Source organism: Schistocerca gregaria, chromosome 2 (genome assembly GCF_023897955.1).
Source record: "Schistocerca gregaria isolate iqSchGreg1 chromosome 2, iqSchGreg1.2, whole genome shotgun sequence".
Taxonomy (NCBI): Eukaryota; Metazoa; Arthropoda; class Insecta; order Orthoptera; family Acrididae; genus Schistocerca; species Schistocerca gregaria.
In genome coordinates, this window is record NC_064921.1 from 556,642,900 (window position 1) to 556,787,078 (window position 144,179).

The following is a 144,179-nucleotide window of genomic DNA, read 5'->3' on the forward strand; positions in this document are numbered from 1 at the left end:
CGAACAGTCGTCACATCTAACAATTCATATGTTCTGATGTATAGCTTCCAAACATTATAACCAAAAAGAATCTCCACTGTGCTTTCTCTAACATAGTGGAATGAGGGGCACTGGCGCCTTCCAGTCACCTTGGAATCACCGATTATTTACGTCTGAAATTCGCACATGATTTTGTAAATCCTGATGTTGTCTGGCTTTTTGGTTTTTGTTGGCGAACTTCTAATTTAGCTGCCATAGTTACCAGAAGGGGGAAGGCATTACCTGATTTTTTTTTTTTTTTAGTTTAGGTAGATTGCATTTCACCGGCTAAAATTGTACCTTCCGAATGCTTGAGAGTATTAAATGTGGACTGAAGTGAGAAGGGTGAGGATTTCTCTGTATATAGAGTGACTCTTCGGGGTGACATCGTTGCGTCATGTCAGCAGCTTATCATGTTTTACAGAGATTTCTAGAAACTTGCTCCTTCCACAGATGGAAGGGTCGACTTACACCAAGAAAATCTCCTTGGTTCTGATACACAGCCACTACTACTGTATTGAATACAACTTCATTATTTGCATACAGTGATTTATCTTGATGGGTAGTCAAACACAGGCAGTGATGTAGTGCCATGTGTTACTGAAGCTGATTACCATGTACAAATATCTGACAGGGGCTTCCGAAAGGTAAAGCCGGCACTGGCAGGTACCTGTCAAAATAAATGCTTTAAAAAGGAATCAATAAGCTAGTGTTATTCGTATGGATAGAACGTCATAGAGCTAATCTCATTGTAAATAAACTCGAAAATTTTTCTACAAGATATTTCGTATCAACCAGAGGTGTTTAAAGAAAGGTGTGTAGTCCATAACTGGGCAGCTTGAATGGTATCTTTGAACCCATTACAGACTAGAACCTCATGAGAGGTAACAGGGTAGCGTGATATGCTAAAGTGTAATGAAGCATCAGAATTAGCATGTACTGGAAGATGGATGCCCAATGTGCTAAGAAAGACTGAACAGAAAACTGTAATGAACGTTTTTAAGTCAGAAATATGCCCCATTTTCACCTTAAAGAGCCATATATGGAGTATCTCTTTTAGGAATGCACTCGTTAATGGTATGGTGAGAACTCAATAAATATTACAGTAAGAAAGAAAAATTTACCCCGATTATGGCAGTAATTGCTGAGATCAAGCTCTGATGCGTGTCTTTATCGCCACGCTTAATTCACTTATATCAAAATAACAGCCATCGTTATAAGCAGTTTTATTTCAGTTCAGCTACAGAACTTGCTAAAGTTCAGGTACATTTGATTATAGACAGAGCGGCCACGAGAATCGTTGTAGTGAGTCTTCAGTATGAGAACAGTATCTACTTAGCAAGTGACGACTATCTTCTCCGAAACCGTTCTCCAGCTGTAAAAGGAAGCTGTGTATTAAGCATTACTTTATGTATAATATTCAGTAAATAACTTCACGGATGTACCTTTCCCGGGTTTCCCGTGATTGCCAAATAGGACATAACAACTAGATAACTCCCTCTTACGTTGGCCATGTTGAATACTGAAACGTTTGCATCCTATTATGTCGAAGCACTTACCATTAACATGTACCTACTGGCAATCCGTTATGTGCGCATTACCTGTTTGGAATTCCTGTGTTCATTCCGCGAAACGTTACAGCGAGCGATGGAGCTAAGCGGCCGCCTCCCACGCGACGTTTACCTGCTCACTGCAATCGCGTGGACCACCATTGGAGGCCGGGGCTGCAACCTACCTCGTGCTACGCAACCGGAGGCATAGGTTTATAAAGGACACCTGTGACCTCGATGGCTCGGAACCGCACGAAACTACGCTTAGACTAACACTCGATCTTAAAAACAATAGTGATCTATGTCATTTGCATGCAAAACTCCACACTTGTTTGCTAGCTCTCTCAGATAGTGGCATGTTGTAGCTGGACCAACAAGTGCTCCAGTCGCGACAGTGATATAGCTACAGTACTAATGTGACTCCTCGAAGATTCTCATGTGCTCACTGTGTATATTATGTATAGTGATATGGTGAAGAGAATTAATCCTACGAATGTCGTCCAAATGACAGGGACAAAGTTACGCCGTGCTGAATATGGAATTGAAATAAGGGTTGAGGATAGAGAGTTCGCACATATATTATGTTCAAAATGGTTCAAATGGCTCTGAGCACTATGGGACTCAACTGCTGTGGTCATTAGTCCCCTAGAACTTAGAACTACTTAAACCTAACTAACCTAGGGACATCACACACATCCATGCCCGAGGCAGGATTCGAACCTGCGACCGTAGCAGTCGCACGGTTCCGGACTGCGCGCCTAGAACCGCGAGACCACCGCGGCCGGCATATATTATGTAACACAATAATTCAGAAATATGATGGGGATGACACAAAAAATATGACGTCACGCTGAATTGGTATACTGATTCTGAAGGACAAGAAAACTGACCTAGAAGGTGGCTGCTAAAGTAATGTATGACTGCCATCTACAGAGCAACAGGAACAGCCCAGTCAAAGTAAATACGAAATATCTCCACTCAAACAGTGAAGGTCTAGTGTAGCGTACTAAAGAACATTGAGGAAGGCTGTTACAATCGTGGCTTCAGTTCCTATAGCAAACGAATTAAAAGTAAATAAAATTGCAGATTAATTTTAAATTGTGTGCCTAGCAAAAGGCGAACAGGGACTCGTTTCAAAGAAAACAAACTGTCGTAACTGAAAACTATAAAAGAGCATGTAATATTTCAGTTTCATAAAGCATGGCCGTATGGACTTACAGGCACTAGAAGCGTCTAAAACGGTTGACTTGAACAATTTCAAAATTTCGATTTCTCTTATCAACAGTCTTAAGGCTGAACATGGCATTTCATGCCGTTGTGTTACTACAGTTGTCACACGTAATGACACAGAAGACGGATAACATTATACGATAGTTTGTGAAGGAAGTCAACATGTTTATCACAGAACTGGATGCAGAGAAAGGAAATGCTTGAAACAGTGACCATAGTCAACTCCAATAAGAAATGTGTTCGTCATTAACACTGTCTCACAGAGAAGAGGAAATTACATCTACCGTGATGTAGTCTGTTCATGGCTCTACCCACACCTATACAATTCTGGTGACTTTATCAATGGCAGATGGATCAGCAAACACGTCGTACATCCGTTTTCAAGACGCATAAGGCGCTTTCAGCCCAAATACGTCAAAGAAACGTGAAACAGCCTGCCCGCTCGACATTCATATGGAGACAAATAAGCCGACTGCTGTGACTGAGCGGTTCTACGCGCTTCAGTCCGGAACCGCACTTTTGCTACGGTCGCAGGTTCGAATCCTGCCTCGGGCATGGATGTGTGTTATGTCCTTAGGTTAGTTAGGTTTAAGTAATACTAAGTGTATGGGCTGATGACCTCAGATGTTAAATCTCATAGCGCTCAGGGCCGTTTGAATCATTTTTGAGACAAATAAAAGTGGAAAAATGACTAAAGAACACATGGAACACTCATTCGCTTCAGTCCTCTGAACATGGAACAAGCGAAAACAGCCTTTTGGTGCGTGTTTTCTGGTCAGGTCATACAGATCGTACGCTGCCAGATGCAAGTTTTGACGACCAGAGTGACCGAGCATTTCTATTCGCTACAGTCTGGAACCGTGCGACCGCTACGGTCTCAGGTTCGATCGTGCCTCGGGCATGGATGTGTGTGATGTCCTTAGGTTAGTTAGGTTTAAGTAGTTCTAAGTTCTAAGGGACTGATGACCACAGCAGTTAAGTCCCATAGTGCTCAGAGCCATTTGAACCTTTTTTTTTTTTTTTTTTTTTTTTTTTTGCAAAAGAAGATCTTATGCTCAAGATATTGCTACCGAAAACAATAAAATATTGCAAACCCATTAATGTTTACTCCTTCCGGAAATAGAAGCTCTGTATCAGCGAGATTGCTTATTCTTTTAACACTACAATGTTCCGGAACACAGGAGGCGATACATGATCGATATTCCGTCATCAAACTTCACCGTTATTTACGATCAATGTTCTGCACGAAAGAATACACCTATGTTGCATTACGCTTGGCGAAAGACAGGTTATGACACTGACATACCCATATCGTCATTTGAAAATGTAGTTAGAGTGGCTTTTGATTTTGGACTGCTTGAATGTTCTTTCTTTGTTTTAACCACGTCATCGAAATTCCACATACGCACTATGAGGACTAAATAAAGCCCATCAGGTGTGTAGCATATTTGCGTTTTGCGCTATTATAAATACCTTAAATAGAAAATTTTTGATACTGTTGATTGAAAATGTAATAATGAACTAACGTCACAGAATTACATATAGTTTACCTCCTACAGTGTAGACATCTTGTTACTTTGTTTCTCTCTTTTAAAATGTCACTTGCGGTAAATACAAAGTTTTGAATGAAAATGACATAGACCACAATTTTATTTTGTAAGATCGAGTGCTATTTCAACACGTTTTCGTGCGGTTCCGAGCGTTTGAGGTCAAAGGTGTCCCTTATGAGTGGTCGTCCTCGTGGTTGAATGGGGCTGTGTGGTGGTATCTCCACGAGGCAGCTCTGGTGATGGCCGAGGAAGGACTTCCATCCCCATCTTGTACGGATGATGTGACATCTTCCTCATTTTTCACAGAATCTGAATACCTGTAAGAATGTCTACAGAAAGTCGAACTTTTATATTCGCCCTCCTATAACATGAATACTTTGACACACAAAATTCCACTAAACGCTGTCTGATTATATTTTTAATAGTAAATGCACAACGGGAAGGTTTACATTGCGCAGTGTGTTATTCTATGGGCATAAATTATCATTTAAATCAGAGACGACGAAGAACTCCACATGCGTGCAGAGCCCTCGCTCGCATGCCGATCTCTCTCTCCTGAATGCACACTTCCCCCTCTTTCACGTAATGCTGGCTGTGCGGGAAGGAAAGGAAAGGGGTAGCGTATAGCATTAGGTGTTAGCAGTCGCTCAAGGAACACTGAAGAGCCTGCTTGTGGCTAGGTTTCATATTTATCAATGGCGTAGTTCACTAGCAACACAAATTTTCACTATCATTCAATTGTTTGTGGTTTGATGGAGACATGCAAAGGCGCGCTGAAAAGTAATGGCTCTCAAGTTATTACGTGAAAACTATTAAGGCTTTTTAAATACACTGGGGTGACAAAAGTCGTAGAATAGCGTCATGCAAAAATACAGATGGCGCTACTATTGCAAGCTCAAGATACAATCGTGTAGTGCGTTGGTGAACTGACATTTGTACACAGGTGATTCATGTGAAAAGGTTTGCGGAGTGATTATGGCTGCTAGACGGAAATTAACATACTTTCAAATGGAATGGTAGTTGGAGCTAGACTCATGGGACATTATTTCTGAAATCTTTAGGAAAAGCAATATCCCGAGATGCACAGTGTCAAGAGTGTGCCGAGAACACCACATTTCAGGCATTACCTCTCTCCATGGACAACGCAGTGGCTAACTACCTTGACTTAACGATCGTAGCAGCGGCGTTTGCCTAGGGTTACCGGTGCTAACGGCCAAACAACACTGAGCGAAATAAGCGCAGAAATCAATGTAATACGTATGACGAACGTTGATCGAAACATTGAGAACACGTTTGCAGACTCATTGTGGAGAGGTGGAAACTCTTACCAGTTTTAACGCAAAATAACTACTCCTTTAAATGGGAATTACGCTGCAGATCCATCAGTTTCATCTGCACACGCACAGTAGCAGGTTCAACTAAAAAGGCAAACTAACTGTGAAATACACTGACAGAAAAAAATCACATCACCAAGAAGGAGTTGTGCGACATAAACGAAAGTTTGTAAGGGAGTGAAACATGATATCTATTCAAATTTTGCACCGGCATCATAAGAGCAGCAATAGTAATGCTACTATGAAGATCCAAGTCAGGCTTGCTTTAAATATTCGCTGTAACGGTCGTGAGCGTTTGTTACCTTTGAGACTGGATATGATGAGTTGATGTTAGTCAAGAATCCTTCACGGCGACGATGGCGCCATTGTCAATACCTCATTGACTTTGAACGAGGTCTTGTAATAGAGCTCCGAGAATCCAGATGTTCCTTCTGTGATATTGCAGAAATACTTGGCAGGCATGTAGCCACTGTATTTGATTGTTGACAGCGATGGTCACGGGAATGTACGGTCACAAGAAAACTGGATACGTGTTGCTTCCTTTTGGGAAGATCATGGCACTGTCGCCTGCAGCACAATTTGAGTAGCATTTGGCACTGCAGTGTCAGAACAAACTGTTACTTCAAGGACAGCTCCGAAGCAGACACCCTATAGCGTGCATTCCATTGAACCCAAACCACCACCATTCGCAAAAGAAGGCGTGGTGGATGTCTGTCGTATTTTGTGATGAAAGTTGTATCTGTACTTCTGATAGGTGCGTATTGATTAGAAGACAAACCTGTTTGGGTGTGGGATAGACTGAAACCACATTTGGAGTTACGGTCTGGGATGTTATTTCGTATGACAGCAGAAGCGTTCTCATGGCTATCGCAGGTAGCCTGATTGCAAATTTGTACTTCGACCTGGTGATTAGACTTGTTCTGCCGCCATTGATGAAGAGCATGCCGGGGAGTGTTTTCCAACATGATAACGCTCACCCATATACTGCTGTTGTACCCAGAAATCTCTACAGACTATCGACATGTCGCGTTAGCCTGCTAAATAACCAGGTCTATCTCTCTTCGAGCACATAGGGGGTATCATCGGACGACAACTCCAGCTTTGAGCGTCAGTGTATTGACTACCCACGTGCCACAGGCATGAAACGCAGTGCCACAAAGTGACATCCGGCACCTGTGCAACACAATGCATCCACGTTTGCGTGCTTGCATTCAATATTCTGGCTGTGGTACCGGTCCCAGCATTTACTTTTGCAATGGCTTAGCTCGCCCTTACATTATCCTCTGATCTTGGAATGCCGATAAATTAAATATGTTACTAAGACAAATGTATTCCAAAAATTTCATTACGCTACTGCTCCAATTTATTCCGTCAGTGTAGCTCAAAAATAAACGTCTTGAACATCTCCATTGAGAACGTTTAGAAAATTATTCCTTTAATTATCTTACTCCGCAATGAATTCTTCGATCTCGCATTTCCTTTATTTCCAGAAAACACGGAAAAATGGCGTTCTTGGTTGGAACTGTGCCTTCCACAAAATTATTTTATTTTTAAATGCGTGATATTGAAATGCGTCATCTTTTCTCATCAAAGGAGAAATAAATTGTTTCTAACCTGGCAACGCCTTCCTTATAGCTTTCGATTGTGCAGTCCACTCTACTAGAAATGCGAGTTCTGTTCACTAATACAGATCTTTTGATATTGGTTCCTGTTTCCATTATTCCTTCATAAATTCGACGACAGTCTTCATACCCCTCGACTTAACCAACGACCTACGCACTACTATATAGTGTCTCCGTACTCATCGTGAAATTCCATCAAAAACTGCTACAAGTGACTCTGTGATAACGCATGTGACAACGACGAGCTGACACACAATGATCGCTGCTCGACGGCGATGACACCCTACAGCAGGATGACCGTGTCACCAGGACAGAACCGTCCTGCAGTCGCTAGCGGAGTATTGTAGGTACGCACGATGATGTCTTGGCCACCAAGTTCCCCTGATCCGAACCAAATGCTATTATCTAAGAGCTACAGGGCACTACTTCCACATCCACAACTACCAGCCTGTAACGTACTGAAATTGCGATTCTGCGTAGCGTGGATTCAACCAGATTTTCGGAGGTATGTGGCACCAAACGTCTACGCACAGGTCACTTCATTCCCATAAATTATGGGCATGCGCATTGTGGGCGCGGCCTAATTGAGTTGCATCTGACTCAGATAATTAAAATTTGGTGGCTGCGACATCAACGTAAGTTAACTGTCATGCTCCTCTAACCGGTGCAGCAAGATTCTCATCTTGTGACGATGACGGTTATCCTTCTGTCATTTACTCATTACCAGCCACTGGGCTACAAAAATCGACTGTTTGACAAAATCACTTATTTCACGTGATTTCTCTATTTTTCAGCCCGTATCTTAGCTACAACCACTCATTTCCCTATTTTCCGCTAGTTTACCTTCCTCACCGCGTCACATGCCCATAATGTTGTCACGCGGCATTCAGTCTAGCAATGGGCAGTGGTCATAGCGTTTTGGCTTATCAGTTGCATCTCTTTTAAGAGTCCTCACTTGTATGTTGGCTAGTGTTTCGGCAGATATATGCAACTTCACTTTTGCACTGAGAAGCTGGAGTCAGCTCACAGAAATACTGCTCATTAAATCTTTCATGCGACTTCCATTTTTGACGTAGATCATCGGTTTGTCTCCTGTTACAAACAAAATGATTTTTAAATCTATATTTTACACACCCGTTTGAAAGAGAGATCCCAGATTAGTCTAGTGGGATATCTATTTTATCGATATGTATCAACATGTAAAGTAAACGACTACTCCTACAGCGGCAGTACTGCCCTGACCAGCGGTGACTGCCACTTTCTATTGACACTGGGTGTTGCATGAAAGATGAGAGGAGTAGTAATTGTCTGACCTGACTACAGATACCAAATAAAATAACAAAATTGCAAATCCATGGTGAACCACAAGAGAAAACGCGGTTGATGGAGTCAGACCAGGTATACATACACTGTGTGATCAGAAGTATCTGGACACCCCCATAAAACATACGTTTTTCATACTAAGTGCATTATGCTGCCACCTACTGCCAGGTACTCTGCATCAGTGACCTCAGTAGTCAGTAGACATCGTGAGAGAGCAGAATGGGTCGCTCCGCTGAACTTACGGACTTCGAACGGGGCCAGGTGATTGGGTGTCACTTGTGTCATACATCTGTACGCTAGAATTCCACACTCCTAAACATCCCTAGGTCCACTGTTTCCGATGTAGTAGTTAAGTGGAAACGTGAAGGTACAGGTACAGCATGAAATCGTACAGGCCGACCACGTCCGTTGACTGACAAAGACTGCCGACAATTGAAAAGGGTCGCAATGTTTAATAGGCGAAGATATCCACACCATCATACACGAATTCCAAGCTGCATCAGGATCCACTGCCAGTACTACGACAGTTAGGAGGGATGTGAGATAACTTGGATTTCAGGTTCAAGCGGCTGCTCATAAGTCACACATTACGCCGGTAAATGCCAAACAACGCCTCGCTTCGTGTAGGAGCGTAAACATTGGACGATTGTACGTTGTGTAGATTAACTAATCACGGTACACAATGTGGTGATCCGATGGCAGGGTGTTGGAATGGCGAATGTCAGGTCAACGTCATCTGCCAGCGTGTGCAGCACCAACAGTAAAATTAGGAGGCTGTGGGGTTATGGTGCGGTTGTGATTTCGTGCGGGAGGGGGGGGGGGGGGCGGCGGGGGGGGGGGGGGGGGCGCTTGCACAACTGGTTGTTTTGCGTCGCATAGGCCTACATTGTTGTTTTGAGCACCTCCTTAGCTCACACTGTTAAGAGCAATTCAGGGATGGCGATTTTATCTTCCTACACGAACGAGCACCTGTTGATAACATCCCTGTAATGGACTGGCCTGCACAGAGTCATGACCTTAATGCTATAGAACACCTTTTGGATCTTTTGGAACGCCGACTTCCAGCCAGACCTCACCAACAGACGTCGATACCTCTCCTCAGGGCAGCACTCCGACAAGAATAGACTGCCATTTCTCAAGAAACCTTCCAGCACATATTTGCACGTATGTCTGCGAGAGTGGAAGTTGTTATCAATGTTAAGGGTGGTCCAACACCATGTTGAATTCCAATATTAGCGATGGAGAGGGCCACGAACTTCTAAGTCATTTTCAGCGACGTGTCCGGATACTTTTGATCACATTGTTTATATACGTGGTGTTAGGGTTGTAAGAGAAAATATCTTCATTTGTGACTGAGAACTATTAAATGAATAAGTATTAGTTTCATTTCCAGATTATAAGTTACAGGTATCAGGAATAATATGTTTCTTGTTAGTACCTCCATGCACACGTGGCAGCAGCAAGCCATTAATACTTGTTTCCTCTTGCTCAGTCGGTCAGGAAGTGTGGAAGCGTGGATGCAAAATAGTTAGGCGTAATCAACTTAGTGGTGCAGTTACAACTGTGCAGAAAACATCAGGTAGTATATTATGTTACGTGTTTGCTCGAAGACAGTTAGCCGTAGAGTAAAACACCTAACACACTGAAGTTCGAACATATGATACATAAATCTATACTCGATATTAACAAATTTCTCTTATTCAGAGACGCTTTCCTTGCCATTGCCAGCCTACATTTATTTCCTCTCTACTTCGACCGTCATCAGTTATTTTACTTCCCAAATAGCAAAACTCCTTTACTACTTTAAGTGTCTCATTTTCTAATCTAATTCCCTCAGCATCACCCGATTTAATTTGACTACATTCCATTACCCTCGTTTTGCTTTTGTTGATGTTCATTTTATATCCTCCTTTCAAGACACTGTTCATTCCGTTCAACTGCTCTTCCAGGTCATTTGCTGTCTCTGACAGAATTACAATGTCATCGGCGAACCTCAAAGTTTTTACCTCTTCTCTATGAATTTTAATACCTACTCAGAATTTTCCTTTTGTTTCCTTTACTGCTTGCTCAACATACAGATTGAATAACATAGGTGAGAGGCTACAACCCTGTCTCACTCCATTCCCAACCACTGCTTCCCTTTCATGCCCCTCGAGTCTTATGACTGCCATCTGGTTTCTGTACAAATTGTAAATAGCCTTTGGCTCCCTGTATTGTACCCCTGCCACCTTCAGAATTTGAAAGAGAGTATTCCAGTCAACATTGTCAAAAGCTTTCTCCAAGTCTACAAATGCTAGAAATGTAGGTTTGCCTTTTCTTAATCTTCTTCTAAGATAAGTCGTAAGGTCAGTATTGCCTCACGTGTTTCAACATTTCTACGGAATCCAAACTGATCCTCCCCGAAGTCCGCATCTACCAGTTTTTCCATTCGTCTGTAAAGAATTCGGGTTAGTATTTTGCAGCTGTGACTTATTAACCTGATAGTTCGGTAATTTTCACATCTGTCAGCACCTGCTTTCTTTGGGATTGGAATTATTATATCCTTCTTGAAGTCTGAGGGTATTTCGCCTGACTCATACGTCTTGCTAACCAGATTGTAGAGTTTTGTCAGGACTGGTTCTCCCAAGGTCGTCAGTAGTTCTAATGGAATGTTGTCTACTCCGGGGGCCTTGTTTCGACTCAGGTCTTTCAGTGCTCTGTCAAACTCTTCACGCAATATCTTATCTCCCATTTCGTCTTCATCTACATCCTCTTCCATTTCCATAATATTGTCCTCAAGTACATCGCCCTTGTATAAATCCTCTATATACTCCTTCCACCTTTCTGCTTTCCCTTCTTTGCTTAGAACTGGGTTGCCATCTGAGCTCTTGATATTCATACAAGTGGTTCTCTTCTCTCCTAAGATCCCTTTAATTTTCCTGTAGGCAGTATCTATCTTACCCCCATTGAGATAAGCTTCTACATCCTTACATTTGTCCTCTAGCCATCCCTGCTTAGCCATTTTGAACTTCCTGTCGATCTCATTTTTGAGACGTTTGTTTTCCTTTTTGCCAGGTTCATTTACTACATTTTTATATTTTCTCCTTTCATCAATTAAATTCAATATTTATTCTGTTACCCAAGGATTTCTAGCAGCCCTCGTCCTTTTACTTACTTTCTCATCTGCTGCCTTCACTACTACATCCATCAGAGCTACCCATTCTTCTTCTACTGTGCTTCTTTCCCCCATTCCTGTCAATTGTTCCCTTATGCTCTCCTAGAGGCTCTGTACAGCTCATCCAGATCCCATGGAACACATTAAGGTAGCAATAATCACAGTATCACAATTCATGCACTTATACCCCTAACTAATATATATATATATATATATATATATATATATATATATGTGTGTGTGTGTGTGTGTGTGTGATAACAGAGCCCGCCCGGTTAGCCATGTGGTCTAATGCGTGGCTTTCAGGTTTGGGAAGAAGCGCCTGGTCCCCAGCACGAATCCACCGGGCGCACTTGCGTCGAGGTCTGGTGAGCCAGCCAGTCTGTGGATGGTTTTTAGACGGTTTTCCATCTGCCTCGGCAAATGCGGTCTGGCTCCCCTTATTCCGCCTCAGCTACACTACGTCGGTGATGGCTGCGCAAAAAAGTTCTCCATGTACGCGTACACCACCATTACTCTGCCACGCAACCATAGGGGCTACAGTCGTCTGGTATGAGATGTTCCCCGGGGGGAGGGGGGAGGGGGTCCACCGGGGTACGGACCGCACAATAACCTGAAGAGTGGTTCGATGTGGGGCGGCGCAGGGGTGAAGTGGACTGCGGTAGTCGTCGTGGGGTTGTGGACCACTGATGCTGCGGTGGGAACGGAAGCTCTCCATCGCTTCTAGGCCTGCGGTTAACGTACAATACTACTCAATACAATACAATGCGATAACAGGACTACAAAGTTTACAGTAAACATTATTGTGCAAACGAGCCTTTTGTGAGACAGTTGCAAATATCTTGTTACGAGATGAGATGTTGGGAAAGATTGTATCAGTTAGTACAGATGTAATAAACATGTCAAATTGTCGTTTGTGTACCTAGTAGCTGAGATCAAAATTCACCCATACAATACTTCTCCAACAGGTCTTGGTGTACTGCCATATGTCTCATAGGATGTGTTGCAATCGTAGTCCTCGCATTTGGATGCAGCAGAGCACTCGTCTTTGCGTCGACTTACGAATTCCTTGAAAAACACTCCCAGATCAAGTCGTAACTCCAACAAGACAGTAAAACTGGTTGGTGCGCTATACGGTTCACTTTCACATGGCGCAGTCAGGAAAATCTAGAGCATTGAGTTCAGGTATACTTCGATGCGAAGGTACAGGTTCTATTCGACTTATCCATGTTGGACCATACTGGCACTGGGTGAAATTTGAGCCTAACTACATTTAGACTTTACACAAAAGTATACATTTCAAATAAATTTGTCCCAAACAGAGCAAGATTTAATACTGAAGGCAAGTACGGCTGGAGAAATCATATTTTAAATTGCCTCGCAAGCTATTCGTTTCTAGTCCTACTCGTACGATTGCTGAATCCTTTTTGCGTCTATTATCGTATACTTGCATTCCTGTCAGTTTCGCTATTTATTATGATACAAACTGGATATATTCAGACAATCTGCTGTAGGAACAATCATATATAAAAAAGTTCAAATGTGTGAGAAGTCTTATGGGAGTTAACTGTTAAGGTCATCAGTCCCTAAGCTTACACACTACTTAACCTAATTATCCTAAAGACAAACACACATAATCATGCTCGAGGGAGGGCTCGAACCTGCGCCGGAACCAGACGCACAGTCCATGACTGCAGCGCCTTTGACCGCTCGGCTAATCCAGCGCGGCGAACAAACGTATCAAATATGATATTTCAGTGCCTGTGTTATACAGTATTACGAAGCAAAGATGCGAAGGAACTTTGCATCGTAATGGGGAATAACACATGCACTACAATGTCGTATTTATCTGCCTACACTGGGCAAGCGACTTTTCCACTGTATGGGAACATACATAATGGATGTATGAGTACAAGTTGTAGACACATGGGTGACGACATAGCCAAATGGTATGCCCTGGCATGGCAGCTCAGCGTTTTCAGAGGGTTAACTAAATGAATGAATGGGCCAACGATGAACTCGAACGTCCGCCCAGAACAAATGCAACGAACAAAATGAGATTAAAAGAAAAGGCAAGGAGGCCGTTCGCGATAAGCCGGCCGGGCAATTAGAGTTCAAGTCCCGTTCTGGCAAAAACTTTCATTGTCGTTATTCCATTATACAGCTTATGGTTGTCCATATTCGCTACTGCGTTTATACACTCCTGGAAATTGAAATAAGAACACCGTGACTTCATTGTCCCAGGAAGGGGAAACTTTATTGACACATTCCTGGGGTCAGATACATCACATGAGCACACTGCAGAACCCCAGGCACATAGACACAGGCAACACAGCGTGCACAATGTCGGCACTAGTACAGTGTATATACACCTTTCGCAGCAGTGCATGCTGCTATTCTCCCATGGAGACGATCGTAGAGATGCTGGATGTAGTCCTGTGGAACGGCTTGCCATGCCATTTCCACCTGGCGCCTCAGTTGGCGGAGATCTTGCTGGCCTGGGTAGTTACCTTACACCTTCTACAGCACGTTGGGTGGCACGGGATACATGCGGACGTGCATTGTCCTGTTGGAACAGCAAGTTCCCTTGCCGGTCTAGGAATGGTAGAACGATGGGTTCGATGACGGTTTGGATGTACCGTGCACTCTTCAGTGTCCCCTCGACCATCACCAGAGGTGTACGGCCAGTGTAGGAGATCGCTCCCCACACCATGATGCCGGGTGTTGGCCCTGCGTGCCTCGGTCGTATGCAGTCCTGATTGTGGCGCTCACCTGCAGGGCGCCAAAAACGCATACGACCATCATTGGCACCAAGGCAGAAGCGACTCTCATCGCTGAAGACGACACGTCTCCATTCGTCCCTCCATTCACGCCTGTCGCGACACCACTGGAGGCGGGCTGCACGATGTTGGGGCGTGAGCGGAAGACGGCCTAACGGTGTGCGGGACCGTAGCCCAGCTTCATGGAGACGGTTGCGAATGGTCCTCGCCGATACCCCAGGAGCAACAGTGACCCTAATTTGCTGGGAAGTGGCGGTGCGGTCCCCTACGGCACTGCGTAGGATCCTACTGTCTTGGCGTGCATCCGTGCGTCGCTGCGGTCCGGTCCTAGATCGACGGGCACGTGCACCTTCCGCCGACCACTGGCGACAACATCGATGTACTGTGGAGACCTCACGCCCCACGTGTTGAGCAATTCGGCGGTACGTCCACCCGGCCTCCCGCATGCCCACTATACGCCCTCGCTCAAAGTCCGTCAACTGCACATACGGTTCACGTCCACGCTGTCGCGGCATGCTACCAGTGTTAAAGACTGCGATGGAGCTCCGTATGCCACGGCAAACTGGCTGACACTGACGGCGGCGGTGCACAAATGCTGCGCAGCTAGCGCCATTCGACGGCCAACATCGCGGTTCGTGGTGTGTCCGCTGTGCCGTGCGTGTGATCATTGCTTGTACAGCCCTCTCGCAGTGTCCGGAGCAAGTATGGTGGGTCTGACACACTGGTGTCAATGTGTTCTTTTTTCCATTTCCAGGAGTGTATTTTCTGCATAATATAACAAATGTTGTGTTCTGCTATAGTGCGTTTTCTGAGCTCGAGTTTTGTGGTAACAATGTCGCTGGAACTACTAAGGTTTTCCCCCTCCCACCAATCTTTACCAGACTTTCGTAATCGGGGCTTTATGCGGTATTTACCTCAAAATAATACCGGCCGAAAGAGAAATGGTGGAGTATACGTTTTTACCACGCATTGCTCCTCGCTTATTTCGTCCATACCTTTCTTGCGGTCCTACCTCGAGGTCATCCCTTAGACGAACGTCATTTCAGCTCTTCAGTTTTTGAGTTGACCGGCGATTACACTCCTCGCGACAGACTGATTCTATATCGCCGCCAAAGCACGTCGGTAAACAACGATTACCGAGCCGTAATGCAAGTCTGCGAAGATGTTCCGATAGCGTTCGCGGCGAGAAATCATTTGGAGCTGTTCGTCCCGTCCCGTTCCGTCCTGTCTCGCGCCGGCGCAGCGCGCCGCAATAACAAGTTTGGGCGGCGATACTTATCCCCGGGTTGTTACGGGTGAGTTACTGGAGCGCGCGCACTCGTGACTGCGCCGGGCGGCCATCTTCTGTTGTCCCCGCGAGCGCCCCAGCCGGCGCGGGCACGTTTCCTTGCGGTTCTGACCTCTCTTACGGGCGCCAAAAGACAACCTGCGGCCATTCCGGCACATTCTTCTTCTGCCGCCACTTAGTCGATCGACTGGCACTACGGCTGTTGTGAAACCGGAAAGGAAGGCGTTCATTAGATTCTAGATGGAATACGGACAACACACAATATTTGCAACTGATCTTGATGATACTGAAAGAAAGCGGATCCTTGTAGGATCCCTCCATTAAAACTGCAACAACACGAGGGTGGCATGCAACAAACTTGAAATTAGTACTCAGTGTGCTAATTTACACGTTGGTTATGCAAATGATTAGCATTTCAACACAACCTCACAAAGTACATAAGAGTAATTCCATATGCATTTGTACATAAGGATCTGCACTGTCCCCTCGCGTTTATAAGACCACCTTTGAAAAACCTGAATAAACATCTTTTTTAACGCTGACCGCTGCTAGACGTGCAGGAAGAGAATCAGTGACCTTCTGGAAGATACCGACAGGATTGTGGATCCATGATGACTCCAGTGCCGTGGCCGCTTGTTCTAGGTTTCTCGGTTGAGTAGGCATAGCGTGAACCACCCGATCGAGGTGGTCCCACAGTGACCTTACAAAGTCCCAATTTTTTCACAGTCCAATCTAGTCATGGTCACGAATAATGAGAATGATGATGAAATGATGAGGGCAACATAAACACCCAGTCCCCGGGCAGACAAATACCCGACCCGGCCGGGAATCGAACCCAGGACGCCATGATCCAGAGGTAGCAACGCTAGCCAGCCACTAGACCACGGGCTGTCCGGTGGCTTGGGGAGTACGGGAAACACATCTTAGTCCTTTTCGAACCACGCACATGAAGAGCGAGCTGTGCAACACGTTGCATTGTCCTGCTGATAGAGGCCATCGTACCAACGAGAAAAAAAAAGCATTTAGCGGTGAATATGGGCCCCAAGGATAGATGCATACATACGTTGAACCACTGTGTATCCCAGAACGACGATCACCCAGGGAATAGTACGAAAACATTCCCCGCATCATAACGCTCCCTCCTCCGGCCTGGACCACTTTCGACGAGTGCTGCATCTATCCAATGGAGCACAAAACGTGATTCATCAGAAAATGTCACCTGTCGCCACTCAGTGGACGTCCAACTGTGGTACTGGCGTGCCGATTCCTGCCTTGTTCGCGGTTGAACGGCATGAAGCAAGCGCCTGCTGGAGAGGCTCTGAAGTAGCGATGTTCACTGAGCGATCGTTGAGGAGACAGTGTTGCTAGCCGCTAAGTTCAAATGGTTCAAATGGCTCTGAGCACTATGGGACTTAACATCTGCGGTCATCAGTCCCCTAGAACTAACCTAAGGACATCACACACAGAGATGCCCGAGGCAGGATTCGAACCTGCGAACGTAGCAGTCGCACGGTTCCGGACTGAGCGCCTAGAACCGCTAGACCACCACGGCCGGCTGAGTTCATTTGGGCGGTCAGTTGCTCAATAGCTGCACCCCTGTTCTCCCACACACATCTCCGCAGCCGTCGTTCACCCCCGCCATATACGGCCAACGGAGGCTGTTGTACATCACGGTTGCCTCGGCATCGGTTATGGATAGTGCCATTTTGCCGCGCACGGTATACTGTAACTAGGCGGCACGTGAGCCATTTACAAACATAAGCGTTTCGCATATACTTTCTCCATTGGCCCAAAAGCCAATGACGAAGCCATTTTGGACGTCGGGTAAGTCGCTCCTTTTCCGATTACGACACTGGCTCCATTGTCTTCTGGGTCTTCCCGATGCGCTTTATATACCCTCCACTGTTAGTTCAGCTGTCTGCCACTTGACGTTGAACGTAGGTGGTCACATTCATATGGCACGGTCGTGTATTATACTGCGGGTTTGTAATTCATAAATCACATATGAATGTTGCCTTATCTGTGAAAACATCGTTCTAAGCCTCATGTAAGCTATCATGTGTCAGGTGGTGGGATCATACCTTATCGAGACAGGTGGTACTATAGAGCAGCGCCAGTGTTTTTCGCTAGTACGACGCAGTGTTCCTTCGAACATACATGCATATCGGATGGAATAATGGATCTTAATTCTCAACAATACAGGCACTGCGCAGTCGTATTTATCCTCCGACATCGGGCAAGCGACTAACAATTAATATGTCTCCCCTGTACGGGTGTATACTTGATGTACAAGTGCAGGTTGAAGACACATGGTGGACGACATGTGGAAGCTTAGCAGTGAAGCATGCTCGGGAAGCCTGTTGGTAACGAGACCGCTCGCGATAAGAGGGAAATCCGTGTTCCTGTCCGGCACAAATTTTCATTGTCATCTTTTCATTATACAGCTGACGATTGTCTATATTCGGAACTGCGAATATATTTCAAGTATTGAGAGTAGGGTTTGTCGCTCATCGATACTGTTGTTCAGGTTGGTTGGGAATCCCACGGCTAGGAGCAGCAGCACGTCGCATTTTCTGACTAGTCCCGATACTGCAGACAGCATCACGATGGACGTATACATGGGTGGAGACTCTAATGTGAACAAACGCTGCCAGACTGCATTCGTCATCATCGTACGGGCCCAGCACCTGGCGTGATGTTGTGGGATGCTTTTGGTTACGCAAAACTATACATTTATGACGTTTTTATGACTGAGAGGGTCACTGTCCAATATTTACGAGTTCTCTGTGATGTTAACTATCAGCAAGACAAATCTAGACTGCATGTTGCCCCTAATTTGCTGATATATCTAAATACCGAGAGTGTTAGACTGTTATTCCGAGCAGCATGTTCTCAAGATCCGTCACTCACTGGAAAAAATCTGGCTATTGATTAATGAGAACTGGTGCGTCACGATGCGTCAGCCAGAACGTTTGATGAACTCGAGCACAGAGTAGAAGCTGCGTGGAATGAGGCACCCTTATCATCGAAACCCAGTTCTACTCACCACTCATCCGGTGTGGAGCCACCACTCTGCTTTCAGCCCTGTGTACTAAATTTCACAACCTGTACTCCACAAAGTCAGCTACAGATTTTAATCATGTATTCTATGAAGCTGATGCTTCTATGAAGGTATGCATTCGAAATTTTGACAGTAAGACACACCAAGATTCACAACACCTTCACTGTACCGTGTACCACTGGAACTGAATGAGGATTCCCATTACGATCTTGCGGTTACCAAATCATACTGTGGTGAAGCATGTCACGCGGCTTTTGATCTCCTCTATTGCCTCTACCATTGTACCTGATAAGGGATCAAGACTATTGAGCAATACCGCTATCGGTCGATCTAAGGTCTTTGCAGCGGCGCTAGAATCAAAACAGGTCAGTACACCTGGATCTTCCATTGTAAAGAAACATCTAGAAGCAGAGTTCGGCATTTCTGCTTTGTTTTTCCCCCTTCAGTTTTATTTCGTATATCATAAATAAGTGTCCGAATAAAAATTCTGGTATGTGAACGGCGTTCAAATATGACCAGAATTTCTTTCTTTTTTGGGGAAATATTTCAATGAGATCCATTTCGATAAATGCTCAAGGATTCACGTTTTGTCTTTTAACAGCCAAACAGTTTCATTTAGGATGTGTCTTTTTACGCTCTGGTTTACACTTACTGCGGAATAGCCGCTATTACACGTCACATAAGTCATAGACTTTACTCTGAGACATGCATGATCACATACTCAAACACCCATTATGTCTTCATATCTTTGGCTAAGATACTGACCTAGAAATAAGTTCAAAGTAATTTCCAACCAAAGATTCCCACCGAGGTATCTGGGAGGGTTCCTTGTCTATAATACCAGTATGGGTAAATCCCTTCATAGTATATTTCTAATTTGCAAACTCCTTCCTCTCTGCAACAGGATGTGGCTAAAAATAACCAACTGTTCTTCAGTGGTCTGTCGTACCAACTTCGTTAAGAAGGGAAATACCGGTACCTTAAAAAAAATCACAGCAGGTGCTGTCATTGTATGCTTATGGTATCACTGACATCGTGCTCCGGAACACATACATGTTCCAACATCAGGATCATATGTTGTTGGCTAAGGTACAAATCAATGTCCTTCATTAAGCATAATTTTCAGAAGATTTTTCATGACAATAAGGCAAATCTTGACACTGGAGAACGCCAGTGCACGATCAGTGGGAGCTGCTTGAATATATCAGAGCTCCATAATGAGCCGAGATCGGGATGGGAAAAACCATCTGGTTAAAGCAGATACCGCTATTTTGGATCTTAATAGGAGATATTTCTGGGAATTTGTTTGATATCGATAATTACAGGTGTTTTTTTTTATTTTTTACTGATAACCGAGTAAAAAAAATCAATTAGCATCGGCGGCAGTGCTTTTCAATCAATCTATTGAGAAAATAGGAAAAGCAATCATTGCTATTTTAATACGATTCCGGCAGCAGAGAGCAACAAACGCGTGGCATAAGTATTGATACATCATTCCACAGTACATTCATAACTTCCAAATAATGGAATAATCACCGATTACAACATGAATCAAAATGATTCTATGTAATTTTAACCTGACGAAGTTATTCAATTTTTGTTCGATTTTTACGTTTAGTATAGGAAGTAATATCAATATAAAACCAACAATCGTTTCAGAAACAGGTTATTTTGAACGGATCTATCAATCGGGTTAAACTGGCGTGAAGAAAACATGCAACTAAATACCGGTTGTTTCTGCCATAACCGTCATCCCTGGAAAATGCTACTATTACGCGGACACATAACGTGTTGGTTTTGAGTATAGTGGGGAGGGGAGAGGGGGGGGGGGAATGATTTGAGCTGTGAGTCTGTCAGGTCGCGTTCGGGGTCGGGCCTGAACTTGTTTACGGTACTGCCTACCTCAGCAAGCTACTATTGGTGGTATTGCATTTTGCTTTGGGTTGAGTGTTGCTCGTTGTTTTCCTTTCTTATTTTGAAATGGGGATGCAGTACGACTCCCTTAACACCAAAACAGATCGGCGATCCCCGTGACAGTGTGTCGGTTCTGTTTTCACAGGAACACAAATCGTGGGGGCAGTTAACAGCCCTGCGATAGGAAGGAGGGCCTTGTTTTCCCCGTAACTCTCGTTTATCTTCAGGTGGCCTAAGTTCTCGTGGCCGATTGCCACCTTATAGTGTCCACACTAAAGTGGTGATAGTTATTGTGGTTGTTGTGGCGGTCTCTAATCACAAAACTGGTTCAGAGCAGCTATCCACGCTAGTCTAACGTGTACTCTGTACAGCTACTGCCACCGACATTCACTTCAGCCTGTGTACAATAGTCTTACCTTGGACTCAGTATACAATCCCAGCACTTCTCGGTGCTCACTATTCGCAAACTGAAGATTCCTTGACGCTTAAGGAAGTCTCCCATCAACCGACACTTTCTTTTATTCAGGCTGAGCCACAAATTTCTTTTTTCCGGATTTACGTTCGGAATCCGGTCATTAGGATTCTTAATTACGCATCGAAACTTTACCATCCAGACAAATATTTTTAGAACAGATATTCTGACACAATTATATGACCGAAGTTCACAAATTTCTACTTTTCAAAATCTCATTTGTTATCACTAACAGTCTGTATTTCATATTGAGTCTTCTTCAAACATCTGAAACTACTTTTCAGCCTCCGTAACGAAACTCAATTTCTGGTTTTACTCATTTCATGATCTGCTAGTTACCGCGGTGCTGTTTACACGGATAACGGTTACAACGCTAGTGGAATAGAATGCGTTGCGTAATTTTTAGTTGCCTAAATAATTGCTTATGAGCGCTTAAGCATGATAAGTATTGTGTTCTGTTTTGGACATTAAAATGCTTTTGGAAATAGTTTTATGGTTGCTTTAGCCCTGATAGCGCAGTTTATGACATCTAGATGACGAACTGATTATAGCTGGTGGTAGCGATACTGTTTACAGTCACTTGAGCGATTTCCTTATCCGGTATCGTCTTTAAACATAACGTGTGATGTTGGATGTTACGTGACAAAGGCTGCAAAACCTAAAAGATTTTCCATCAGCCTCTTTTCTCTTCCATTCTTGTACATATCCATTTAGAATTGTCGATAGAAAGAAATGGTTTCAGTTTCTCCATGGATTCAACAGACTACTGTGCTACAGTGTAGCAGATATACAGTATCCATGAATCTAAAGTGACTGTGCCGTTCCGTTTGATTTCTCTTGTTGTTATTGTCAAAGATAAGATCTGTTACGTGACCCTTTTTAATCCGATTGCTAGGTTTTGTGTAAATCTCACGCACAAAACAAACCAAGTACCGGGTGAACTAACGAACGCTGTCTAAGCTGAGGAATGAAAGCCTCATATCATCGGGAAAGCGATGTGGCGACTGTGCATCGTACTTGCCAAGTTTCCTCTGCGTGAGGTGGGCAGAGCGCAGTCGTTCATCACCGTTGCCGTACGCAGATGGCCTGAATGCTGGGTACTCATTATGGATCTCAAGCTGCCACTTACCGCAGTTCGCCTCGGAGGACTCCAGGTAAACCCAGCTAGATCTCAATGGCAGCACCTGCCAATACTGTGTATTTGAAATGCCAGGCAATTGCTTACATCTCTGACAGCTGAATGCTGATGGTGTCTGTACGCGCAAAGCTGCATTCCAGCCAATAAGATCGACTCTCCTCTGCCGGGCAGGCCAGGACGGTTTTGGAAGGACGGGGCACTGGTGTTTCTTTCAAGATCGTACGAGATTAGACAGTCCTCTCTACGGAGTTTGTTGCGACTCCAGAACAATTTGCATTGCAGCTGTCTTTCGCGAACGACATGAGGCGGCACAAATAATTGACATAAGAGTCGGTATCGGATTGCATCTCCTGTAAGAATCTTGACATTTTATAGCGATTACACTAATATATTGAAATCTCGAAGATAACAGTTGATTGAAACCTGGTAGTCAACGGAAGGCAGGATTCGGTTACGATTGTGGACGGGGCCGTAATGAGTTACTGTTGGTTGCCTTTTACAGCTACACACATCTATTTTTAAAACAGTAATACCAGACCCAACAATAAACAAAAAATACCACACGTTATTAATGAAGGAATAAACAACTGTGTAAATAATATAAAATACAGATAAAGATAATTATTAAAAAAAACACGCCACTGTGATCAAGGCTGAAAGCCTGACACGCGAATAATGGCAAATAAATTAAGAATAGCAATAAATTAAGGATGTTTAAGAACTCCCTGCAATTAAAATTTACAGGTATTGAAATATTAAAAAGGTAAGTGGCTACAAACAGCGCAGAATGCATCAGACGCCAGGAATGGCAATAAATAAGGTTTACTGCTAAAATTTTAAAGCAAATGACCAGAATCACAGCTGAAGGCCTTACACGCCAGGAACGGCAACAATATTTAAAAAAAGTTGAAACCTACTGTAAAACAGCAAACGCAATAGCAAGAGTTAATTAAAAAAAAAAAGAAAGAAACTGATCCAGACGTTGCACCAGGAATCAACCTATGAGAGGGTCCGGCAACAAACACTTTCGCGAGCAACGTGATAAGCAGCGAAGAGTTGCATTCACTTCACAAGACGGGATCTCACACTAGTGGCAGTCTAGTGGATGACTAATGATAATCTTGCTGAAGGTATGTGACGCGCGATAAACGAAATGCAACGATGGAACAATACACCAATACGCCAAAGCCGGAATCGGCGGTCTGCACTAAACTGCCAGAATACTATGTTTAGAGCGCCCAGAACGAGAAAGGAACCGTTACCAGATTTCCGTCCGATTCCACAAATCTGAAAGTCTGAACAAGCAAGTCACAGTACGGAACACCAGACAACTAACAGCAACTAAAACCCCACTCGTTTTGCCTGTGAGGCAAAACCGAAATGTAACCAACCAGAATCAGCAACCCCATGCCATTGCGGAAACAATTGTAAAGCGAGCCAAAACCAAGTAGAAAATGAGTGACATCAACTTCATTAGGTACACAAACGCACACCGAATACACTGTGACAAATCTGACGACAGTTGGCAGAATGAAACAAATTTCTCCGCTGTTTTATTAATTGATAATTCAGTAACCACACCGTCAAATCAAATCGCTGAGCCAAACGCTTTTAACACAGTAGGGTGTTCAATTACTAAGGAGTACACAGATCCACCAAACTGCACATGACGGCGCGATGAAAATCTGTCACAGCATCACGTATGTACTACGGGGCCCACATGGGTGACTGACTCCGCTCTACTTGGATTAAATGCACTCATCTTAAAGCTTGCTGCATCCAGTTTACGACGAGGTCGAGCACCTTCGCGACACAGCCCTTCCATCCGCCAGTCCACGCGTGCTTCCAGCGGTCCCAGCGTGCTCCCGCACTGCACGGACCTGGCTCCTCCTGAGTCCTCCCCAACTGAACGGCCCAACTCACACGACACGGGAAAACAACGAAGTGGCCCCAAAGATAGGGCAACTGTTACTATATATCTATAACCGCCGCTGCTGCCACTACTAGCGGACAAGCAACGCTTGCGAAACGAGTGGCGCCAGTCAAGACGAGAAGAAGACCAACAACCAAAACCAAGCCAACTAAGGGATACGGTCTGGCCTCCAACAGAGAGCGGAAACTTACAAACAGCACCAACGCGAGCCGCAGAAGTTCCTTAAAGTGAAATTGCTCCGTTTGGTATTAATTTGCTACAAGTAATGACCAGATTAATAGAAATGAAATGGCAAAAAATTGAAATAAATTTGCAACTGCTCCAAAAAAAGACTTCTCTGAAGCGTATAGTGGACACACCACTGATCACCTCTGTAGCAATACAGTGTACGAGGGGCTTTCAGTACAATAAGCAGCATTTTTTTTTTTTCTCAGCCAGTGTCTAAGGCGCTGCAGTTGCAAGGAGGCATCACTACAACTTTTCAGCAGGCGACGCCGGTCCACTGCCATTCGTGTATGAGAAGTCGGTGGGAAACTTTCCTCATGTCAACACGTTGTAGGTGTGTGTGAATGCTCTGGAAAACTAATAATTTGCACATCATAGCATCTTCTTCCTGTCGGTTACATTTCGTGTTTGTAGCACGCCATCTTCGTTGTGTAGCAATTTTAATGGCTAGTAGTATATAATATGAAGTTTTACAGTTTTCGCAGGTAAGTTGTGGGTATACTGCGAAGCAACTCGTCGGGCTGCGATAAAGGTGAAACCCTAACAGACAAAGTGGTGGGTAAGTGGAAGAGTAAGGTGCCTCGGGAGTCGATCTCGGACGGCGAACCACATCCGAGTCGCCCACGCGGCGGACACCCTATCATTATTTAAATGACGTCGTGATCCGCCGGTATCGACACGCGACCGACCGGGCGCTGAGAGGTGCTCGCCGCGCCGTGTGATGGCGGCGCGTCGCGTGTGGGCGGCGCGGCGCAACGTGGCGGCGGGCCGGGCCGGGCGGCCGCTGTGGCCGCCCTCTTGGCCTCTGGCACACGCCACCGCTAATGGAACCCGCCGCGTCTGCGCCTTCCTCACACGGCGGCATCTCTCTGTGCTCTCAACCCTGACAGCTGCGTGTTTCTTGTTCACTGGCAATGTCTGACTCTGTTTTGCAGAAAATACGATCCATACAATGGCCTTCCATTCCAATTTCCTTCGCTCATCTAGCCGGAGAAGTAACTTCTCAACATTTCAAAAAGATAATACACTGTCGGAAAATATTCGCTACACCAGACAGTAATTAATGCAGAGTGATGAAATTTCTGGAATACATTTGTCCACGTAACATATTTAAGTTCAAATGGCTCTGAGCACTATTGGACTTAACTTCTGAGGGCATCAGTCCCCTAGAACTTAGAACTACTTAAACCTAACTAACCTAAGGACATCACACACATCCATGCCCGAGGCAGGATTCGAACCTGCGACCGTAGCGGTCGTGCTGTTCCAGACTGAAGAGCCTAGAACGGCTTGTCCACACCGGCCGGTCATATTTACGTTCAAAAAATGGTCAAATGTGTGTGAAATCTTATGGGACTTAACAGCTAAGGTCATCAGTCTCTACGCTTACACACTACTTAACCCAAATTATCCTAAGGACAAACACACACACCCAAGCCCGAGGGAGAACTCGAACCTCCTTCGGGAGCAGCCGCTCACTACATGTGCTCAGACCGCTCGGCTAGTCCCGCGCGGCCATATTTAAGTAATTAACAATACAAGATCACAGGTCAATGAAAGCTCGAGATTAGCCGTTGCTGATGTGAATTCGTCCTACATTATTAACCGGAGTAGCAGCCACAATTTTGAATGCAAGCATACAGACGTGCGTGTACAGTGTTGTACAGTTGCTGGATGTTAGTTTATGGAATGGAGTTCCATCCCAGTTGCACTTGGTCGGTCAATATAGGGACTAGTATTTTTGTTTTTGGATGACGCTGGACTTGTCCGCCGGCCGGTGTGGCAGAGAGGTTCTAGCGCTACAGTCTGGAACCGCGCGACCGCTACGGTTTCAGGTTCGAATCCTGCCTCGGGCATGGATGTGTGTTATGTCCTTAGGTTAGTTAGGTTTAAGTAGTTGTAAGTTCTCGGAGACTGATCATCTCTGAAGTTAAGTCCCATTGTGCTCAGAGAAATTTTTGGAGTTGTCCGATGACGTCGCATGCGTGTTCAGTTGAACTGCTTTTGGTGGTCGAGCAGACCAACAAGTCGACATTCTCTAGATCATGTTCGGTAACAACAGCAATATGTCAGAGAGCGTTATCCTGTTGAAAAACACACCCTGGAATGCTGTTCATCAATGACAGCCGCACTAGCAGTCAGGGTGTGTCGGATAATGACTAGAGTGCTTTTATACGAAATCGCATTCCAGTTCGTAAATCCATGTGTACTGCCAGATTGTCTAGCCTGCTAACAGGTTGATTACAGGCCCTCAGTCAGCTTCCTTGTAACCAATACTGCCATTATTGGCAGCGAGAGAGAACCATCTTTCATCATACAACACAAAAGACTTCTACCTAGTCCTCCAATAAGCTGTCGCTTGAGAACACTGAAGTCGCAAATGGTGGTTCTGAGTCAGCAGAATGCATGCTACGGGGCATCTGGTTTGGAGCTGCCGTTGAAGTAACCGATTTTTAACAGTTCGTCGTGTTTGTCACTGCCAACTGCTGCTCACATTGCTGTTGCAGATGCAGTACGACGCGCCAGAGCCAAACGCCGATCACGATGGTCTATCCTCTCGATGGCTGTCCAGAGCCGGTCTCCTTGAGACTGTACATTCTCGTGACTACCGCTGTCATCAATGAAATACAGTGGCTACATTCCAGCCAAATATTTAGGCAATAACGCAAAAGGAACGTCCAGATCTTGTAGCTCTATTACCGGACGTCGTTAGGACTCAGTCAAGCGTTGGCAAAGGTTTCTTTGTCGCCTTAAAGTTATCCTTCACTAACATCAGCTCACGACGTCCAACGTCCAACGTATCTAACGCTCACGACCGCTATAGCGTGTATTTGAAGGAAACCTGATTTTCATTCTCATAGTGGCGCTACTCGTGCCATCCTTATGCGATTGCAACGAAATTTGAGGGGACACGATCTTTCAGATGTAGAAACCCGCCTACCAACTTTGGTAAATGTTCCACATCTCATTCTTGGTACTGTGATTTTTTTTTCTGTCAGTGTAATTTCTCACTAATCAGCAGTATGACGAACTCGCATTGGCAAACTGTCCGCATTGTGATACTAACATTTCGTTTGCAAAAATTGTGACGTAAAGATATTTTTGTTTTTTCATTTTTTATTCACCATGCTACTCACTGGTTTGATGCGATTCGCCACCTGTTCCCCTCTTGTATCTACCTTTTCCTTTCAGAATATCGCTTACACCCTTCGTCTTCATTTATCTTTTGGGATATTTTGCCTTCTTCTATAGTTTTTACCCTCTTCATTACCATGGGAGATAATTCTTGATGTCTCTCCTGCCGTTCTGTCCCTTATTCTTGTTTATCTCCTCGCTAATTCTCATGTGTTATCCTCCTCATAACTTACTGATCATCCTTTTCTTCATCCTAGCACCACATCTCAGACGCTCCGATTCTATTCTCTTCCGATTTTTCGACGGCCGATGATACACCGCTATCCATTGTTGTCCTCCAAAAGTACTTATCTCGGAAACTGCTTCCTCAAATTAATACTGACTTTTAATACTAGTAGACTTCTTTTGGCCAGGAATATCCTCTTTATCTGCGCTAGTCTGCTTTCTATATCCTCCTTGCTTCGTCCGTAACGTGTTAATTTGCTTCCAAGGTTGTAGAATTTCTTCGTTTCATTTACTTCAAGGAAACCAAACTCAATAATAAGTACATCGGTACTCTCATTTCTGCCCGTTTTCATTCCATCTCTCTTTGGTTTACTATGAGACTGTTCGTTCTATTCGAGATGTTCTGTAACTATTTCAAAATTTTATTGAGGATAGTAATGTCACCAACGAATCTAATCGTTGATATCGTTTCACTTCATATTAAATATATTAATATTTCACTATATTAATTCACAATATATATTAATTCACTATATTAATATTTCACTTTATATTAATCGTACTCTTAAAGCTTTCTTTTATTTGCATAAATCCCTCTTTGACATACATACTGAATGTTGCCTGGAATATTACCGTTGACCCTCCCGTAACATTGATGGGACATCTACCCACAAGTAGTCACACAAGTTGTTAACTTTTTTCTAACTTAATGGCTTTCAGCCTTGCCCATTCTGGCACGCGCTACAACACCCGGCCTCTAAGAGGAGAAAATCTCCGACTTGGCCGCAAATCGAATCCAAGTCCCTCTGTTCAGCAATCCGCCGGGCTCACCGCACAGCTACAGAGAAGTACTGCTAATGCAAGTACTGCTAATGCCCGTCTTGTGATAGCGACCAACTGCTAAAAGCCGCCTGCGCCGAAAACGACCGCAGTACTACAACAGATCAGCAGCTGATTACCATTGTGGCAATCATTAACCGTACAAAAACTTAATTAGCAGTCGTCTCTGAGCACGTCTGCGTACAAATACAATCTTTGGATGGTCTTCACGTAGATTTACATTTCGTGGCTTGGGAAAAATAATAAAACTTTAACCAAATTTTACAAGATAATGCTATCATAATATTCGTCATAAACTAAATTTTTTGACATTGAAACTGGCCTAAGGCTGAACAGTGCTTAGGAGTCTCCGATACGATGAAACAGACGCTGGAGAAAAGTATGTGAACGGTTGGAATGAATAGTAGAATTCAGAAACTTGTTTTCTGATTGTTCCGAAAGTGCCTCCGTTACAACTCATGCTACATCGCGTGATGGTTAATCCATAATAGTAGTTGAATATCTGTTAAGGCTTCCTTAAAGTACATCATTTTCTATCATGACATCATACAGAGATATTGGGAAGACACTAATAAACAGAAACCTGCAAGGAGATTTTACATTTACTGACCGGGAGTTCTCGGTTTCGATTCACGGCAGGGTCAGGGATTTTCTCTGCCTCGTGATGACTGGGTGTTGTGTGGTGTCCTTAGGTTACTTAGGTTTAAGTAGTTCTAAGTTCTAGGGGACTGATGATCATAGATGTTAAGTCCCATAGTGATCAGAGCCATTTGAACCATTTGAACTGACCGGGAACGTGACAACTTGTGATGCTCCTATAGAACACAAAATAACTACATAAAACATGAAGTAAATTGTGATAACTCATCTAAGTATATTTGTGTTGTAGAGCAAGTGCTAAGCATTTCGGTACATTTGTAAAGTCATAGTGGTTTTACCTAAAACGTTAGTAATGTATCGATTTCGCCATACACATGTCATCGTCTCAAAATAAGGTCTGTTAGCTAACGTAGTTTACTGGTATGAATATTCCTTTGCTACTTGGCGTACTAGATGGCTGAAAGCCAAACGATTTACGCTCTCCAAGGGGCGACTACATAATCGAAGGGCAGTTCTTGCAGTTGAGTGACGACTCATAAAGATGAGACTTACGAAGTCTATTATGAAAAGCATTACGCGTTGCGAAGAACAATATACAAACAAGTTGTTAAGTACCGCTGCGACGAGTGGGTCGTATTCAGGTGCGCTGAAACGTAATTTATCACGACTGACGAGGCGACGTGTTGCGTGCTCGTAACTCCTGCCTTGCTGCCCACGATTTAAGCGCAGCACGTGTCGATGCTTGGAGCATAGCACGGGTGTTCATTCGACCGATGATTAAGTCCACTTGCACACCGTATAAAATTTAATCAATAAGAGAAGTAAGATAGTCGCTAATACATTCTGAAAGGCCATCTATCAGCAAATGAGAGACAGTAGCTCTTTTTCGTGTTGGGAACCTTCAGTCATCGAGACAGGCCGACGGAAATGCTCAACAAATTCCACTGCTAGATGAGACTAGAAGGTACTGGTACTTCTATACCGTGGAAAATCTTCTGTGAAAAGTACTAAATCTTACAATCGATTACGAATCAAGAGTAAATTACTTACAGCAGTATGTATACGGCCTAATGGCTTCGACGGCCTGTATTAGGGCCTAGAGAGAGCGATGCCAAGAGTCTCGCTTTCAGCGAAATATTCGAAAATGCGGTAGAAAGAGTGGGAAGTGATACGGATACATGGTGTAACGCTTGGAAAGGAAAATACACAAACACGCGCACACACACACACACACACACACACACACACACACACACACACAGGTAGTCACGCGCACCAAAGTTTGTGTGTGTATCTAGTTAAAATACTTCGTTCAACGAGATGGGTGTGATAGTCTCGTTGATCATTGGCTGACAGTTTAGAAATACTGATAGAGACTATTCTATTAAATAATTTATCTACTTTATGGAATTATGATCTAAAAATTATGAAACTAACTCGGTAAGTGTGCGAAGAAAATCAAATGGAATTAAAGTATACAGCGTAGCTTTTGAAAAAAAGGTAATCTAACCAAGCAGCAATTCAAATAAAAACTCGGGAAAGAATAGCCAGTAGAACCCGTCTTCAGATTTGAAACGAAGAAGACATGTTCGTGAGAAATATAAAAATGTCCTAAAAAACACAGGAACACAAACAGCAATGTAGAGCGACTTTGTAAATTTAAGTACATTGGAGAAACCATACAGTAGAATGGACAAGAAAAATTTCTAATAGACACGTGTTACTAAAATGGAAAGACCTTATGGTTTTACTCAAATATCTACGGCCAGAAATGGCTCTACTAATACCCTCCATCAAAGGGCCAATATCATAATATTTAAATCATATGAATGCTTAACGATTAATTATAAACTGAAAGCCGAGCGAGGTGGCGCAGTGATTACCACACTGACTCCCAATCGGGGGGACGATGATTTACATCATTGTCCGACCATCCAGATTTAGGTTTTTTGTGATTTCCCTAAACAACTCCAGGCAACTCCCGGGTGGTTTCACTGTAGGGCCGATTTCCATCTCTTCTTTCAAACAATGTGAGCTTGCACTCATTGTCTAATAATCTCATTGTCGACGTTGTGTTAAACCCCTATCTTTTTTCATTCCTTCCTCGAAGCTGAACACAACATACGTAAAAGAAGAGTTATTAGTTGGCTGGAAGGGGCGGCGTATATGCAGATAACACTGAACTCTGGAACAAAGCAGCGGTTAATTGTCATTAGACAACTGTCGGCAAACAAATACTCACGGACTCGCACTTAGGGAGTGAGAAGTCAACAACAGAGCTAACAAATATGAAAAGAACTAGGAGGAAACAAATATCAAAGAATAGGAAATGAACTTCGTATGAATAAAATACTAAATTTAGCAGTTTTCAAGGTACAATAAATGGGAAATTAGGAATGAAACTGACTGTGTAAAGGAGATAACATGAGAACAGGAAAATAGACAACAACAAGGAAAGAATGGGAATTAAAGACTGGTCAGTAGGATTAAAATAAAATTATTGTAATGCAGAAATAACTATTGTACATCTTGAGATCGCTACTAGATACTTACAGAGGAAGTAAATAGTGATTCCAATACTTATCTTGGTCCACTAGAATACTGTGGTATGGAGCTCAGAAGCATGATTACTCTCTTACATTTACGCGCTCATGGGTAGCAACAAGGTAAACTACAAATGTGTGATGAAGAGTAACGTCTGCGAATGATTTTAAAATAAAGCAAACGTTATTAACATTCTATATGGATCATCTTCATGTCTACATATTTATTTCTCAACATAGTCACAGTGGCGACGAAAGCAGTTCTTCTAACGACGACAGGCCAGTTTGTTGATACTGTCTCAGTAGAACGTTTGATCTTCTTGACGGATCCAAAACGTCGCCTCTACTCGCACCGCTTCATCTCTATCAAAGTGAACTCCTTGAAGGAGTCCTTTGAGTTTTGAAAACTGAGGACAAGTCGTGACTTACGAAGGATGATCGATGAAAGTAAACCCAAGACGTCGGATAGTTGTAAATGTCGCCGCGCTATTGTTTCGTCTGGTACTCTCACGCTGAAGGAAGTGGGTGCTCCATATGTCGACGAACTGTTCGAACACAAGACTCGGTTACAGCACGCTGTTCCTCAGAACCAACATAGTTACGTTACGCACCATCATTATGCACGCTACAATTCGGAGCCATCTAGCGGCAGAAGGCTGAAAACCTGTAAATAAGAAGAATTAAGGTGTGGAATGTTAATGACGTTTGTTTGTTTTGTTTTCAAACAACAACTCGGACACAGTACTTTCAGCACGCCCCCGTATCTGGAGTGCTGTAATCAAAAAAGAATTCTGAGCCGTGGTAAAATTTGCTGTTTTGAAGAGAATGCCGCAGCGAGTAGTGTAAAGCAGTCACCCTCCGTTACTGGCGGTGGCGCCGCTGTGTCAATCGCAGCTTTGGTGTCTCCCTCTGGTGGGAAAGAGGAAAAGTGGCCTGTTCACGTGCATTAAGGGGCACTATAAGCTCGCGAGGGGGCGGGTCTGGTCAGCTGGTCATCCGGGTCAGTGTGGGGCAGTCAGTGTCTGTCTGTCGTCCGGAGTGCTAGTATGTGTTAGGCCGCCAGTCTGCTCGTGTTTCTTCAGGCAATGGTCATTGGCAGGTGGATCGATCGGTTGGTCGGTCGCGCACTGAGACACAAGATGACTTGTCCGTCTTGAGCGTCGGCGCATGTGAGGTCGCTACGTCAGTCGAGTGGGCCATGAGGTACAGCGAGGGGTAGTGGCTTCGCGGCCGACGCGAGAGCAACAGGAGTCAACCCACGACATCGGTCTGGCCTGGGCGAGCTGTGACGCTGTGAGACGGGAGATCGGCGCTCCTTCCTGCGTCGGTTGAAGCGGCTGGCAGCGGACGGTTCGGGAGAGCGTTTTGGCGGTGCTGCGCCAGGTCTTCGCCAGACGTCGCTTTTTATTAGAAATTAAGTGATTCGTGATATGTTGTTTCATTTACTTGTTAAATTCTACTTGTTTTCTTGGTCAGTCTCTCGTCCGTATTTGTCAGGCAGTTGGTGTCTATTTGCCTGTCTGTCGGTTAGCGATACGTTAATAGCTGCCTCTGTCATGTTTGGCGGATTCGGTGTTAACGAATTTATTGCTTGAAGGGAGACGGCCGAATTCCTGAAATATGTTTTTATCTTGCCTATCATCTTGAGAGGCGGTATATGTGTACTGTAGAGCATGTTTGCATATTTTATGTAAAACTACGTATCATGGGTTTTTATTGAAATGGTCATTTTAGTATATAAAGCTGCCACACTTCCACCGTAAGAGTTTTTTTTAAAATCAAGTTGCACCTTCGGTGGCAAGTTAATTTTTTTAATGTTAGTGTTTTGTACCATTTCCATCCCTCCTACGGGATACATAGTTTATGTGGTTGTGTGAGTTGTTAAAATTTTTAATTTAAAGTAATCTGTTGTGATGCAGATTTGCACCAGTGTAGTCTTTCAGAGGTTGTTGTGAGCGGTCGTGACTACGGCCGTGTCAAAAGGCAGCAGCAAGGTTCTCAGCCCGAAAGCTCATACTGTCAATATTTGTTCTTTTTGCCTCTGAATAAAATTGTAACTTGATATTCTGAGGGCGCTTTCTTATTATAATTTTAAATCTGTTTAAAAAAAGGGGGCTTTTAGGAATAAAATTTCCATTTGTTGAAAGAAATTTAATTTGTTTTTATCAGTTACCCATTGGCAACTACTTCCACGCTCACATAGTGTGATTAGATGTGTTAGTAATAAAGTAAATTCTTAAGAAAAGGATTTGAAAGTAAATTCACGGTTCAAATTCATTGTGACAGGCTCCTGAAATATTGTACAAGGTGGTTTAGTTATTTTGCGATTCTGTGTCACAAGTCCTGAAAATGGATCGGCCGCAGTATCTCTTATTGTACATTACTTTCTCCTTGTGGCAATTGTATAGATCTTAAATGTTTCCAGAATGAGATTTTCACTCTGCAGCGGAGTGTGCGCTGATATGAAACTTCCTGGCAGATTAAAACTGTGTGCCCGACCGAGTCTCGAACTCGGGACCTTTGCCTTTCGCGGGCAAGTGGTCTACCAACAGAGCTACCGAAGCACGACTCACGTCCGGTACTCACAGCTTTACTTCTGCCAGTATCCGTCTCCTACCTTCCAAACTTTACAGAAGCTCTTCTGCGAAACTTGCAGAACTAGCACTCCTGAAAGAAAGGATATTGCGGAGACATGGCTTAGCCACAGCCTGGGGGATGTTTCCAGAATGAGATTTTCACTCTGCAGCGGAGTGTGCGCTGATATGAAACTTCCTGGCAGATTAAAACTGTGTGCCCGACCGAGACTCGAACTCGGGACCTTTGCCTTTCGCGGGCAAGTGCTCTACCAACAGAGCTACCGAAGCACGACTCACGTCCGGTACTCACAGCTTTACTTCTGCCAGTATCCGTCTCCTACCTTCCAAACTTTACAGAAGCTCTTCTGCGAAACTTGCAGAACTAGCACTCCTGAAGGAAAGGATATTGCGGAGACATGGCTTAGCCACAGCCTGGGGGATGTTTCCAGAATGAGATTTTCACTCTGCAGCGGAGTGTGCGCTGATATGAAACTTCCTGGCAGATTAAAACTGTGTGCCCGACCGAGACTCGAACTCGGGACCTTTGCCTTTCGCGGGCAAGTGCTCTACCAACAGAGCTACCGAAGCACGACTCACGTCCGGTACTCACAGCTTTACTTCTGCCAGTCTCCGTCTCCTACCTTCCAAACTTTACAGAAGGCTGTGGCTAAGCCATGTCTCCGCAATATCCTTTCTTTCAGGAGTGCTAGTTCTGCAAGTTTCGCAGAAGAGCTTCTGTAAAGTTTGGAAGGTAGGAGACGGATACTGGCAGAAGTAAAGCTGTGAGTACCGGACGTGAGTTGTGCTTCGGTAGCTCTGTTGGTAGAGCACTTGCCCGCGAAAGGCAAAGGTCCCGAGTTCGAGTCTCGGTCGGGCACACAGTTTTAATCTGCCAGGAAGTTTCATCTTAAATGTTTTCAACTGACTGCTACGAGCAGAAGGTGCGTCATGGAAGATTAAAAAATGACCGTTAACGTCCTTTACTACCTTCACTCGTAGGAGAAAGACGCAACCAGTACACTGTGCATCTGCACGCGCGCCTGTCACGTGGCATCAGGCCGCAGGCAACCGTCGCCAGCAACAAGCAGCGTGGGCTGCGGTGCCTCATGAATGGGCGGCTGTAACCGTGGCTTCGGCGGCGGCCGTTGCGACGTCCTTGGCGGAGGCAGAGGCGGCGCCTAGGACAACGCAGGTCGCAGGTCAGCGGGACCGTGTGGCGCACACCCACCTCCCAGAGCGGGGAACCTGCTGGCCGCTCCAATGAATTCGCATTGCCGTTCAAAGCCGAGAAGCATCGGCAGTAAGTATTGAGGTTGTTATGGGTCCCCAATATATACAACAAACCCAATATGTTCACCAAGCCATTCCAGCAAGGAAAATTCCATTGCATTCTTCTTGACATCTCAAGGTACACTGAGGTGACAAAAATCTTCAGACGCCTTTTATTACTGGGCGGGACATCTTTTTCCCGGTGTAGTCCAGCATCTCGACGTTGCATGGACTCAAAAAGCCGATGGATATCTCCTGCAGAGACCATGCTGCCGGCCGGAGTGGCCGTGCGGTTCTAGGCGCTACAGACTGGAACCGAGCGACCGCTACGGTCGCAGGTTCGAATCCTGCCTCGAGCATGGATGTGTGTGGTGTCCTTAGGTGAGTTAGGTTTAATTACTTCTAAGTTCTAGGCGACTGATGACTTCAGAAGTTAAGTCGCATAGTGCTAAGAGCCATTTGAACCATTTTTTGAAGAGACCATGCTGCCTCTACAGCCGTCCAGAAATGCGGATGTGTCGCCAGTGCAGGAATTTTTACACGACATGACGTCTCGACTGCGTCCCGTAAATGTTCGATCGAATTCACGTCGAACCACCTGGGTGGCAAAGTCACACGCGCGCATTGTCCAGAATGCTCTTCAAACCATTGTCGACCAACTGTGGTCCGGTAAGACGCCTCATTCTCCCCCTTTAAAATTTCATCTTTGTTTGGGAACATGAAGGCCATGAACGGCTGTAAATCGTTCAGAAGCAGCCCTCAACATAACGATTTCCCGTCAGTGAAGGGTTCAGTTGGACCAGAGGTCCAGTCTATTCGATGTAAACAGAGTCCACATCATTATGGAACCACCACCAGCTTGCACACCGCAACTTCGGTCGTGGCTCCGTAGAGTATTAGCCACACTCGAACCCTACTGTTGTTTTTACCATCTGAAATCTGGAGTCACTTGACCAGGCCACGGTGTTCCAGTCGTCTATGGTCAAACAGATATGGTCACGAACCCAGGAGGGGCGATGTCGTGCTGTTAGCAAAGGCAGTCTACTGCCATAGCCTATTAACGCCAAATTTCGGCGAACCGTCCTAACGGATAAGTTTGTCGTACGTCCCATATTGATTTCCGCGATTATTTGACGCATTTGTTGCTTCTATGTTAACACTGACCACTCTACACAAATGCCGTTGCTCTTGATCGTTAAGTGAAAGTCCGTGGTGAGAGGTAAAGAATGAAATTGTGCGTTCTCAGAATATTCTTCACACTGTGGATCTTGGAATACTGAAGACTCAAACGATTTCCGAAGTAGAATATCCCTTGTGCCTAGTTTGAACTACCACTCCACTTTCAAAGTCTGTTAGTTCCCGTTGTGCGCCCTTAACAACGTTGGTCATCTTTTCATATGAATCACGTGAATAAACAAGTGACAGCCCCGCTAATGCACTACCCTTTGATACCGTGTGTAGACGACACTTCCATCACCTGTATAAATGCATATCGTTACCCCGTGACTTTTGTCCCATCAGTGTACTTCCTCTCTCTTATGCACAGGCCTGTACAACAAATGTAATAAGAAATTTGAACGCGAAACTTTTATAACTATGAGTAATCTGCTGATTTTGCAAGCGGTTCGCACCGGGCGGTAAAACCCACGACACTCCACAAGAACACGCACTCCACAAGAACACGGCCTAGCAGTCCAAATTAACTGGTTCTAAAACATACATAAGTCTGTTATTACAAACACAATAAAAGGAACACACGAAATGTACCGTGGCAGCAGATACTTGAATCTCACTCTCTGTGGATTACTTTTAAGGTTTATTTCTCACCACCCTTCAACACCACCCTGTTTTACCACATAAGAAAGTAGAAGTAAAAATTCCCGGTACCAGGTGACCAAAATGTTAACACAATTTTGTTGTATATACAAGAAGTAGAAAATTTTGGTTGCAAGAACCGCACTCCCGGGCTTAATAAAAACAATCCCATTGATAGCTTATGGAGCCCAGGATGGCCCAACTCCATAAGGAGTACCCACAAAAAACAAAAGTAAGACGTTAACAGTCTCACCAAAACTTTACGCTATTCATACCAGCAAAATATTCTGAATATAAGACGTACGTCCATATTCACTTCACTCACCAAAGGACCAGTGCAATAAAAAGAAGCATGCAATTAGAAGGAAGCTTTATCACAGCAGGCTGAACCTTGTTATCAGATTTTCTGATAGGTCCGACAAGTTAACGTGCGTTAGCCAAGTTTGCGCAATCTTGTAAGTCACTCGGCTGGTTTAATGTGTCGTAATCGCAATTTATCTTAGCGCTCTTGCACTGCTAGAAGTAAGCAACCACTTCAAAGAGACGTAAAGATGCAAATCGCAGTCCCTTGATAGCATGTAGAGTAGGTTCCTAGCACAGACGACGGCGTGCGTGCAGCACTAGTTCTTAGACAGCGCTGGAGATGTCCCTCTTCCCGCTGTACCAACAGCCTCTGCAGAGTCGCCGAAAGCACAGCCGCCAATCCCGGATCGCCAAGCGCCCCGAACGCCCCGCGAACTCACACCGCCAGCAGCCACCCCCACCCCTCGACGGACTGTCTACGAAAGAACGAGTTCGCCAGAAACCTCTTAGAAGCAGCCCGTGGACCTGGTCAAGCCAAAGATAAGAGCGCACGAAAGCCTGACGCGATAGGTAGTTTCGAGCCTTTTTTTATGTTTATCCTATAACCTCTTTTAAGATACCATCCATTCGATTCAACTGCTCCTCCAAGCCATTTGACGTCTCTGGCAGAACTACAGTTTCATTGGCAGACCTATTTTTTTTTCTCTCTGAATTTTAATACCAGACCGCTCAGGGAAGCAGAGCGATCTAGGGCGTCTTGTCACGGTCTGCGCGGCTCCTACTGTCGGAGGTTCGAGTCCTCCCTCGGGCATAGTTGTGTGTGTTGCCCTTAGCTTAATTTAAAGTTAGATTAAGAAGTGCTTAAGCTTAGGGACCTCTGATCTCAGCAGTTTGGTCCCATAAGACATTACCACATATTTCCAAATTTCCAATTTTAATTCCCTTTCGATTAATGCATTTGGTTTCCTTGCTCAGTGTACAGATTGAATAATACAGGGGTAGGCTACAACCCTGTCTTAATTTCTTCTTAACTACAGCTACCTTCTCATGTAATTCGGCTCTTATAACGGCAGCCTGGTTACTTTATAAGCTGTCAATAACCTTTCGCTCCTGCATCCTTCAAAACGTCAAACCGTCTAGTCAACATTGTCAAACGCTTTTCCTGTATCTACAAATGCTACAAGCGTAAGTATTCCTTTCTTCAACCTATCTTATAGGGTTAAAAGTGCATCATATCTTCCCATATTTCTTTGGAACACAAACTGATCTTCCCCGAGGTCGGCTTTGAGCAGTTTCTTCATTAGTTTTAAACAGTTCGTCTCAGTACTATGCTCCCATGAGTTATTGAAGAGGTGGTTCGATATTATTCACAGCAATTAGCACCTGTCTTTTTTGGAATTCGAATTATTACATTCCGCTTGAAGTATGGAGGTACTTTCCAGTCTCGTGTACACTATCTGATAACAAGTGTACAAACACTCCCATTCAAAGTGCATCTAACCGCTAGATGTCACGAAAAGCTGACCAGCCAGTATGAAAGGAGGCGGGGAGTATTGTATTATCCAGTAGAGAAGCAGGAACTGCAAAATGAGTCGGTCAGCAGATATCACTGACTTCCAACGTGATCGCAGCACCCAGAGCAACCACCTCTGCCCGTAATAACGGCGTTGATGCGCCTCGGCATTGAGTCAAAGAGAGATGAGATGGCGTGTGCAGGCACAGCTGCCCATGCAGCTTCAACACGATACCACAGTTCATCAAGAGTGGTGACTGGCGTATTGTGACGAGCCATTTTCTCTACCACCATTGACCAGACGTTTTCAGTTGGTGAGAGATCTGGAGAATGTGCTGGCGAGGGCAGCAGTCGAACATTTTCTGTATCCAGAAAGGCCCGCACAGGACCTGCAACATGCAGTCGTGCATTATCCTACTGAAATGTAGGGTTTCGCATGGATCGAATGAAGGGTAGAGCAACGGGTCGTAACGCATCTGAAATGTACGTCCACTGTTCAAAGTGCCGTCAATGCGAACAAGAGGTGACCGAGACGCGTAACCAATGGCAGCCCGGGTATGGCGATGACGAATACACGCTTCCAATGTGCGTTCACCGCGATGTCGCCAAACACAGATACGACCCTCATGATGCTGTAAACAAAACCTGGATTCATCCGAAAAAATGACGTTTTGCCATTCCTGCACCCACGTTCGTCGATGAGTACACAATCGCAGGCGCTCCTGTCTGTGTTGCAGCGTCAAGGGTAGCCGCCCGCAGCCTTGGTCTCCGAGCTGATCGTCCATGCTGCTACAAACGTCGTCGCATGAGAGTAGCCGACTAAGTCATTCGTGAGTACTGCCAGCAGGCCCATTTCCAACTCTGTCAGGAATTGATGCCGTTGTCTCACTCGAGTACGCGACAGCTCAGTATCCTTTCACTCAACATGAGACGCTATTCACGCGCCTTACACGAATACACCCTAACAGGCGTGATGACAAAACTGCACACTGATGCACTTTGTTGGCTGTTGCAGTTGTCACAGACAGTTACTACTCTTCATCATTTATATTCCCGTCGCTGGTATGAACGTGTTGTCACGTAGTGTATATAGGGGGCCTACATAAGGGTTACAAATATGATGCCAGTATTGTAGAAGAAGAAGGGGGTAAGATGAACTTGAGGGAATAAGTCTGATACTACGAATAGAGTTTCACAGAGTACCGATAGACCTAAATGGAGATAAGGTCCCCGAAGTAAACTATATTTATTCAGAATTATTGCTGTCCTAGGGGGACCCACCCACTTGTGCACTGTATTTTCTTAAATTATTTTTTTTTAGTTTCATTTTAATGACACTGGATGTGTCGAGGTAAGATTCAGTTGGGTGTTCCTCTGAGTTCATGTAAATTATCTCATGCACTTCTAAAAGCTTTTAGGTGTTTTTTATTTTATTTTAAAACCTGTAAATTTGTGTTAAGATCTTATGAGACCAAACTGCTTAGGTCATCGGTCTCTAAGCATACAAACTACTTAATCTAACTTAAAGTAACTTACGCTATGGACAACACACACACCCATGCCCGAGGGAGGATTCGAACTTCCGACGGGGAGAGCCGCGCGGACGGAGACAAGACTCCCCAGACCGCGCAGATACCCCACGCGGCTTTTATTTAAAGGCCTGCACCGTTGAGACAGTGTAATATTACTCTCAGTTGCTCTCTAGTGTAAAGAATATTTGATAAATTTCATCGTATGTAAGTCTTTGCTTTGGAGTGCTCTCCATTTGGAAAACGGTTACTATACCCTTTGGTTTTGGGGGCCATAATTTTAAGCTAGTTGGTTTGGTGAATTGTGCGAATTTTTGTAATTTTAATAAATTTTAGTTCAAATCTGCATTAACGAATGATGTTCAGTCTCCATTTGTGCCGGCAGCTGTGGTCGAGCGGTTCTAGGCGCTTCAGTCCGGAACCACGGGGCTGTTACGTTCGCAGGTTCGAATCTTGCCTCGGACATGGATGTCTGTGATGCCCTTAGGTTAGTTAGATTTACATAGTTCTAAGTCTAGAGGCTGATGACCTCACAAGTTAAGTAACATAGCGCTCAGAGCCATTTGAAACATTTTATCTATTATACTCAAAGAACCACTATTAGACACATTATGTCTAATAGTGTATTTTAAAGACAACTGTACGCCATCTTACGCACTGTATAACATTTAAACACTTCATAATGGAAATTTAAAGCCGAAATCATGATCGTGTAAATGTAACACTGGAAATGGCTCTCAGACTGTAGCGCCCAGAACCGCACGGCCACTACGGCCGGCTAACACCGGAAATAAAAAAACAGTGTAATGGCGGTACTGAATTTAAAGAAATATATTATGACTGTGGCCCCACATTATGAAAAAATTACTCATCTGTTAGTTTCAAAGTATTCACCAATAAAATTTCACCCGCTATTTCCTGACTGATCGTAACTAACAAGCTTAGTGTCAGTCCCATAAAAAGTGCACATTTCACTCTCAGTTACATTAAACAGCAAAAAAATTCCACATGTGGTTTGGATAAATACTCATAAGACAGTGGTAACTTTTCTCCTAGCATATATTATTAAAATTACTGTCAGAAAAAACTTCTCGGATTCAGATTGATGTAGTAGATTAAATATGTCAAGTGGCCCTACAGGATAAATATGAATGCTGTTGCAAACTGTGGTCAGACGATCAAACTGTTTGACAGTCACATCCTATCCGTTATCACCTAAACGATTAGTCCAGATGAAATCTGAAAACAAGTTTCAAATTGCATCTGAACCATAGTGTTGCTCCACTAGCATATGCAAAGTGTGGCGTTACCTTAATTCCACGAGTTGTAATAAGACAAAAAGAAAGACGATTACAGTTTGAATTCAGTTTATGTCGCGGTCGTGGCCAGAAGGAAGTAGGCTGTGACTTTGTTGCAGTACTGAAGGATACATCCAAGTGATTGCTTAAAATGATTGACAATAATCTCACAAAAAATAATCACTCTGTCATCCTAGCCGGTAACAAAAGCGGTGCGTACTTACGTTCTACCTGACTGACTTGTAGGCATATCTTAAACCTAATCAGTCTCCACAACACGTTCAATGCAACAGGGTCCTTATACTTAGTTAAAGAGTCATGGGTTGATAGAACACGTGACTGCATATTAATTGAATACAAATACAGTTAACTGCAAGTGACTTAATTTCCATAAACTAGCCTCCAGGCATTCTCAGGTACAGTTTTAAATTGAGCACGCAGAAGAAGTTTATGATTATAGCGTGATGCCGGCTACTGGCTCTGTGACAAATTTTTTTTTAACCATCAGTCTGCCGACTGGATTAATGCGACACGCCCCGAATTCCTCTCTTTCTCTAGCCCCTTCATCTCATAGTAGCTCTTGCACCATAGGTCATCAATTATTTGTTGGTTTTATTTAAATGTCAAACTTCTGCTACAGTCTTTACCGCCTACAGCTCCCTGTAGTACCGTGGAAGCTATTTCCTGATGTCTTAAAACATACCCTGTCATCATGTCCCTCCTTCGTGTCGGTGTTTACCATATGTCCAGTTCCTTGTTGATTCTGCACCTTCCCCATTTTCGACATTCTTCTGTAGCACCATACCTCAGAGGCTTCGATTTTCTTTGCTGTTTTTCCAGAGTCCATGATTAGTTTCCATCGAATTCTGGCTCCAAAAGTACATGCTCAGAAGTTTTTCCTGAAATTTAGCTTATGTTTGGTTCCAGTGAACTACTCTTGTCCAAGACTGCCCTCTTTACTTGTTTTAGTATGGCTTCCGTGTCCTCCTTTCTTCCCCCGTGATGTATCGATTTTCTTCTCAGGTATCATAATTCCTTTACCTTGTATAATTCGTGATTTCCAATTTTGGTGTTGAGTTTCCCGCTATTTTCATTTTTGCTACATCTGTTTACCTTCTGTTTTCATCGATTTTCTCTCATATGTACTGAAATTCCTCTTCACTTTCACTTAGGGTAGCAATGTAACTATGGAAATTTATCACTGGTATCCTTTCAACCTGACTTTTTATACCGCTGTTGAGGATTTCTTTTATTTCTTTCATGGACTTTTCGATGTGCAGGTTGATCAGCAGGAATGAAGGATTGCATCCCAATCTTACACACTTGTAGTCAGAGATTTCGTTCTTGATCTCTCATTCTTACTGTTACGTCTTGGTTACCGTACATCTTGCATAGAACCCGTCATTCCATAGAACTTACTCCTATATTTCTCAGAATTCCAAAACTTCACACCATTTCGCGTTGTCGGACACAGTTTCTAACACAACTAACCACATGAACGTTCCTTGATTTTTCTTAAGTCTTGCTTCCATTGTGATTCTCAACCTCAGTACTGCCTTTATCTATCTAAAGCCAAATTGGTGATAATCTGACAGACCATCAGTTGACGTTTCTATCCTTGTGAATACAATTCTTGTTACTAACTTAGGTGCATGGGCTGTTAAGCGTATTTTCCAATATTTCTCTTACTGATCTGCTTTTGGTCTCTTCCTAATTTCGTAGACGTACACACTAACTTGAGGAGTCGCTTTACTGCTATTTCCGCAATGACTTCGGGTATTCCGAAACCACGTTATTTTTGATTTCTGTCTTTCTTGGCTGCAAGCCCACCATTACTCTATTAACCTCCATGTCATAGTGGCATTCAATGTACTCTTCCCACCTACCAGCTCTCTCCTCTGCGTTCAGCATTTTGATTCCCCTGGTAATCTTACTGCTGATGCCATTCCTTCTAGTATCATCTAGGGCATTTTTTTCTGCATGCTGCACCAGTCAATACGACGACCATTTCTCTTTCTATTTCTTAATATTTTTCTGCTACTTTTTCGCTTTAGCTTCGCTGCATTTCGAATTTATCTCATTCTTAACTAACTTATATTTCTGCGGACATGAATTTCCCTGGTCATTTTTGTAACTCCTAATTTCGTTGATCAGTTAAACTATTCTGTAACCCAAGGTTTCTCCACAGTTGCCTTCGATTTACTTACATTTTTTCTTCAACTTCCGTGATTGCCTTTTTTAAAGATGTCCATTTCTCTTCAACTGAACTGAAAATTACGATATGTGTTACCACTGGGTCTACTGCCTCAGAGAACTTCAAACGAACCTCATGTTTCATCAGTATATCAGTATCCCATTAGTTTACCCAATGATTATCCTTGAAGAATCTCTTAAACCTTAGTCTACACTTCATCGTTACTAAATAGTGATTCGAGTGACTGTCAGCCCCTCCTGCTCCCGTTACAGGCGCAATGGTCATCACACTGGCTTCGCATTCGGGATGATGACGGTTCAGATCAGCATGCGACCACATTTATTTGGTTTTCCGTGATTCCTCTGAATCGTTGCAGGTAAATCGTAGCAATCATTACTTTGAATGAGCACGGCGGTTTTCGTCGCCATCCTTGTAACAATCCCAGCTCGTGCTCCGTCTCTGACGACTTCGATGTCGATGGGACGTTGAACCTCTACAGTTTGCTTCTGCTGTTGATGTTTGCTTGAATCCATCTGATCATAAATCCTCGTTATCTTCGTTTAACTCCACTGACACCCACTAGATTGAGTCTTTGCTTTTCTCCTTTCTAAATTCTCCAGCTCTCCTACCTCCGACTTTTAGTATGTTATCTTGCGTTAGCAATTCAGTCATTGTTCATGACTGACTCCCCTTTGCAGTCTCTTCCCGGAGATCCAATGAGGGACTAATCCTAAATCTTGAAGAGCTCGTCAAATACTTTTCAGTTTTATTACAGGTCATATACCCTGTGGATACTCATTACGTATCTATACTGCAGTGTATTCCATTGCATTCGGCACTGTCATTTCGTTGAAAGTTGCCGACTGTTCCACCTTTTAGTTGCAGTTTCCCACGCTAAGGGCAAAAGATTGTCCTCAAACTCAGTTCTTAATTATTTTCATTCAAACGTTAAACAGCGTCTGGGTTCGAAACCTAGCGGTGGGGCGGGTTGGTCTCTCACTATCATTTAAACAATCTGTCTACCTACCGGGATAGGCTTCAGATTTTCTGCACCTTCACTCTGCAATGGTAGATACTGGTTTAGACGACAAAAGCAGCGTGATGAAAATTCGACTAAATACCTACCACGCAGAGGCTACATACCTCCATTCCATGGGGTGTAGCTGAATGCTTGTTAAACTCTCGAGCGTTCGGGATTCTTTCATGATTCGTTTGAAAAAAAAAAAACGTTGAGAATTTTCTTTTGGTAGGCTTTTTGTCTTTAAAACAAGTAAAAGTAAATTATGCAATGTTACTGACTGTCTCTGTAATAAGTTCACACCCAAAAGCAGTCAGAAGATATTTAGTACAACCCGATATTTTAAACGTCCTAAAGAATTACTCGCCCACGACTACCTGCGATTTAACGCATTCAGTCGTTCAGTAGGCCTCTTATAAAGAAGTGCTCACCATAACGTCTCGTTATCTGCACGAAATACACCACTCGCAGTTTATGCACAACTTGAAATGTTCACACGCAAATATCTCCTTATATAAACCACTCACAAGGTTCACAGTTTCACAAAATACTCAATACTGTAGTTACTTTTTCTCCGCGACACGAGAACCAATCAAACGCCCGAATTTCTTCATTTTGGTACAAATATGATCAGCGCGTTTTAACATAAGTGTTTACAAGAAGACGGCTTTCCAACGACTCTATCAGCTAATAGAGCTGATTCACAAAGCCCTACTCAAACGTGCGGGAAATGTGAATTCCTATTGGCTAATACGTTACGCAGGCAATCAGATCATCACGAGCACTTTTGTAATTGCGGTATTTCTAATGTCAGCCAATCAGATTACAAGTAGATTAGACTAGAACTCCCGTAATACTGAAACTAAATAAAATTTAATGAAAACAAAATACGATTTCTTTCTACAAAAAAATAATAAATTTAACACTCAACTCCCCTTCTCACTCGGACATACGTCAAAATTCCGCTATCGCACAAGAACTTTCCCACGCATTCATTTACATAGTTTTCATAAAATATCGAATCCTCACTTTACGTATGTCCTCCATTCACTCTCACAGACTCTTCAAAACCCTCGCGCAACCAAGCAGGATAAAATTATAATTTTCCAATGTGCTTTTAATTATGTCAGAAATCTATGGCAATGAAACTAAAGAAAATTCCAGAAAATTAGATTATATGAACCTATCTCTTGGTTGTAGTTTATTTGATACTGTGGATGAATACATTACAATACCTAACTCAGTTTCACAGTTCCAGCATGGTTATTATGCGTTTAAGGTAAAAATTTATATCTTCGAAAATACTGAAGTTACCGATTTGAAATGTTAACAGTATGGTTGTGTTATCCATAGAGTTTGGTATAGCCGGCCGCGGTGGCCGAGCGGCTCTAGGCGTTTCAGTCTGAAACCGCGTGACTGCTACCGTCGCAGGTTCGAATCCTGCCTTGGGCATGGATATTTGTGATGTCCTTACGTTATTTAGGTTCAGTAGTTCTAATTTCTAGGGGACTGATGACCTCAGATGTTAAGTCCCATAGTGCTCAGAGCCATTTGAACCATATTTGAGTTTGGTATACCAAGTATCAAAAAGATCGATTAACATTTAGCAGTTCTTCTTCAGATTCAGAGAGGCTATGTTTAACGTATTGCACGCATCGTTAGTCAAGCACACGACTCGCCTTGGTGCAGTAGCCAACGTTAGCTCTGCCAACGTGAGAACGATAATCTGCTGGATTTGCGGCAAGCTACGCTTTCAATGCAAGATGACCACTCGTAATAATTTGCTACGTTACAACCGAGGCCCAGAACGTTCTGATTACAGGTAAAAGGAATTGTCCCTATACTGTGGGTCCATTTACAAGAAATCGTATCTATCATGTGCAGCGTTGATTACATTTTAAGTTGGTCACCAGAGGAATTTCATTCTTAATATCCACCCTGTTCCTTCCATTTTATTTGCCTAACAGCCATAGAATTACTACTATCTGTAAACACTGAGCGTCAACGTAAATCATACAGAGTGCAGCATGCGTTGTATAAATTATATAAATTACAAAGGTGTAGACAGAACTAGATCTAGAGACTAGACACTAATTCAAGAACGTTACAAAAACAAAATGCACGCAGCCCGGCCATAACCATTACGATAAATGACAACGGTAAATAGAGAAACTGCACCATCACATAATGATACAAATACAATAGATGAAACAGATACACACTCAGGTAACATGTAACACAAATGTCGGAACAAAACTACTTAAATACGTAGAATAATACTGGAGATGGAAAGATAGACAAAGAAAGGCACGAAGAAATTTACGATGAGATTCTAGTCAACAATGGATAACTTGATGACAACATTCCAAGATCCGGCTATAATATTTATTTTTAAAATGTATTTAGAATTAGTTTTCGAATATTGACTAGACATTTCAAGTAAAAAAGGGAAACGTTCGATGAAATTCCGAGGATTTCCCTTCCTGTTATAGACCTAGAGGTCAATCATCTTATGTATCTGTCTCTTCTAAATTACTAGCGTCTTTAATTAACACCATTTACTTTACCTAATTTGCCGCTTAGGTTTGGCTTAGTTATTTTTCTTCGTTTTTCTTTGTTGAAAACATTATTGGCTTGTAACATGGAACAGTGCATGTTATTACTTGGGGAAAATTGTAAAATGAACGACCTGTTTTAAAATACAAGTACTATGTAATAGTCCTTCAAATGTGCAATGAATGAAATGAAAACTACAGAGACATCCGTTCAAATATAAGATACAGTTTGGAATGAAAGCAGTTCTTCGGCTTTTTTTTTTTTTTTTTGGGGGGGGGGGGGGGTGGCAGTACAGTCATTGTGGGGGCAACTGCATTTATCTAGTCCTGTGGTTCCCATCCTTTCTGAGTCCATTACCCCTGAATGCAATCAGATATTAGCTGCTATTCCCACGGTTCCTCTCACTGCCATCTACAGGGCGGCAGTTATTGAAATGTATGTAAAAAACGTAAATTAGTTTCAAGATATGGCGTGCATAAGCTTCATTCAACATGTAAACGTCACTAGAGATTTTCGGATTAAGGTTATGACATGTTCGCTATGCCTGCCATCATTGACGATTATGTGGTGCAGACGGTAGCGAAATACTGCATGTCGCAACATCGATGCTGTCGACGACTTCCTGAATGGCTATTTTCAGCTCATCAATGGTTTTGAGGTTATTGCTGTGTTCCTTGCCTTTAATAAGGCCCACAAAAAGGAGTCGCATGTGCTCAGATACGGAGAATGTGGCGGCCAATCGAGGCGTACGCCAGTGGCTTCTGGGTACCCCAGAGCCAGACTGCTGTCCCCAACTCTTTCCTACTTCGATTGGATCGAGCTCTGTCGGGTGCGTGAACCACATCTTGTCGAAGTCAGGGTCACTTTGGACAATGGAGAAGAAATTACCTTCCAAAACCTTCACGTACCATTCAGTAGTCACTAAGCCAGTAAGGAATATCGCACCGAATTTTTCGTGACTCAACATTGCACACCACACAGTCACCCGTAAAGGGTGAAAAGACTTCTTGATCGCAAAATGCGGAATCTCAGCTCCCCAAAATCGCTAATTTTGCTGACTGACGAACCCATCCAAATGAAAGTTTGCTTCGTCGGCAAACCAAACTAGCATGCGCATACAAATTCCCATCATGCCGACGGCCAACCGTACACTTTGAATGTCTTAACGCAAACCGTTCATAAGTTATGACGATTTTTTTTCATATAGTTCAATAATTGTCGCCCTGTACATTAGCGCCTAACTAAACTTTTATTTTTAAAAAGACGAAAGATGAGTGGCATTAATTTCAGTAGATGTTTCATTAACCACTAGCTTGTGACTCTCTGAGTCAACTGGCAGTGCTAATGTATAGCAAGCATTTCTTTATACAGTGAAGAAGTACTCGTCAGTACATCGCGAGTACTTTCTGCAACTCCTACCTAAAAAACAGTTGACTATGCGCATAGGGGCACACACTTGCTAGGACATGTTTCCTTTGCACCACTCATATCCATAGCGACAAATATTTAGCCCACACCCTGTACTCCCCCCCTCCCACTTTAAAATCAACCAACTTAAAATGTGTGCACTATAATCACGGTTTCTAAATCACTTGATTCTTGGATTCCTTACTTCTGTAGTGACAGAAATTGGAAGGCTTTGGGCTGTTACTGAAGATGTGACCAGTGCCGCTCCTACTATTACTGCTAATAATAATAATAATAATAGTAATAATAATAACACTATGTAGGCTCTGCAGTTATGTAGTAGTAGCCGACACATATTTCTTATTGTGTTGCGCTGTCAATTAGTTCTTCTTTCAGGTTTACTCTCATAGATGCTTGGTAAGAAATGCAAAGCATGTGCTTAGTGAGTGGACTATATCAGGAAGACGCTGTCCATTCATTCCTTTCACAAGTTGTAAACAGAACGAGATGGCGCAGTGGATAGCACCCTGGACTCGCATTCGGGAGGACGACGGTTCAAACTCGCTTCCGGCCATCGTGATTTAGGTTTTCCGTGATTTCCCTAAATCGCTTCAGGCAAGTGGCAGGATGGTTCCTTTCAAAGTGCGTGGCCGATTTCCTTCCCCATTCTTCCCTTATCCGTTGGGACCGATGACATCGCTGTTTGGTTTCCAGCCCCAAATCAACCAACCACCAAGCCGTAACTTCCAACACAAAGTTTCTCGCGCAAATGCCACTGTTTTTAAGGAATGTAAAATGGTTCAAATGGCTCTAAAAACCATGGAACTTAACATCTGTTGTCATCAGTCCGCTAGACTTAGAACTACTTAAATCTGACTAACCGAAGAACATCACACATATCCATGCCCAAGGCAGGACTCGAACCTGCGACCGCAGCAGGAGCGCTGTTCCAAACTCAAGCGCGTAGAACCGCTCGGTCACAACGGCGGGTTAAGGAATGTAATTACTGACTAAATTATATAATTAGTATTACAGTCTTGAGAAATAGTAATGATATTTTACGAAAAATTTTGTTTCGTGATTAAAATACAAAAACACCATCTCACCACTCAGAGAATACTTACGTCCGAGTTGGGACCATTGATGGACTAAGTTGGCCGTCTTTAATCGTCTTTCATTTCGCTTCCTCTGACGCTACTCCTGCTACCTTTGTTTTCCATATATACTTTAATTGATGTACTCTATTAATTGTTTGCATCTGTCTTAAGCGTGTTTTTTCTATCATTGACACTCTCTCCTCTTACGAAATTCGTAATACAATCATTTCAGAGGCATTGTGAAGTTTACCATTGGAATTTTAGTTGTTTACGTTTCTACTTGCAGTGTTCCCCTATCATCAGCTAACGTCAAACTGTCTGTCTGTAAAACAGGGCCAGCCCCCGCATCCGAAACATCACGTGTGCCGAGTGCGCGGGCTGCGTGCAGTCCAAGGCTGCCTCCGCTTCGCTCGGTTCTTTTCGGAAGTATCCGGAAGAACGCGACATTTCATTGAGTATTGCGTAGTAGCATTTCTAGGTCGGCACTATTCTCCTAAGTTCGGGAGAATCTTGGTGTTAGCGCTGTTTACCACTCGCTGTTTGTTCATGAGATAAAGATGCTCGTAGGTCCAGTGACCATTTGCAGAAAAAGAAGCAGCTAGCGGATCTACACGCTCTTTTGAAAATGAACGTAAATGACAGAAGGGAGGGATGAGAACTGTCAATACAAACATTATGCAGTCGCATAACAGGCGGTTACTCCATATATGCTATGAAACGACAATACCGTACCCCGCAGATAGATTTTAATGACACTGAAAAAGCAGAAGATTACAACGAGCGACAGACAGGATTCATTATTCTGTACATCAGTTTGCAGGCACGGAGCATGGGGAGAAACTGATAGCTCGAATGGTAAAATTTCCGAAGGCGCACGTATTATTCCATTGTCAGTTGCAACTGTTATCGATGGAAATGACGAAGGGTATGGTGACCTTACATACATTACTGCAAAGTACGTTAGTTTAATCAAGTGGCACGCCTGGAACGATTTTTCGAGTAAAAACCCAATTGTTGAATTTATGAACGATAAAAGAGTGCAGGAACAAATATTAGAACATTTGGAATGGATTGCAGGCCTCACACTTTAAGTACACTTCACTGCCCACTGCCCATAGTAATTGTGGTATCGATAGTTCCGATGCCACAGCGTAGGTTGGCATTACGAGAGTGGAAGATCTTCAACGATCATAGCGCCCTCTGACGGACGCTGTGCAGCTCCACGAGCGCCGCTCCTTTTTCGCCCAGTTCATGAAGGGCAGACGGCCTTGAACAATCACTTTAGCTTAGCTTGCTGTTGAGCCTTTCCTATCTTGACTCTGACTGCACACCTACTTGCTATCTGTACAAAGATATGTGATCAGTTGTATATGTCCATACACCAGTTAAAAAAAACTCTTTTACTTTGCTTGCATTACCGACGTACTTTACCTCACCTGCCCCTACTCGCTTCCTTTCATTACGCCTCTTTGTCACATTACAGGACCAGACCCACGAGCCACCTTTCATCCGGGATACAAAACAGTGAGACACTGCAAGTGGTGAAAGAAATTATTCCTGATATGATGGTGATAAATTTAAAAAGAAAATCGCATTCTAGAAGGAAAAAATTCTGACACACTCAGTCGAGTTCCATAACATCACTGACATTAAAGAAAAACGAGGTTTGAAGAATTATTTGTTGCCCTGAAAGAACTACAGGGATAGTTTTCTAAATGTTTTGAGGACACTGCCAGTCTTACAACTAATTTCAAGCTGTTTTCGAGAACGTTTGCCATATCAGTTTAAAGTGCCACTGTGAATGCGCAGATGTAACTGAATGATCCGCAATGAACTTCCATTTTAAAGACAAATCCTTACACACTGAAAGTGTCCAGTACGTTTACATGTCTTCCTTCAGCTAGAGCTTCCATGTCTCCATAAAGAGGTTGCAAAAATGCTTCTACATTTCTACCAAAATAATGTGTGAAAGACATTTTTTTCGATTACAAAACTAAATAAGTCATGATTATGTGGCAACCTGAGTAAGAAAATCTGTGAAATACGAGATAAAATTTGTATTATGTTTCAAGAGCGCCAAAAATAATTAGATAATACTGAAAATCTGTTTCGTTTATGATCTATGATGTACAGAAATGTACGCGGTGCGACTGCTTTGTCATTTAAATGAGGCTCGTTCGCAATTTCCACATCTTCCCCCTATTAGCGCTCAAAAAGCAAGGCATGGTGCTGGGAGAAACGTGTACGAGGCTGAGCGCTATGGCACTAAGGCCAGGGCAGGGCTCGCAAGCCGCATTCTAGGCCACAGCTGATGTAAAACCTCAGTCCGCAACTGGGTTACTGGCCCGACTGCAGTGGTACTACGAGGGGGACGATCGCAGGCCCATAGCCCCGCCATCACTTACAACCAGGAAGATTCCTCGCTATTCCTTTGATAGCAGGATGATTTGACCTGGAGCCATCCTCTAGAGACTGGAACAAGGAAAATTCCCAGCCCCATCCGGAATGGAACTAGAGACTTCCAGGACCAGAGTCTGGAGCTCTACCTGCTAGACGGCCATACCGCCACAGCCAGGCTAATACCAAACAGTAACCCCCCCCATCACAGAGTAGCACTTGCATCCTACATCCCGGAGGAATGCATAAGCATTTTAGAAAGTGGTCTTCCCTACAGTTCATACCCTCTACAGCTCCTTCTTGTACCAGGGAAGTTATTCTCTGATGTCTTAACATATTTCCTATGGCTCTGATCTTCTTGCAGGCGTTTCCCATGTCAACCTTCTCTTCGCCGATGCTATGGAGAACCTCCTACGTTATCACCACACCTTGAACCTTTCGGTTCTTTCCTGTTCCGGTTTGCCTAAGTCCATATCCCTTTTCGATACGACGCTGTGCTGCAAACAGACAATCGCAGAAATTTCATCTTCGAATTAAAGCCGATTCTTGATACCAGTAGATTTCTTTTGGCCAGCATGGCTAGCTTCACCAGAGCTAATCTGCTTCCTATATGTTTCGTCCTATATGCTTCGTCTGTGACATGTTGCTCTGCTCGCAACGTGCAAAATTGCTTAACTTAGTCTAAATAGTGATCACTAATTTTGATGACAAGCTCCTCGTTATTGCAGTTTCTACTGCTTCTCTCCGCTTTCGTGTTTCTTCGGTTTACTTCCAAACCACATTCTGTATCCATTCAGCTGCTCTTTTCCCAAAAAGGAAAAAAATGGTTCAAATGGCTCTGAGCACTATGGGAGTTAACTTCTGAGGTCATCAGTCCCCTAGAACTTAGAACTACTTAAATCTACCTAACCTAAGGACATCATACACATCCATGCCCGAGGCAGGATTCGAACCTGCGACCGTATCGGTCCCACGGTTCCAACCTGTAGCGCCTAGTACCGCTCGGCCATTCCTGCCGGCTGCTCTTTTCATTCAACAGATCCTGTAATTCTTCTTCACTGAGGGTAGGCATGTCATCAGCGAGTATTATCATTGACGTTCTCTCACCATGAATTTTAATCACACGTTGAACCTTTCTTTAATTTGTGACACTGCTTCTTCGACGTATGGGTTGAACAGCAGAGGCGAAAAGCTGCACCCCTGCCTTAGACATTTTTCAATCGGAGCTCTTCGTCTTGGTCTTCCAGTTTATTGGTCTCTCTTGGTTTTTGTACGTTCCGCACAGTACCCGCCTTTCCCTATAGCTTACGCCTACGTTTCTCAAAATTTCGAACACCTTGCACCATTTTACATTGTTGGACGCTTTTCCTTGATGGACAGATCTTACGAACGTGTCTTGCTTTTTCTTTAGTCTTTCTTCCATTATCAACCGTAACGTCAGAATTGCCTTTCTAGTGCTTTTCGTAAAGCCAAACTAATCGTCATCTGACACATCCTCAATTTTCTTTTCCATTCTTCTGGATATTATCCTCGTCAGCAACTTGGATGCTAGAGCTGTTAAGCCAATCCCGCACTTACCTACAGTTTCTGTCTCCGGAATTGCGTGGATGATATTTTTCCCGAAATCTGATTGTACGTCGCCGTTTCATCGATTTCACACAACAAGTTGAGTAGGCTTCTGGTCACCACTTTCCCAGTGGTTTGAGAAATTCCGATGGAATGTTATTTTTCCGTTATATCTTATTTCATCTCAAGTCTTTCATACACTCCCGGAAATTGAAATAAGAACACCCTGAATTCATTGTCCCAGGAATGGGAAACTTTATTGACACATTCCTGGAGTCAGATACCTCACATGATCACACTGACAGAACCACAGGCACATAGACACAGGCAACAGAGCATGCACAATGTCGGCACTAGTACAGTGTATATCCACCTTTCGCAGCAATGCAGGCTGCTATTCTCCCATGGAGACGATCGTAGAGATGCTGGATGTAGTCCTGTGGAACGGCTTGCCATGCCATTTCCACCTGGCGCCTCAGTTGGACCAGCGTTCGTGCTGAACGTGCAGACAGCGTGAGACGACGCTTCATCCAGTCCCAATCATGCTCAATGGGGGACAGATCCAGAGATCTTGCTGTCCAGGGTAGTTGACTTACACCTTCTAGAGCACGTTGGGTGGCACGGGATACATGCGGATGTGCATTGTCCTGTTGGAACAGCAAGTTCCCTTGCCGGTCTAGGAATGGTAGAACGATGGGTTCGATGACGGTTTGGATGTACCGTGCACTATTCAGTGTCCCCTCGACGATCGCTCCCCACACCATGATGCCGGGTGTTGGCCCTGTGTGCCTCGGTCATATGCAGTCCTGATTGTGGCGCTCACCTGCACGGCGCCAAACACGCATACGACCATCATTGGCACCAAGGCAGCAGCGACTGTCATCGCTGAAGACGACACGTCTCCATTCGTCCCTCCATTCACGCCTGTCGCGACACCACTGGAGGCGGGCTGCCCGATGTTGGGGCGTGAGCGGAAGACGGCCTAACGGTGTGCGGGACCGTAGCCCAGCTTCATGGAGACGGTTGCGAATGGTCCTCGCCGATACCCCAGGAGCAACAGTGTCCCTAATTTGCTGGGAAGTGGCGGTGCGGTCCCCTACGGCACTGCGTAGGATCCTACGGTCTTGGCGTGCATCCGTGCGTAGCTGTGGTCCGGTCCCAGGTCGACGGGCACGTGCACCTTCCGCCGACCACTGGCGACAACATCGATGTACTGTGGAGACCTCACGCCCCATGTGTTGAGCAATTCGGCGGTACGTCCACCCGGCCTCCCGCATAACCACTATACGCCCTCGCTCAAAGTCCGTCAACTGCACATACGGTTCACGTCTACGCTGTAGCGGCATGCTCCCAGTGTTAAAGACTGCGATGGAGCTCCGTATGCCACGGCAAACTGGTTGACACTGACGACAGCGGTGCACAAATGCTGCGCAGCTAGCGCCATTCGACGGCCATCACTGCGGTTCCTGGTGTGTCCGCTGTGCCGTGCGTGTGATCATTGCTTGTACAGCCCTCTCGCAGTGTCCGGAGCAAGTATGGTGGGTCTGACACACCGGTGTCAATATGTTCTTTTTTCCATTTCCAGGAGTGTATGTCAAAAAAATGCGTCAGATGGCTCTGAGCACTAAGGGACTTAACTTCTGAGGTCATCAGTCCCTTAAAACTTAGAACTACTTAAACCTAAATAACCTAAGGACATCACACACATCCATGCCCGAGGCAGGATTCGAACCTGCGACCGTAGCGGTCGCGCGGTTCTATAATGTAGCGCCTAGAACCGCTCGGCCACCCCAGCCGGCTTTTCATATGTCTTTTATGTTCGGACACTATTACTGATTCCTCTGTCTCTTCTATACCTACTTCAGTTTCTGCTTCAGTTTCTGTTGCTATCATATCATCCGAGAATTTGTCACCTTAATAGACGTGTGGAAATAATTCTTCCCACCTAACCTTTTTAATCTAGTTCTTAAAGTTGTCACTTTTTTGCCAAGTAGTTACTCCAACTTCTCTATTGTTCGACCACTTCGTCAAGCGTCATATTCGACAGTAATTTTAGTAGTCAATCAGCTTGTGTGATACATGTTTCTCCTCTTCCATTACGAACTTTTACCTCAGGGAGCTTAAAATGGTGCAGATCACGCTGCTAACGACGCTAGCGGATTTTTGCTACGAGTGGAATGGGCGGCGTGCTGGCTGGGAGAGGCAGAGAGGTGACCCCAGGCTGCGGAAGTGGGGGCGGAAGCCAGGGCTGTGCGTGGGCGCTGGCGGGCCAGAGGTCAGTCTGAGCGCGCCGCCCCGGTTCCCACTACACCCACCGCCGCGCCGGCCGCAATGTATCACGCCGCGCTGCAGCCCTGCATATATTCTCCTCTTGCCGCCAACATTATGGTAATGCACTCTGTGGGCTCAGCACCACCAGGCTCACAGAGATTTCTGGTAAACAAGGTGCGTCTAAAAACGTAAGTTAAGTGTACCACAAGACAGGCAAAGCAGAAAATAGCGTACGAGAGCGAGTCCTATTCGCTATTTCTGCGAGTAGAGCTCGCTCTCTGACGGTTCCGTACAAACTTACTTATCTATATAGATGATAATAATAATAATTTCGTTTCTTGTTGAAATCGCATGAGACGATTAGGAGCTGTCAATTCAGAGGTTTACTCAGTAAATGTTTATTCACTAGGAAATATCAACTTTTGTACTTTTTAAGATACAGAAATACTGCTGTGTCATTGCATGCATTTAATTTATCTGAGTTCGCTGATGCAGTCATATTTGCATAAATATGTAACTGTGATTTGTTGTCGAAGATCAGGGAGTTGTATGGTATCCGTCTTTAAGATTGTCTGGTACTCCGCCATTTCCTGGAACATTGTTTACCCTGATAAGCGACCGTCCGTCGCCAAAATCACCCACACTGCGATTGACCCACATCCAGTAATCTGCTAACGCGCGTGGTTCGCATGGAGCAGCCACGGCCCTGGGTCCACTAATGTTCAGGCGTACATCAAACACATCTTACCTCGTACCAGTTTTATTCAGCCAATTAGCTGGGTTTCATACATGGAATATCACAATGTGCCATGCGCTGTTAGCAGTTTCCCCTACGCCTTTTCAGCAAAGGGAGAGTGCGGTTGTTGGCATCCCCAGACATTTCGTTAATGTCCTGGACTCCGCAGTGTCTCACGAAATGGGGGCGTTTGAACTTTGTTGTGGGGCATTAACCTTGGCGTCTCCCTTAGTGCTACACAAGATGAGCAGGGTTTGTGCCGGCTCTTGGTTTCATCCTCTCCCTTCTCTCAGCGTTGTTCAGGATAAACATGACACTACACACACACTACAGTCATCTCCACGAATCAAGTACACTTAAGACACCAAATATGTCACTTTGCATGAAGGATAGGAAATACTATTCCTATTAGCTGACTGAACGTGCCCCTCTGTTTCATATCCACTCACACCATACGAACATTTTTTTTTCACTATTTAGGCATGCGACCCTGTCACCATCACAGGAACACTGATCAACTACCCTGATAAGAGCACGTGACTGGCCAGCAGTTCTCTAGAATCGGCAGAACTTGTGTGCTATATGCTATAGTGTTGTTGGGTGAAATCATTTTCCTTATAACTTCTCCAATGAATCTCCTGTGGCACCTGTATTTCGCTCAAGCAGTTTTTGCGTGATCATTCCAGTTAAACCACTCCAGACGAAAGTCTTAGGTTCAAAAATAGTTCAAATGGCTCTGAGCACTATTGGACTCAACTGCTGTGGTCTATAGTCCCCTAGAACTTAGAACTACTTAAACATAACTAACCTAAGGACATCACACACATCCATGCCCGAGGCAGGATTCGAACCTGCGACCGTAGCAGTCGCACAGTTCCGGACTGCGCGCCTAGAACCGCGAGACCACCGCGGCCGGCTAAGTCTTAGGTAATATGAACTATGCCTAGTGACTGACTGTTATTTTAGTAATCAAACAATAATGGAGCAATCCGCGTGTTTGTGTATGTAAGGGAGCACTCCACCTCTTTGTGTATAATACGTTTCATGTTTTTAAATTTGTAATGTCTTGTAAAAAGTCTGTGCATCTTTTGTTGCATTTCACCTCAACACTATATAGCGTTGAAATGTCTATATACACAGTAGTACATACTCAAAAATCCTCGGGAATCTTTCAACACTATCCCTCAAAACATCATAAACTGTTACCATTCTATTTATTTTCTTGGTGTAAGCGCGCTACGACTTTTGAATATGCAGAATTCTCCCCTTTAAGTTAAATTGCTGGTCACAAAGATTGCAATGACCTGATGCCCCAGTAATGCTACCTGCAAGACCCATATAAACGGGGAACAGACGGCCGTGTAGATGCACCAGAATTATTCTTTCGTACTCTTGTTTTGCGTAAGCATCTCCAATATGCGTCGTAGAAGACAGCGATCGTCTTTCTAGCACGTTTCGGATTTGTACCGAGGAAGAATAGAGGTATATAGTGATTGCTTAAGATCCTTCAGAGAAATCGGTGATCGTGTCTGACGGAATCAAGCAATTGTGATGCAGATTGGTAATCGCTGGATGCAGTAGGGAACGACAGACCAACGGGACCGACTGCACCCACGTCGTTTCACCGCTACACGTAATGGCAGGCATATTGTGCGCATGGCAGTGATGGATAGCTCTGCCAAATCGCGAATCATATTACAGAACATTCAGTCTGTTGCGTAACAGGCAGTGAGCGCTAACTATTCAATGGCAGTTCAGCGGTATGGACTATCTGCAAGATCCTTTGGAACGTTTACCACTGAGTTAACGCCACATGCATCTGCGCTCGCAGTGGTTCAATAAACGACGGACATGGTGAAGCGCACTGAACAATATTCTTTTTACCGACGAATCCCATTACATCTCTAATGTGCTGGAGGCACTTGTCCTCCAGAACCTTCGGACCTTGCCGACGGCCACATTGGAACGGGATAATGCGCAACCACAATTGTTAAGTAATGTTCAAGACTTCTTCATCAACCTTCTGACTGTATTTCTGCCTTGTCCTCCCTTTTCTCCCGATCTCGCCTGTCCAAAACGTCTGGTCGATGACTGCGAACGAGGGCCCGAGATACACCACCCGCTGCTACACCGGATCAACTTTGGCAATATGTGGAAACAGCACGGATGGTTATACCCAATCAACACATCCAGATCCTCTTTGATTCATTGCCACGGCGTGTAGCAACGGTTATAGCCAGCAACGGTGGCAACACTTAATACTGATTTCATCATTTGACCTGTGTACCATGTATTATCTCCCAAATCAATTTCGCTGTGATATCTCCAATCCTTCTTGATGTTGCATTGTAGATTGCCAGTGTAACGTCCCCTTAAAAAAAATCATGACTGTGCTTAAACTGACACACAATATTTTTAGCGCAACGCAATCTGACTTTCAATAATCCCTACAAAAGAATGGCCCTGACTAACATTAACCCATACCTTTCACAAATCACTTTCCTCACAAAAATCGTCGTTACTCGAACTACTGCAGTACAGCGAGCGCCACTACTGCCAACTAAATAAAAGATTCAAACTAGTGAAGGCACTAACTACTGATAAGCATAGTTAGCAAATGAAAGACTTTGGTAGAGAACAAACAATGTGTAAGTAGGCTGTTTAGGCTTTCTTATTGGTAACGCCGCCGCCACGTAGCGCTCTGTATGAAACTCACTGGCTGTGCCGTGTGCAGTCTGTGACTGGTTTGCTTTGCTGTCTGCCATTGTAGTGTTGGGCAGCGGCAGCTGGATGTGAACAGCGCGTAGCGTTGCGCAGTTGGAGGTGAGCCGCCAGCAGTGGTGGACGTGGGGAGAGAGATGGCGGAGTTTTGTAATTTGTAAGACTGGACGTCATGAACTGCTATATATATTATGACTAATAAGGTAAATACATTGTTTGTTCTCTATTAAAATCTTTCATTTGCTAACTGTGCCCATCAGTAGTTAGTGACTTCCGTAGTTTGAATCTTTTAGTTAGCTGGTAATAGTGGCGCTCGCTGTATTGCAGTAGTTCGAGTAACGAAGATTTTTGTGAGGTAAGTGATTTGTGAAACATATACGTTAATGTTAGTCAGGGCCATTCTCTTGTAGGGATGACTGAAAATCAGATTGCGTTGCTCTAAAAAACTATTGTGTGTCAGTTTAAGCACAGTCATGTATAATTTTTCAAAGGGGACGTTTCATAAATGTATTTTCCTTAATAGTGTTCAAATGGTTCAAATGGCTCTGAGCACTATGGGACTCAACTTCTGTGGTCATCAGTCCCCTAGAACTTAGAACTACTTAAACCTAACTAACCTAAGGACATCACACACATCCATGCCCAAGGCAGGATTCGAACCTGCGACCGTAGCAGTCGCACGGTTCCGGACTGCGCGCCTAGAACCGCGAGACCACCGCGGCCGGCGTTAATAGTGTTCAAAAGTCATTATATATATATCAGTCCATGATATCCAATATTACAAATTTACTGTCTCTGATGGACACACGTCCAGATCGTCCGCTCTCAAGATTCCGCCGTCTCTCTCCCCACATCCACCACAGCTGGCGGCTCACCTCCAACTGCGCAACGCTACATGCTGTTAACAGCCAACTGCCCAACACTACAATAGACAAGAACAATGCAAACCAGCCACAGACTGCACACAACACAGTCAGTGATTTTCATACAGAGCGCTACGTGGCGTTACCAATACAAAAACCTATACAGCCTACCTACACCAGCAGTGTAGATATGTTAATTTTCATTTGCAAATAACTGTGTAATGCAAATCTAATCGATACTAGCCGGTCGGGGTCGCCGAGCGGTTCTAGGTCTGGAACTGCGCGTCCGCTACTGTCGCAGGTTCGAATCCTCCCTCGGGCGGGGATGTGTGTGATGTCCTTAGGCTAGTTAGGTTTAAGTAGTTCTAAGTTCTAGGGGACTGATGACCTCAGATGTTAAGTCCCATAGTGCTCAGAGCAATTTTGTAATCATGCCTTTAATTGTTTCTTATGGTTTCACGCAGTTGATCGGTTAAAGTTAATAACCACCGCGCGTGTACTTCTTGTTGATCAGTTGGCAGACACAGACAATCAGGGTACGTGAAGAGGGGTGGTGGAAAGGACAGACGACAGACGACAGACGAGAATGAGATAAAACCAGACGGCATTTGAAGAGCAAAATTATCCTTACCTCTACATAATTTCAAACTGAAATTCGCTTTAAATATATCCAGTGTCTATAATTAAAGCCCCAGTTTCAAAACGCTGCACAAAGTGAACCACTGCTCAGAATGACGTTACATTTGAAGAATATGTTATTAACACAGGGGGAAACGTTACGGAAAAATATTACAATGAAACAGTGCTGTGAGCGTCTTAACATAAATGGTGTCGGCTGAAAATGACAGATGAATCGCAATACGACGGCTGTGGTTTGAGTAGCACGCTACACCATCCGTAGTGTTCATTGTCTATGACTGCAGTTCTATTCCATGTGCATGACTGCACAAGTTCGTTGGTCAACATTTGTGGAACTGTTGGTTAGTTAAGGCCATCCACCACGGCGACGTCGAGTCACATCGGACGGGAAAAAACGGTTTTTAATCATCCCGGTGTTAAACACCGCATAAAAAAACTAAATGACATCGGTCCTTCTTCCAAAGGCCACAAATAATTGTGCTGGGCCCAAAAGCCTCATAAAAATCAGTAACAAGGGTTTCTAACTGACGCGAGACTGGCGCAAGGCACGTTCACCATGCTGTCCTCCATTTTCTGCCACAAAGAACACGAGAAACACAATGTTCGACAACTGATAGACGTATCTCGGGGCTGAACGCGTTGAGCAGCCCGCGCTTTCAGTTCAGCTATGTTCGTAACTGGCGCACTGAACACATCATCTTTCAGATAAAATCACAGTCAAAAGACACACGGATTAAGATCAGGAGATCCGGATGACCAGGCTGTAGGGAAACTATTGCTGATAATTGTAGTATTTCCAAAATGTCTCTTCACCAGCGACTTTACTGGTTGTGCAATGTGCGAAGGAGCGCAATCTTGCATAAATATGATGCTACCCGCACATCCACGCTGTTGAAGGGTTGGAACATCCATAGTGCGCAGAAGACTCTCGTACGGTTTACACGTGATGCTACAGGTAACAGAACCCGCAGGGCTCATTTTCTCAAAAAAATATGAACCTACGATAAAAGAATGCCGTCAACCAGCACCACTCAGTTACCTTCGGAGAATGAAATAGTACCAGTTAATGAGCGTTTGGAAATTCCGTTGCACATATTCTGGCATTCTGCGTATTGACATGTCCTTGGAGAAGGAAATTGGCTTTGTCTATCCACAGAATTTTCAGTAACCATTCATTGTCCGCTTCCATGCCCGTATAAATTCCAGAGCGTAATTTTTTTCTTGTTAGTAGGTCAGAAAATCTTGATCATTAATGATTTTGTACGGATGGCAATACAATGTGTTTCATAGGATTTTATGCACCGTGCTCGCAGGCATGTCCAACATTCAGGCAATTCCCCGTGTAATGCATGTTTGCACACTAACGCTCTATCGCGTCTGCAGTGCTGTGGCCACATCTTCGACAGATCTCAGATCGACTGCTTTCCTCCCTCTGCTATATTGAACTTCGAAAGAACCTGTTTTTCGAATGTTGTAATCATTTTCTCCAGAGCCGTATCATACATAGGACCAATGTCTTCTTCATACCCCAGAGCGTCTGGAACTTCTGCAGTGCTACTAGCACCCCGTGACCGTTCATATAAAAAATCTTTGACAGCATGGAGAGGGTCACGTTGGGCGTCTCGGATGCAAATTAGGGTGCTACCGTGTGGCGCGAGTATTTTGGTGCGTATTCTGACACTTACAACGTCACGTATTTATCAAATTTTCGTAAAAGTTTTTGTTGCATGGTGTTTCCGAATGCATTAGTAATACCCTGTCCAAATAAGACGTTATTCTGAGCAGCAGTTCACTTTCTATAGTGTTTTGAAACTGGAATTCTGTCGACAGAAGCCAGAAACTGTCTAAGAAACATGAAAGTTATGCTGAGAAACAATTGTTATGAAAAAATTCATTATGTTACGCCGTTTCGGGTTACGTAGCATTTAACGTAGCCGAACGGGCCATTGTTGGGCACAAATTCAGGTCGTCCGCCAGATCACAGAGTAGGTAACAGTGCACGAAATTTCTCAGGCTTTCGGTCAGGTTCGACCTTTACTGCCTACCCATGTCCAATTTTTGTGTCGCTAGCTTGTTCGAAAAACACGTTTGACGTCACCGCCTCTGGTGGGTTGCTTGAATTTGTGCGCGCAGTTGCCTGATGGCGTTTGAGTGGCTAATATGTCAGAAAGCGTGCAACGCTTCGTCCACGACTGCATCTACGTTCGTCTACGTCACATTCTTAGCGCTGCATGCACATCACAATATTTAAATTCATGCTGCTGGTAATTAAAATAAAATAACTTGGACGACGCTTATTTTATTCTTTGGTAGACATGTCGGGCAGAAGGAAGGCGAGGCCATGGCCCATATTTTATACTTTAATTCGTCAAATTACTTTATAGGTGTGATCGTTTCTCTGACGGAGGATACACACAAAGACGCCATACACACCTACACTTGGTGTACCATATGGGACAAACTAGGAAGCTGGATTGAGTAGCACGGGATGCATTAAAGTACTGTGAGGTTCATTAATCAGAATGCGAATTTATTAAGCCGACAAAAAGGGGAAGCACTCGCAACAGCGTACTGTCAATGTACATCGCTCTATACATCGTCAAATGATCACAAGAGAAATGTGGGGGTGAGGGTTGCGGAGGTACAAAGTTCCACATCACATGAATTGTATGGGAAACTATAGTGTAGTAAGTCGTTAATACACACTTATACAATAAATGACACAGTAATAAACATAATCGAGTGCATTCTGATTCCAAGAGGTGTGGCAGTATATGGGAAAGAGGAACGTACAATACTCAGTTCACCTGCTTCCAGGCCGGCCGCGGTGGTCTCGCGGTTCTAGGCGCGCAGTCCGGAACCGTGCGACTGCTACGGTCGCAGGTTCGAATCCTGCCTCGGGCATGGATGTGTGTGATGTCCTTAGGTGTAAGTAGTTCTAAGTTCTAGGGGACTAATAACCACAGCAGTTGAGTCCCATAGTGCTCAGGGCCATTTCAACCATTTTTTTAAACCTGCTTACAGATACTTGCTGGAACTCGCCAACATTTACATCTACAATTTGGCAACATTAAGAAGATGAAAGAGCAATCGAACGTGTCAAGTTTCAGCGTTGTGCTTAACTAGATTTATCCACGATCAGGAACGAAAATGTAACTCAGCAGCTTAGCGAAGTTTTCCACATAAATAGATATTTGTCACACATGATTACGCGTCCTTTAATGTAGTTTGGAAGCTTACCCATAGTTACTGACTCAGTACACATGCTGGGCAAAAGGTCAGTTTTAAACTATCTTCAAGGAATTCAAAGAACCGGAAAACGGACAAAATTTCTCACTAAAATGGGTATTAATTAGATATGTTGCTTCGCGACCTGCCATCTGAACTTTCGTTTACCAATAGCAGCAAAGTATGGAACACTTGGCAGGCTGAAAGATTAGATAATCACGAGTGATAACAAAGCATGAGGACTAGCAAAAAGTAGAACCACATGACAAAGAAAATTGTTCATGGTACCCTAACGTTTTTGGGGAAAGAACATGCATTCAGTGGCCCTCTAATGGAACAAAGCGAATCATTCAATGTTACATTTAAGTGCAAGAAATGGACACCGATGACCGTCGTGAAACACTCGTCTATCCATCAAAACAAAAATCTTTGAAAGGGCACTGTCGACTTCCTTTCTGATCCGATGGGACTGATGACTTGGGTGGTTGGTCACCTCCCCCCCAAACCAACCAGCTAGCCACAACAAAAAAGAGTAGACTTAATCATAATCTCAAGCTAAGCCAACCAAACTAATATCTTTGTCTGTGTTACCAGAGGATCGCTAATACAAGCGTCCAGTACTTACAGAGGCACGTGGAAGAACGCTCTAAAATGCTCTCATTCAAAACGTCCATCCTATGTTCAGCGACATATAAATACAGGCTTTTAAAAAATATGTAAAATGTATCTTTAGAATTTGAGCAAGAGTGAATTAAGCATGTAGTTTCAATGAAAAGATGACAGCTAGCAGTGAACGAGTTAGAATATTAATCATTAATTATTTTTTTACGAAGAAAGGAACATAGATCCCGAGAACTTTCAGTGACTTGTGGTGCCAATTTCTTGAGCCGTCATAATTTTTTTTCTTCTATGAGACTGTTCAAATTACATGTAATCGCGTAGAATAAGAGAAGAATCCTTGATTCCATAGAACTTTAACTTCATCATTTCATATCAGATGCAAGAAATGCATATGGTATTGCGTTAAATAACTTTTGTTCCATGATCATAAGAAACAGCTCAGTTAAAAAAAGGAGAAATAACACGATGTCTTTATATTGTTGGACACTGTTTTCTGAGGTTCCTATGACTATTCGACCTGTGAGCGGACTATCAATCTTTTAACGCAAGAATGCGAGGTCGAATAGCTGGGTTCATCAGTGTTGATGCTACAGAAGGTATCACATACTTGGCTGGACTCCTGTAAATGCTTTTGTATACTAAATCTGAAACACTGTGAGAACTTGAAATTCAGTACTATTCGGTATTAAACCAAAATGTTTTTGAGTTTTACTTAGCCCACAAAATGTTAAGGATCAACTAAATGCTAGTCATTAGAAGAAACTTCCAAGGGAAAGTGACTTTAGTCTTTCACATATTTTGACATCTGAGAATGGTATTGCGATGGTTTCTATGTTTTGGTCTGTCCCACGTAAATGCGTGAAAGGGACATTCTATTGAGGCAAGCTAAGGTTATGAACAGCAGGGAGAATAAAGTAGCTCTTAAAAGAATAGTTTCTTTAACGGTGTTTGAAGAGGTATATTACTACTTATCTGTTGTTTTAATGAAACGTTCCCGTGTTTCCGTATTATGTTCTATCACCATGTTAATGTACTACGCTTTCATTTATAAAGTTTTTACATGTCCAATATTTTCGTAAAACAGAACTGAAGGACTAATAAAACTAGTTCTTCCATTAATTCTCAGCTGTAACGTATTGTTACAGACAGAGATTTAGGAATCAGGTTTTAATTTGTAGGACATTTCCAGGGGCAGATGTGGACTCCGACCACAATCTATTGGTTATGACCTGTAGATTAAAACTGAAGAAACTGCAAAAATGTGGAAATTTAAGGACATGAGATCTGGACAAGCTGAAAGAACCAGAGGTTGTACAGAGTTTCAAGGAGAGCATAAGGGAACAATTGACAGGAATGGGGGAAAGAAACACAGTAGAAGAAGAATGGGTAGCTCTGAGGGATGAAGTAGTGAAGGCAGCAGAGGATCAAGTAGGTAAAAAGACGAGGGCTGCTAGAAATCCTTGGGTAACAGAAGAAATATTGAATTAAATTCATGAAAGGAGAAAATATAAAAATGCAGTAAATGAAGCAGGCAAAAAGGAATAGAAACATCTCAAAAATGAGACAACAGGAAGTGCAAAATGGCTAAGCAGGGATGGTTAGAGGACAAATGTAAGGATATAGAAGCTTATCTCACTAGGGGTAATATAGATACTGCCTACAGGAAAATTAAAGAGACCTTTGGAGAGAAGAGAACCACTCGTATGAATATCAAGAGCTCAGATGGCAACCCAGTTCTAAGCAAAGAAGGGATAGCAGAAAGGTGGAAGGAGTATATAGAGCGTTTATACAAGGGCGATGTACTTGAGGACAATATTATTGAATGGGAAGAGGATGTAGATGAAAATGAAATGGAAGATAAGATACTGCGTGAGGAGTATGACAGAGCACTGAAAGACCCAAGTGGAAACAAGGCACCCGGAGTAGACAACATTCCATTGGAGCTACTGGCGGCCTTGGGAGAGCCAGTCCTGTCAAAACTCTACCATCTGGTGAGCAAGATGTATGAGACAGGCGAAATACCCTCAGACTTCAAGAAGAATATAATAATTCCAATCCCAAAAAAGCAGGTGCTGACAGATGTGAAAATTACCGAACTATCAGTTTAATAAGTCACAGCTACAGAATACTAACGCGAATTCTTTACAGACGAATGGTAAAACTGGTAGATGCGGACCTCGGGGAGGATCAGTTTGGATTCCGTAGAAATGTTGTAACACGTGAGGCAATACTGACCTTACGACTTATCTTAGAAGAAAGATTAAGAAAAGGGAAACCTACATTTCTAGCGTTTGTAGACTTGGAGAAAGCTTTTGACAATGCTAACTGGAATACTCTTTTTCAAATTCTGAAGGTGGCAGGGGTAAAGTACAGGGACCGAAAGGCTATTTACAATTTGTACAGAAACGAGATGGCAGTCATAAGAGTCGAGAGGCATGAAAGAAAAGCAGTGGTTGAGAAAGGAGTGAGACAGGGTTGTAGCCTCTCCCCGATGTTATTCAATCTGTAAAGAAAACAAATCTTAAATTCCGAGTAGGTATTAAAATTCATGGAGAAGAAGTAAAAACTTTGAGGTTCACCGATGACATTGTAATTCTGTCAGAGACAGCAAAGGTCCTGGAAGAGCAGTTGAACGGAATGGACAGTGTCTTGAAAGAAGGATATAAGATGAACATGAACAAAAGCAAAACGAGGATAGTGGAATGTAGTCAAATTAAATCGGGTGATGCTGAGGGAATTAGATTAGGAAGTGAGACACTTAAAGTAGTAAAGGAGTTTTGCTATTTGGGGAGCAAAATAACTGATGATGGTCGAAGTAGAGAGGATATAAAATGTAGACTGGCAATGGCAAGGAAAGCGTTTCTGAAGAAGAGAAATTTGTTAACATCGAGTATAGATTTATGTATCAGGAAGTCGTTTCTGAAAGTATTTGTATGGAATGTAGCCATGTATGGAAGTGTAACATGGACGATAACTAGTTTGGACAAGAAGGGAATAGAAGCTTTCGAAATGTGGTGTTACAGAAGAATGCTGAAGATAAGGCGGATAGATCACGTAACTAATGAGGAGGTATTGAATAGGATTGGGGAGAAGAGAAGTTTGTGGCACAACTTGACTAGAAGAAGGGATCGGTTAGTAGGACATGCTTTGAGGCATCAAGGAATCACAAATTTAGCATTGGAGGGCAGCGTGGAGGGTAAAAATCGTAGATGGAGACCAAGAGATGAATACACTAAGCAGATTAATAAGGATGTAGGTTGCAGTAGGTACTGGGAGATGAAGCAGCTTGCACAGGACAGAGTAGCATGGAGAGCTGCATCAAACCAGTCTCAGGACTGAAGACCACAACAACAACAACAACGTATTGTTTACTCGGCATCCGAGATCTTCTTTAGATCAGCTCAGATCTTCCGTTTTTTGAAAAAATCGTTATGTAGCGTCTGATCTTCACATATATTATAAATTTACATATAATATACAGAGCGATCAATAAGTCATGTCCCAGAGGACAAAACATCAGAACTCTATTGACAAACCTTGAAAGGTTGCGGTAAGGATCAAAACTAAGTCTCGAAAGTGCATACCTTAAGGGCTATGAGCACTTATTCAGTAGATGAAGTATATTTCGCAGTACCGAAGATGAACATGTGCTCATAATAGGTCGTAAAGTATGCATTTCAGAGCCCGCGTTTACCGTTCATCGATTTCTTGTTTTGGTCCATACTGCCACCTCTCAAAATCTGCAGAGCAAACACCTTGAGGTAGAAGAGATTTGTATCACGGCATTGAAGTTGAAAAAGTGTTCCTAGCTCTTAGGCATTACATTTTAGAGCCCATGTTTAAGACTGAATTTTATTCTAGTTTTCGTTCATACCACGGACTCTGAAACATTGTTGGTAAAGTACTGGTACACCCTATTTGTATCATGGGGCATGTCTGTTGATTTACCCTGTATATTATAAGTATAATATTTATTATTGATTATAGGCTATTATACACTGAAGAGCCAAAGAAACTGGTACACCTCCCCCATGCAAAGTGCCACAACACGATATGGCATGCACTCGACTAATGTCTGAAATAGTGCTGGAGAGAACTGACAGCATGAATCCTGCTGGGCTGTCCATAAATACGTAAGAGTACGAAGGGGTTGACATCTCTTCTGAAAAGCACGTAGCAAGGCATTTCAGATATGCTCAACAATGCTCATCTCTGGGGAGCTTGGTGGCCAATGGAAGTGCTTGAACTCAGAAGAGCATTCCTGGAGTAACTCTGTAGCAATATGGACTTGGCCAAGTCTGTCGGAATACACAAAGGACATGAATGGATGCTGGTGATCAGACACAATGCTTACGTACGTGTCGCCTATCAGGGTCGTATCTAGACGTATCAGGGGACCCACGTCACTCCAACTGGACAAGCTCCACACCATTACAAAGCCTTCGCCAGCTTCAATAACTCCTGCTGATATGCAGGGCCGATGGATTCATGAGGTTATCTCCATACCCGTACACGTCCATCCGCTTTATACGATTTGAAACGAGTCTCGTCCGGCCAGGAAACACGTTTCCAGTCATCAACAGTCCATTGTCGGTGTTATCGGGACCAGACGAATCGTAAATCTTTGTTTCGTGGAGTCATCAAGTGTACACGAGTGAGCCTTCGTCTCCGAATGCCCATATCGACGATGTTTCGTTGAATGGTTCGCACGCTGATACTTATTGATGGCCCAGCACTGAATTATACAGCAATTTGCAGGAGGGTTGCTGAGCCGTGTTGCGGCTCGCGTTGGTGCTGTTTGTAGGTTTACGCCCCTTCTGGAGGCCACACGGTACCGTATAGTTGGCATGTTTGCATCTGTTTGTCTTCTTCTCATGTTGACTGGCGCCACTCGGTTTCACAAGCTTTGCCTGTCTGCTAGTGTCAGCAGTGGTGGTTATCGATATGTAGTAACTGTTGCCCTATGTTTGGGGTGACGTCGTTGTTTTTCCAGGTTGTGTGTGTGGGCCAGTTCGCTTGGGGACTCAGGAGGAGCCAGGTCCATGCAGTACGGGAACATGCCGGGACCGCTGGCGGCATGCGTGTCCTGCCGGATAGAAGGGCTGTGGTCACGAGGGTGCACGAACTCGTCTTAAAACGGATCCAGCAGGCGTTAAGAAGAGTGCATTTCAATCCAACTAGAGACACCTCCACCATTATGATATCTTGCGATTCTCCAGTGACTTTGGTTCGTGTTGCTACTTGTAGTGTCACTGAGGCGAAGTGGAGTGCTTTCTACTCTGGTGGTAGTGGTTCCTTTCTCTTTCCGGGAACTATAAACACAGTATTCTGGGGACGTATTACAGTCTGCTGGTTCCAGCTTTGGTGTATTATTTCATCGTTGCATTTGGTTTATCGGACGTCAGGTAGCTTCAACAAGATTATTATTAGTCTTTCGTTAGACTTCCACTAGTGTGACTTACCATCTTGTGAAGTGAATGCAAGTCTTGGCTTCCTATCTCATCGCCGGCGAAAGTGTTTGTTGCCAGACCTTCTTGGAAGTCGATTCCTGGAGCCCCGTCTGTGGCCATTTGGTTCTTGTAATATATGTGTGTTCTAAAAGCAGTGTATTTCGCCAGTTTGGTAATCAGTTGCTTGTTTATTAAACTAACCTTCGGTATTGTATTTGACGTTTTACAGCAGGTTTCTAAATTGTTTTATTAATGCTGTTCCTGGTGTGTAAGGCCTTCAGCTGTGACTGTGGACATTTACCTTAAATTCTAATTTGATATTTTAGCAGTAAGCCTTAAAACCTCATTTATTGCCATTCCTGGAGTCCGATGACGTCTGCTGTGTTCATAGCCACTTGCCTTTAATATTTCAATACCTGTAATTTGTAAGTTCCAGGGAGTTTTAATCAATTCTTAAATTTATTGCTATTCCTGGCGAGTAAGGTCTTCTGCCCAGATCACAGCTGCTTCCTTGTAAAATATTATCTGTTTTTATTTAAGGGTGATTTGCTAAATTGTAGCTCACTGGAAACATTATTATTTACACTTGTTTTTTCCTTCGTTAATAACGTGTGGTATTTTTTTCATTATTGTTGAGTCTGGAATTATTGATTTAAAGTAAATTGTGTGTACCTGTAAAAGTCCACCAATAGTGACTAATTACGGCCCTGTCTACAATCGTTGCCCAATCCTGCCTTCCCTTGACTACCACGTTTCAGTTGCACTTCTGTCACGTTGAACGATTCTCTACAGTCGTCGTTGGTCCGGTTCTTGCAGGATCTTTCCTCCGACCTCAGCGATGTCGGGGATTCCTGAGATTCACGGTACACTCCTGAAATGGTCGTACGGGAAAATCCCCACTTCATCGCTATCTTGGATATGCTACGTCCCATCGCTCGTGCGCAAACCATAACAGCGCGTTCAAATTAACTTAAATATTGATATCTTGCCACTGTAGCAGCAGTAACCGATCTAACAGCTGCTCCACACTCTTGTTTTATATTGGCGTTGCCGACTGCTCGCGCCGTATTCTGTCTGTCTACGTATCTCTGTATTTGGATACGCGTGCCTATACCAGTTTCTTCTGTGGTTTAGTATATCTGACAAAAATTGTTGGGCGTCAATGTAACTTAAGATACGTTCACCATGTCGGCAGATACGTAAGAGATTTAGAGCTGCAATGATCTGTGATAGGTAGAACGCCCACCAGACTGCGTGACGGCCTGCAAGGGAACGTGACGTCAGACATACTCATCGCCAACATTGCACTCAACCACGTCTGACCACCACGTCGCCTTATTCTGCTCCACGCTCATCGGAACACATTCGCATCCGTGCCTGTCACGAACAAATAATGGGCTGCCTGCTAAATTCTGTGTCGTCCCTCACCATTGGTCGGAGACTAGCAGCAGGTAGCCTAGGGTATTCACGTACTTGGGTATTACCGTCCCACGCGTAGGCTGCCGTCAACACCACAACATAACCTCTTGCGTCTTCAGTGGAGCCTTGATGGTAAGCGTGGACAGCAGATGAGTGGCGTCACGTTGTGTTAGGCCGAGAAATGGCGTGACGCAGACAACTGGTGGGGCGTAGCGTTGTTTCAAGCCACCTGATGTTAACAGATGTAGCAGTTAACACAGGGGTAGCGGGACGGAGAGGTGTCGCTTCGTGGTCCGCAGCAAGTCCGTCGCCAATCACGAGTGGAGCGCACGAGCGACGCGAGGCGGAGACGTTCTAAGTGGCGCGCTGCTGTTTTCATTCAACTTAAATCTCAGATAGAGAGACTATTTAGAGCTAAATCCGTCTCTTGAGTTAATTTCTCAGTAAAACTTTTAATTTCCGGGTAAAAAGTTAAAAATCATTGATTTAGGTTCCGAATGCGTTCTCCGCTATGTAGTCTTTATTATTCCAATTTACATATACTGACATCTCACCTTGACAGTGAACTAGTTTTATTTTAGTTATTTCTGGATATAATACACAAGAATACACCGTATTTTACGGACTATAAGACGCAACTTAATCTTTAAGCAATTTTTTAAGAAAAATTATTATTAGGTTGCAAAGCCAAACTAAAAAGTAGTTCTTAGTTTATGAAAGAGAGCTGACCTAAAAAAATTCCCAAAAATAGTAATTTCTTCGTCTTCTTCTTCGTCGTTGTCGTCTTTATATATAAGATAGTCTTCATTGCCATCGAGACCCTTATTTTGCGACACATCTTGAAATATTTAACAACAGTGTTTACTCTTATACTAGACCACGACTGTTTTATCCACTGACATGCTTGTTTGACTTATGTCGTTTTAAAGGTCCCTTCGGTGCGAATACATTTAGGTTTTATCCATCATTTATTGCATTCCTTTCCAATATACACTTTAAGTGGTTTACTTATCGAGACATGAAAAGGTTGCAATTCTGAAGTAAGTCCTTTTCGCATAACAACAAACTCTGTGATTCCCTGTCTCAAGTTCTCTTTCACAGAATTTTTCAAATGACTACCAAACTGATCTAGCACAAGAAGAGAACTCTTCTCCAATACAGTATCTTTCCTTCTCTCCGACACTTAATTCAAAATTTCCTACCAGCCTCGTCCATTCACCCCATAATACCTAAGTGAACAACACCTGGTGATATTTCAGATTTTGGCGTTGTTTTGCGCTGGAAAATGATCATTGCATTTAGTACCTTCATCACAACATGAATGGACAACAGGGTAGAGTATTTTTTCATGTTCACTTTTTTTTGTATTTACAATTTTAGCACCTCTCATGGCAACATTTCTGTTACTCGGCACAAGAAATGTCAGAGGAGTTTCTTCCATATTCGCTATTTGGCTTAGTTGAAAACTCGCTTTCTTTCGATTTGAATAATAAAACGATGGAGAGATAATATTTTCGCTTCATACTTTTGTGGCACTAGTTTTTCAGTTACTTACTGCAGATATATATGGTTATCAGATGGAATGTATAGCCCTATAGGATTGTCAAATGAAATGTATAGCCAGACTTACTTAGTTATTTTGAATAAACCTCTGTGTATGCTTTGCTCTAGTATATTAAGATCCGTGAAATCATCTGATTACAATTTGCAGACGAGGAATCCGTTACACTTGACGTTGGCATTGGCTAGAATCACGTCGCGTGGGGGAATAATACTTTGTTCCTGCGTCACAGCACGTGAAAGTTGCTGGATTTGGACGGGTTACTCCTGTTACTGAAATATCAGATCTGAAGATGGTTCTGAATGAACCGAAACCGGTCATATGAATAAAAAAAAAGACTGATTATAAGTAACATTATAGGAGACCCATGCGCTGCCTATCCAGTCGGGATACAAAACTTCGGGAGTGGCTAGTAGTGACTGAGGGAAATCTAACGACCAACGACCAATTGGTGCGGCAAGGACATCCTGCCTCATCGTAATTTATTTCCTCTGCGGCAGTATGTTTCAGCAGGACAAAGCTCGTCCGCACATGATACGTATCTCTAAGAACTGTATGCGCTTCCTCTTCTCCCTTATGCACGGTTAACTTCTCAGGCAGTCCATTTATTATATATGTTATTTATGTATTATATATTTATGTATTATATATTTATGTATTTTACTCTCGTCTGTAATCTTTTTATGTGTGTGATATCTTCGTAATACAATTGAACGGACAAATAAAACTATTACTTCTTAGTTGCAAAGCAGTGTTTCTTGAGTATCCAGCGATGTTTATTTCAACTAGGAATTTTTTATCTGCGGATACATTGAGTTGAGTTTAAGAACGAGTGGAACAACTGCTAGCTCAGAGATAATCATAGTGAATTCTCCATCAGCCGGAAAGGGCTATGAATATGAATTCTCAACATATCTCACACAGAAACTGGTACTAATACTGAGGGGGGGGGGGGGATGGATTAGCGTACATAGCCATCAAGGCTACTTGAAAGTGTAGCTGGTGACAGTTTTTATTTGCACCGTGGCACGGTTTTAATATTGTGACTCAGAATTTGTGGACGAAGAGCAATTTTTGGGCTAGCAGCAACGCACTCGTCAATTGGAACAAACAGTAAACAAAGATGATAGATTTCTTAACTTGGACTCCCACAGGCAACATTGAAAAGTGTATCTGTATTTGACAAAGTCGCATATCAAAATAATCCACCTGTAAATGAGCGAATTGTCACTGCATGTTGATGCGCTAGTGCGTTCTGTGTCACGGGATGAGAGCTGTGGCGGAACCTAAATCACTATTCCAGTCGATGTAGCAGAGCGTGAAGCCCAACAACGTCGCCGCCAAAGCTCGGCCACAGCCCGTGTCACCTGATTAACATATCACGTCCCGTGGCAAATGGATTTCACGCCTCGGGATACATTGCTGCACGGCCCGCTTTCTGATTTATGCGCGAATGACATTTAATTTAGTGTAAACTGAGCGCTGTGGCCGCATTAATAAAATCATAAATAACTGACTCAATTAAAGCAGAGCGCCTGCAGGGAAGGGAGTGGCTAGTACCAGAAGAGTCTGCACGCCTCCAGAAAGTTACCTCACCCAGTCCTACCCCGTAAACTGTTCACGTGTCGCACAACTGTGGAAGGCCGATGTTATCTGTCAATATTGACAGGAGACGATTGCCACAAGTTGCATTGCTCTAAATGAGGGGCGAGCCATTGCGCTGTCTGAAGTTATGAACAAGTGATGGAAAATAGCTTGTTATCCCAGTCCATCTCTGGTACAAAACGGAAGGCAAATTGTCGCCTGATAATGGCACTAAGAAACCTTTTCACAACAGTAGCTGTAAGTGCGTCACATAACGCAGTGCAAGGATTGACTCACTGAAATTAAGTTACAGCAACATTAAGAAATCACTTGACTCCAGTACGGATGACATCACCATCACGAGATTTCTGAGCGTATCGACTGCAATGTCACAAACATCCGTACATTCCATCGGTTTTAACTCCGCGATTTCTTGTAAGATCTGCTACTCCGGCGGCAAAAAATAGTTCGATTAAAAAAATGCTGGTACCTGTGTTTAAGTCACTAATACAGTTGCAAGAACGCGTTGCTGTTTGTCTCGTGGTTACCTGATCATTGTTCGTCTAGGTAAAGGTTACAAATATCTATAATTGCCCAAAATAATTTGAGGCGACAAACTGAGACCCGTCAACTCACATGCACTATTTAGTCAACTGTTTGCTAATATATCCTGCAACGTTGAAATTTAATTTTTTGCTTTGTATTTCAGCTCAGTATTGTAAAATCACGTATGGGGTATTCTACGTAGCTACTATTTCAGGTTCATCAAATATATTGCGAGCTAACATCCCAATGATTTTCGGGCTCACATGCAGTTTCTCTTCGTCGAAATGTCTCCCTCAAATTCGTCAATTGATTGAACCACACGGGGTGCATTACACGCCCTAAACTAGACACTTGTGACCCTTTGGCTGTCTGGCTGATGGCAAGCTCTGGCTGATGGCAAGCTCTGGCTGATGGCAGGTTTGTGAAATGGTATGAAACATACACCGTTAATATAACATATAACAACAGTAATAATAAAATCGGGAGCTAAATTAACGATCCGTAAATGAGGTAGGCCACACAGTTGCGATTTGGTTAGAATAATGTTTCAAAAAATGTTCAAATGTCTGTGAATTCCTAAGGGACCAAACTGCTCAGGTTACCTGATCCTAGACTTACACACTACTTAAAATAACTTATGCACTTATGCTAAAAACAACACACACACCCATGACCGAGGGGAGTAATGTTTATTCAGAAAGCAAACTAGTAGCGAAAGTGGTCGTATTGACAATTACTATTACACTCGAGCGCATATCCATGTGACACAGTTCGATCATTCACCATCTCATCGTAAATTACATGTCGTTACCTATGCGAAAAGTTAAGAGTTCACACCAGGCTCGCGGCTGCTGACCGCTCAGAGACTAAGTCCCACGACACCACACAACGCCAAATTATCTAAGTCGTTTCGTTAACAATCTACCTAAAGATCGACTCGTTTCACTACCAATCTACCTACAGACCAACTCGTTTCACTACCAATCTACCTACAGACCGACTCGTTTCACTACCAATCTACCTACAGACCGACTCGTTTCACTACCAATCTACCTACAGACCGACTCGATTCACTACCAATCTACCTACAGACCGACTTGTTTCACTACCAATCTACCTACAGACCGACTCGTTTCACTACCAACCTACCTACAGACCGACTCGTTACACTACCAACCTACCTACATACCGACTCGTTTGACTACCAATCAACCTACAGACCGCCTCGTTTCACTACCTATCTACCTACAGACCGACTCGTTTGACTACCAATCAACCTACAGACCGACTCGTTTCACTACCAATCTACCTACAGACCGACTCGTTTCACTACAAATCTACCTACAGACCGACTCGTTTCACTACCAATCAACCTACAGACCGACTCGTTTCACTACCAATCTACCTACAGACCGACTTGTTTCACTACCAATCTACCTACAGAGCGACTCGTTTCACTACCAACCTACCTACAGACCAACTCGTTACACTACCAGCCTACGTACAGACCGACTCGTTTGACTATCAATCAACCTACAGACCGCCTCGTTTCACTACCAATCTACATAGAGACCGACTCGTTTGACTACCAATCAACCTACAGACCGACTCGTTTGACTATCAATCAACCTACAGACCGCCTCGTTTCACTACCAATCTACCTACAGACTGACTCTTTTCACTACCAATCTACCTACAGACCGACTCGTTTCACTACCAATATACCTACAGACCGACTCGTTTCACTACCAATCTACCTACAGACCGACTCGTTTCACTACCAATCTACCTACAGACCGACTCGTTTCACTACCAATCAACCTACAGACCGCCTAGTTTCACTACCAATCTACCTACAGACCGACTCGTTTCACTACCAATCTACCTACAGACCGACTCGTTTCACTACCAATCAACCTACAGACCGCCTAGTTTCACTACCAATCTACCTACAGACCGACTCGTTTCACTACCAATATACCTACAGACCAGCTCGTTTGACTACCAACCTACCTACAGACCGATTCGTTACACTACCAACCTACCTCCAGACCGACTCGTTTGACTACCAATCAACCTACAGACCGACTCGTTTCACTACCAATCTACCTACAGACCGACTCGTTTCACTACCAATCTACCTACAGACCGACTTGTTTCACTACCAATCTACCTACAGACCGACTCGTTTCACTACCAACCTACCTACAGACCGACTCGTTACACTACCAACCTACCTACATACCGACTCGTTTGACTACCAATCAACCTACAGACCGCCTCGTTTCACTACCTATCTACCTACAGACCGACTCGTTTGACTACCAATCAACCTACAGACTGACTCGTTTCACTACCAATCTACCTACAGACCGACTCGTTTCACTACAAATCTACCTACAGACCGACTCGTTTCACTACCAATCAACCTACAGACCGACTCGTTTCACTACAAATCTACCTACAGACCGACTCGTTTCACTACCAATCAACCTACAGACCGACTCGTTTCACTACCAATCTACCTACAGACCGACTTGTTTCACTACCAATCTACCTACAGACCGACTCGTTTCACTACCAATCTACCTACAGACCGACTCGTGTCACTACCAATCTACCTACAGACTGACTCTTTTCACTACCAATCTACCTACAGACCGACTCGTTTCACTACCAATATACCTACAGACCGACTCGTTTCACTACCAATCTACCTACAGACCGACTCGTTTCACTACCAATCTACCTACAGACCGACTCGTTTCACTACCAATCAACCTACAGACCGCCTAGTTTCACTACCAATCTACCTACAGACCGACTCGTTTCACTACCAATCTACCTACAGACCGACTCGTTTCACTACCAATCAACCTACAGACCGCCTAGTTTCACTACCAATCTACCTACAGACCGACTCGTTTCACTACCAATATACCTACAGACCAGCTCGTTTGACTACCAACCTACCTACAGACCGACTCGTTACACTACCAACCTACCTACAGACCGACTCGTTTGACTACCAATCAACCTACAGACCGACTCGTTTCACTACCAATCTACCTACAGACCGACTCGTTTGACTACCAATCTACCTACAGACCGACTCGTTTCACTACCAATAGACCGACTACCTATAGACCGACTCGTTTCACTACCAATCTACTTACAGACTGACTCGTTTCACTACCAATCAACCTACAGACCGACTCGTTTCACTACCAATCTACCTACAGACCGACTCGTTTCACTACCAATCAACCTACAGACCGACTCGTTTCACTACCAACCTACCTACAGACCGACTCGTTACACTACCAACCTACCTACAGACCGCCCGTCCGCTTTCGCGTCTGCACCGGCACTGTCCCTCTGCTCGTAACAGGCCGAGTTTCCGCGACCCCAGCATGCTCGCTCAACAGTCTTTTCTGGAACCGTCCATCTCATTGGCTACAGCTTATTCTACATTATTATATATTTTAAAATATTTAAAGATCAAAACTTAACCAATTTCACGTTCTAAATAAAATAACAGTAATATCCATTACAAAATAAATGTTAAATTCTTTCTAAACATTCATGGTGGTGTCTGTTTGTTCTATATCGTGCCTCCCTACCACTTTCGCGCAACGATGCTCTGAGCGTGTTTTTCAGGGAATTAACTAGTTTGAACCTGGGACCTGTTGCTGGTTAGGAGACGCCAGACCACACATGACATGTAGAATTCAGAAGAGTTCCGTGAGACTAGCGATGATATAACCAAATACTAAATGATCTCAGAATCAGCTCCACTGCACTCCCTGTAAAAGAATCTTAATACAAACTAAATTTAGTGGAAAGGGTTCAAGGCTTTCCTATTTTTAGTTAGCTGGTAAAATAACGTCCAAAAATCAGTTAAGTTTACCATTGGAAATTTTATTCTACTCACAAAACATCGTTTATAAATTGCACTATTGATAAAAGGAAATGTTTTAATACAGGATGCAAAAAACCAACTGTGTTCAACAAAAATGTGAACGAATATTCCCTGAATGGGTTTCCAAGTTCTACAATCGATCGAAGGATGACCTATGCAATATCACATCTATAATCTAGGCTTAATTTAAGTTTCACAAAAGAAAAAAACTATCAAAATAGTCTACAGTGACCCTCAATTATCTTTAATTAATTACCTAACTTGTCGTAAATTACAGTGGCTGATGTGGCTTCCCAATAACTATATAAAAGAAAAATCATCGCATATCAGATCTGTTCTTCAAGTGGCAAATGTGAACACCATGAGTTTTAATTAATGATCGACACTAGTATTACGCAAAAAAAGGGGTTAAAAGATGAGACTTCTGCAGTTCTGAGTGTAGCTTTATGCGCTGTTATGCGGCATAACGTGCGTTCATTACCTTGTCGGTGTTCGTCAGGGGGCGGCGGCCGGTGCAGCAGCCATCCACCTCGCCGTCTCGAAACTAACTCTCTCCTAACTTCTCCTTACTACAATTTACCGAAGTTGATCTGATCAATCAGGGTCTCAATGTTAACCTTAAGCTCCGCCTACAAAAATTCTGTCTATCCAATGAGAAACGTTATACTTTTCGTGGTGGGGCAATGCTTTTAAAGTTTGCAACGTCCCAGAGACGCTAAAAAGTCTCACGCTAAAACCTGCAGCTGGTGTTGTCCTTTTAGCGTTATCGTCAGATCTATACTTTTCTTCTGGAGGGCTCTATCTTTTAACATGGTCTGGGGGGGTGGTCCTTGACGTACCTGAGACGTGAAAAAATCTCACGCTAAATCTTGCGGGTGGTAGTGGCCCTTTTTGTGTTATCGCAAGATCTATACTGTTTTTCTGGAGGGCTCTAGCTTTTAACATGGGCTGGAGGGTGGTCCTTGACGTACCTGAGACGCGAAAAAGTCTCACGCTAAAACTTGCAGGTGGTAGTGGCCCTTTTTGTGTTATCGCAAGATCTATACTGTTTTTCTGGAGGGCTCTAGCTTTTAACATGGGCTGGAGGGTGGTCCTTGACGTAACAGAGATGCGAAAAAGTCTCACGTTAAAACGTGCTGGTGGTAGTCTTAGAGGTACGCTGGCACGTGGGTGTCCAGTCCGTCCCTTATCGTAGGGCCTTCTAGCTTAACACGGTTCTGCTCTCGGCTTCTATTCTCGTTTCTCCCCTCGGAACTGCGTCGGTCTCATGGTGGGAAGGTACGACATGCATTTAGGCACTCTCGTGTTAGTCTGTGGTATTCCATTTGCTCACTCATTACTCGTATTACTTTGGTTAATTTAATGTCACGATTTATTCGGAGCTATGTGACATACTTCTGGATTTGCTTATCATGTCAGGGTTTTCATGGAAGGTGTTGGATTTGCCTGACACGTTACATCTTTTACAGAAAACCAATAAAATTTCCTTCATAACTTTGAATGCCACGGCTAGTAACCGTACACCAGTGTGCTATCTGATAAATAAATAAAGAACAGAAATAACTATTATGCACTAAACTTTACAATAACTATTCTATTACCTAATGATTCAATAAGGTGTCATGTGTCATCGTTCAATGTGTTTTGTGTGGAGAAAATGGTTATCTGATGCTTAACTGAAAATACTGACAGTTTCAGTTTACTATATCTTTTAAAGAAGTAATGTTACAGAGTTGGTATTTACAAAATTTGTCATTTTAATGATGCTCTTCTGTATGAAATGTCGATCGTTAAGATCAACCAAAGCGTTCAGATTTTAGCATTCAGGTCTTCGTTACAATGCTACGTCTCCTTGGCCACAAAATCTTCTACTGGGTTTCCCTATGATGTATGTTCTCGTCTGTGTCACTCGCACACTAGAGCGCGTAGGCCTCAATAGACGCCTGTGAATTTCCCCGTCTCGTGGAGAATCTGCGCTCTTTGTGGCACACTGTCCTGGATGACAGGGATCGTTTCACAATTCCTGAAGACTGACTCTTTCGGCCATATACTTAAATGAGAGTGGAATGCTCGTTAACTCACAATATTCAGCCACCTCTCCGTATGAAAATGTAGATTCTGATTATGTTTACGATAGTTATTTTTGTGCAAAATAGACAGGTGAGTAATCAGCAGTTCTACATTGCTGTGAAGAAACACATCAAGGACGTTTGGAACGAAAATGCAACTTAATGGGAAACTAGCGGCAGCATTTCATTCCAGGTCTGGACAGCTGAAAGTGCCCTCAAGAATCTTTAACAGAATGCAGTTGAATGGGTGTGTACTCCAGACTTATGCCCCTGTTATAGTGACAGTGGCTGTTGGTAGACAGTGATGTTACATCCAGAGACGATATGAATACTATGATTTGTGCTGGATTTGGTTTCCTTCATTAGAACTGTATTCTTTTATGACAGAGCAGAAAATAATTGTAGTATTTAGTTGGTTTTCACATGATTCATCAGCCTATCTCTCTCCTGCAACCTGTAAAATCTACCTGAAAGAAAAGCCACAGAATTCGATATGTGATATGCCGTTGACCATCTGCCTGTTACGCTGGCTTACACGGCCACAGTACCGTCTTCACCAACGATGAAACTTGATGCTTTAACTTCATTTCTGGTTTATTCCATTCATCTAAATTAGAAAAATGCAACGTAATGTCAGTAATACTAAGTTTATGTTGGCGCTACCGTAAATTCGAAGATAGGTGATGCTAGTGCAGAGCCGTAACGCGTAAACTTCATTACCATAGCAGTGTTTATGTGAGTCTCTCATAGCAACTGTACAGTCATGAAAGCTTCGATAATCCCTGCTTGGGTTCTTTTGGCCGACATCGTGTCGGATGTCGAAGGATTCTTCGGTAAAATACCTGTCAGGCCTACATTTCCGGGAGAGAAATACAGAACCGTCTGTTAGCGTAGAGAAATTTGGCTGATGGAGGTGTGGTGCTGTACCTAAGATAGCATGTATTAAAAAACTAGAAACCCGCCTCGATTGCGTAAAAAGCACCAAGAGTTAACCTAGGTTTCGGCGTGGATAACTAAACCTTCTTCAGAACAATAAAACCCACAAGCGCCTAAGAAGACCTTTGTCAATGATTAAAAGAACACGCCCGGGCGTGTAAGCCAGCGACGATTTGTAGCTGCAGTTTGTGTTTTCCCTTTTGTTCGTTTATAAATGTATAATTATTGTGTTCTTTTAATCATTGACAAAGGTCTTCTTAGGCACTTGTGGGTTTTATTGTTCTGAAGAAGGTGTAGTTACCACGCCGAAACTTAGGTTAACAGTAGGTGCTTTTTACGCAATCGAGGCGGGTTTCTAGTTTTTCAATATATTAACTAACGATTGTTGACGCGCTGCGGTGTTGAAGTTTCTTAAGATAGCATGCATGTTCACAGCAGAAGAAGGTCCTAGTGAGAACACAATACCTTCTTTATCAATGTATACAATTAGACTCCACCACGTAACTCGTCAGAAATGGCTGTGGACAGGCTCGAGGATGAACAAAAACAAGTCTTGAATTAATCCATGCGACTTGTACAGTAATTGGTATGCACTTGCATCCACTCGTAATATTCTGACACTGTAGCGGCGTAGCAGCGACTAGAGGGGAAGGAATGCTAGCTGCTTACACAGTGGTGACATGGTGACACGACGGCTGCGGTGTAGACACCGAACATGGCTCTGCTACGGCGCGGCACGAGGCAGACACCGGTGTATTCTGTCTTTTATTCTACGGTAGGTCATGGCGCTCCCGTAGAATGGCGATGGCGCTGCCGAGAGTCGAAGTGTGGACCGACGGCCGTAGACCTGATGATGGGCGGCTGGCAGCGTTGTGTCTGTCCGGGCTGGGCAGATGGGCGGAAACCTCTCATTGGCGGCCCGGCAGCGGCAGAGATACAGTGAAGATTCCAGGGCTATGTCAGTAGACTCGTAGCGGTGACCGACACATGGAAGGCGCACTGGGTTGCCGTGCCGGCCAGATCATGACGTACTCGGCTGGGCCGGGAGTTTAAATGTAGCTACTCAGTGCTGAAATCGTGGAATGTCACCATGAAAAAGTCTCGACGTTCCGTCGATATCCAGATCATTAGAGACGGAGCACAGAGTCGGAATGTTACAAGGATGGGGAAGGGAATCGGCCACCTTATTTCAAAGGAACCATTTGGGCATTGACCTAAAGCGATTTAGGGAAAATATGGAAAACCTAAATGTTAATGGCGAGCGCCGATTCTTCTCCGAACAACTCCTTTACGGTACACAATACACTATGCTGTAAAATGCATTCATGTCCCGCATCTAGCGTTTCCTTAAACGCTTGGAGGATCACGAAAAATCCACATACCTTCACGGCACCTCTTTCGTTCTTCGCTGTTGGCACTAAGGTTGATGGCAAGTAACGTTCGCCAAGCATCGACAAATCCAAACCTTCCGTCATATTGCAAAAGGGCAAAGTGCCAAATTACTGTACATGTTTCCAGCCGTCGACAGTGGCGTCGCACATAACGCCACCTTAAGCGTCGCTTAGCATTTAATTAAGCAAATGTGTGGCTTGCGGGTTGCTGTTCGACAGTTGTACCCAGTTCTTCTTAACCCCCTACGAACAGTCACTGCGCTAGGTAGACTACTGGTAGCAGTTTGTAACTAACGAGTTACTGCTTCCTCTGATTTCATGCGATTATTTACAACCACCTCTTTCCAGAGGTCCTTCTTTCAGTACACCACGTCTACGTGCTCTTGATTTAGTTGTGGTTGTTCCATCTCTTCACATTCACATCACCAACAGTCAACTTCTACAGATTTGTAAGCGTTGATATGTCCCTGATCGATTTGTTTCTCATGTGACGTTCAGTGAATAGTCAACGTTAGAAGTCAGTGAACTACTGATTTTCCACTGACAGCTCAACAGCTCAATACTAACAGGTGCGCATCTCGTGACGCCCATTGGTCTACGCGCTACATAGGAGCGTGCGTATACTTTTGATCAAAGTGTGGTTCTCTGATTGTAGAGATTAACAACGCATCTCACTTTACAAGTGACAGTGATTGAAGTTGTTTATAACTTTCTGTAAGCGGACCATACACTGATGACGCAAAGTAGATTTGCAAGTAGGACAGCGAGAAAAAGAATTGATCAAGCTGATAATCAATAGTAGCCACTGTAGGTGATAGTTATGTAGCACTCTGTCTAAAGCCCTACAGGAAATGTGCACTATTTTCTCGATGTATGTCATTTTATGTGTAGTCTTCAGTTCAAACACGCTTCTGTGCATTTGGGTAAGGACATGGAAATTGCAAGAAAAGGAAGCTAACATTCGTTGCAGAGATACCTCCAAAGTCAGAAACGCTGAATTAGAGCGGTAGCTTTTTCTAAGTGGTTAGCTTACACTCTCTACGTACTTCTTTTGTAACACGAATCCTTTCAGAGGCAGTGCATATCGCGACAACTGACATATATTAAGTGCTCTGTGAAACAGCTTCAAACCACTACTGACGCCGGCCGCGGTGGTCTCGCGGTTCTAGGCGCGCAGTCCGGAACCGTGCGACTGCTACGGTCGCAGGTTCGAATCCTGCCTCGGGCATGGATGTGTGTGATGTCGTTAGGTTAGTTAGGTTTAAGTAGTTCTAAGTTCTAGGGGATTGATGACCTCAGAAGTTAAGTCCCATAGTGCTCAGAGCCATTTGAACCATTTTTGAACAACTACTGACTCCTGAAACTCGACTCTGTCCACTTTTCCAGATTAACGTTTGACAGCGCTGTAGGTATGTAGATTCCTATGCCGGTTCTGATTTAAAACTAAAGTTGTTTGCAACCTGGACGCTGATTTCATGTCCGCTGAAGCACCTCTGCTAAACCAAAAATCCATAATGGAAACTGTGCAATACGTTCATTTTTCCTCTTTGCCCTTCGAGTTTCAATGTGAATGTAAGATAAGAACATAGGCCTGATGCCCTACACTATCTCAGCAATGACACATTTAAACGTGACAAAATAAAAGCTGACAGACCGATGCCAGCTGTTGATCACTGGACACACTACACTGATATGTAATCTTCGCGTCCCAGACCAATTACGACTTACAGGAACCTTAAACACATCCTGACTCTTCGGCTACTGAATAAATGCAGTGGCACAAAATATTAGACGTGAGCGCAGTGGTGAAAGATAATCGGGTATCAGTCAGTTGAGGAATACACAGTCAAGTTTACGGGTACGTTCACAAGCCCCTCGACTAACACACTCATTAATTTTCAGATCGAGTCAGAAGACCTACAACACCGTATTATACCGCTGTGATTTGTCATGTGATGGCCAATAGGGATACCCTTCTCAGAAATATTACTTTAGTTCACTGTTTGAACACTGAAATAATAACTGCCTAAAAGTGAAAAGTGGAATAATCGTGTATCCAAACGCATTTTGCGCAGCAGTATGAACCCCATTACTTCATGAAGGTCTCATTATCAGAAGATCCGATAGCATTATAATTCTGTGATGTTTAATGTTTCCAGTACAGTGTCTAACTAAATCTGCTTCCGATTACTGTGCAATTAATGGACTGCGAAAACTGCAATTATTAGCTTGTTTATGATTAGGAAGAAAGCGTAAGTGGACTTGTGACTAAGGGCACTGCAAAGTGAAACTAACCAACTTCTAAAGCAGCTGAAGGCAAAACTTCCCAAAATATCAAACAAAACAACAATTCTCTCGAATTACTGTATGACGTATAATATGGAGAATCTACTGACGAGCCGGTTTCGTTGATTGACAACAATAGCGAAGACCCATGACTAACTTTCTCCAATTTTATCCACTTTATCATCGGCATCATCTTCTCACCTATGTTGCCCTTACATAATTTTTTAACTCATCTATCCACTTCAGTTCGCTCATCTTTGCAGCCTTACCTGATCTTAAATTATCTACCAGAATGCTTCGGTGGTCAACGGATCATCGATTAATTAGCTATATATCAAGCGCAACTCCTTTTCTTTTCAGAGGGCGCGTACGTTTCTTCTAACTAAATTTCAGCCTAACTGGGGATAGATATCGCTTACGGCTTTACATGTAAAAACGTAGCTACGGATACATATCGCTTACGAAAGTAAATGTAAAAATAAAAATACCTTGAACCCCTTAGGGATGGAAAGAAGCCAGTGGAAGGTCTCCATGGCACCTGTAAATGTTGTGGTTAGTGTGAGAACTGAATAATGTCTAAATGTAGTTGCAAATGAACAATGTTAGCATTGAAAACATACTTTTCTAAGTGTCTAGGCTGCTTAGTGACTGTCCCGACTACATTTAAGTCTAATTTCAGTCGAATGGAACCTCTGAAGATATATAGGACGTATTTTTAATGAAATGTATAGTACTAAGTAGAAAAACGTAATCATCCCAGAATTTATTTAATCATGCCCTTATATTCTGAGAAATATTACTCCTGCACATATACTAATGTGTGGAGGTTTAAGGGGTTGAGAGAAGAACTAAAACTAAACTCCGTCCGTACAAGCCTTGGAAAACCCAACGGTACCGACCGGCCGCCGTATCAGCCCACAGGCTTCACTGGATGGGGATATAGAGGGAATGTGGTCAGCACACCTCTCTCCCGGCCGTGTGTCAGTTTACCAGACTCGAGCCGCTACTTCTCAATCAAGTATCTCCTCAGTTTGCCTCACAAGGGCTGAGTGCACCCCGCTTGCCAACAGCGGTCGGCAGACCGGATGCTCACCCACCTAAGTGCTATACCAGCCAGACAGCGCTTGACTTGGGTGATCTGGGGGGAACCGGTGTTACCACTGCGGCAAGACCGTTGGCGGTCGAGAGAAGAAGTGAGTTATAATTCGTATGCTACAGTCATAGATTTATTTAGTTTTGCTAATTAGATAGGGATATAACTACTAACGGCATAACTAAAGACGATGTAAAATACAGACTGGAAACAGAGAGGAAAGCTATTTTAAAAACATGTATACATTAATACAAATTTAAATATTACGGAATCGTTTCTAAGAGGTGTATTTTCGAGTGTAGTTTCATACGGGAATGAAAAGTGGACGATCAATAATAAATATAAGAATAGAATGTTTTTGAAAGACGGTGTTACAGCAGAATGTTGAAGATTAATTAGAAAAGCTGGACAGCCAATAAAACGAAACAAGATCGAAATGGGCAGAAATACGAAAAAATTAGGCTAAAGGAAGAAAGACTTTGATAGGGCCCACCTTGCAGCAAGAATGACTCTTTAGTCTGGCAGTAGAAGGAAGTGTGGGGAAGGGAGGGAAGGGCGTGGTGAAAACTGTAAAGGGAGACCAATGTTTCGATGCAGTAAGCAGGTTAAAACGGATGCAATTTGCAGTAGTTACGCCATCTGTACTGTGTGGAAGCAGTGAAGGAAATAAAATTTTTGGAGAAGGAATTAAAGTAAAAGAGAGTTTTCCGATGACATTGCAATTCTGTCCAAGATAGCAAAGGCCTAGGAAGAGCAATTTTACAGAATGGATACTGTATTGAAAATACTTTGTAAGATGAGCAGCAACTAAAATAAATCAGGCGACGCTGAGCAAACTAATTTAGGAAATGAAATAGTAATAGATGAGTTTTGTTATTTGGGATCCAAAATAATTGATGATAGCCGAAGTATAGAGAATGTACAATACTGAATGACTATAGCGAAAAAGGCATTTCTGAAAAAGAAGCATTTATTAACACAGAAAAGAAATTTAAAAAGTTTTTTCCTTACGGCATTTTTATGGTGTGTCGCCTTGTACACAAGTGAAAAGAGTACCATAAGCAGTGCACACAAAAAGAGAATAAATTATTTGGAAATGTGGTGTTAAAAAAGGACGCTGAAGACACATCGGGTAAATCGTGTAACTAATGTGTATGTTGTGAATCGAACCGGGAAAGAAATTTAAGGGACAACTTGACTGAAAGAAAGGACCAGTCGATATGGCACATTCTGCTTGATCGAGCAATTCTCAGTTTGGTTTTGTAGGGTGGTTGGGGGGGGGGGGGCGATAAAACTGAAGCTGAGGTAAAGGGATGAATACAGTAAACTGGTTCAAATGGCTGTTTCTTGCTTTCGCTGTTCGAAGATGAAGAAGCTTGCACAACGTAAACTGGCTTGAAGAGATGTATCAATTAGTCTTAGACTGAAGACTTCAACAATAATATGCAGAAGTGAGGAAATCTACACAGAATGAACCTGCTTGAAGAGCTGCATCGAATCAGTCTTTGGACAGAGTACCACAACAACGACATCTTGCACGTCAGAAAACACTATTATTACAGCTATGAAATCTTCTCGGGTTATCAGCCGAGTGGCGAATGATTGGCCGACGTTCAGAATCTGACAGCGGTCTAGTGGCTATAAAGGAACGCGGCAGACAGCATTCCGACGCGTCGCCTGAAGACGATGGATACGGAATCCACTGAAATGTTGACACCACTCAGCTGATAACCCCAGAAGATTTCATAGCTGAAATACGCCGAGAAAGCCTGCGATCAGATGTAACTATTGATACATTTAATCTTATTTTCTTTCCAACAGAGGGATAGGATGTAACCGGGAAGCGCTGGCTAACAAGTAAGCTTAAGCATATGGAATGAATTGTGCCGAAATTGCTCTGAAAAGTAATACCTCTAAAATATGTGGAAACTCTGAAGGGTTTTCAAATGAAACAAACGTTATTAACATACCACATCTTAAATCTGCACGTCTATATGTTTGCAGCCCTCTTCTGCGAGAGGGCTCCGAATTTTAGCATGTAACATGGTGGTGCGTAAAGTAATTTTTTTCTGTGCTTGAGAAATAGGGTGCTGTTATAGGTTTGCGAATTCGAAGAGTTCGTCCACACATGGAGCACACTCTTCTTCAGCAGGACAATGCCAGACTGCCCACGAGCGCTGCAACATTTATAACAATCCGAAATCGTGGGTTCACTGTCTTTGATCGTCCTCCATACAGTACCGACTTGACACCATCCACTTTTAAGCTCTTTCCTAAACGTAATGAACACCATCGAGGAGGGCTTCTCTTCGTTAGTGATGACGCAGTACAAACAGAAGTGAGATTGTGGTTCCGTCGACAAAGCCAAACATCCTACAGTGATGGTATCAACAAATTCCTCTCTCGTCGGGAGAAATGTGTTCGTTGCCGGAAAAAACACTATTATGTAAACGTGAAGAATAACGACGAAGAATGTTAATAATGTTTGTTTTATTTAAAAAGTCTTAAGAGCTCTCACATTAAAAAATCGGAGGCGTTAATCTTCATGATCGCCTCGTAATTTGCATATGAATGAGAAAACTGGAGTGTCATTTACTATAACTTGGGAACCATGCAAAATGTATTCCAAATTTTGCAATATTCTGCTGTTTCTCATAAATACCAAAGAAGACTGAATTATAAATTGGAACAAACATCGACATTTCGAAAGACAGACAGAATGAGAAAGGGGGGCAATATCACGAATGGATTCCGTCACAGCAAAAAGCGAATCGTCTGGACATTTTCTATCGCTACATCTTGTCCTCGTTATGCTCGGTTAAACACTAATGAAAACTACAAGCGTGTTGGCTTCCGCGACAAATTAACCACACTCGAACTGTCTGCTATATGAAGTTCCGTAATGTTTCCTTTCGTCCGCTTCATACAAAGACTTTCGTTTTAGTGAGACGCCAGTGTGAGTCTGCCTACTGAGCACAATACAGGGCGAAGAAGACATTTGCAGTTGTTACATAATAGGACGACAAAAGTGACATTCTTCCATTCACAGATTTGCATTTTTAAAACAGGATTTCGCGCCAAGAAGCCAAATTAATCGTTTGATATTGCTCCTCATTCATTTTAATTTTTTTTATATGCGTTCCTCTTATTCAGTAATATTATACATGGCTTTCTACTTTTGAGACATTTTAGAATCACAACCGAGACTAATCTTTTTCTGTAGATATAGTGATAATATATGTTAATGGACGAGTACTATTTTGTAATGTGGCCAGATTGCATTACAATGCGTGTAATAAGACGTGAAGTGAGTCACTGCCTCAGTCAGCTTCTCGAACCATTATAGAGACTCTGTGGAAACAGACGAGTACAAGGGTCGCTGGAGTGGTTATATAATGTGGTTATTCCTTTTAAGGAATAGCTAGTTCAGAACATTTACCCCGTATGGTACTAAATTGTAGGCAGAGAAAACAGCAAATAAACTGATTGCTGTTGCATATCTGGGTAGGGTAAATGTTAACGTGGGACGGCTGTGGATTTTGACTGGAATTCACAGAACAAAAAGCTAACACCAAAATGAAGCGGACTGCAACAGATATCGTTACGTTTTTAAGTGCGTATCCTTTTGTGCTGTCAAGGCTTTTTAAATGCTCTACTTTTAATAAATTAAATCAGAGATGATTGTTGAGGTATAAAATATTTTGAAAACGTTACACTACTGCAAACCCAGTAGCTGAATCGCTTTTACTATGGAGTATCTTATGTTTTTGGATCAAATAGTCGTTACAAATATCAGTGATAGAAACGATGACGAAATAATTTTGAAAAAGGCCTAGAAATTTCGATGAAAATCTATCTACGTGGCCGCAGCGTATAGTGCCACTTTCAGGTGAGTAGAGCCACGTGCTGGAAGAATTTCCGTCAGGGAGGCAACATCGAAAGATAAAACAGTTGTGGATTGCGACTATTGATTGTATTTCTATCGGTAACAAAGGAGAAGTAAGGAGATCGAGGCTCGAACTTCCTGTCAAGGTCGAAGTTATTAAGGACGGAACACAGGGTCGGGTATGACAAGAATAGAGGTGAAATTAAAACGCATTATTTTCAGAGGAAACAGCGCAGTATTCATCTAAATGAATTTAGGGAATCCATTGAAAACCACAATCTGGATAACCAGATATGTATTCCATACGTGCTACTCCCTTATACAAGAGCTTAGTATTAATCACTGAATCACCTAACGCGTCTATATTTGGTAATTTTATGTATGTTGTTACCAAATTGGAGATAGCTCTGTTTGTACTTTTGTAAAGAAGGAAGCTATTTGATCGCGTCTGAAACATTCCTTTGATACATTTCCTTCGTAAAGGAATATCTGCTGTTTAACAGGTGTTAGCTCTGTCTTAACAGTAAATACAGTGGTAACTGCTAAGTTTTTGTTCCCGCAGGTGGTATATTACGTATTGTCGCAGTTGACGCATGGGGCTATGGGGGAGTTGGTGGCTCTAGCTTTAAGGGACAGACGTTTGGCTCAAATGTCTCTGAGCACTATGGGACTTAACATCTTAGGTCATCAGTCCCCTAGAACTTAGAACTACTTAAACCTAACTAACCTAAGGACATCACACACATCCATGCACGAGACAGGAGTCGAACCTGCCACTATAGCGGTCGTGCAGTTCCATACTTAAGCGCCTAGAACCGCTCGGCCACTTCGGCCAGCGACAGACGTTTGCTGAAACTACGGGCGCACAGGACTACAACAAGAAAGGAGCCTCACAGTGAAGTAGATACGAATGGAAGGAGAGAAAGAGAGGAGAATGCTAACATTGCGTTGACGATGAAACTGTTGTAGGCTGGAAGCGAAGCCTGAGTGTGGGGCTTACGACAGAATATAGGTATTACAACTTCCGTTCAAAATCGAAACTTCAACATCGGCAATTATTGTTTCTGCCGGTGCGGGAGTTACACAGTCTCGTATAATTACGACAGGCCGTGGCACTCTAAAAATATCCGCGGTTATTTCCGCTCGTTCCCCACCTCGCGTACTCGTCACGCTTTCTTGAGAGCGCACGACGTCCACACGTGGGAAGGAGACAGCGACGGCGCCGATGTCGTCCCGACTTATCACTGCGGCTATTTCGGCGGGTGGCGAGCGAGGCATCATAAAGGCGGCGCGGCGGCCGTTACGCGAGTGCCGGTGAAAGCGGCGCGCCGGCCGTCCGCGGATCGTGGCCCGCCGTGGGGACGGGGCGACGGTCACGCTTTCATATCCGCAGCCGGTCTGCCGGTCGCCAGCCGCCAGTCGCCAGTCGCAGATCTGAACGCGCCCGCCACCTACGGCAGCCTCGCCTCTCATTTCCATTCGGCGATATCGAACGCGGCCGCTCCGGCGTCACAGACCACTGCCGGCGGAAGGCGGCGCAGATGCGTGCGGGCAGATTATGTAAATCCGCTGACAGCTCTCGGTGCGGCCGTCGCCGCCTCCCGGAGAAAGCCGGCCGCGGGAATTCGCGACTGGAGTCTGTTAAAACTCATCCAGCCACCTGTCATTCCCTCATCGGCCGTTAGCAATTCACAAAATGAACTACACTCCAGAGTTACCGTTTTTCCAACAGTGACCATTACTCATGTCGTTTAAAATATTTTCAATATCTTTTTCGTAGTTGTTTTCATAAATGAAACCAATTTGCCTGTAATTGCGCCACAGTTTCAGTATCTGCGTACCGCTACTGCAAAAAAGATTCCACCTCCTACTTACTACGAGTATATCACCCTTTCTCCGCAATTACGCTGAACGCTGCATACAGTCCATTCACGTTAATGTAATCATCACATATGTTCGACGTCAACGTGCACAGACTGCGTGTGGCACCACTAGCAGTGGAGGGTATATAAAGCATGTGGCAGGGGGGAGGGGGGGACGCAGAAAAATTGCGGTCGTTATCGTAATGCGGAAACGGAGCGATTTATCTTACGTCCAAAAGAATATGATCATTGGCTTTCGGGCCAAGGGTGGAAGGATTTCGTAAATGGCCGAGTTTGTAAGCTGTTCGCGTGCCGCAGCGGTTAAAATATAGTGCGCATGGCAAAATGGCGTTATCTAAGACCACAGCCGATGCAGCTCTGACGCACCAGGGACCATAGATGACGGGGGTGAATGCCAGCCGTAGAGATGTGTACATACGAATAGAGGAGCAAATGTTGAGCAGCTTACCGCCAAGATGATCTACGGGTTACCAGCAGTGTGTCCACAACCGTTCAGCGTGTGGGCCTCTACAGCAGGTGTCGGATACATGCACCCACGCTCACTGTAGTTCAGTGGTGGCGAAGGCTGGAATCTGCACGCCATTACCGCAATGGAGTTCGCTGAGTGGCGGGCGACAGATCGCCGTTTCAGATGACTCACGTTTTAGACTCCACGTAATGTGTGCTGTGTGAAACGTCTGAAAGCAACACCCTGCAAAAGTCGATGGAAGGGTCCGGACCGGAGGGCATTTCCTGGGAGACGTCGCCATTCTTCAAGGCACAAGGGATCAACAAAAATATGCATCTATGCTTGGGGACCATGTCCATTCCTACATCAAGTTTGTTTTTCCTTAGTATGATGTCATCTACCAACAGAACAACGTGACGTGTCACACAGCTTGCAGTATACATACAGTGTTCGAAGCACACCAGGATGGGTTTACCATAGTCCCCTCGCCTCCAAACTTCCCTCGCTTAAACCCAATCCAAAATCTGTGGGACTAGCTCGATAGATTATTCGTGGCACGGATCCTCAACCGAGAAACCTGGCGGAGCTGGCCACGGCACTGGAATAAACATGGCCTCACATCCCTGTCAGCAACCTTCCAGAACCTCATTGACTCTCTTCGCGCAGGTGTCGCAGCGGTCTAAGCTCCATAAATGTGGCTATTCTGTTATTTGCCAGGTGGTCACCTTAATGTGACTGGACAGTGTATGTTCGCTCTGTAAACAGTATCAAAACCTCTATAATTTTCACTTAATTTATAATTTCAGTGGCACTACACCATTTCACTCCTACACTTCATCCATTCTCCACATTTACTCACTTCATCTGATTGTCTCTCTCAAGACCAGTAAACTGGTCCTGGCGTCCTCTTACCCTACCATTCCTCTTACATGTCATTCATATTCCTCAACCTCTGCTCAAATTCTTTACAAAACGCAGCAAGAACTGTCAAATTCAAATTTGGCTCATTTAACATTCGGTGGAGAGTATTATTGAAGCTCATTAACTCTTACGACTTTCTGCACAGTGGACAAAATAAAACTGGCCCCGAAAATATTTCATGCACCTTGAGACAGGCAACCCAACACAATTATCTGCACTGTGCTCTGGGTGGGCGTGGGGGAGGGGTTTAAAAATGGTTCAAATGGCTCTGAGCACTATGGGACTTAACTTCTGAGGTCATCAGTCCCCTGGAACTTAGAACTACTTAAACCTAACTAACCTAAGGATATCACACACATCCATGCCCGAGGCAGGATTCGAACCTGTGACGTAGGGGTCACGCGGTTCCAGACTGTAGCGACTCAAACGGCTCGGCAACACGGGCCGGCGGGGGAGGGGTGATGGAGATGTAATGTGGGTTGCCTGTGTAGCAGTGCATGAAATATTTCAGGGCCAGGTTTATTGTGTCTACCTCGTACCGGTACTATAAAACAAGTTTGATATCTACGTTCAGCATTTTAATTTAAAATTATGGATTTTGCCTATTGATCAATTACAGTCCGAACTTGTTCCTGTCACTAAACGCAGATTTTTATTAATGTTGAAAAAGAAATTCTGAAGTTCAGTTTTACGAATTATTGTTGATTTAGTGTAAAATTTTATCTTTTTTCTAAATGTGAATAAATCTTCATAACAAAGGACGTTATCTGCACTGTGCTCTGTATGTATACTACCGATTCTATCTCTTAAAAATACGTAGGCTTTCGGTTAAGCATCCGGAGTCTTCGTGAGTTTGAAATAAGACGATGAATAGCCTAAGTGCTAGAGCCAATAGGGAAATCGGTTATGTCGGAAAATAGAAGTCAATTCACATGGTATGCCTGCAAATTCTTAAAGGCTGGATATCTAGCTTTGTATGCAGATCTGTGCTGCAGTACAACGCAAAAGTCATTTCGGTGATCCTCTGGATCATGGTGATCACAAACCGATTGAGTTGTTCATATAGATATGTACGGTTCATGCTTTGATGACGTATAACCTAAGCTAATACACCTGAAGCCTCTAGTCACTGCTTGGAGTGGCTACATAATACCATTTCTATTCGTTTCGTTTTCTATTCATGCATGGTGTGCTTAAAACCGACTTTTGCATATGCGATTAAACTATATTTCCCGTTCTCTTTTTGTTTATTTTGAATACAATAATTGCAATAAAATTATTTTTTGTTCCACTCCAGATAATAATTTACAGAAATCTGCCTAAGAAGTAAATACTTTTCTTCGAAAAATGCGGTAGGCCCCTACAAAAATAACACCTCTGCAACTGCTTACATTTGTTGAACTAACTAATCATTATCTTAACAACACAACTCTGAATTTCTTCGGTATTATATCCACTCGCATTACGTAAGGACTTCCAGCGGTCGAACTATGTTCATGAATATGTCCCATCAGTTCTATTAATAAATTTAGTCCACTCATGTCCCAAGTCACACGAGAATTCTAATAGGACCAGTCCCCTTTTTTCACACTCTTGAAAACAAAACAATTTAATTCGCCTTGAATTCTTTGCTGTATGCTCTAGAAAATGTGTCAGCTCACCGTCGAATATACTTTTATGGTGTTTCGCCTGCTTCCTTGCCCATGTCTATACAGCAGTGACAATAGAAACCTCCTACATGAAAATCTGAACCTTCTTCCCTTCGTAAAATAAGGAACAACAACCTTCAGTCATAATCGAGATTTCATTTCAAGACGCGATGCATTTCGAGTTCTGGGGGCTCCTTTTTTCTAGTGCTTTCACAGTCTACATCGTCTTTTTTCCAGATGTAGGTTAGTTCTGGTCCTGTCCCTTAAAAGATTACAGCGTATATACAACGTGGCTCATGGTAAATATAAGTTTACGAAACTAATACAAATCGAAAAATAACCTTCTGTTTCCAGTGGTAGATACAGGGATTTGAAGCACAGTATGAGTAAACATGATTATGTAATAATGTTTACTTTTCACCCCACAGCACACTTTGTAAACTCAAACACATTTTTTCCCGTCCGGTGGGGTACGGCATTGCCGTGGTGGATATGCCTACCTAATTAACAGTGCCACAAATGTAAACTGCCGAACTTCGGCAGTCATGTACAATGAACAGTACAAATGGAGGAATGTGCTATTCAAAGCATGGCCGTCGTACTGCGAGTCATCTGTCATTTTCAATTGACCCACTTTCCTTAGGACTCTTACAGAACCATCTGTAGGCAAAATTTTTGTCATTTTATTTCTCCTGCGTCAATAATACCCTGTTCAAATTTGAAGACATTATGAGCAGTGTTTTTCCTTCTACAGCGTTTTGAAACTGTAACTTTCGTTATGGACACCCTGTATGTATGTATGGAATGCTTTAGTGAATGCGACATCTGTAGCTGAATCCTTGTTACTCCTTAGACCTACACAGGTAAGCCAGAACATTATGACCACTGCCCACCGCGACCTTGGATGCCGCCCGATGGCGCTGCTGGCACTGCCGCTGCAACAAAGTTATGTAAGCGGGGCAGACATGGACGAGGGATGACCCTAGCGAAAAAAATACATTGAGACAAGCGACTTTCACTTTATCATTACACAGAGACTGTGATCGAGTATTTTGAAGACGGCGAAACTGGTGGAATGTTCACATGCTACTGTCGTGAGCATCTATGGAAAGAGAGAGAACGACAGTGAAACTACCAATAGGCGCTAAATGATTGGGCGTTTACGACTGTTCACAGAAGGTGGTGTTGGGAGACTTGTCTGCTCTGTAAAGCAGGAAAGATGGTGATATGTGACAGCCCTACCCAAAGAACATAATGCTAGAAAACGCACTAATGTTTCTGAGCACACTGTTCATCTAGCATTGTTAAACATGGGATTTCGCAGCCTACAACCCTTAAGTGTTAACATGTTGACCCAACAACATCGTCAATTACGACTGCAGTGGGCACGGGACCATCTCGGATTCGACCGCCGAGCGAATGAAACGTGTCGGCTCTTTGAGTGAATCATATTTCTGTACACTACGTTGGTGGTCGTAGTGAATGACGGTTCGAAAATGGCAGATCGCCAAGGACGCAAGCTGGTGGGAGCAGTATAATGCTATGGGAGACATTCCCCAGTGCTGCAGGACCTGTGTAGTAATCGAAGACAAACTGACAGCTGCGAACCACCTGCATCCCTTCGTTCTTGATGCATTCCACGGCGGTGATGTGATCTTTCAATAGAAAAACTGTACGCGTCTCGGAGGCAGAACCGTACTACAGCGGTTTGACGAGCAGTATAGGGAATTCACGTTGGTACCACCTCGGCGACGAAATTTGCTTGATGCAAATCTTAAGGAACCCGCATGGATCACTGTCGGGCGCCATAACCACGTTCACAAATCAGAACCCTGTTATTTACGCCGATTACATGACCTGTGCGTAGACATTAAATGCCACATGCCTCCACAAACCTACCACCGAAATCTCGCATCCCTGATAAGCAGCATCAGTGATGTATTTCATTCCAAAGTCTGTGCTTTCCTCTCCTTAACAAACTGAAACATTGTATGTTTGCAGGTGGGGATATTAAGCCGCGAAATAATTGTTAAAATTCATGATGAAACCTTCAACAGTCATTTATGTCGTGCAACTCGGTGCTACTTTCGGTCATTGACAGGAACTGGTGGTAAACTGTGCAAAATAAATGATAGCTGAAGGTTTCACCATGACTCTTAAAAGCTAAATACATAGCATTCTGATGTTTGTAGTTGCTTCATCATTTGTTGATGACCTGAATATTGATCGAATATGTACGCAGCAGTGGTACGCAGTATTTCGTATAGAAGTTTGCAGACACCGTTCTTGCTACCTGTTCAAAGACATTCACGGAATTCTGCCAGTCATGAGCAAGCAATTAAAAGACTGTTACGTTACATAAGTCTTTACATGATGCCATATGATCTCTTTGCAGTTACTTACGAGTTATAAAACGAGTGCCCTGGGAAAGAAATTCATGCTGATATTCTCACAAGCGATCTGAATTTTAATAACTAGACTCGCGTAATCAATCTTTCTGTTTGTGTAAGTTCCTTACGTCATCTGTTTCATATTGCAGTCACGAACATCAAAAATGCATGAAAACAAGTATGTAATATGGTGTTAATTTGACCGAGAAATAAGTATCTATTTAGAATTGTTTTCCAGAAGCACTGCAGTAAAGTAAATCTGCTCACTGATTAATTGTAAACACAATAAGTGGTTTCTGAAGCAGAAAGCGTTCAAATGCATGTCATACGCTGCATACGCATTAACGAGAAGGAGATTGTAAGATAACGTCATTCGGAGTTGATTATAAAGCTTGGCGCCTCAGACTTTCGGAGTGACTTCGGGTTTCATTTGATGAAATCTGAACTCATTTCAGCAAACTAAGTACATGTCTCTGTAGTAGACGAATAGAATATGAATTTTGAAAATAATGAACCAGATTTGGAGACCATGATGACTGAAACCTATGCAGAGCGCTTTTGATACGGTCGAGTTCCGCATCGAATGTGCTAGATGTAAGCGACTTTAGTACTTATTGGCATGTTGGCACTGCTTTTATAATTATATTTTACCACGTTGCTTATAGCTGTACATGGTAAGTAATGAAATAATACGTATGTGGTGTATCTGTACAAGGAGCCGTGAAAAATTTCCCGTTCTGAGGTCATACAGTCGAGAATCGGTGTACCAATCAAGCAAAACCGCGGTGATATTGAGGCAATCATCCTACCCGCCTCACTAGGTTTAAGATACACGTCTGGTATAACACCGAGACCTGCTGGGAGGAGGAGTCCCTGACTGCCTGCTGCATACACTGCACGTCCTCGTCCGACATGAACTGTCGACTCTTCAATGACTTTTTTAAGAGATCGAAGGTAATTATATTCCCATGAGAAGAGATCAGGAGTATAGGGTGGGTGCTGGAGTGTCTTTCACTTCAGCTGGCCTTGTCCTTATTGTTGAAGATGGCCTCGCAGATGACTAATGTCTTGCGTCGAATTGCGACTAGAACGAAACTTGACGCACAATCCACAAAGGTGATTTTCGATGGAGATGCTGACCAATACACGTTCTTCACTCGCCAGTGGATATCTACCTGTGTTTGTCGTTCGGCAGCCAAGAAAGGAAAAACAGCATGTTTGTCCTGTTTGGGCGCGTTCGGTGATAACGTTTCCAAGCACGTCGGAAAGACACGAATACCACACTAATCCGTTGATTAAAAGTCGGAGCCTACATACCGGTGTCAAAGTCGCACTACTTTGTGTATACGCTTCAACAACGCCGTCAAACGGAAACTTCATCGGTACCAAGGCTGCAACCACTCACTGTCCACACCAGAACGGATCATAAGTGGAAGTATTAACTACTCAAGTACAAGGGCTTTAAAATTTTCATTTTCTATATAAATGAGCTGGTCAGTTTCGAGACGAGTCATGCCATAAAGATTACATTTTATAAGTGACACAAAAGTCTTATTATACCTCGGGCAATTGACCATTAGCCGTACCCTATATTAATAAAAATTGCTTCAGGTAAAGGGAGTCAGAGGGGGGTGGGGGGAGATCACAGGTGCACCTCCTGCCCATCCCCTATCCCCGCCCCCCATCCCGCCCTCTCCTTCGGATACGTACTACGAACTCAAAATTACACTCGCGTGTATTTTGAAAATCTTTCTGTGAAGTAACCAGTCCCACTTCACACTTTAAGTCATATTGCCGGTAACTACGTTTATGCAGAAGACGCACAATTTAGTTTCGTAGCGTTGGTCAAGTTTCTCAGTGATATAGTCATTATTATCTTGATAATAATTCATGTTTGACCATACACAGACATCGGGAGAAACAGTTACCATTCCCTGAGAAAAGTTAAGAGGTCATGACTGGGGAATTAAAGTGATGGGAAAGATATATTCTCAGTTGTTTGTGACTGGAAGGATACTTATACCTCTGTTGATATATTGGTTTAATGGCGGAAACGGGGTAAGAATTTTGCTGTGGGTTCTGTTTGGGAGGAGACAGCAGTAGCTCCAGCAATATACGTATCTCTGAGTGGTAAAAGATATGAAATGATAGAAAATTTTGATGTTACTCTAAGTGAAATAAATTGTATTCGTACTATTCACACATACTGAGTTGTTACGCTTACGTCTACACGAATATATCAAGAACTTAATTTCGAGGAAAGTCAGGCCCGACACATCACCAGTTGGTACTTTTTGTGATATTTCTAAAGTGTTTGATTGCGTAGACCACGTTAACGTCCTAGGAAAACTTGTGTTTTATGGAATTGATAGTTCTGCTCATAGCTGGTTCAGTCACACTTAAGAAACAAAAGGTTGTGCTGAGTAACTCCGTATCGAATAGGGAAAAAATTTAATAACTGAAGAAATCACAATGGGAGTCCCACAGTGTTTAATTTTGGGACCGCTCATATTCCCTATATACGTGAATGACATTCCACTTAATATTCAGCTAGCAGAGTTCATACTTTCTGCAGACGATACTAATGTTACAATAAATCTCATTAGACAGAAAGCAACTGAAAAGGTGGTAAATGATGCTTTTCCAAAGAATTGTAAACTGGTTCTCAGAAAATAGACCCTTGCTAAAATTTGAAAACACACACACACACACACACACACACACACACACACACACACACACACACACATTGTATTCAGTTCTGTACAATAAATAGCCATACCAGCAGCTGTTGTAGTACATGAGCTGGAGTCAATAAATAGGGTAGAATGCTCCAAATATTTGCGTGCATATATAGACGAGAACTTGAAATGGAAGAAGCGTATTACTGAGCTTCTGAAACAACTAAGTTCATCTACTTTTGTTCTTCGAATACTTCGTAATATGGAAAACAAACTAATTAACTTCCTGACATATTTTGCATTTTTTGTAGTCAGCAACGTCACATAGAATAATTTCCTTCTGTAACTTATGATTTAGAAAGAATGGAATGCTCGCAGAAAAGCGAGCAGTAAGAATAATATGTCGTGTTCACCTACGGAGGCCATGTAGGTACCTCTCGAAGTAGCTATTCACCGTCACAATCTATGTATCCATTTACGACATTCGCCATAAATAAGCCATCACAATTTGAGGTCCGTGAGTTCCATACCTAAGACACCAAAGGGAACAAGAATCTTTGTTACACATTATTTATCATGTCAGAGGCTCAGAACGAAATTCAATGTGCAGCAACACAAATATTTGATTATATTCCCAATAACAAAAACTCTCAGGCAGGTATCAAACTGTCTGTGCAACATGTAACTAACTAACTGAAAACCTCTGCATCAGTTTAATGCTAATGATATTGGCTCATGTGATGGGCTTATTTCGTAATATAGTGCTTCTACTTCGTAGTGCCCACCGTCGATTCAACAACTATAGATGGGAAGAGTTTTCATCAATTGAATTTCGGTGGAAAGTCAACAAGTTTTTGTAGGTATGCTATGTCCAGCTGAAGCTACTCGTTGATGATTAGACACCACAGAACTACCAGACTGATGGATACTAACTGCACATTTCACCTGCTATGACCCGTGAACACTGCTGTTGCCGCCTTGGAAGATGGAAGCCGCGTTCGATTCCCGGCGGGGTCAGGGATTTTCTCTGCCTCGTGATGCCTGGGTATTGTGTGATGTCCTTAGGTTAGTGAGGTTTAAGTAGTTCTAAGTTCTAGGGGATTGATGACCATAGACGTTAAGTCCCATAGTGCTCAGAGCCATTTGAGCCATTTTTGAAGATGGAAGCGTCCACAGCACACTCATTATGTGGGTATAGAAGGAAGGCAATACTTTGCCACCGAGAGTGTTGAAATATACATTGTTGGACATGTTCACAGTATGCTGAACGGAAGTACACTAAACACGGTAAAAGAAAAATGCACAAAATGTCACAGAATCTCAAATATACCGATAACACACTGTAGATGAAGTGCCTGACTGGACCGTCGGCGTATTCGACTCCTTGAACAATTACAACGGAACAAAATTCACCACTCGTTAGGGCACATCATTCGCCTCCTGTTAACTTGTGCCCAGGACCTGTACCTGTATTTTGGCAACTCAAGAAGCGCAACTTTATGTGTCACTGTAAGAAATGGCCTTTGCGAGGTACCAAACTCCAAATGTCCATGGTAAGCAGTTCTTTTTGCAATATTCTCTCGGAAACTAGTTGGACCTACGTTCATTGTCAGCAGCAGTTCTTGTCGCATTTGTAAGCGATCGTCGTTATCAAGGCTCGATGCTCGTCTGCGATTCCTTTTACGTTGATCTTTTTACGATCAGTTTCTTAACTTCGATTTACGTAGCGGCGCGTGGTACACATTTCCTAGTAGAAAAGTTGCAGAGTTCTCGTTACTACATTAACAAATCAGGCACCTTCATTGACAGTGTGTTCAAGAGCACGCTTAAACAGACATCTCATTTCTGCCAATCTCTCATATCTCCACGTTGACCCGTCATCTATACATTTCATACGATCACTTTGCTGCATTCGGGAGGACGATGGTTCTAACCCGCGTCCGACCATCCTGATTTAAGTTTTTCGTGATTCCCCTAAATCGCTTCATGCAAATGCCGGGATGGTTCCTTTTGAAGGACACGGCCGACATCCTCCCCTCCTTCCCTAATCCGACGGGACCAATGACCTCGGTGTTTGGTCCCTCCCCGAGATCAACCACCCAACCATTTCACTGACGAAGCTACGTTAGCAGTGGAGGTTCACATGGCCGCCTGCTACCATTTATTCGCCGTCTATTTCACTCAAAATCTCATTCTAAAATGGATGGTGTTTTCTGTTAAGAGGATGGCTAACGTTTTGTTCGGTTAGCTTCCTTACTGGCATGAGAGCTGACAAATTCCCTCCATTTTAAAATAAATCCGTAACACCGCTATATCACAGGCTCAAGGCAGTCATTCGCAACCTGCAGCTATGCAGTTTCACACATCATAAAATAGGATTAAGGGGGTCAGATAATGACAGAAGAAATCCTTTTTGGGGGTCCCGGAAATACGACACGAACGGAAATAGACTGTGTCCCGTACGATATAGAGACACTGCATCATTTTCAAGTATGTCGATTTTTAGAATTTATGAACTCCTATATTCTTCTGAAGTATCATATTACTGAGGAATAGCTCAACTTAATGGTAATTACGTTGTTAATACCAGGAAAAGATCCTAACAATCCTTAGAGCTATGGAAAACATGTAGCTTTGTCACGAGCGTTACGTCTTTGAATTAATAATTTTAATTCATTCCGAAATATTGATTCAATGGGAACTTACATTTCAACAACTCGGTTAAAGGATCAGGAAGTCATTTACAAGACAAGTATTTAAGTTTGCACATTATAGACAGTATGGATGTAAGTTGAAGAAAGCAACAGGTGTGACATTCATTGATCTGATAACCATATGCAACACTGTATATGTTTTCAAAATAACAAGGACTGCTAATCTTAACAAATTAATGTTGAACTTACTAAATAACAGGAAATTTTGTACTGACATTTAGAGCAAACGCAGCAGATCGAGAATGGTTATGTCAAGGCAGCATACTCTTTTCTGTCTTTTCTAGTATGTACATAAATCAAAAGTCAACATCGTCCTGAGAAAACAAAGATTTATCTTTATATGGATGGTGCTGCTGTGGCGGCACATTTCGATAAATATGGAAGTGTAGCGAGGATTCCAGAGTATGTCCATAAGTGTCTCCAGTACTGCTACAGAGACAATCAGCTCTCTCCCAGTCCACCTGCGAAATAAATAAATACGAAGAAACTCGACGTCACCTTGAATGGATCCACACTTCCAAACATAGACTCATCAAACCAGTATCTTCCTATACGTGGAGAAAAGTCAACTGTATACACATTTCTTCAGAGTCTATTCACATGCGATTATCTAAGGTTGTAAGGTGTCAGGCAAATCCAACAACTTCCATGAAAACCCTGACATAATAAGCAAGTCTAGTAGTATGTCACATAGCTCCGAATAAATCGCGACATTAAATTAACCAAAGTAATAAGAGTAACGAGTGAGCAAATGGAATAACACAGACTAACATAAGAATGCCTAAATGCATGTCGTACCTTCCCACCATGAGACCAACGCAGTTCCGAGGGGCGAAACGAGAACAGAAGCCAAGAGCAGAACCGTGTTAAGCTGGAAGGCCCTACGATAAGGGACGGACTGGACACCCACGTCGCCAGCCTACCTCTAAGACTACCACCCGCACGTTTTAGCGTGAGACTTTTTCGCGTCTCTGTTACGTCAAGGACCACCCCCCCCCAGCCCATGTTAAAAGCTAGAGCCCTCCAGAAAAACAGTATAGATCTTACGAAAACACAAAAAGGGCCACTACCACCGGCAAGTTTTAGCGTGAGACTTTTTTGCGTGTCTGTTAGATTAGGTCCACTTCTGAGCCCATGTTAAAAGATAGAGCCCTCCAGAAGAACAGTATAGATCTTACGATAACACTAAAAGGACCACGCCAGGTGCAGGTTTTAGCGTGAGACTTTTTACGGTCTCTGTTACGTTGCAAACTTTAAAAACATTGCCCCACCACGAAAATTATAACGTTTCTCATAGGATAGACAGAATTTTTGTAGGCGGAGCTTAAGGTTAACATTGAGACCCTGATTGGTCAGATGAAAACACAGCCAGGTAGTTTATTTTTAAACCAACTTCGGTAAATGTAGTATGGAGAAGGTAGGAGAAGAGTTGCTTCCGAGATGGCGAGGTGAGCGGAGCTGTGTGCCCGCCGCTGCCCCCCTCAAGCTGCCTAAACTCCGACAAGGTAATGAACGCACGCGATGCCGCATTTTTGAGCGCATAAGGCTTCACTCAGAACTGCTGAAGTCTCATCTGTTAAACCCCCTTTTTGCGTAATACTAGTGTCGATCGTTAATTAAAAGTCATAGTGTTCACATTTGCCACTTGAAGAAAAGGTCTGAAACGCGATGATTTTTCTGTTATATAGTTATTGAGAAGCCACATCAGCCACTGTAATTTACGATAAGTTAGATAAGTAATTAATGATAATTGAGGGTCACTGAAAACCATTTTGATAGTTTTCTCTTCTGTGAAACTTAATTTAAACCTAGATTATAGATGTGATATAGCATAGGTCATCCTTCAATCCATTGTAGAACTTAGAAACCCATTCAGGGAATATTAGTTCACATTTTTGTTGAACGCAGTTGATTTTGACCATCCTGTATTAAAACATTTCCTTTTATCAATAGTGCAATTTATAAACTATGTTTTGTGAGTAGAATAAAATTTCCAATGGTAAACTTAACTGCTTTTTCGTCGTTATTTTACCAGCTAACTAAAAATAGGAAAGCCTTGAACCCCTTCCACTAAATTTAGTTAGTATTAAGATTCTTTTACAGGCAGTGCAGTGGAGCTGACGCTGAAATCATTAAGTATTTGGTTATATCATCGCTAGTCTCACTGAACTCTTCTGAATTCTTCATGTCGTGTGTGGTCTGGCGTCTCCTTACCAGCAACAGGTCCCAGGTTCAAACTAGTTAATTCCCTAAAAAACATGCTCAGAGCGTCGTTGCGCGAAAGTGGTAGGGAGACACGATATAAAACAAACAGACACCACCATGAATGTTTAGTAGGTCATTGTCACCACTGGATCATTTTGATTTTTAGTTTACCAGTTTAATACCAAACTGGAATAACTCAGTGTACATACTTCTCCTGCACACGTATTTATTGATAATGGACTCCGTATGCAATGTTACCACTCATGATAATCACCTAAATTTGTCTATAGTGTATCGTTTAAGATCCCTCTGACCTGAGCAGTATTTGACACACGAGTTAGGGATGACGAGTGGCGGTTACGATTCTGCCGCTGACTCATCCCGGCCTTGCCTTTGCCGAAGAAGGAAGCAACAGCGTGGATGTGCAGTACAAGTGGGTGGGCCCCGTTTTGCAACGCGTCTTCGGAAAATGCAGATCAGGACCCGGTTTGCGAACTGCGTGGGGTGGAACAGACTGGAACAAGGACGATCGCAAATATCAAGTTCTCAGCAGCGCGGAAACCTGTCAGTTCTCGTGACCTGCACATGCACTAAGTAATAGTTGTCGATTCTGTTCCTCGCACATAAATGCAGTTGATGTGTCCACAAAAAAAAACCCACCCTCGTTCCAAAGTAACTGTCGAGGTTTACGAGATTTTTTGGTTCCATATATATATCATTAGAGATAAAAAAATGAAAAAAACATTTGAAAATATACTAAATGACAGAAACCTTTTATACAACTGGCACACAAACCAGACTGCAGTTATAAGACTCGAGGGACATACTCAATTTAGGCACGGAGCGAGAAGTAAAGGAAACCAAGGAGAAATTTTGGGAAAGTATTTAAGTTCAAGAAAAAGGAATTATAATTTTATTGTTTGCCGGTGACTTTGTAATTCTATCACATTTTTGGTCATAAGTCTACTGACTGGTTTGATGCGGCCCGCCACGAATTCCTTTCCTGTGCTAACCTCTTCATCTCAGAGTAGCACTTGCAACCTACGCCCTCAATTATTTGCTTCACGTATTCCAATCTCTGTCTTCCTCTACTGTTTTGCCCTCTACAGCTCCCTCTAGTACCATGGAAGTCATTCCCTCATGTCTTAGCAGATGTCTTATCATCCTGTCCCTTCTCCTTATTAGTGTTTTCCACATATTCCTTTCCTCTCCGATTCTGCGTAGAACCTCCTCATTCCTTACCTTATCAGTCCACCTAATTTTCAACATTCTTCTATAGCACCACATCTCAAATGCTTCGATTCTCTTCTGTTCCGGTATTCCCACAGTCCATGTTTCACTACCATACAATTCTGTACTCCAGACGTACATCCTCAGAAATTTCTTCCTCAAATTAAGGCCGGTATTTGATATTAATAGACTTCTCTTGGCCAGAAATGCCTTTTTTGCCATAGCCAGTCTGCTTTTGATGTCCTCCTTGCTCCGTCCGTCGTTGGTTATTTTACTGCCTAGATATCAGAATTCCTTAACTTCATTGACTTCGTGACCATCAATCCTGATGTTAAGTTTCTCGCTGTTCTCATTTCTACTACTTCTCATTACCTTCGTCTTTCTCCGATTTACTCTCAAACATACTGTGTACTCATTAGACTGTCCATTCCGTTCACCATATCATTTAATTCTTCTTCACTTTCACTCAGGATAGCAATGTCATCAGCGAATCGTATCATTGATATCCTTTCACCTTGTATTTTAATTCCACTCCTGAACCTTTCTTTTATGTCCATCATTGTTTCCTCGGTGGACAGATTGAAGAGTAGGTGCGAAAGGCTACTGCCTTGTCTTACTCCCTTCTTATTATGAACACTTCGCTCTTGATCGTCCACTCTTATTATTCCCTCTTGGTTGTTGTACATAATGTATATGACCCGTCTCTCCCTATACCTTACCCCTACTTTTTTCAGAATCTTGAACTGCTTGCACCATTTTATAATGTCGAACGCTTTTTCCAGGTCGACAAATCCTATGAAAGTGTCTTGATTTTTCTTTAGCCTTGCTTCCTTTATTAGCCGTAACGTCAGCATTGCCTCTCTCGTGACTTTACTTTTCCTAAAGCCAAACTGATCGTCACCTAGCGCATTCTCAATTTTCTTTTCCATTCTTCTGTATATTATTCTTGTAAGCAGCGTCGATGCATGAGCTGTTAAGCTGATTGTGCGATAATTCTCGCACTTGTCAGCTCTTGCCGTCTTCGGAATTGTGTGGATGATGCTTTTCCGAATGTCAGATGGTATGTCGCATGACTCATAGATTCTACACACCAACGTGAATAGTCATTTTGTTGCCACTTCCCCTAATGATTTTAGAAATTCTGATGGAATGTTATCTATCCCTTCTTCCTTATTTGACCGTAAGTCCTCCAAAGCTCTTTTAAATTCCGATTCTAATACTGGATCCCCTATCTCTTCTAAATCTACTTCTGTTTCTTCTTCTATCACATCAGACGAATCTGCACCCTCATAGAGGCTTTCAATGTATTCTTTCCACCTATCTGCCCTCTCCTCTGCATTTAACAGTGGAATTTCCCGTTGCACTCTTAATGTTACCACCGTTGCTTTTAGTGTCACCAAAGGTTGTTTTGACTTTCCTGTATGCTGAGTGTGTCCTTCCGACAATCATATCTTTTTCGATGTCTTCACATTTTTCCTGCAGCCATTTCGTCTTAGCTTCCCTGCACTTCCTATTTATTTCATTCCTCAGCGACTTGTATTTCTGTATTCCTGATTTTACCGGAACATGTTTGTACCTCCTCCTTTCATCAATCAGCTGAAGTATTTCTTCTGTTACCCATATTTTCTTCGCAGCTACCTTCTTTGTACCTATGTTTTCCTTCCCAACTTCTGTGATGGCCCTTTGTAGAGACGTCCATTCCTCTTTAACTGTGTTACCTACTGCGCTATTCATTATTGCTGTATCTATAGCGTTAGAGAACTTCAAACATAACTCGTCATTCCTTAGAACTTCCGTATCCCACTTCTTCGCTAATTGATTCTTCCTGACTAATGTCTTGAACTTCAGCCTACTCTTCATCACTACTATATAGTGATCTGAGTCTATATCTGCTCCTGGGTACGCTTTACAATCCATTACCTGATTTCGGAATCTCTGTCTGACCATGATGTAATCTAATTGAAATCTTCCCGTAACTCCCGGCCTTTTCCACGTACACCTCCTCCTCTTGTGATTCTTGAACAGGGTATTCGCTATTACTAGCTGAAACTTGTTACAGAACTCAATTAGTCTTTCTCCTCTTTCATTCCTTGTCCCAAGTCCATATTCTCCTGTTACCTTTCCTTTTACTTCTTCCCCTACAACTCCATTCCAGTCGCCCATGACTAATAGATTTTCGTCCCCCTTTACATACTGCATTATCCTTTCAATATCCTCATACACTTTCTCTATCTGTTCATCTTCAGCTTGCGACGTCGGCAGGTATACCTGAACTATCGTTGTCGTTGTTGGTCTGCTGTCGATTCTGATTAGAACAACCCGGTCACTGAACTATTGACAGTAACACACCCTCTGCCCTACCTTCCTATTCATAACGAATCCTACACCTGTTATACCATTTTCTGCTGCTGTTGATATTACCCGATACTCATCTGACCAGAAATCCTTGTCTTCCTTCCACTTCACTTCACTGACCCCTACTATATCTAGATTGAGCCTTTGCATTTCCCTTTTCAGATTTTCTAGTTTCCCTACCACGTTCAAGCTTCTGACATTCCACGCCCCGACTCGTAGAACGTTATCCTTTCGTTGATTTTTCAATCTTTTTCTCATGGTAACCTCCCCCTTGGCAGTTCCCTCCCGGAGATCCAAATGGGGGCTATCCCGGAATCTTTTGCCAATGGAGAGATCATCATGACACTTCTTCAACTACAGGCCACATGTCCTGCGGATACACGTTGTGTCTTTAATTCAGCGGTTTCCATTGCCTTCTGCATCCTCATGTCGTTGATCATTGCTGATTCTTCCGCCTTTAGGGGCAATTTCCCACCCACAGGACAAGAGAGTGCCTTTTTTTTCTTTTAATTGAACACCCGGAGAGTACATATGTATATACACACAAAGCAACTGTTCCTCAAGGTACCAGTTAAACATATACAAATGAGTGTTAGGTAAACAAATTATTAGAATAACATTAAATACAACAAAATGTAAGATATCCTTTTTTTAATAATTTGTACTGAACAAATTAAAGTACATATATATTCACTATGCAAGATTTCTTCAAGGGTCAATACCATTTAAACATATACAAATGATTGTTAGTTAAGCAAAAAAATTAATAAATTAAAGAGAAAGACATTAAATACAAAAAATATAACATATTTTGTCTTATCTTTTTTTTCGGTGCATGGGAACGTAGTTAAGGGTGTTGCATCATGTGACAGGTAGGCATGGTACACCCCAACTTTGAGCGGGGTCAAGGAAGACGCTGCGGAGATAACCGGCAATAAGGTTTGCGGGTGAGGGTGCTATGAATCATCACAACTTTGTACCAGAAGTCAAGGACTGTATGCGGACCACTTTGAAAGAGGTATTCTAAAGCCTGTCCTCGAAAACAGGGTGAGGGTATGGTGCTTAGCAAGAGGGTAGTGAAATATCTGGGGCAACAGCAGGAAATCCGGGGTTACCATCGTTGGCTTGGTACGGAGGTAAAAGCCCATGATTCGTTGGATGAGGAGCCATACGTTTTGTTTCAGGGGCACGTAAGACGGTGCTCGTCGGTGTCCTCGAGCTGACAGTCAGGACAGAGTGGGGAGGTGGCCATTCCTATGCGAAAAAGTCTACTACTAGTCGGTAATTTTCCATAGACTAAAACATACCAGAGTGCAGACACAGACGACGGTAAAAAGGGTGCATGCACACACCCCCAAACCGTGCGCCAGTTAATGTCAGGATGCTGTAGCACCATGGGGTCGCAAGGGTTTGACAGCATAAACTAACGATAATAATCTTTTGTACGGGGAGGACGGGTGACTGGAAGATCGGCCCGAACGTAGCTGAGTTCTATGAAACAATTGGCGACGTGGTACAATAATGGAGAAAAAGGTGCCACATTGATCGGTGGATCGAGAGAAGCTGGTAGGAGGATATCTAAGAGACTTTGCGTTAAGGACGGAATCGTCCCCTGCCAGTGCCGCAACAAGGTGTGGACAAAGAGGGCAGAACATCGTGCCCGCACGTTGATGAGTCCGAGGCCACCTTTTGCAGGAGGCAATGTTAGAGTGTTGTAGTGGACTTTGAAAAGTGCCCCTGCTGACACGAAATATCCTAAGGCTGATTGGGTGTTGCGGCCAAGGTGTAATGGCATTGGGAGGATCTGGGCGACGTGTACCAGTTTAGGGGCTACACACATGTTGACATACGACACACGTTGGAGTTGGTTTAAGTTACGGTACACTTGGCCGCGGACACGGTGCCGAATCGACTGCAAAAGCCGCCGGTATGCCAGGGCCACTGTGCGGTGTGTGGAGCTCGTAAATTCGATACCCAAGTAACGAAGAGTGGTACTGACTGGGAGTGGGTTCGGCACCATAGCCGGGAGGCCGCGCCCAATGTGCATCATAGTCGATTTACGGACATTAAGAATGCTACCAGAAAGATGTCCATACTGGTGGATCCATTGGATAGCGTCATTGAGTTCCGTGGAGGAGCAGGTGAGAAAGAGGAGATCGTCCGCATAAGCCCTACAGTGAAAGGTGTAACGCAAAGTGAGACCCTGCAGTCTAGAGTTAAGGCCAGTGATGAGGGGCTCAAGTGCAATGGCATATAGTAAAGTAGACATAGGGCATTCTTGACGTACAGAGCGGCGTATAGGAATCGGTCCTACAAGCCTCCCATTGACTTGTACCATCGAGACCGCGGGAAGTAGTAATCGGCGAATGGCATCGACAAAATGTAATGGGAACCCCATACGTGTCGCCGCCATGAGGAGGAATGGGTGTCGAACGCGATCAAAGGCACTCGTGAAATCGACGGATACCAGTGCTGCACGAAGGCGACAAACCGACGGCAGTGCAATGAGGTCACGGCCTTCTCCTAGGGCTGTTTGTAAGGTGGCCCCACAACCACGTGCAGTCTGCTTAGTTGAAAGGACCGTAGGTAAGACGGTGCGTAAGCGCGCTGCTAAGAGGCGTGCATAGATTTTATAGTCTACATTCAGAAGTGTAAGGCACAGGTAGAAGAGTTCCTGAATCATTTCCGTCCAGCGAGGAAGCATTAACGTGGCGAACGCCCGGTAAAACTCCAGTGGGAGACCATCTGGTCCGGGTGATTTGTTCTTGGCCCCTTTGTTGATCGCATCTAATACCTCTTCTGCGGTGATTGCAGACATCATGGACGTTGACTCCGCTACAGTAAGAGTCCGATCAGGGGAAATACGGAGATCATCAGGAATGAGCGTCGCCATCGGTTCATCATCATAAAATTGGCGATAATTTTCGGCAAAGGCAGACACAACCGCCGCCTTTGTTGTGTGGTGAACACCATCGGAGGTCGTGATGTTGGGGACGAAAAGTCGACGTTGACGACTATGGTCGGATGCGGCATGGATTGAGGATGGGGTTTCGTCGTGGAGGAAGTCTTGTCGTAGGGAACGCACCACGACACCATGCAGTCGTGCACGTTGAAGAGAGAGGAGACGAGCTTTAGTACGTTGTCGTTCCCTATGGGTGTCAGGTGATGGAGGGAGCGCATCGAGCTCACGGAGGACGGCGTAGTGAAAATTTGTGGTGTCTCGATGCCATGCTGCTGCTTCCTTGCCACATTGTATGAAGGCCTTTCTGATCGCAGGTTTGGCACAGTTGAGCCACCAATGGAACGTGGATGTGTACTGCGGAAGGCGTCTTTCGCAAGACCCCCATGTAGTGGCAATACATTGTCGGCAGTGTGGATCATTAAGGAGGGAGGTATTAAGCTTCCAGTAACCTCTGCTGCGCCACACTGACTGAGGTGGCAGAGCCAGGGAGCAAATGACGGCGCAGTGGTCCGAAAATGCAAGGGGCCATCGTTCAGCTTGGGCGACGTCATTGCCAAGGTGGGCAGAGACATAAAACCGGTCTAGTCTGCTCGCAGAATGTACTGTATAATGGGTAAAATCGGGGGTATTGCCATGAATTTTCTCCCAAACGTCCACTAGACGAAAATCTTCGATTAAGGTGAGAAGCGCCGGGCATGGCGAATAACCAGGCATTTGGTCCTGCGGATGGAGGACACAGTTGAAATCGCCTCCCACGATAAGGCGATCATAGCGTCCAGAAAACAGGGGCGCCACGTCATATCCGAAGAAAGTGGACCGCTGCCGACGGTTCGAGGAGCCAGACGGAGCGTAGACATTGATGACGCGCGTGTCGAAGATGGTAAAAGCCATGCCTCTTCCACAGGGAAGGATTGTTGCGTATGTAGAAAGCCACTCCACGCCCTGATTGATCACATGTGTACGTGTATGAGTCGTAGCCGTAGACTGGTGGTAGTGTGGCAACGCGTACTTCCTGAAGAAGGGCCACGTCGACGTCAGAACGCCCGAAGCATGTCACATAGGAGTTGCAGCTTGGGTGCATTGCCGATCATGTTGATGTTCAGTGTGGCAAACCGGTACGTTTGTTTCAACGGTGGTGGACGCGCATCTACCATCACCAACGGAAGTAAGAGGAGGGCACCGACAGGAACTCCCGTCCCATCAGCTGCAGTGCCATTCTTTTGATGTTAAGAGGCAGCCTTGTCCGGCGGAGGCAACTCATCCGGAGTAGGGGGCGTATCTTCCTCAATCTCGTCGGCCCATTCTCCTTTGCCGTGGGTCTGTCCAATGTCCATGGGAACTGCGTCGTGGTGAGAGAGATCTGGAGTTGTCGGCGGGGAGACAGGCGTCTCAACCGGCGCACCGATCGTTACATTGTGTGTAGCGACCTCCATAGTGGTCCCGTCCTGCGAAACGTCTTGTTCATCGTGAAAGTTGTCCACCGACCTCTGCGTGGAAATGTCGGCTGGTTGGGTGTCGTCTTCGTCGTCGCGGGTGGCGACGCTTGAAGAGCCCGTGGGTGAACGGCGACGGCGTTTGCGTCTACGTGGCGAGCGTTGTTTGCGCACGTGTTCCTCAGTGTCGGACGACGGCAAGGAAGAGCATCGACCTGGTTCGAAGGCGTCAGTGGGTACAATGAAATCGTCAAACAGGTGTTGTGAAGAAGTACTGTTCTTCTCAGCGACCGGTGCGGGAGCCTGTTCGGCGGCGAGGTCGACAGGTGGGACGTCCGCACCGTCTATAGGTGACTGGGGCGGTCGGACGTGCCGATCGGAAGGACCGGGCGACGGACTGGACGAAACTGTAGACGTGGCAAGAGCCGCTGCGTAACTGACCGGTAGGGCGGTCATCGTGGGTGTGACGGACGCTTCCGACAACGGGAGCTGCGCGACACGTCGTTGAATGTATTCAGACCGTAGGTGACCTTCTTTCCCGCAACCGGAACAGGATCGAGGTTGACCGTCGTACATTATAATGGCACGGCAGCCTGCGATACGTAGATAGGAAGGCACGAGTTTCTGCAACTCGATGCGGACCTGTCTAACACCGTTTAAAACGGGATAGGTCTGAAATTGTACCCATCGTTTGGCAACATGTTCCAGAACGTTGCCATAGGGACGGAGCGCCTCGATGACGACGTCTGCAGGTAGTTCGAACGGCAGTTCGAAGATCCTTATCGTCCGTGTGCCGAGACCTGCGTGATCGACGGTAACGGGTCCGACGTTGCCGTCGGAATGGCAGAAGCGCAGTCCACGTTTTGCCTCTTGAAGCACCTTGTCGCACGCCGCATCGTTGATCATTTTGACGTAGACGGTACTGCTAACTATCGACAAGTGGATATCAATTAGATCCGTTGGTGGTATCTTAACTTCATCGCGAATAAATCGTTCTACTTCCAGGGCCTTGGTTCGGGCAAAGTCGGAACAAAAGTTGAAACGTAATGGCTTCTTCCGATAGTTGTGCGCCATGGTGGTCTAGAAGGGAAAACGGCACTTACAGCGGCCGAAGTAAACACAAACACACCGTGCGCGCCTCACCCGCAGCGCTCTGGCGCGTGACCGCCTCGCAGCACTCCCAACGGCAGACTGCCCTGAACCTCTATCCGCTCCTCCGCCCTCTTTGACAAGACCGTTGGCAGAATGAGGCTGACTTCTTATGCCGAAAGTCTTCGGCCGCCAATGCTGATTATTTATCAAAATTGATTATGACTCAAAGACGCCACCCCTAGACCACGGGTAATATCCTGATACTGTCTCGACAAAAGTTATTAGATGAACATCAACAAAAGTAAACCAAGGCTAATGGAACGCTGACGAATAAAATCGTAAGATGCTGAGGGACTTGGTTCAAATGGCTCTGAGCACTATGAGACTTAACTTCTGAGGTTATCAGTCGCCTAGAACATAGAACTAATTAAACATAACCACCTAAGGAATCACACACATCCATGCCCGAGGCAGGATTCTAACCTGCGACCGTAGCGGTCTCGTGGCTCTAGACTGTAGCGCCTTTAACCGCTTGGCCACCCCAGCCGGCTGAGGGACTTGGATTGGGATGTGAGACCCTAAAAGGAATGAATTAATGTTGCTATCTGAACATCAAAATGACTAAAGGTGACAGAAGTAAAGGGGGTGACTGCTAATAGCAAGACAAGCGTATCTGAAAAAGAGATTTTTTTAAAAAACTGAATACAAATTAAATTGTTACGGAGGCATTTCAGAAGGCATATATCTCGAGTGTAGCCGTGTACAGAAATGAACCGTGGACAGTAAACTGTTCGTAAATGAAACTTTTTCGGTGTGTTGCTGTAGGAGGATGGTGAAGATTACATGAGTAGGTCAAATAAATAATGGATAGGTACTGAATCGAAATGAGGAGAAACGAAATTTTTGACGCAACTTGATTAAAAGCGGGAACTGATTGGTAGTACACACACTGAGACATCGGTAGATCATCATCTGGATAATGGTGGGCTATGTTGCGGTATAAATTGTAAATGAAGAGCACGTGTCGACTAAAATAAGCCAAGTTCAAATTGATGTTGGACAGCATAGCATAGCATGGAGATCTGTAGCAAAGCAGATTTCGGACTGAGGACCACAACGAATCACTGAACCTGTCACTATAAAGAACGTGTTGAATCACAAGACTGACAAATAAAACGGAATTGTCTGAAAATGTCCTTTGCAAGAAACTGTTCGTCTTACAGTAGATGGTATAAACGTCATTCACATTGATTTGTTGTATTCACAAGTGGAATATAGAACTGTTTATTTCACAAGAGTGAAGTTCAGAATTCTGTGATTACTATGTAGCTTCGCTAGTGAAACCCGTAAGGATGGTGTAGTTGTCAAGACACTGCACTTGGAGTTTTGATACCCAACATTCAAATACTGATGAAGCTATTGCGATTTAGATTAATAGCAGTTTAAAACGATTATTTTATAATATGAAAAGAAAATTATTTGATCATAGGTAAAGAAAATGTTACACTAACATAGTACTATCTTCAATGGCATAATTGATCATTTCTAGTATGAAGCTAATGCCTGCTTCACTGCTTCTGTTCCGTTGTATACTTAGCCTGATACTGACGTTGCGCTGTACGATGCTCAACTGGCACAACAGAGTGTTTTAATTAGAGCTAAATGCCCTGTCTCTTTGGAATTAATCTGAATCTCCACAGCACATCCTTACCTCTTTTCTCAGGCCAAGTTCATCGACCGCAATATGCAATGATAGACAGTCGTTTCTGATACTACACTGCTTTACAATTTCTGTAGAAAAAGCTAGTATGCACAGGAACACTCGGAACACTCACACAATGGAACAAAGCAAACAAAGCATGAAGACGAACAGTGAATATGATATGTAACGAACTCGGTTTACTGAATATCTGACTGCATCTGTGACCTGTGAAATGTAGTAAAATAATTTTTTTATTGCTTTGTGACTATTAGAGTAATATAATAAAATAAAATATGAGCCGTGACTTATACATTAAAGAAACACACATTAATGCAATGGCTCAGCATAAAAGAGAAATAACTAATATAGGAATATTATTAACTGTGTAATATGTTGTTTAATTTAGCCCGACGTGTACAAGCACTCAGTAAACTAGCTCAGTTCTCAAAGTGGTTACGTAATCGTCGATAATTAATTGTCCTTTTCTTACTTATCCAACACTACAGATATTATTCGAGGCTCGTGAGATGGTTCAAATGGCTCTGAGCACTATGCGACTTAACTTCTGAGGTCATCAGTCGCCTAGAACATAGAACTAATTAAACCTAACTAACCTAAGGACATCACACACATCCACGCCCGAGGCAGAATTCGAACCTGCGACTGTAGCGGTCGCTCGGTTCCAGGCTGCAGCGCCTAGAACCACACGGCCACTCCGGCCGGCGACTCGTGAGAAGTCGTGTGCTTATTGCACCAGAGAAAATTTGGTGTTCGATGTAGACTACTGTAATACGTAACTTATCGTGGTTTCGTTTCGATTCCCCAATATTAGATAAAAAGAGTAGCATCTACAAATGAAATCCTCTAATGGAACTGGAATCCTGTGACCAGACCTTTTCTATCTAGGATGTTATCTCGTTATATAAAGAAAATCTGTAAAAAAAATTGTTAAATTAGTAGTAGCTGCCTCCGGTCTCGTGGGATCTGCAATAAAGTTAATTATTTTAACCGACGGCACTTCTCGTAGATGAGCTAAAGGAAAACTGTTAAAGATTTTTCTAAGATGGCACCGAACAATGAAAATTCTTTGTTAAAGCCCATATCTACTTAAGACAGTCTAGGTATCAGAGGATCAATTAATTGGTCACATACACAAATTCCTTTGTCAAAATATCCATTATATTTTTCGGGTTTTAAGTACAACTTATATTATCAGCTGGTACAGTAAGATGACCTTTACAAAAGAACGTCCTCTTAGGTCCTAATCCAAGCAGATAAGCGAATGACAAAGGAAAGATAGTTCATGCATAGAAGGGCAAGAGTACAAGGAATAACATGTCCACTGTAGTTCTATCTCTTCACCTTTGGCGTACTTTTCGATTATTTATAAAATTTATCGTAATATTTAGTTTACTATTTTTTTAAACCCAAGTCCATCCAGGAGAAACAGGACACCTGCTTTATTTGAAATACGAAGAAGACTGCACAAAATTTGTATTTACAGTGTGCTTTGTGGTTACAGTAATTTATAAATGAATACGTGATCACATAACGTGATAGTGAAATAATAAAACGTTAGTGGTTACTGTCTAAAAAGTACATGATGTTTGAATATGAGATAGAATTCAAGGAGTAATAACGATCGATAACAGAATTTCGAGTAAACTTGTACTGAAAGAGTAAAAAGCCAGCTGCAAGCCTAACAAGTATTTTCTTTACTGAAACACGCGAATTTCTTCATTACTGTTAACGTTTTGTGTATTTCAAACAATAACTTCATTGAATTTATTTTCTTTATATTGAGCATATTGCTTCAACACTGCTGAAACGGTCTTTGTGAGAATTATAATGTTTCGTACCGTAGTAAACAAGCTGTGTTATTTATTTACCACCGGCAGCATCTTCTGTCACCGGATTCTGTGCAATGTACTGCTAGACTGCACTGTTATCGTTGAGCTGAGATAACCGTGCAAATGGTGGAGCCTCCAATTTAATTTATTCTAATAAAGCTGAAAATTACTCCATTCCAAAACACTGCTTCAAAAATCTGCTTGGCTATTAAAATGTTTCAAACTATTCAGGGAATACTTCAGGGTAAGATTCGATGCAATTCTGAAACAAAGTTCCGATATGATGAGATTTCGTCAAATTTCTGATATTATGTTAACAATGGTTACATGCTAGCTGAATTTCTATCATGATGTGGGGTACATATTTATTTAGCTTCACTTTCTAACACAAACGCGTACTATGCCCTAACTAAATAAATTGGTCTATGTTGTTTGTACGATTATGAACGTTTAATTCGCAGCATCGAAATACGGTCCATTCCCATTTTCTAAGTTCATACACACGCTCTTCCCGTACAATAAGAATAGAAGTATTATTTACCATTCCTTCACTCATTCCGTCCACACATCTTTAATAAAAGTCCTGGAAACTTCATGAAGATTCTGACTACGATTAAATAAAGAGATTTCCCGTTCTTCTCTTCTTTCTTGAGAATCTTCTTCTTCATCAGATTAACTTCCTTCTTAGTGCGTCTCCACCGCCCTTGAATAATTTATGTGCGTAATGCTTTAACTAAAACACCACCGACACGTTCTACCAAGATGCCATTGTACTGCCTCCAACAACACTCTTAGTTGCACTGTCAAGGTCCAAATAACTTCATATCTTCTTGCCGCTACAGTACCTCCTACCGTACCTTCTCGTCACATCACAGTCTAACGATTACCTCAAAATAGTTCTCCTTTACCACATTACATGAGCATCCCCATAGTAACGAATTTCTATCACTCTCACTCCTCTCCATCAACTGTCTCCCACCTTGATTACAGTACACAGATATTAAATTTGTCCAAGCTGGCTCAGTATACTGCTACATGTAATACAAAATTTACGTTGAATGAATTTACAGGAAAAAATACATGTATAAACATAGTTTCATATAACAGGTAACATTCATTGACTTGTGATGTTAGTCTCAATCCTTCACGGGTAACCTTCACGGGTCACTGTCCAGCGTGCAAAATTTTCCAGCAAACACAACACTGTCATTTGCAGAACTATTGTGCCAGTTGGACACTGACATCCAGCAGCTCACAAGTGAACTGTTTCGACACAATTGCGCCGGGAAAAGCCACAGAATCACATTTTATGTTTCCATGAGCAGAAACAAGTAAATATGAAGTAGGTATACATTGGAAACAAGGACAATTAACCAAATAGAAACAACTGTAAAATTAGCACGTAGAAAATACACTCCTGGAAATGGAAAAAAGAACACATTGACACCGGTGCGTCACACCCACCATACTTGCTCCGTACACTGCGAGAAGGCTGTACAAGCAATTATCACACGCACGGCACAGCGGACACACCAGGAACTGCGGTGTTGGCCGTCGAATGGCGCTAGCTGCGCAGCATTTGTGCACCGCCGCCGTCAGTGTCAGCCAGTTTGCCGTGGCATACGGAGCTCCATCGCAGTCTTTAATACTGGTAGCATGCCGCGACAGCGTGGACGTGAACCGTATGTGCAGTTGACGGACTTTGAGCGAGGACGTATAGTGGGCATGCGGGAGGCCGGGTGGACGTACCGCCGAATTGCTCAACACGTGGGGCGTGAGGTCTCCACAGTACATCGATCTTGTCGCCAGTGGTCGGTGGAAGGTGCACGTGCCCGTCGACCTGGGACCGGACCGCAGCGACGCACGGATGCACGCCAAGACCGTAGGATCCTACGCAGTGCCGTAGGGGACCGCACCGCCACTTCCCACCAAATTAGGGACACTGTTGCTCCTGGGGTGTCGGCGAGGACCATTCGCAACCGTCTCTATGAAGCTGGGCTACGGTCCCGCACACCGTTAGGCCGTCTTCCGCTCACGCCCCAACATCGTGCAGCCCGCCTCCAGTGGTGTCGCGACAGGCGTAAATGGAGGGACCAATGGAGACGTATCGTCTTCAGCGATGAGAGTCGCTTCTGCCTAGGTGCCAATGATGGTCGTATGCGTGTTTGGCGCCGTGCAGGTGAGCGCCACAATCAGGACTGCATACGACCGAGGCACACAGGGCCAACACCCGGCATCATGGTGTGGGGAGCGATCTCCTACACTGGCCGTACACCTCTGGTGATCGTCGAGGGGACACTGAATAGTGCACGGTACATCCAAACCGTCATCGAACCCATCGTTCTACCATTCCTAGACCGGCAAGGGAACTTGCTGTTCCAACAGGACAATGCACGTCCGCATGTATCCCGTACCACCCAACGTGCTCTAGAAGGTGTAAGTCAACTACCCTGGCCATCAAGATCTCCGGATCTGTCCCCCATTGAGCATGTTTGGGACTGGATGAAGCGTCGTCTCACGCGGTCTGCACGTCCAGCACGAACGCTGGTCCAACTGAGGCGCCAGGTGGAAATGGCATGGCAAGCCGTTCCACAGGACTACATCCAGCACCTCTACGATCGTCTCCATGGGAGAATAGCAGCCTGCATTGCTGCGAATGGTGGATATACACTGTACTAGTGCCGACATTGTGCATGCTCTGTTACCTGTGTCTATGTGCCTGTGGTTCTGTCAGTGTGATCATGTGATGTATCTGACCCCAGGAATGTGTCAATAAAGTTTCCCCTTCCTGGGACAATGAATTCACGGTGTTCTTATTTCAATTTCCAGGAGTGTACATAAGACGAAAATCCCCCTCACAGTTCCTCTAAAACGCTCCAGGTAAATGGCTTTCTGGTAACCTCAGAAGGTTACTGTGGACTCTGTTCCCATTCCTAAATGTTCAAATCTGTGTGAATTCCAAAGGTACCAAACTGCGTAGGCCATCGGCCCCTAGAATGACACACTACTTAAATATACTTAGCTAGCAACAACACACATACCCATGCCCGAGCGAGGTCTCGAACCTTCGGCGGGAGGGACCGCGCAGTCCGTGACATGACGCCTCAAACCGCGTGGCCACTCCGCGCGGCGTTCGCACTCCTATTCTACAATCAACGGCACGTCTCGGCTAGCGTGGATTCCACTAGACGCTGGGATCTTAACGCTCTGTCCGCATCGCGCCGATTTATTTTTCAAGACTTGTTTTTAAAACTTTTTTTAATAAAATATGCAGTACACAGGGTGATTCGAATGTTAAGCACAATTTGAAGGAGCTGGTAGAGCAGTCGAAATACATCTTTGGTACAGTTACTTATCCTGAGCGCGCGAAATCTGTGTAACGTCAGGAATAACAAGAACAATAATGCATGAGCACCTTAAATTCAAGAACTATAATGTGCAGTGTTCTCAGAAACAACATACATTACAGATGGTGTTCGAAACAGGGACCATTACAGTCATTACAGGTGCAATTTGTATTCGTAGGAAATTCTGACGTACTCTAACAAGAATACTGGTGGTACGTAGACGATGCTTTTTATATGTGTCCTCTCTTTCCTCCCCCTTCAAGAAAATAAGTTAAGAAGAATAAGGCGGCCACGCATCTGGACGTTCATTTCCGATCCATTGCTTTGGATATGTGGCTTTCAGTACACACACACACACACTTGCACAGAAAAGTGTGCTGGTACTCCTTCCTGTTACACCAACTACTGACGACGCGTGTTACGTCGTACACTCTATAACAGTTCTGGAAGAACCTGTCGGATAAAGACTTTTTATCTTACTCCATTCAAACATGGTGGCAGCTAGTATGAATCGATCTGTTGACCCCTGATAACACCAGCCATGACATTCACTGCAAAGCGCTATTGGTGGTGGCGTTCGAATGGGATGTGAGGATAGTGCAGTGCCCGTATATGATTGTTAGGACAATTACAGATCCCAACCCTCGTAAACTGCGCCCCATATGAGAAAACACATCGCTTAGAATATTTTAATGGAATGATCATATGAAGTTGATCGTCGGTAAAGCAGATGCCAGACTGAGATTCATTGGAAGAATCCTAAGGAAATGCAGTCCGAAAACAAACGAAGTAGGTTACAGTAAGCTTGTTCGCCCACTGCTTGAATACTGCTCAACCGTGTGGGATCCGTACCATATAGGGTTGATAGAAGAGATAGAGAAGATCCAACAGAGAGCAGCACGCTTCGTTACAGGATCATTTAGTAATCGCGAAAAAGTTACGGAGATGATAGATAAACTCCAGTGGAAGACTCTGCAGGAGAGACGCTCAGTAGCTCGGTACGCGCTTTTGTTAAAGTTTCGAGAACATACCTTCACCGAAGAGTCAAGCAGTATATTGCCCCCTCCTACGTATATCTCGCGAAGAGACCATGAGGATAAAATCAGAGAGATTAGAGTCCACACAGAAGCATACCGACAATCCTTCTTTCCACGAACAATATGAGACTGGAATCGAAGGGAGAACCGATAGAGGTACTCAGGGTACCCTCCGCCACACACCGTCAGGTGGCTTGCGGAGTATGGATGTAGATGTAGATGTAGATGTAAACATTGCACTGACTGCAAAACCACGTTCGTGATGAACACTAACCTGTTGATGCTACGTACTGATGTGCTTGATGCTAGTACTGTAGAGCAATGAGTCGCATGTCAACACAAGCACCGAAGTCAACATTACCTTCCTTCAATTGGGCCAACTGGCGGTGAATAGAGGAAGTACAGTACATACTGACGAAACTAATATGAGCTCTAACATGGAAATTAAGCGTTTCCGGACATATGTCCACATAACATCTTTTCTTTATTTGTGTGTGAGGAATGTTTCCTGACAGTTTTGCCGTACCTTTTTTGTAACACCCTGTATAGTATTATACCATACATACCGGAAGGCTTTCGATACAGTTCCGCACTGCCGCCTGATAAACAAAGTAATAGTGTACGGGATATCAGACCAGCTCTGTGGCAGGATTGAAGAGTTTTTAGCAAACAGAACACAGCATGTTGTTATCAATGGAGAGACGTCTACAGGCGTTAAAGTAACCTCTGGCGTGCCACAGGGGAGTGTTATGGGACCATTGCTTTTCACAATATATATAAATGACCCTGTAGATAGTGTCGGAAGTTCCATGAGGCTTTCCGCGGATGATGCTGTGGTATACAGAGAAGTTGCAGCATTAGAAAATTGTAGCGAAATGCAGGAAGATCTGCAGCGGGTAGGCACTTTGTGCAGGAAGTGGCAACTGACCCTTAACATAGACAAATGTAATGTATCGCGAATACATAGAAAGAAGGATCCTTTATTGTATGATTATATGATAGCGGAATAAACACTGGTAGCTGTTAATTCTGTAAAATATCCGGGAGTATGCGTGCGGAACAATTTAAAGTGGAATTATCATATAAAATTAATTGTTGGTAAGGCGGGTACCAGGTTGAGATTCATTGGGAGAGTCCTTAGAAAATGTAGTCCATCAATAAAGGAGGTGGCTTACAAAACACTCGTTGGACCTGTACTTGAGTATTGCTCATCAGTGTGGGATCCGTACCAGATCGGGTTGACGGAGGAGATAGAGAAGATCCAAAGAAGAGCGGCGCGTTTCGTTACAGGGTTATTTGGTAACCGTGATAGCGTTACGGAGATGTTTAGCAAACTCAAGTGGCAGACTCTGCAAGAGAGCCGCTGTGCTTCGCGGTGTAGCTTGCTGGCCAGGTTTCGAGAGGGTGCGTTTCTGGATGAGGTGTCGAATATATTGCTTCCCCCTACTTATACCTCCCGAGATCACGAATGTAAAATTAGAGAGATTCGAGCGCGCACGGAGGCTTTCAGACAGTCGTTCTCCCCGCGAACCATACCCGACTGGAACAGAAAAAGGAGGTAATGACAGTGGCACGTAAAGTGCCCTCCGCCACACACCGTTGGGTGGCTTGTGGAGTATAAATGTAGATGTAGATGTAGATGAGCTCAATCTCAAATCTCTGAATAGTTAGTTCACAAAACCAAACATCTTATCGCAAAACATCCACACACAAATACTGAACACCCTAGTGATCATAGGGATGCAACTGGTTGTCATAGAGGCAACGCCACATTATAGCGTGAGAAGCTGGAAGATTCCGTTTTGCGAGCCTCGATTTAATGCCTGATGGCTGGACATTCTGACAGAGCAGTCGCCGTGTGTACACATGCGTAATGTAAAGTTCGCACAACGCATTACAGAAAATGAAGCACTTCGTTTATGAGTAATATGTGCCTGTCTTGAAAAACGATTAAATCGTACGGGCCTGGATTGTCTAGCTACAGAATTAATAAGAATAGTCCTGTCATACCTCGATGTTATTGATTCTAATAAGAAGGCACACATGGAACACCGAATATGAAGTAAATTTGCATAACAAAAAAACATCAATGCATGGAAAAATGTTAGGGTAGACTTCAGATGCTTGGGAGTGGTCCGAAAGGAATAGGGGAAATGAAGTGAAAAATGTTGTCTCCACGGATCACGTTTGAATCTTCATTCCACTAATCTGCAAGCTACATTGACTATGCTGTGAGAGTAAGATGTCAATCACGCACGCAAAAGAATTATTGATATTCACTTGGCACTGTAATGAACATTGAGATGGAAGCATGTGCACAAAGGGTACACAAAGTTCAGTCGCGGATCGGCAAAAGTAAGGAATCCTAAAGCCGTTCAAAACAGTCCAAAAGCCATCGTCAGCCACGTAAAATCAAACCATACTTGATCGAAAGTACCGTTTTTGGTTCCAGTCGACCACGTGAGCAAAGCAGCATTTACGAAACCAAACTCCAGAGTCAGGGTTTAGCGCCAGAGGCCTCAAGAGACCACAGTCAGAATCCCGATATGGATTCCGAAGTGAGAATGAACGAAAACTCTGGGTAACTGTCCTACTAGCATCGCGTGAAAACATACTGTACTTAAGTTAGAGCAGGCCAGGTGAAACTTGCGGCCTATTGGAAACCGATGACATACCATCACTGTCACATTTCCCCCTTCGAAGAGAAAGTTCAGAATAACCGCAAAGCACCTTAGAAATATGGGCTTATTGGTAACCGACAGGCGAGGCGGTTGTGTCGTTGCTGCTACAAGACCAGGCATGTTTTCTTCCTTATCCTTGTATGGGTCTGCTCGCAGTATTGACAGAAAGACGAACCCCAGTGGTAAAGGCTGCGAGCTCACAGTGGGCACTTGAAGATGCAGAGGTAATTGGTGTGGGATTACAATATGTCAAAAGCGGATTTCCAGTGCACATCCGGTGTGTGTGTGTGCGCGCGCGCGCACGCGTGCGTGTGTGTGTGTGTTTGTGTGTGTGTGCGTGTTTGTGTGTGTGTGTGTGTGTGGGTGGGTGGGTGGGTGGGTGTGTGGGTGGGTGTAAGGATGTGAATTTTGTGTTCGAAATTACTTCTGTTAAATGTCTTTCTTCATACGAATCAGTGAAGAAGATTTTTTCTGTTGAACACATATTTTAGGAATATTTTCTTAACTTTGCGATAAAGACAGCAGATTGGTCAAATAAGAGCTGAATGTAACCCACCAAACTAAAAGAGCGACTCCACTGGCTATACCCACATGGATACGTAAGCTACAGCACTCGATACTCATAAAGGACTTTCTGGATGACATGATTTATCTGTAGAAAACGTCTAAAACAGGAACAACACTTGAGTTAATCATAACAGAAAGGCTAACACAAATACCAGTCATAGCAAAAAAGCTAACATGAATACTAGTCAGTACCTTCTAGCTCTTTCCATCTATAGGGACATAGAGACGAAAGTTGCTTCACAAAAATTGGGTTACCCACGCATCACCTTGATCTCCACAGTTGTCATCCAAAGAAAATTTTGCAGTAGGTAGTTCGAATTTCACGGCGAATACCAGTTGTAGATATCCTGATATCAAGCTTCTGAGAAAATAATAACCACTGTTTCACAATAGGCCGCCATGATACCAGTTCTTTGATCTGGTAAGTTAGAAATTACTATCACAAATTTTAAATTGTCAGTCCTCTTACGTATGAAGTTCGTCTCAGTTCACATTTTAACAGCTTGCAGCTAGTACATCCGGCAGAGGAGGGTGTTTATCTAATTGCACCCTTTGGGTGATAAAAACAGAAAATCCACGATTATAATTAGAATTCCTACGTAGCACGGCGTAGAGACAGAGTCTGCGCCTTGTCGTATTACTTAAAGTATTCTACTAATTATTAGAGCTTGTCCTTGCATCTGTATGTGATTATAAAACTTCTGTAAACACTGTTTACTAGGAAAAATATTGCAGTTGAAGAGATGCTTGATAAATTTTGTATGCAGAGGTACACATTACGGACTGAAGGAATGACCCTTCTGTTCGTCTGAAGTATACTTAGTTGGACTACGACAAAGGAAACTCACAACAGCTTGGAAATTTCCCCATATGTTGGCCTATTAGCTAAAGGTTTCTGTGTCTTTTGAAACTGTAAATAACTCTTAACCTTTTTTATGTGATTGCATTCTACTGTTAGTTATCAATAGAAAGCACTGACAGTAAATACTTTCTCAGACGCAAGTGACATACTTTTCTTTCGCTTTCGAATCCAAGTCTCGAAACAAGTGATTCCACCACATCTTTCAGATCAGTGTTTTGGCAATACTTGGTTGTATATTAACTGAAGGTGGTATTAGAAGTCAAAACTAATAGGAACTATATGCAATTTTATAAATTACTAAATACGAGCATTTGAATTTCTGACAGAAACAGCGCCGTTTTTAGGCGTGCACTGGGATGAATGATTACGGTACGATCCTGCGCTAAGGCAGTATACGACATTGCAGACAGCGTCTTAACAGAGGCATAAAAACACGACAGAAGCCAGATAAAGCAAATAAAGAACTGTACAATGAAGCGAGTATCAAGCAGGAGTACTTAATGTTGAGGTAATAATTCATTCCATAAATTCTACCGCTCACGAGGAGAAAGGGGCACAGGTCGTAATGGCGCTGTGGACTGAAGGTCAAACTGACTCTTTTAAAAGATTAACAACACCGAGTGACACTTTTATGTGCTGTTAAGAACTTGTAACGGACGGAGGGCACGATGAGTTTCATCTCGAGAGAAAGGCTGTGAGTCATCGAGCAATTCATATAAACCGCGTGCAATACTGATCTAAACGTGACTGGAGCTAACAATATTACCAACCGAAACGTCACACACAGCTTGATTCCCTTTTGATCCTGCAGTTTGAGGCCTTGCTCCACCCGTCCCTCTCCCGCCTCGCAGATGCTTAGAAGAACGTGTGGCGAAGTGGTAATTACTGGGCGTCACTTCGTTACTTCTTTGCAGTATGTCCGTAAGGAAAATCAGGCACGCTTCAGTGCTGGCCATGATCTCGGTACCCAATCAGCACCTCCGAAAATTGTCCTGTCCCCGAAACCTCAATATCTGCTAAGATAGTCATCGGAAGGAGCTCATCAGGTATTTCTGCGTCATTACTCAACAAGTAGTTCCATCAGTGTCGCGTGCTGCGTATAATAGAGCATTGCAAGCACAGGGCTCCCCAAAGTCGGGCGAGATGTGGCCTCTGTTTACAGATTTTTCATTCATAATGCATATCTGGAAATGATTGTCTTTTACTCTACTAAATCGCCAAATCAGTTTTACTGCGACGAGAATTCTGTGGTTTCAGCATTCGATATGTAACTGTTTTTAGTTTGGTATCAACACCCTTGATGAATTGTGTCGTTTCCCCTGGCCTTCAGTCAAGGCGGATGTGGAACTTTCGAGAACATTGCTGGGACGCAGCCCCAGAACTTTTTTTCGTCACGTCGTCGAACAGCCCCTCAACGAAATGCACAAAAAGAGCTGGTCTTGCATCCTGGTGCACGCAGCCAAACTACAAGTCCAAAACACTCCTCTCGTCCCTCACCGTAGGACTATAAACATGGTCATAGTGTATCTGGCCGACATCACAGTAGTATCTTTTTTCTGAGCACAAACACTAATTGTGGCGGTTATTTGAGACAAGTTTAAAAGCTCAGAGCGATGGAAGTATACTTTCAAGAACTCGGTCATGTTGCACTGTGGGTTCCTTCCGGTCTGCTTCACCTACGGACGCAGATCATCAGATTTTATGCACTACAGAGAGAGACAGAGAGAGAGGGGGGAGGGTGGCTAGAGGAGGGTGGGGGTAGAATCGAATTTAAAAGAGGGAAATTTGTCCTTAGAATATACCTTCCCCACCTGATAAGATTAAGAATTATGCTGACAATCTTTCCCAACTGCGCAGTTACGTGTCGAACTTGGAAACATATATTCAGTCTAATACTTAGCCTAGGCTGGCCTTTGCGGCCGAGTGGTTCTAGGCGCTTCAGTCCGGAACCGCGCTGCTGTTACGGTCGCTGGTTCGAATCCTGCCTCGGGCATGGATGCGTGTGATGTCCTTAGGTTAGTTAGGTTTAAGTAGTTCTAAGTCTAGGGGACAGATAACCTCAGATGTTAAGTCCCCTATTGCTCAGAGCCATTTGAACCATTTTTGTCTTAGCCTAGGTTACACTTAACAGAAATTCACTTTTGAAAGACATTGTAACTCAATATAAATTATCACAGGGAACATCAAGAAATAAAAGATGTGAGAACGCTACAGTATATCCTTTAATTAGAAGGAGCCTCCGCACAGATTGCCAGTAAAGTAATCAGCAACTGCGCATACCCTGGCCATCTTTGGCCTTATGCTAACGGCAACTCCATAACTATCGAGAGATATCATGGAAGAAATAAAGCGACAACTTCGATCAACATGGAAAGCTTATCCAAATTTTATTAGTTGGCATGTAAAAAAATATTGACATTCTTACTCTGCGTGGAACATATAGTTGGACAAAACACAACAGCCTAAAAATGGAAGGAATGACACTGGTCTTACACTCCTGGAAATGGAAAAAAGAACACATTGACACCGGTGTGTCTGACCCAGCATACTTGCTCCGGACACTGCGAGAGGGCTGTACAAGCAATGATCACACGCACGGCGCAGCGGACACACCAGGAACGGCGGTGTTGGCCGTCGAATGGCGCTAGCTGCGCAGCATTTGTGCACCGCCGCAGTCAGTGTCAGCCAGTTTGCCGTGGCATACGGAGCTCCATCGCAGTCTTTAACACTGGTAGCATGCCGCGACTGCGTGGACGTGAACCGTATGTGCAGTTGACGGACTTTGAGCGAGGGCGTATAGTGGGCATGCGGGAGGCCGGGTGGACGTACCGCCGAATTGCTCAACAGGTGGGGCGTGAAGTCTCCACAGTACATCGATGTTGTCGCCAGTGGTCGGCGGAAGGTGCACGTGCCCGTCGACCTGGGACAGGACCGCAGCGACGCACGGATGCACGCCAAGACCGTAGGATCCTACGCAGTGCCGTACGGGACCGCACCGCCACTTCCCAGCAAATTAGGGACACTGTTGCTCTGGGGTATCGGCGAGGATCATTCGCAACCATATCCATGAAGCTGGGCTACGGTCCCGCACACCGTTAGGCCGTCTTCCGCTCACGCCCCAACATCGTGCAGCCCGCCTCCAGTCGTGTCGCGACAGGCGTGAATGGAGGGACGAATGGAGACGTGTCGTCTTCAGCGATGAGAGTCGCTTCTGCCTTGGTGCCAATGATGGTCGTATGCGTGTTTGGCGCCGTGCAGGTGAGCGCCACAATCAGGACTGCATACGACCGAGGCACACAGGGCCATCACCCGGCATCATGGTGTGGGGAGCGATCTCCTACACTGGCCGTACACCTCTGGTGATCGTCGAGGTGACACTGAATAGTGCACGGTACATCCAAACCGTCATCGAACCCATCGTTCTACCATTCCTAGACCGGCAAGGGAACTTGCTGTTCCAACAGGACAATGCACGTCCGCATGTATCCCGTGCCACCCAACGTGCTCTAGAAGGTGAAAGTCAACTACCCTGGCCAGCAAGATCTCCGGATCTGTCCCCCATTGAGTATGTTTGGGACTGGATGAAGCATCGTCTCACGCGGTCTGCACGTCCAGCACGAACGCTGGTCCAACTGAGGTGCCAGGTGGAAATGGCATGGCAAGCCGTTCCACAGGACTACATCCAGCATCACTACGATCGTCTCCATGGGAGAATAGCTGCCTGCATTGCTGCGAAAGGTGGATATACACTGTACTAATGCCGAAATTGTGCATGCTCTGTTGCCTGTATCTATGTGCCTGTGGTTCTGTCAGTGTGATCATGTGATGTATCTGACCACAGGAATGTGTCAATAAAGTTTCCCCTTCCTGGGACAATGAATTCACGGTGGTCTTATTTCAATTTCCAGGAGTGTATAAAGGCCTCACGATCAATGCAGTTTATAAGATCAGGAATGAGTAAATCTGAATCACTGTCAATAGAACCAGAGACTTACACGATGCCATCAGTTAAGGAATCGATACCAAAACCACAGCACAATCTCAAATCATGAGCAATAGTTGGGATTACAGTCCAGAAGAAGTTTCCTTATACCAGTAATATTCGACCGCTTTGCTCCGCATACAACGGAAAATAATTTTTCCCTCCAATCTGTACACCTAGGTCTAGGCCCTTGATTAAAAGCATTCAAAACCATATCGAAAATCACTATATATACTAATTCAAGTCGCCTCATGGCCTCTGTTTGTACGTGCAGGCCGACCTCAGTGTCTGCTGTAGTGATCTGGATCTTATTTTCACTGACAGATACATTGATTCACACGGAAGGATTTGTTTATAATTTATAAAAATTTCAAACAGATTGCCTAAATCGTTACGAATTAAATTTACGCTATGAAAACGATGCCCCTGTCACCTAGCGAACAGCCGCCGTAACACGAGGGAGACTGCAGTATCTTGAGATAGCAGAAAGCGCGATCAGTTTATCATCAGGTGTGTCAGCCTAGTAGTAGACTGTATAAGAATCGAAAGGGTGTGGGATCGAAACCCCGCTGTGTTGTTTTTTATCCACTCCGCATTTTAACCTAGCATTCGCTTCTGAATGATATGGATATTCACAAGAAAAGAAACTAGCTCGAGTTCCACTTTATAGTATTGCTCCCGTTCCATCGGCTGGATAACTAGTTAGGAATGCAAGTCATCTATGTGACATCTAATTGATTGTAGTCATTTCAGAACAACTGCCTACCGATAAAAAAGACATGTCCAAAACCAATGGTTTCCCGTTTTCCATGCAAAGAGTAAAATGGAGCATGGGAGGCAGTTTTACTTCGATTAAATAAAAAGGACTCACTTTTCGGGTTGCTGCTTTCCTTGCGTCATACGTAAATGCAAACACGATTCTCTGCTTGGTGGGCGGAAGAAAATATTTGTTTGGACACATCACAAGTGTAAGATGACTGGTAAAAGAATCTTCATTTGCGAGAAAGATTTAGACCTTTTAAAAATCATAGAAACATGGACATGATTCGTGAATTGCGTTTAGAAATTTTTTGCGGATGAATGCACGAGACTTTGAAACACTTCTATAGGCCACGACAAAGAATTAAGGTGATTCGTCTAAACAATGCATCATAGTATCTATTAAGCTTCACCAGAAGAGTGTTGTGCTAAATATGCAAATCTTGAATGTTTTTTCTTATTTTTTTATATTTGTGGCACCTCAGCCAGCTTCTGGCCTCCGATATATATTGAATCACACACACACATACACACACACGCACAAACACTTACGTACACGCGAGCACGCGAATGCACACAGATACACCCATGATTCGCAAACAATATTTCCATCGGTGGCAAACGTATTACTTGCATCAGGATGTGCTCCCATCACTGCCATGATATGTCACAGTTTATGTCCTTCCAAACCCCAATTCAATATGAAACATAACATTCATGTCTCCATACATTTTTCCCGTTGTGAGCTGCTTACATCGTTTTCGTTACATGAAAGTGATATTCATTTCCTTATCGTTGTTCTCCGAATTTTAGTTTTTAGTCGTGTGATTTTATTTATCACTTTCACCTCTGTTAGCGTAGAAATTTGGACTTACACTGTGTTTCAGAGCCAGTGTGAAATTGTCCTCTTATAACTGACTGTATATGTCAGTTCAAAGGTCGGGAGATGACAATGGCAGACCACCTTCAGGAGGGCAATGCTCAGTTAGGCACGGTAGGGTTCAAGTCTGCCTCTGGATTCAAAATTGTTTTACCTTTCACCAGCATAACATCAGCGGACGAATATACGTTTGAGAGACACTGCGATGGTTCAGAAAGATACAGCTACCCCGTATCAGTGGCGTTACTTACCATCTATGCAGAACCATTTATGATAAGTTCAAACAGTCTGTGTATAGCGCTTGGGTACCGTCAAATCATCTGCTAAGGATAAGGTAACAAGTGATGTGTTAGAAGGTCAAATGAAAAATATTATTACTGAACTTCCGGGTGTTAGGTGGGTGGTTATTTCCATTTTTGCACAATATTTCGACGACCGACCCAGCCGTCTTCTGCAGGGACTGCGAGTTTTGCTGTTGGGTCCTCGCTAGCTGGACGGCGACCAGGCAGTGAGAGAGTGTTCGTCTCGCGCTGCGATTTCTATCCGATTCTTGACATCACTGCGCCATTTTATGTTCTTTTGTTTTATATATCGCACCGTGATATTCCTGAAACGTAACATCCGCTAGCGTCTCCCAACTCTGACAAATATGATGGTCGGAGAGATTTTAATAAAATGAGAGCCGGCCTCAACCGTTATTTAAATTGAAGCCTCCATCCCTGTTTATTAGTTTTTGTGACATAAAGAAAGTTTGAAGTTATTCACATTAGTACTAAAAGAAATCCACTAAATTTCGATTACGCGATAAGTTACAGAAATCTGGCGGCTGTAAATTCAACTAAATACTTAGGGATTAAAGTTACAAATAAGCTAAATTGGGACGATCGCATAGATAATGTTGTGAGTAGAGCAAAACAAAGACTGCGATTCATTTGCAGAACACTTAAAAGGTGCAAGAGATCTACTAAAGAGACTGCTTACACTACACTTGTCTGCCATATTCTGGAGTATTGCTCTGCGGTGTGGGATTCACATCAGTTAGGATTTGACGGATGACATAGAAAACTTTCAAAGAAGGGCGGCTCGTTTTGTATATCACGAAACAGTGGAAATAGCGCCACAGACATGGAACTGCGGGACTGCTACGGTCGCAGGTTCGAATCCTGCCTGGGGCATGGATGTGTGTGATGTCCTTAGGCTAGTTAGGTTTAAGTAGTTCTAAGTTCTAGGGGACTGATGACCTAAGATGTTAAGACCCATAGTGCTCAGAGCCATTTGAACCATTTTTTTATTTTTTTATTTATTATTTTTTATTATTTTTTTATTTTTTGCATTTCACGAGATTTCTCCAGCTGGTATGCTCCAATATTAATATGGGTCTTAGACGAAATCTTTCCTTGTGTATCTTGATAACTTGTGTACCTTATAGTCGTGGTGGCATTGCTGCTCGTGTCTTACAGCAAGCCTGACTCATGGAGAAGAGTTATTATCTTCCTCCCGATTTTATTCGTATGATCGACATCTATCTGTCTGTAGGTAATGTCACTGAAAAGATAAATTTTATAGTCCACGCGTGACATTGGTATCGTAGCTTCGCTATTATAGACTATAAAATTTATTGTTAATTAAATACTACAAAAAGGATTATTATGCTATAAAAGTATGAATACGGTAGCTAAGTTACAGATAGCGCGCACACACAAAATTATATTAATCTGTGTGGGTTTAAAACTTGTTAGTGAGATGGCTGAGTTTGTTTCCTGGACACCAGTTCCTCTTTTCGTGGTTGAATGTTCATTAGTGCGAACATTAATGATGATTCTGGTTTCAGGCGTGACCATTGTTTCGTTAAGCTTGCTGCCAATAAAGAAAAACCCTGCTCACACAAATAAGTAGAGTGGTATGGAAGGTGGTGTATAGTGTCTGTGTCACTAAGTTCAGTGTTTTCCATAAGTGCATCACACCATAAATCACTAACTGCCTTATTTACAATTTTTATTTTCAGTGAACTATGAATGGACTTTGAAGAAACTTTCTCTTAATTTTACGGGAAGATGACGGGAGTGCAAAACGCATCTGTAATTCATCTTGTATGTTATTGTCCACCTCAATATCTGGAAAGTATTTGAAAAACTGTGACCTTAGTTTTTTTGTTTTTTTTTGTTTTTTTGTTTCCAAAACTCCATCAGCAATACCAATTTTACTTTTGCACTATGTTCCACCACAATTAGAAAACTGCAAATCTGACTTTAATAATGCAAGCTACATCTACATCTACGCCTGCATCTACATCTACGTAGATACTCCGCAAACCACGGCACGGGGCGTGGTGGGGGCACCTTTTACCACTAGTAGTCATTTCTTTCCCTGTTCCACTCGCAATTAGACCGAGAGAAATATGACTACCTACGTGTCTCCACTTGTTACCCTCGTTGTCCAACATACGCCCCAGCGTATGTTGGTGTGGCGATAATCTTATTCTGGTGTCAGCTTCAAATACCGGTTCTCTAAATTTTCTCAGTAGTGTTTCTCGAAAAGATAGTAGCCTTCCATCCGAGAATTCCCGTTTGAGTCCTTATACCACCTCCGTAACACTTGCGTATTTCTCGGTCTTACCGGTAAGGGTAGCAAGTCTAACAGCCCGCTTCTGAATTGCTCCGAAGTCTTCTCTTAATACGACCTGGCACAGAACCAGAATACTCGAGCAGTATTCAGGAATAGACCACACTTTTGTCCTGTATGCTCTCTCTTCTACAGATGAGCCACACGTTCCCAAAATTCTACCAATGAACCTCCTCTGCCACAATTCTCACATACTCGTTGCAACGTTACTCTCAGATATTTAAATGACGAGAATGTGTCAAACATGACATTAATAATGATGTGTCTGAACATCACGCGTTTGTGTATCAAACTCATGGTGCTTTTGCGCTTACTAAGAGAACATGTACTAAAATTGGCTGCTCTAATACTTTGGAACTTCTCTGTTTACATTATCAACCCCCGACTAACGAGCAGGATTCAAGTACTGGTCAAACGAGAGTTTTGTTAGCACTCTGCTTTGTGGATGAATTATAATTCCTGAGGATTCTTCCACAAAATCTCGTTCTAGTTCCTGTCTTACCTACGATTAGTTTTACTTGGTCATTCCAGTTTAAATCACTCCATACAGGTGTTCTAGATATTTTATGAAAGAGATTTCTTCCAGTTATTGTCTTCCAGTCGTGAAATAATTTAATATCAGGTATTTCTATATTTTTATACGCAGAGCTTGTATCGAGGTTCAACTGCCAATCATTGCAGTAAGTACCGATCCTCCTCAGAACTTCATGCATTCTTCTTCAATTTTCTAGCGTTGGGAAATATCTGCATACAGCAGCACCATCCGTAGAAAGCCTTATGGCACTTTCTACAAAAAATAATACATAACGACTGTACACCTCATGTGAGGATGAGTCAGAAGTAAACTATTTAATGGAGAGATCTTGAGAGAGAACGAGCCACTTTCTCTCAGTCAATGTTTGAGGCTCGAAAGCCATGTGCAGCTGTCAGACAAACGAACATCTCGAAGTACGTACCGGGGACACAACGCTAGTGTGTAGACAATGGTTTCTGCCGGATAAACGCATAGCTACCTTACAGTCTACCTTACAGTCTCGGCAGGGGCAGGGATGCTAGAGAAAAGTAGGTCACTAGGCCAAGGCGTTTTGACAGTGCCATAAACGCACATTGGGAACAGGGATGGCAGCCTTAAAAATTCGCAGGTTTCCATGTTCACCTTGGATCGGCCGCTATCGAGAGAACTGATAGGTATTGTTGTCGCTCTGCCAGCCATGCTTTTTGGGATACTTTAGGTCTTTTAGAGAATGTTAGAATGGAACTGAAAATTTGTCGAAGCTCTGAAATGGTCTATGCTGGGACACAAAAGCATTTCTCTTAGTTTATCAGAGGCCCCTGGTCGGACACGCTACAATGTTCGCTCCATCCAGATCATAATCTTTGTTATAAATGTGTTGTTCAATTTAGGCCTAAACGGTAACTCAAAAGACGCTGCCTAAAGTGGCCATGCGAAACATCAGATTGGGAGCGTAACATCTTCTCCTCTCTGCGTGGGAATTTACGAATCAGGGATAGGCTACCTCTACAGAAGAGAGAAGATTATTATTCGATTAGGATCGGCAGGTAGGAAGAGCAGGCTGGTTAGAGAGGAGACATAGAGCTCGAGGAGTGTTGTGACTGGCACAAAAACCTTGTAGGGGCGGTTGCGTGAGTGCTTCTGGAGAGTTTAACGAGGTTTGATGGAAAGGGAGGAACGAGTAAACCTGCTCCTCTGGTCTGGAGACAACACGCTTTGACATGGGCAATCTTGTTCGTATCAGGCCTTCCACCTTGACGTTTGATCTCCGTTAGTTAAATTCGTCCATGGTATGACCGGTGAATGGGAGTGTCACACGCTGAAATCTGCAGAGTTGTCAGGGCTCCACTAGAGGGCAGTTGCGATACACCTAACAGATCGTCAGCCCGCGACTCTATATTTCATCCCTACGATCACGAATTATAGGTGACAAAATTTCGCTACTCCGCAATCGCCTGCACCACTACCGTCACCTGAGACAGCGCTGCACATCGAGAAAGAGGTACAGTTTTGAGGCTCCGACTTGTCAGGGCAAACAGAATCACCGTCTCGCGACTTGTTCTCAGCTGCGCCAACGTAGTATAACTTCTCTGTGGAAAAAATGCATCAAAGTATACTCAGTATCACATAATATGAGACGGCATTATCCATGTTTTGAGATGGAGTAAATAGATTAGTTAGACAAACCTTGTCCTTGCCAACCAATCGCCACCCTGTGGAAGGCAAACTATTTGTTGCGTCTTTTTAGTTTGCCATTAGTTCAAGATTTCCTTGTCATCTGGCTTAACATGCATTATTTATCTTACTTTATGATCAATATACTTTTACTATATTCTTTTATAAAAGATTAATCCTGTGTTTTTATATTGTTCACGCATCAATAATTGACTACAATAGCGACAGGGCCATCATTTCATTAAATATTTCAGCATTAAAGTTTATTTATAATCTAATAAAAATGATGCAGGCTAACAACAACAACCATTGGCAACTACAAAATCAATTTAGAAGACGTATCGGCCAGGTAAACAAGTGGAACACTTACCATTTCAAGTGATGGCTGTCAGGGCGTCAACTTACAGTCACCTGTAGCCTTTCAGATCATACTGCAAGACCAATGTAATCTTACGATTTGCCAACACTTTATGGGTTACTGGTCTCAGTTATCTGCTTTTACATTCACCGTCGTATGGCGGTTTGCCTGAATAATCTCTGAGGCTAGTTATCAAAATCTGTAAGAGATATACTGGAGGGTATTTAATATTCTAAATAACGTCACAGTTCAGCCGCATTTAATACAAAGCGGTTTCTATCTATTTTCGTCAGGTGTATTAAACTTATTTGTAACAGCTTTCATGGCAATATTAAAGCTGTGGAGTGGAGGCACACTACATAATAACATAATTTTGTATAAAGAAACAGTGTGAGTTGCATGGTTATTTTTATTATAAATAACGCCTTTTCTTTGATTAAGGCTTCGTCAGATTTTATCTAAAAGGGGATGGAAAGCAAGGGCATTGTAATATAAAAGTATAGTCCTACGGCGTCGTTCTAGGCTGTCCTAAAAACAATTAAAGAAAATTTTCCAAAAGCGAGGAAACAAGAAACGTTCAGGAGAAGCCATCGAGAGCATATAATATCTTCGACTGGAAAGGCGGTTAGTCACTGATGATGACGAATAAACCACCTAAAAGACATTTCTGCCGGAGTAGCTCCACTGAAACAAGACCTCACAAAAGGTTGTAACAGGAATAAACCAGGGTAGATACACAAAAAGCGAAACGCAGTGTAGACCCATGAGTACACCAAATGATCCTGAAAATGAAGTAAGTAAACCGTCTACAATGCGGCCACATTGGAACTAGAGCGCGAAATAAACACATAACGTCCACGATAGCACGGTGGAACAACCACGGAGGGTGCAATAGCAGCAAAATCTTCGGTTAATCAAGCATAAAACTATAGGATAAACTGACTAAACGTAAGACATGATACATTAAAAAACATATTATCATTAAATGAGAAATCTGTGAAAAGCACAGGAGGCTAGTGAAATATGTTAATAGATAGTATCATTTCAAAAGCTAAATGATAGAACCTATGATAAAAATCAAGAAATACCAGCTATTAAAAAACGTTAAAACTAACAATTATGACAAAATGTGTTGGCTAAGAAAGAGCAGTAAGGATCATAAAAGGTTACCAAATGCGTGACACCAAAATGGGATACAGAGTAAGTGGCAGAAGTCACATTGTAAAAATAAGGGAGAGAAACCAGCTAATAACTTGTGAGATCCATTTTACAACAGGTGATTTTCAGTTTCATATGATTTACCTGTGGCTCTACGCTGAGCTTCGCTCAGTAGTATGAACCATTTCCACGGTAATTTTCTGTTGCTTACATTATTTTGTAAATACTTTTCTTTTTACTTATGATGTTGTCAATGGATCTAGAGGGTTTATTCATAATTAGTTCTGACCAATTGACTTTCCTGCCGGTGATATGGATTGCTCTTGATAGCTTTTCGTGTGTGTTTGCTTGTTCCCTCGCCTATGGATGCATTTCTTTGAATCATTTTTAAAGCTGCTTAGACCCATGCCCCAAGATCACACTTTTGTATGACCATACCATTACTTTTCTCTCTTGTTTTTTAAGACAAGATATGATATAGCCTCAACGCATTGACTGTAATAAAAACAACTTTGCAGCTGAGACTGCTTCTTTATACAAGCACGAAAACCAGTTGCTGTACCAATTAATATATCATGGAGTGGAATAACCTTCACTGTAAACACAATGTTTGTACCTCCGGTAATATTGACAGTCTGTCACATTTTATTAATGACAGTGAACTGTATTTTGCCATTTGAATGTAGTGTTGTAGGATGGATTTTATGTTATTTGGAGCCACAGTTATAATATTCCTGTGTAATATTTAGTTAGTTCAGTTTTAGTTATGTCATGTTCCGTAGATCATTTTTCTGATTATTTTATCGGTATGATGTAGAACAAGTCATATTACAAGATATATATACACACACTTGAATGGTGCTAATATTAATGTTACCGAAATTTTTAGTTCTACACATGCAACTACATATAGAGGTACTTTTTTTACCATATCTGAAACAGAAACTCACCCATGGAGTATAAGAAGTGGTCCAAAAGAAATGATTAGTAGCTAGATATAAAACTTGATCTGCTACCTCTATGTTGTTGGGCAAATGATTAAAGATTTTTCTTGCTGAATAAGGTACTCCTTTTTGAGCAACTAACATCTTCAATGACTCATAGGGAAGGTCATTTTTCCCTCTAGTGTTGTACGCATGAAAATCACTGTTCTTCGCGAACTGAGATGGATTATTTGCAACGAATTTCATTAGCGAGTGTGTGTACTCTGATGGCGCAGTTAAAATATCTAACTCCTTGAAAAGGTGCCTACCTGACGTCCTTGGGTGAATGCCACTAATTAATCTCACTGCTCTCTTTTGTGCAATCAGCACTTTATGTCTACGTGGTGAGTTATCCCAGAAAACTATTCCATAAAACATTATTGAGTGGACATATGCAAAGTATGTTAGGAGGCTGATCTGTTAATAACAAAGACTGGCGATTATACGAATAGCGAAAGAAGCTGAACTTAGTTGTTTGAGAAGCTCAGTAATATGCTTCTTTCAGTTCAAGTTGTCATCAGTGTGAACACCCAAAAATTTGGAGAAATCTACCCTGTTAACTGAGCCCTGTTCATATACTACATCCATTGTCAGTATGACTCTATTCGATGTACAGAACTGGATACAGTGAGCTTTTTTCTAAAAATTAAGGGAGAGTCAATTTTCTGAGAACCACTTAATAATTCTTTGAAACAGATCCTTAACAATATCTTCAGCTGCTTTTTCTGGAACGGGATTTATTATAACACTCGTGTCATCTGCAAAAAGTCCTAGTCCCGCTTGCTGAACGTTAAGTGGGAGGTCATTCACATGAAAAAGGAACAGCAGGGGAACCCAAAATTAAACCCTGTGGAACTCCCTTTGTGATAACTCCCCATTCACTAGAATTTACCACCCTCCCAACTTTATTTGTGCTATTCAGCACAACTTTTTTTGCTTCCTGTTCCTTAAGTATGATTAAAACGAACTGTTGTAAGTGATTTGAAGGTATCCAGTCATGATCTGAAAATGAAAATCAGTTGCAGTAAGGAAGTATTTATTCACAGCTATTGGCGAAGAGCTATGGCGCTTTTTGTGTGACACCACCCTTTTCATTTTACGCTCGCTAAACGGCCAGACTCTTGTACCAGCACGTAACAGAGTCGTGCTCCTGGTGAAACCGCGTCACCTGCGGCACAGCCGGGCCCCGGACGGAGCGTTGCCGACCCCTGCGCGGGTAGTGGGCGTGAAGCCGGCCGCGCGCGTTGCTTATTCCGGCGCCGTTTGCGAGGGCGGCCGCCCACTATCGGCCCATCTGCTGCCGGCGGCCCCTTTGTGCCGCACACGCGGTCGCAGCAGTGCGTGAAGTAGCCTCCTACCGCGCCAAGCGTGGGCGGACGTATGTGGAGCCGGCGCTCCCAAAATTTCCCCTCTGCTAGCAACACTGTTGTCAGTGCCTCAAAATCTCCTCTCACCTCTAGTCTATTGTATAAGTTTGTCTGTATGTGTCATATTTTATCCTCCAGTTCACTGAATTTGGAGATTCCTATCGTCCACCTCTTCTGTAGGAGTTTTTTTACAAGAAACATACGTGCCCCAGATCCACTACGCACTGGAATAGCAGCGCTAGTCTCTTATACCGCCGAGTCCGAAAAGAGATTTTACGCTGCTACGCACAACAGTTGTAGGTCGGTAACAGAGAGCGGAGTTGTCAGAGTTCGCAATTACTTCCTTAACGTGAGACATCAGTGAACACAATTGGCCAAAAAATATAAGTAGAGTAATTTAAGTTCTAAGAATAGCGGAGCAAGACACATGGACCTTCTGGGACGGAAAGTCCAAAGACAGCACGATACATCGTACAAACACGAAACGGAAAAAATATAATTTTCGGCTGTTCCACACAGTATTGTACCATCAGCATGCGGCTTGAAACTAGGGAGCAGGCTAAATTTTCTACCTATATGGCGACATACAGGTCCGGTGTATGCGGTACTGTCACCGCTCTCAGCATTTACAGATATAGGAACAAATGAATTTAAAAAATCTCCTAATTTTTCTTTAAGCTGATGTTTATTTTATTGTAATTCTTAAAGATGCATAGTAGAAGCGAGTATGCAACGCATTTCCAAATCACGTCTAATATGAAATGGCTATCTGCTGTAAAATTACTCACAGCATATCTTGACATGAACTCAGAAATTTCCAAGAAAATCGTCAGTCCCACTGACATGCAAGATTTATTTTACCGTATTTCGCAAGAAAATATTTGATGATTAAGTCATATCAGATTAGATGTCGCATCAGTTCTGAAATGTTCCATGTTTTTCAGCACGAAGTTTCCACGTTGCTGATTCATTCGTTTGATGATGTTTCAAGAGTAATAAACATGAAGGCACAATTTACAATTCCGACATCCAGTAACATTGTTCATCTCTTAATTATGACATGTTTAATAGATTATTTTTACTAAAACTGCATCAAATAATGTCGCAAACCACACATTCTACGTAAGTAAATTGCGGTGTTAAGAAGCAGTCAAATCAACAGTACATTCAATACAAACTCTTGTAACGTTTTTTAAAATTATTTTTTTCTTTGAGATATTTAAACGAGTGCCTCTGTACATAACAAATACATTAAATTGTCTTCCCCCAAAAACAGGAACGGAGGAACGCGATATATTCTGGTCTCTCATTACAAAGAATTCTAGCTACAAGCTCAGCAGTGTGCAATGCTGCCCGTAACACTTTGAAATGCACATGACGTTCTTTCGGCTGATAAATTAAAACATTTAAGAAACTGCAACTTCTTTGAAAAACATGTGACCTGGACAGGGAGTCGGTACTGATTGTGATGAATTACGAACACCGATTTTTTTGGCAAAAATATATTGCAAGATTGTATTTTCAAAAACATCTGACAATTGAAGTTACATTCGTCGGGAAAATACGTCATATTTACTAATTGATTCACGAAAAATGAGATTTATACAGCAAGTATTACCTAACCTCACTAAGCCAGCCTAAATGCAAATCATCACATTATATATACCTGAGTTAACAAATCTTAGAAACATTACGAAAGTGAAATATCTAACTCTCCGTTTTTATCAAATCAGTTTACGCACATTCTGAGGTTACTCAAGAATTACAAATTATCAGTCAGCTGATCTACACTAAGTACTAGCAAAACGAGAGTCATAAATTATTAACATATTTACCTTACTTGCAAGACTACTTCTGCTTCCTTGTTCTCGTAATTCCTCTATTAATCGAACACTTGTTCAAAGAGCACACCACAAAAACAGCCTCCACCATCACCTTTTCGCTCCCAGACACCTACCTACTACTGTGCGCCTGGCACCATGTTACCCCAACACTACAATCTCAGACCAGAAGCAATATCTTTGGCTCTGCGGTCGTGCACAGTCAGCGATCCGCATCGTAAAGCCTATCAGAGATATAAGTCGTTCATAGTATCGTAGTTTCATTTTAGGTTACATTAATATTATTATCACATTCAGTTGCCACATACAAGTGTGCCTCAGTAGACTCCTTTCACTC